At 40.6% G+C, this 143193-nt stretch overlaps 2 protein-coding genes and 1 non-coding gene across 4 annotated transcripts; 1 reads left to right on the top strand and 2 right to left on the bottom strand.

The window, feature by feature from the left end:
* Nucleotides 1-25609: 25609 nt before the first annotated feature.
* On the bottom strand, nucleotides 25610-59745 carry GOSR1 (golgi SNAP receptor complex member 1). The gene is made up of 9 exons (XM_052658326.1): nucleotides 59715-59745; nucleotides 56790-56910; nucleotides 51191-51278; nucleotides 50736-50843; nucleotides 47306-47397; nucleotides 43026-43100; nucleotides 35603-35632; nucleotides 29027-29109; nucleotides 25610-26112 (listed from the first exon to the last, which is right to left on the bottom strand). Exons 1-9 carry the CDS (start codon nucleotides 59743-59745, stop codon nucleotides 25988-25990), a joined length of 753 nt encoding a protein of 250 aa, XP_052514286.1. The 3' UTR covers nucleotides 25610-25987.
* TRNAY-AUA (transfer RNA tyrosine (anticodon AUA)) lies at nucleotides 41141-41212 on the top strand. The gene has a single exon. It is a non-coding gene; the product is annotated as a tRNA-Tyr (tRNA).
* A 5799-nt stretch (nucleotides 59746-65544) lies between the features above and the next one.
* CPD (carboxypeptidase D) lies at nucleotides 65545-137517 on the bottom strand. Of its 2 annotated transcripts, XR_008201078.1 has the most exons (22): nucleotides 136772-137517; nucleotides 133032-133279; nucleotides 104160-104302; nucleotides 103080-103249; nucleotides 101578-101927; nucleotides 100465-100656; nucleotides 98153-98320; nucleotides 93818-93927; nucleotides 88181-88283; nucleotides 87552-87694; nucleotides 85279-85448; nucleotides 84778-85101; nucleotides 82370-82565; nucleotides 79561-79696; nucleotides 78494-78625; nucleotides 75464-75559; nucleotides 75293-75357; nucleotides 73935-74066; nucleotides 72355-72540; nucleotides 71028-71127; nucleotides 68600-69636; nucleotides 65545-68485 (listed from the first exon to the last, which is right to left on the bottom strand). XR_008201078.1 is itself a non-coding variant. In XM_052658923.1 (21 exons), exons 1-21 carry the CDS (start codon nucleotides 137515-137517, stop codon nucleotides 69410-69412), a joined length of 4137 nt encoding a protein of 1378 aa, XP_052514883.1. In that variant the 3' UTR covers nucleotides 65545-69409. The 2 variants fall into 2 exon arrangements, 1 of the variants encoding a protein (XP_052514883.1); XM_052658923.1 differs by having other exon boundaries at nucleotides 65545-69636.
* Nucleotides 137518-143193: the final 5676 nt, after the last annotated feature.

Here is a 143193-nt window from a genome sequence, read left to right as displayed (position 1 = left end):
AGGACTTGGCCATACAGAAGGTAGTGAAGAAATGTTGGTGAACTGTGTCCCTAGGTCTGACCCCAAAGTTGGCTTCTTGCTGCCATCTCTGCTGCCTGGAGAGCAGAGACCCATGGAAAGAAGGTGAGTTAGTTGTGTGTGTGGTAGGGGGCAGGGTGCGCAGGGAGAATCTATTCCAGGATGACTGCTTGATGGTGGAAGGGGGCAAGGGCTTTAGGAGTGGGGAGCTGGGCGTAGGCAGAGCCACTGGGCTGGGCAGTCAGCAGGAAAGGGAGGACTTGCCACGTGACCCCGATAAGCTGTTTATACTGAGGGCAAGAGGCTGGGGGAAGGGGGAGGGAAGGGCATCGCACTAGGGCGGGGCAGGTAAGCAGAGAGAGCCCCAGGACCCACAGGGCAGCCCAGGCGGTGGGAGTTGGGACTAGCCTGCCTGGGTTCAAATCCTGCCCCTGCGCTTATTAGCTGCGTCTCCTTGGGGAGATTCTTTCCAGCTAGACCAGGGTCCAGGGGAGCGCTTCTCATGTGCCGGGTGCTGGGCTCTGTGTTTTGTGCCAATTGTCTCATTTCGTGGGGCTTCCCAGGTGGCTCAGTGGTAACGAATATGCCTGCCAATGCAGGAGATTTGGGTTCGATCCCTGGGAGGGGAAGATCCCCTGGAGGGAGAAATGGCAACCTACTCCAGTATTCTTGCCTGGGAAATCCCATCGACAGAGAAGCCTGGTGGGCTACAATCCATGGGCTTGCAAAGAGTTGGACACAATTGAACACACACACACACAGACACACACATCTCATTTAGTCCTCACATTACTCTCCATGAGGTGTGTCATCCCATTTTCCTAAGAAGAAAATGAAGCTGAGCAAGGCCAAGTGATTTGTCCAAGGTCATTGAGTCAGGAACCCACGAGGCAGGACAGTCATGGAAGCTTTGCTGATGTGAGCTTCCTCTCCCACCTTAGAGAGTCTGGGAGCAGTTCCAAGGGAGGTGGCTATTTCAGCATCCTTTACGTGTACTACCTGGTATGTGATGGCCACATTTCTCTTCAGCTTTTTGCTTCAGCATTGCATGTGATCTTTTCAAAGGCATTTTGAGCACTGCCTGGGGGGTCCAAATTAGGATGAAATGCTGCCAGTGAACGGCTGCCCATTTAATCACACGCAGGTATCCAGATACCTTCTCCATGTGGTGCCGTGTGTCACTTTACTGCCTGGCTTGGTGATCTGAAAGTTTTTATGGCCATCAGTTTTTCAGATACTACCCAGCTTTAGAAACTTTAAAATGGATGGGGACACGTGTCTGAGATTCAGCAAGGGAAAAGCTGCAGCTTCCACAATGCAGAAGGCCTCAGGTCACAGACGGCTGTGTCCTCTCTGAACCTGGACTCATCACCTGTGAACAGGCTGGTGCTGTGCTCTGCACACCCGCAGGGCTGGCGGAGGTTCAGTGGTGTGTCCTGGTGAACCACAAGGGCTGGACATACATGGGCAATGCTGCAGCTGGAAGAGCACCTAGAATCTAGAAGGGCACCCAGACTAGCCTTGAAGACCCTGCTCCCCTGCAGCCCCAGCCTGACCTTCCTCTCACGGACCCACTGCCGGAGACCACCCCACCTGCCCAGGAGAGCTCGCTGGCTCAGGCCTTAAACCTTCGCTCCCTGGCCGAGTAGCCTTGGTCAGCCACAGCATTTCTGGTCCCCAGTCTCCAGGTAACAGGGTGAGCTGAGCAGGTCTATGAGTGAGCTTCTAAAGCCAGACAGTTCACTGGAATCACCCGGGAGCTTGGGTGGCGTTGGTGCCTGGCTTCCATTCCCAGTGAATCAGGTTTAAGTGGTCTGGGGTGTGGCCTGAACTTCAGAGTTGTTAAAGCTTTCCAGGTGACCCCAGTAGTCAACTGAGGTGGGAGCCACAGGGCTCTCGAGCCTCACCACTCAGCATTAATGGGCATCACCAGGAGTGGTCACAGATGCAGATGCTGCGGCCACACCCTGACCGGAATCTCTGCCCTTTCACAAGATCCCCAGGGGTTCATGTTTGCTGAAGTTGGGGACGCTCAGGGTTAGACGCCTGAAGCCGGGTCAAGTGGGTCAGCTTGGCTGCAGTCTACCCCGTGGCAGTATCTTCTGGTGGGGTGGTCTTTTATATTCCCTCTAAAAATAATAAATTGTTTTCCTTTCCTTTGGCTTGTAGGATCTTAGTTCCCTGACCAGGAATTGAACTCAGGCCCTTAGTAGTGAGACTACAGAGATCTAACCATTAGGCTGCCAGGGAATTTCCATTTTCATTCCTTTCTTTCAAAAATCTATTGAAACAAATGGAGAAAATCTAGGCAATACTGAGAAGCCAAGAGAGGGACATTGAGAGAACCCCCTGATAAGTTAGGGGGGTCTCATAGCAAAAAGGTCTTCACTCTGCTTCCCAGAGTGTTTGTGAAGTGAGCCCCCTCTTAAACCGAATTCCCTTACTGAATTTATGATCACTCTCTCCCCAAAACCTTTTTCATTTCTTGACCCTTTGACCTGAGTCCCGAGCTAACTGAACATAAATCAACCAGTAATCAGATGACTCAGACTGCTGTTTGCAGATATCAACACAAATGTACTAAAATTGGTGGTGTAGAGCTTATCATTTGGGGAAGGAAATGGCAACCCACTCCAGTGTTCTTGCCTGGAGAATCTCAGGGACGGGGGAGCCTCGTGGGCTGCCGTCTATGGGGTCGCACAGAGTCGGACACGATTGAAGCGACTTAGCAACAGCAGCAGAGCTTATCATTAACCTGTAGACTCAGGTTGTTTCTCCAGGGCAAGAAGTGCTCACCAACCCCCGAGCCACGGATCGCCTGGCTTGAGAATGGTAAACTAGAGACATGCTGACTCCTGCAACTGTGATTAAGGAATGTCACAAGACAATGATTAACCCCAGCCAGTTTGTTCTCCCCCTTTCAAAACAAAACTACGAAGTCAACGACCAAGCTGGAGTGGATCTGAGGCTTGTCTCCCACTGCTTGGCTGGGTGCTCAATCGGGTCGGACTCCTTGTGATCCCAAGGACTGATGCCCACCAGGCCTCTGTGTCCATAGAAATTTCCAGGCAAGAATCCTGGAGTGGGTTGCCATTTCCTCCTCCAGGGGATCTTCCCAACTCAGGGACTGAGCCCACGTCTCTTGCATCGGCAGGTGGATTCTTTACCACTGAGCCACCTGGGAAGCAATAAACCTTGACTTCACTGCAAACTCCCGCTGTCAGAGTTTGGCTTTCTGGGCTGTGGGCACACGAGCCCTTTGCTCTGCTACACTTGCCCGTGAGCCTGCAGCATGGAAAGTGTGCCCAGTGTGGGTATGGGTATGTGTGTGGTTGGTGAGTGTGCCCCCAAAGCACAATTCCCTACTCCCCTCCCCAGCCTGTCACCCCACCCCTACTCCACACACCTGCTGGAACCTGCACGGAGCTGGAGGAGACAAGCAGGTGTTTTAAATCTGCTTTGATGGAAACTTCTATTCGCAGTCAAAATGAATACCCTGCAGGAAGCATGAGGAAGGGATTTTGAGAAGCTGTGGTGCCTCTTGCACCCCAGGGCTGTGGCAGAAATTCCTATTCCCGAGGTTGGCCCAGGTACACGTGGTTCCCCTGTACGAATAATCAGATGGGCCCACTGCAGGCAGAGGATGTGTGGAAATTGTGAAAGTTCCCCTCTTCCTGCTTTATTTGCTGCCCAATCCCAGCCTGGAGCCCTGAAAACAGTTGGATTTCTGAGGCCTCGGGCATAGCTGAATGGCCTCCCCCCCCAGCCTACCCACCTTGCCCCGTTGCTGGAGGGTCCCTCCCTGGAGCTGCCAGGCAGGACTGGTTGGCTAGAAGCTGGGCCCTGCCAGGGTTTCTCCTTCTGCATTATTGATCTGCTGCCTGGCTGTGGACATGAATAATTCATCAGGGAGGAAGCATGAGGATGGCAAACCCGAGGCATCCGGGCTCCTCCCCGCCTCCAGCTCAGGGCTTACTCCACTCTGCTTAATGGGCTTCGAGGGAGGCCCTGCTGATTCTCCAGGTTCTCCTCCTGCTGGATGCTGGATGAGCTGTTTGGGGTGGGGGGCGGTCAGAGAACAGGAGTGTGGGATCCCTGGATGTGGGTGTAGGTGAGCAGGGCTGGCAACATGGGGCAAGAGGGCAATATCAAAAGAATGACTCAGAACCCCTTCAGGAGTTTTCCCTCTGACTGAACTTTTCCAAAGCACAGTTTCAGGGGCTTCAAAGCCTCCAGGGAGAGGCAGAGGGGCTGCGGGTGTTGGGGTCTGCCCATCCCTTGACGCTGTGTCTCTGGCATTAAATTCTGTTCAATGGTCCCACTTAACATGTATTTATTTATTTCTAAAATTAATTTATTTTAATTGGAGGATAATTACTTTACAATACTGTGATGGTTTTTGCCATACATTGACATGAATCAGCCACAGGTGCACTAAACACATATTTATTAAGGGTAATGTCTGTGTACAGTCTCAGGCCAGACTCAGGTGTGCAAGAAATGTTTGGTTGTTTTTCCTTTATATCTGACTTCATCTCTCCGTTGTCTCCATTCTGCCTAGTGGCAGAAACTTAAGCCCAGTCATTTCAGAGTTTCTTCCACTTTCCCTGGAGACGACAGCATGCTGGGGTGTCCAGGACACAAGCAGCCACAGTCTGGTCCTTGGTGGCATCGCAAGGCATCCCCATTCTGTCACCCTCACTGGCAGATGGCTGCTGGGTCAACTTTCAATGTGCTGAAAATATTTACTATCTGGTCTCTTACAGAAAAAGTCTGTCAATCTCTGATTTAGAAGGAGTTCTCCACAAGTTCTATTTATGATATCTGTGCCCTGGGCCATAAGGAAAAGTGTCAAGCCTGACAGTAGATTGCAAATACTCTTCCAAAGCAGGAAACAAGCAGATTTGTACCCTTCAGCAATTGCTACTAAAAACAAACTGCAAATAGTGAGAGTAATAATAATAATCCTGGTCGTCTCAGCTCTTTCCAGGCCATGCGGACTCGGTTGCAACTCCTTAGCTCTGTTGTTGTAGCACAAAGGAGTATGACTGTGCTCCAATAAAACTTTATTTATAACAACATGGGGGTGGACAGTGATTGGCCCGTAGGTTGTAGTTTGCTAACCCTATTCTAAATCTGCTCAATGTACTAGTTTCTGTGGCAGTCTAGCTTTTCACTGAACTCATTTTCCTTTGAATCTTGGGCACCTAGCTATATTTCCCAGATTCCCTTGCTGTTGAATGCGGCCATGTGACTAGGTTTTGGCCAAGTAAACATGGATGGATGTGACATGCTTCATTTCCAGGCCTGGCCCTTAAAAACGCACCCCCCAGAATCCTCCATGTCTCCCATCTGCCAACTGGATGTCAACTCCCAAGACAACTTGGAAGCTGGTCATTGAAAACAGCAGAGATGCGGCCCCTGGGTCCCTGGATTACTACATGGAGCACAGCAGCCCCTTCCTCAACCCCAAGCTACTGATTGGGTTTATGTGTATTATGCCACCTGAGATTTCAGGATTTATGGACCTAATTCAATTTCTTTCCTTTTTTGTTACGCATTTTACAGATGGGAAAGTTGTTGAGTTGCTAAGTCATGTCTGACTCTTTTGCCACCCCATGGGCTGTGACTTGCCAGGCTCCTCTGTCCATGGGATTTCCCAGGCAAGGACACTGGCGTGGGTTGCCATTCCCTTCTCCAGGAGATCTTCCTGACCCAAGTATCAAACCCGCGTCTCCTGCATTGCATTCTTTACTGCTGAGCTATTACAGAAGCCCCAGGAAAATTAGATGAGCTAATTTAAGGTGTGGCATACCAAGGGCTTCCCAGGCAGCCCTAGTGGTAAAGAATCTGCCTGTGAGTGTAGGAGGCGAGAGACAGTGATTCAGTCCCTTGGTCAGGAAGATCCCCTGGAGTAGGAAGTGGCAACCCACTAGACTATTCTTTCCTGGGAAATTCCACAGACAGAGGAGCCTGGCAGGCTATATATAGTCCATGGGGTCACAAAGAGTCAGACATGACTGGGTATGGACGCACACTACATGCTACATACCAGAGTATTGCCTGAGTGGTCTAAGAAATATCAAGTTAAAATTCATTCACTAAACAAACATGTGTTGGCCTACTATGTGCCAGACACTGTGCTGAGTATACCATACTGAACAAAACCAACTAGATCTCTGCCCTCAAGGACTTCATAGTCTAGTATCTAGAGAGATACTAATCAGGATCTATGACAGGAGGTAAGAAATGTCCATGAAAGTGTGTGATGGAGTTAACACAGATGATGGAATCGGGGAAGTTCTCCCTAATGAAATGGCATTTACGCTGAGTCCCGAAGGAGCTGCTCAGTGAGGAAGCGGGGAAGGTGTTGAGGCAGAGCCAGGCCAGTGGCCAGCACAGGCCAAGGTCCAGGTGGGAAAGTGCTGGGCTCATCACACCAAAATATCAGGAAGGCCAGCTGATGCACCTGGCTCATGGCCCACTGGTGATTAATCCCTTATTGAAGGTAGATAAATGACAGTGCTGGGGTTGACTGAATGCTCATTTCTTACAATAAACACCATTTAAAGAAGTGCAGAAGGAAATGGCAATCCACTCCAGTATTCTTGCCTGGGAAATCCCATGGACAGAGCAGCCTGGTTGGCTCCAGTCCATGGGGTCGCAAACGGTTGGGCACAGCATAGTCATAAACAGCAACAGCAGCACTTAAAGAAGAAGGAATGAAACGGCGGATCATCAGCAGCTAAACTGGAAACAAACATGGACAATGCCAAAGCTCTCGCTGCAAACTCCCAAGTGCCAGGCCATGGGGTGGGAATCAGGGGCAGGGAGAGGAGGTAGGATTCGCACTCCCCATGTCCAGGCACTCTGGGGGTCCCTAGGGAGGTGTGGGCAGCCCATACAGTGACCACCCGGCAGGGAGGCAGAGGGTGACCATGCTTCGGCCCAAAAAGGGGTCTTCACAGCAAAGGGCTGTTGTCAAACAGATCCAGGAAACAGTGAGTTAAATAAAGCTAATTGCAGCTGCTTTATTGTCAGACTCCTCAGAACTTTTACTACATCGATGTGCAACCTGAATCTGTGCGAGAGGGTTCAGTTCAGTTCAGTCGCTCAGTCGTGTCCGACTCTTTGTGACCCCATGAATCGCAGCACGCCAGGCCTCCCTGTCCATCACCATCTCCCGGAGTTCACTCAGACTCACGTCCATTGAGTCAGTGATGCCATCCAGCCATCTCATCCTGGGTCGTCCCCTTCTCCTCCTGCCCCCAATCTCTCCCAGCATCAGAGTCTTTTCCAATGAGTCAACTCTTCGCATGAGGTGGCCAAAGTACTGGAGCTTCAGCTTTAGCATCACTCCTTCCAAAGTAATCCCAGAGTTGATCTCCTTCAGAATGGACTGGTTGGATCTCCTTGCAGTCCAAGGGACTCTCAAGAGTCTTCTCCAACACCACAGTTCAAACGCATCAGTTCTTTGGCGCTCAGCCTTCTTCACAGTCCAACTCTCACATCCATACATGACCACTGGAAAAACCATAGCCTTGACTAGATGGATCTTAGTCAGCAAAGTAATGTCTCTGCTTTTGAATATACTATCTAGGTTGGTCACAACTTTTCTTCCAAGGAGTAAGCGTCTTTTAATTTCATGGTGAGAGAGGGTAGGGACATGGTATTTCCTAAATTTAATGCACCGCCAAGCTTTGAGATGCGTTTTCTTGCTAAACTATTTTAGATTTGCTGAGCCAAGCATTTCTCTATGTTATTAAAGACTCTTCGTAAACATCATTTTTTTAGTGGCTGTATAATAGGTATAACCTGGAGAAGGGCATGGCAACCCACTCCAGTGTTCTTGCCTGGAGAATCCCAGGGACAGAGGAGCCTGGCGGGCTACAGTCCCTGGGGTCACAGAGAGTCAGACACTACTGAGTGACTGCCACATAATAGTTATAAGCCATCATTAATGTATTACCCTATCTTTTCTCCTGTTGCTCGGCATTTAGGTCTCCAATTTTTCCTCTCTCTGATTTTTCTTTTTTCTGCCTATAATTTAAAAACAGGGCTTAAGCACCAGGGGAGCAAATTCTGAAGGTGCGTTAGGAACTGCTCTGGCTACTGGGGGCTCGTTGGGTTCCATTGCTCTCTGGAACTAGGGAGAAGAAAGAGCCGTGCCTAGGGTCGACTCATCACCATGGCAACCACAGGCTCAGGAAGAGGGAAGATGCTGGCAGGTGGGACTTCACAAGGAAGCCCCAGTGACTGGGCCCATGGAGCCCTGAGGCCGGCCTGATCTGTTGGAGGACCCTCTGGGAATGATGGATGGGCCTCTAAACCGCTTTTACTTTCTTCACAGCTGCTGGAAGCACCAGGCTACCAGCCAGAAGACTCCTTCTCCATATGAATCTGCCTGTTGGGGCAAATTGGGAGGCAGAGGTCAGGAGCTAGGGAAGTGGGTGGCTGAGGGTAGATGAGCCCACATTCCTGCCTTCTCATTGGATGGAGAATCTTCTACACATTTCCTAATCACTTTTGAATTCAGGGAAGTTTTAACAAGGATCCCTTTGTACACAGCTGCTTGTCAGGGGAAGAGGTTTCTGGGTGAGAGGAGAAGGTCTCCTTGGAACTCTCCCAGGAATGCAGTGGGCAGGAGGGCCATGGATACACATCATGGCCCAGAAGCCTCTGTCTGCTTGCCTGATTCTCAGGCCCCTCAGATGTGATCAACAACCTTCCTCCATGAGAACTTTCTGTGCTCCCTGGCCCATGCAATAGTCATTCTTTAAGCCTTTTTCTTTTTTAAACATCAAAACTATCCAACTACTAGACACCATGCTGATATCAGCAGTCACTATTGGGTGGGGAAGTGGCCCTGGAGTGGTGAGCCAGGCAGCCTTCAGTTTTTATGCCACATACTTCAGATCCTCGGAATCTTCCAGCAAGCATTTATATCTGTATTACTTGAACAATTTATAATTTAATTTAAAAAGTAGGAATGTATGACAGAGGAGAAAATCTTTCCCATATTCCATTAGCTGAGGCAATCAATGTGAATATCTGAGCATACTTCTTCCAGGCTTTTAAAAAGGAATCTGTTTTTAATATACAGCAAGTCACTTTATAATAAAAGGGCTCTCATCTAAGTGCTCTTAGCACTGTAGCTGGACTCTACAGTGCTTTTAAGTAACAGGTCCCTTCAAGCCCACCTCCGCACACAAGCCAGTGTCAGAACCACAAAACGGCGCCATAGGGGTGGGGTGGGGTGGGGTGGATGCTGTCAGAGGGGCTGGAAGCCTTAAGGAGCTCTTCCCCTCCTTGGACTGACTGACTGAGCGGGTGGGTCTCCAGACAGGCTCCATCCATCATCCCTCCAGCAGGGCCAGCAGCCCCTCCCCAGGGCTCACGTCTGACCTTTGCTTTGGAGTCAGTACTTGGTCTGGGTCCTTGCCCTAGAACTGGGTACTTCTGTCTGGCTTTTGTGTGGTCTCCTCTCAGCCCCATCCCGGGCCTCCTGGCTGGAACCTGCCCTCCCACGACCAACCCCAGCTGGAGGTAGATGCCCCTGGAACCTCCATGCCCCACTGAGGTCGGAGCTCCCCACTCTTTGCTGACCTCTCTGGGGAGCTGTGGCTGCAGCACGGCATCCACGGATGGGACAGTTTGGATGCTGCAGAGTCAACTGTGATGGGCTTAAACCCAGATGGAAAAAAAGGCCTGCGTGATTTTACCCTTCAAACCAGACCTCACAGTCCTCCCCAAACCCACCCACCTGCTGGAAAGCTGACGGAAGTCCCAGGCCAGGCATCCTCTGGGTGATTGGCCAGGAGAGACATTCTAGAGCCTGAGGACATTCCCTGAAGACGGGGACACGCAGTTCCAGGCAGGGCTGGCTTGTTCTCCCCGGGGAACCAAGCGCAATGAACTCATGTTTTGATCACGGCCCGGGGGAGCCGCTCTGGCGCTGGGTGAACGGGCAGGAGGTAAACAGGCACCGAGGAGACCGGCTCCTGCTCCCTGTGCAGCTGGTCACACATAAACACAGCACAGTGGCGACAGGCTAGAAAGTGGGGGAAGAGCGGGGGAATCTCTCACCAGCCACTTCTCCCTTCTGGGTGACTCCCGGGAGTGTGGAGTGGTTTTTCCTTCCTTAATTTCATTCTGATTGCAAAATTAATACACCTTCATTGTGGCACACTTGGAAAATGCAGAAAGTGTAACAAACAAAAACAAAAATGTCTCCAAATCGCGTTCTCCAGCCACTCTTTCACCAGCCTTCGTTTTGGCATCACGCTGGCCAGCAACTGAACTCCTCTTACTGACTTCTTTGTTTGCTGGTTTACTGTCTGTTCCTCTCCCACCAGAATCTTAATTCTATCCCCCCCCTTTTTTTTTTTAATGTATTTGCTGTGGGTTTGGTTTGTTGCGCATCTAGAGTGTATACAAGTTGAGTTGTACAGAAGCCCAGGAAAGAGTCTGTCTTGAGTCCGCCTGGCACACGGTTAATGACTGAGGCCCAAGAAAGAGCTGGGCGTGTGGTGTGTGCACGCTCAGTTGTGTCCTACTCTTTCACAACTCCATGGACTGTAGCCCTCCAGGCCCCTCTGTGCATGGGATTGCCCAGGCAAGCATGCTGGAGCGGGTTGCCATCTTCTCCTCTGAGGGATCTTCCTGACCCAGGGGTTGAACCCGAGTCTCCTGCATTGGCAGGTGGATTCTTTACCACTGAGCCACCTGTTTTATTGGATGTCTGACAAGTGAATGAATCCAGAATGACGTGTATGTTTTCACTCAGTGGTGATGACCCAGTCCATGCTATTTTGTATACTGATCTCTGTATGTTCTTCATGCCAGTTGGGGTGGCATGGGGGAGAGAGTGGGCGTGGCTCTGGGCCCAAATCTCTGCCCAGGGAGGACGGGGAACGACACAGAGAAAGTGGTCTAGGGATGGTGATGTCAGAGTCCTACATTTGCCCTGTGTGGGGACTACATCTCATAACTCTTTGGGGTTGTCTGTACAAAAATTTGAGAGCTTAGCTGAACTAGCTCAAGGCCTCAGAGCTGATCAGCAGTAGAGTTATACTTGGAACAATAATATAAGCTTTTTTTTTAATATCAAATCAGAAATACAGGTTTCATATCAAAAAGGCTTTTAATTAAAAGAAGCTCTGAAGCACATCCTTGTCAACTGCACACTGTTCTATTGAAAGCCTTAGTCTCTGCTGATAAGAACTGAATTCAACAAAGAGGTCTGGTTAGCTGATTAATTAACCGAGGCAGAGTTCTTACAAGCATTTGAATTGGTGATCCTGGTCTCGTTCAATGCAGAAAGATAAAGATTCTCTTGCTGACATATTGGTTTAATGTATGAATTTGCCTTTATCCATCTGAAAGGTAAAGCTCTATGTCTGTAAAGTATATTTGAGATCATTGTGAAAAAATTGTGGTTAAGGCAGGAGATGGTAATAGTTCATCAGCTGTATATATTCATCACTTCAAATGAAATATGTCAATTGCACTTGCCAATTAAAAATAAACTAGTTCACTTTTCTGGGTCTTTGTTCTTTCAAAACCAAAAACTTTCTCTGAATGACTTTTGAGATGACTGTTGCAATTTGCGGTCACCCACCAGTAACAGCTTACAAGTGCGATCCAACAAGAGAACTTCTAATTTAAAATCCAGCAAAGTGGGACTTCCTTGGTGGTCCAGTGGTTAAGACTTCACCCTCCAATGTAGGGGGTGCAGGTTCCATCTCTGGTCTGGAAGCTAAGATCCCATGTGTCTTGAGGCCAAGAAAACCTAAACATGAAACAGAGCAATATTGTAACAAATTCAATAAAGACTTTGAAATGGTCCGTGTAAAAAATAAAATAAAATAAAATGTAGCCAGGTCTATCTGTCCCCCAAACCCGGTCTCTGTCCCAGCCGCCTCCCCTGATGTCGTCGGTCTTCTTTCTGGTCACTCGCAGCCATCAGCACTTACCCAGCCAGAAGTGTATCTGGTACGGATGGAGCTTCATGGACCAAATCATTTCAACGAGAGGTCTTCGGGTTCTCATCTCTGGATGGCCACTCCTGTTTCTGGGAGATCTGTTCCTAAAAGTTTCCTGAAGCTCAGACCCAGCTCCAACAGTAGCCCCGATGGGTCCAACCACACCAAGGGCAAAGTCCCCTGGCTTAGGAGCCTCCTTGAGAAAGCCATGTCCCAGGAGGCTGGAGTCCCCAGAGAACCCTCTACCCCAGGACACATCCCTTGCTCAGAAGCATCTCCCCAGGGCAGATCAGGGGTGCGTGGAGGTGGGGAGTTTGGGGGGCGGGTGCTGAGCACCAGAGACTCATTCTCAGGAGATACCAGGTCCCGCAGGGAGCAAAAACCACCTCCCCCGAGCCCTCTCCTTGCTTGAAGGAAGGATTCACTGATGTAGGAGAAAATCTTCCCTCTGAGGACATGGACATTAACTGGAGACCAGGAGACATGAAAAAGTCACCCCTCCATGGATGGCTAGTAGAGGGCAGCTATACAGGGCACAGGTGAATTCAATCCATAGTAAACTGCAGATCTGCATTTTCACCAAAAGCTTCAGTCTCATTTTTCCTTTAACTTTTTATTTTGTATTGGGGTATAGCCAATTAACAACGCTGTGACGGTTTCAGGCGAACAGTGAAGGGACTCAGCCACACGTATACATGTATCCATCTCCCCCAAACTCCCCTCCCATCCAGGCTGCCACACAATATTGAGCAGCGTTCCATGTGCTATACAGTAAGTTTTTGTTGGTTATCCATTTAAAAGATAGTAGTGTGTACATGTCAATCCCAAACTCCCTAACTATCCCTTCCCCTTGTCAGTCTCATTTTTAATGCTAATTACCTGGGGAAAAATCATGAGATACCCCATTCTACTCTCAGAAGCTCTATTTTATTTACTTGGCCACCCTATGCAACATGTGGGGTCCTTGTTCCCTGACCAGGGATTGAAGCCAAGCCCCCTGCAGTGGAAGCTAGGAGTCTTAACCACTGGACCCCCAGGGAATTCTCCAGAAGCTCACATTTCTTCTTGCCCTTAGCTGTCCTTATCAGAGTTAAAGATGGCTGCCAGACCCCTGTGAATGGTCTCTCCTCCCCTATATCAGCCAAAGGGGGAACTAATGAGGCATAAGAGGCCAGGTCTCTGGCCATTAATGCAAACACAAAAATCTCTTCTGTCAGGTCAGCTCTGCACCCCTGCCTCTGTTGATATACTTATGAGCATTACCTCTCAGTTTTAATTATGACATAACTATGGCAGCAATCTCTATTTCCACTTTAAAAATTTATTTATTTGCTTGGCTGTGCTGGGTCTTAGTTGTGGCATGCAGGATCTAGTTTCCTAACCAGGGATCAAACCCAAGCCCCCTGCATGGGGAGCATGGCGTCTTAGCTACTAGACCATCAGGGAGGTCCCTCAGGCTCCAAGGAGTTGATCATTAGCTGGACTGACTGCAAGGCCATGTTGCTAAGCAAAAGTAGAGATGAGATTCAAACCCCTGTCTTCTAACTCTAGGTTAATGCTCCCTCCTTCTTGGCTGGCTGCACCCCCAGAATCCTAGTCATGCTTCTTCTCCATCCATCCTAGTCCCATCTAGGACTCTCTAGGACCATCCTAGTCCCTCTTCTCCATCTGTCTGGGTACCACCAAGTTCCAGGTCCAAGGCGAGTCCCCCTTTCTTCAGGAAATAAATACTGTGACTTAAAGCAAGATGCTTTTGCCTGATGTGAATATAGTATTGCTTAGCTACATAATGTGCTTCTGGGCATTGAAAGTCAGCCCCAAAAGAGCTCTTTCAGGCAGCATCTGCTGAAGTCTGTGGCTAATTGACTGTCTGGGGAGGCTGATGCAGCTGTAGCGAAATGCTGATCTTCCAGTCTCATCACTCAGAGTGAGCTGTTGAGCTGGGATACCGTTTCCTCCATGTGTCAGCATTTTTGAAACAGCTGCTGACGACTCTGGTAAAGCCCAGTAGGAAGTGGGGACTCCCCGAAAGCAGCCTGTGACCTAAAGACATTCAGCCCCCAGGCCAGTGATCCCAGTCCCGCTGGAAGTCAGAAAGCAGAGGTTCTCAGCGCTGACTACAAGATGGACTCACCTAGAGAGGTTACCAAAATTTCCAACATCTGGGCTCCACCCCAGTGCAATTGTACTGAAATTTTGGGGGGTAGAAATGGAATGTGCTTGCATCTAACTCTGCGATCTCATGGACTGTAGCCTGCCAGGCTCCTCTGTCCATGGGATTTCCCAGGCAAGAATCCTGGAGTGCGTTGCCATTCCCTTCTCCAGCGGATCTTCTTGACCCACGTCTTTAGCATCTCCTGCATTGGTGGGTGGCGGGCAGGTTCTTCACCAGTAGTGCCACCTGTGAAGCCCTAGAAATGGAACATATATCAGTTCAGTTCAGTCACTCAGTCGTGTCCGACTCTTTGCGACCCCATGAATCGCAGCATGCCAGGCCTCCCTGTCCATCACCAACCCCTGGAGTTCACTCAGACTCGCGTCCATCGAGTCTGTGATGCCTTCCAGCCATCTCATCCTGGGTCGTCCCCTTCTCCTCCTGCCCCCAATCCCTCCCAGCATCCGAGTCTTTTCCAATGAGTCAACTCTTCGCATGAGGTGGCCAGAGTATTGGAGTTTCAGCTTCAGCATCAGTCCTTCCAATGAACACCCAGGACTGATCTCCTTTAGGATGGACTGGTTGGATCTCCTTGCAGTCCAAGGGACTCTCAAGAGTCTTCTCCAACACCACAGTTCAAAAGCATCAATTCTTCAGTGCTCAGCTTTCTTCACAGTCCAACTCTCACATACATACATGACCACTGGAAAAACCATAAGCTTGACTAGACGGACCTTTGTTGGCAAAGTAATGTCTCTGCTTTTGAATATGCTGTCTAGGTTGGTCATAACTTTCCTTCCAAGGAGTAAGCGTCTTTTAATTTCATGGCTGCAGTCACCATCTGCAGTGATTTTGGAGCCCCCAAAAATAAAGTCTGACACTGTTTCCACTGTTTCCCCATCTATTTCCCATGAAGTGGTGGGACCAGATGCCATGATCTTTATTTTCTGAATGTTGAGCTTTAAGCCAACTTTTTCACTCTCCTCTTTCACTTTCATCAAGAGGCTTTTTAGTTCCTCTTCACTTTCTGCCATAAGAGTGGTGTCATCTGCATATCTGAGGTTATTGATATTTCTCCTGGCAGTTTTGATTCCAGCTTGTGCTTCTTCCAGCCCAGTGTTTCTCATAATGTACTCTGCATAGAGGTTAAATAAGCAGGGTGACAATATATATATGTTGCTGCTGCTAAGTCGCTTCAGTCGTGTCTGACTCTGTGCAACCCCCATAGACGGCAGCCTACCAGGCTCCTCCATCCATGGGATTTTCCAGGCAAGAGTACTGGAGTGGGTTGCCATTGCCTTCTCTGATTCATATATATATAGGGTTGGTCAAAAAGTTCATTTGGGTTTTTCAGTAGGATGTTAATGGAAAACCTGAATGAACTTTTTGGCCAACTCAATATATAGTTAACTGTCTCCTTCCCGGGTGATTCTAATACGCCACAAGGATCAAGAACAATCGCTGTAGTGAATCAACAAATAGGAGATGGAGTGTTCCAAAGAATGGACATTGCTGTGGTTCCTTTTAAAAGGAGTCTTGCAAGGGAGGTCACTGAGTTCCCCTCACTCAACCCTGCTTCTATAAAACCAACCTCGGCTGGCTCCAGGTGGGCTAGTCTCTCCATTCTGGCACTTCTCCTTTGGGCTCCCTTCTTATATCGACTAGCCTAGACCTTTCTTCACAGCAAACTGGAGAGCTCAGCTGGGTTCAACTGAAAAAAGGCAAGCAAATACACACACTCATCCAGAAAGAAACGATGGGGTTGCAGACGTAACAGTAGTTTGGGAGTTGGCAGAAGGTATCCTGCTTTTAAGATTTTTAAAAAGAAAAACAAAGTGTTGCTCAGTTATTTATAATGGGATAAAAATGGGAAATCACTTTATAGATTAAAAAAGAGTGTTATATCCAGGGACTGCCCCTGGTGGTCCAGTGGTTAAGACTGTGCTTCCACTGCAGGGAGCAAGGGTTCGATTCCTGATCGAGGAACTAAGATTCCACATGCCTCAAGGTGTGGCCCACCTCCCCTCCCAAAATAGTGCTTGCTGTTGTTCAGTCGCTAAGCCATATCTGACTTTTTATAACCCATGGGCTGGAGCATGCCAGGTTCCTCTTCCCTCCACTATCTCTTGGAGTTTGCTCAAATTTATGTTCATTGACTAGGTGATGCTATCTAGCTCCTCATCCTCTGCCACCCCCTTCTCCTTTTGCCTTCAATCTAAACATTGTAATATCTGTACAATTAAATAATCAGGAGTTGGGCATCTGCATAATGAAATTCAACACAACCATTGCAAAGGATGCTGTGGCTGAAAATTGAATGACACTGGAGGCTCTATAGCTGTGTTGCATGAAAAAACCTGGTCACAAGATAATACGTGACATAGGATTCCAATTTTAAAAATATGCGTGTGCTTAAGATTTTTTTTTAAATGAAAAACATTCCATGCATTAACAGCCAATTATCACAGAATGTTGGGGATAAATATGTATTTTTATTTTTCTACTTGATCTTTATTTCTATAATAAACACCCATTAATTTTGTGAGGGGAAAAGCATAATAAAAAGCTTAGATGCTGAGTCACTGAACTGATCCCTAAAACTTTGTCATTTTCAACAGAAAGATGCAGAGTTGCAGGCTGAAATAAAGTTTCACAGCATAATTAATGACATTCAAATAATGACAACAATATAGATCGCTCCCTGGGATAAAGAACTTCTTTAAGGCAAATGTCCACATTTCCTTGGAGTTAAATGTTAATCTGATAGAACCCAGCCCCCTGGAGACGAGATGGATTTTAACTTATGTGAAATTTTTATGAACTCATCAGTGGGTTGGAGCAAAGAGCAGGACCAGAATAGAGTCACAAAGAGGTCTAGGAAGATAAAGCATTTCTTATTAATTCACTACTGCTTTGTTAAAAAGATATGAACCTGGATGAAGCTCTTACTTACCTGGGGTCTGCAAAAGAACACCTACAAGCCTAAGTCATGTCCCAAGGTGGGAAGCAGGGCTGGACGCAGCAAGTGTGCAAGAAAGGAAAATTTACCAAATCCTTTACCACAGACAGGCTGGGAAAGCCATGCTTGTCATCTCTCGCCATAGGTCACCTTCTGGAGGGAAAAGAGAAGAAATTAAAAAGCTGGAATGGTATTCATTTAAATAAAAATTATCAAGTCGGCTTGATGGGGTCTTAGAGAGCCCAGACGTCACCACCGTAAATGATTAAATACAATACGCGAAATCCTCCATGTCTCATGAACAGTCCAGAGCTCTAGTTTTCTACCAGTGTGGATCAATCAGCTCACAGTGCCTAATTTCCCTGATTGAACCCAGGGAAAGGAACCTGAAGGGCTCGGGTGCTGTAAAGCAGGGAGGCAGCAGTTAATGAAGAGGCTGTAGTATCTGACGACATTCATTTCTAGCATGACAACCACTGCACTTCGATGCAGAGCAACCAGGTTCTTCCAGTTATCTTTCTTTCCTTCCTTCTCCTCCTCAATACTTACTGAGCACCTACTATGTTGATTGATAGGGGTTGTGAGATCACAGAGGAAAATAGCAGGCACAGAGGAGTGCAGGTCAGAAAGTCTTCCCAGAGGAAAGACCATTTAAGTTTTTTTTTTTTAATTGAGGTGAAATTAACACAGCATAAAAGGTATCATTTATTTTATAATAAAAATTTTAATTAAAAATTTAAAATTAATTTTTATTGGAGTATAGTTACTTTATAATGGTGTGTTAGTTTCTACTGTACAGCAAAATGGAATGGCCATACATGTACTAAAAATAATCATTTTAAAGTGTACAATTCAGGGACTTCCCTGGTGGTCCAGTAGTTAAGATGTGACCTTCCAGTGCAAAGGGTGCAGGTTTGATCCCTGATGGAAGAACTAAGATCCCACATGCCTCCAGGGCCAAAAAACCCCAACACAAGCCACATTGTAACAAATTCTATAAAGACTTTAAAAACGGTCCATATTAAAAAAAGTATGGCTAAGCCCCTTTGCAGTCCACCTGACACTATCACAACATTGTTAATCAGCCATATTCCAAAATAAAATAAAAACTTTTAAAAAAAGAGAAAAAAATAATAGAGCACAATTCAGTGGTATTTAAAACATCCCCATCATCGTGCAACCGTCACCTATATGTTGTTCCCATTCTGTCACCCCAAAAGGAATCGCCATACCCAATAAGCAGTTACTTCCCATACATAGAGTTTAAAAACAAGAAGCAAGCATTTCACAGGCTGGCTTGGAAAAGAGGCCATTCCAAAAGAGGAAATTCACAAAGCCCTAGGGACATCAGGTCACTTGGGATGGTGCAAATGTGTGTGCTGCAGAAGTGAAGAAGCGATGGGATGAGGCAGGAAGGAAAGGCAGGAGGGGAGGGCAAGATCACGGTGCCACCTAGGTCCCGGTAAGCAGCTCGAGTCAGTCAAGGGTGGTAAGGAGGAATCGGTGGTTCTGGGACACAGTTGAGGAATCATCAACTCTGGGGAGACACTGTCAACTTTAACACGAATGCAGTCTGAGCTAGGGTTTCTCAATCTTGGCACCACTGACATTTTGGGGCCTGATGACTCTTTGCTGTCCTTTGCACTGTGAATTTTTTCACAGCATCTCTGGCTTCTACCCACCACCAGGAGCATCCACCCTACTCTACCCCAGTCCAGTTATGACAACCAAAGATGTCTCCAGAAGTTGCCAAATATTCCCTGGGGGAGAGGCATATTATTTCCCCACTTAACATATCCTGGGGATCATTCAATATCAGTACATAGCAAGTTACCTTTCTTTTTTTAACAGCTGCATAGTATTCCATGATAGAGATTTACATAATTTATTTATTCATCCTCCTTATGATGGATATTTAGGTTACTTACCATCTTTCTTTTACAGTCAATGCTGTTATCAACATCTTTATATATGTGAAGTGAAGGTGAAAGTCAGTCGTGTCTGACTCTGTGACTCATGGACTATAGCCCGCCAGACTCCTCTTCCATGGGATTTTCCAGGCAAGACTACTGGAGTGGGTAGCCATTCCTTTCTCCAGGGGATCTTCCTGACCCAGGGATTGAACCCAGGTCTCCAGCATTGCAGGAAGACTCGTTACTGTCTGAGCAGCCCACATTATTTCTTGAAAAATTTCTGAGCAATTTTGTCCCATTGTTACCTTTGATTTGCTCTCAACAACTGCATCAAGTTGCTAGAGTCCATTTTGCAGATAAGAAAACTGAACTGAGTGGTATAGTGACTTGCCCTTGGTCCAAGAGCATCACATCCAGTGGCAGAATATAGGATTTCTGACTTCAGGCCTTGTTTTTTCCATTGTTGCACCCGGTGGCTCTGATGATTCTCAAGAGAGAAGGAAACTCTGGTTAGGCAAAGGGCAGCTGATGGCTATCAGGACTCTGATCTCTTGGGCTTGTTTACGTGTAAAAGGAGAAGGCTCCCTCACTAAGAGAATAGGATTTTGTATGTGTGATGTGTGTATGCACGCATGCATGTACAAAGCAAAGTACTAGGTGTACACTCTACATGTTAATGTGCTATAATACATTGGTAAGGATGGAAGGAAGCTGCCAAATATTCTTGAACAGAATAATGAGAGATTAGAACTTGTTTAGGAAGATAAACTAGGCAGCTATGTGCAGAGTGGGCAGAGAGAGATTAGATGGGAGGCAGGGCACCCTGTCTAGAGGGTGGCTGCTGTGTGCGGTTTGGAAATGAATCACAGGGCCCCAGCTTGTGGGAGAGGACTCAGAACTGATTCCAGGGCAAAAACCCCCAAAATGCTGTATTCTCAGCCTGTTATTTTTTTTTTTGGCAGCTGCAGGATCTTATTACACCAACCAGGGATCAAACCTGTGCCCCCTGCATTGGGAGCATGGAGTCTTAACTACTGGACCACAGGGAAGTCTGTGTGTGTTCTCCTTAATGAGGAGAACTGTTTAAAAAAAAGTGCCACATTTACTAAGACAGAACGTGTCACTTTGCAGGAAATAATGTTTAAACCGTATTTTCTTGGCACTGAGTTAAAAGGAGCTCCCAACCATAGTTGCCTGCTCTCCCTCAAACTGTAAGCAGTTTCACCAGTAAGAAGATTCACTGGATGTTTGAGAGAATCTAAAAGAAATGTACTAATTAAGGGAAAGTGACTGTTTCCTAAAGAGCTGTATATCTCAAAGGAGGGAAAACGATTAGCACAGATCAGGATCACAAATTAGTAGGCAGTTTTACAAGGATGATGAGAACACTGTTGAAGATCTCTGGGATTCCTCTAAGCAGAAAGTTATGACAGCCTTTCAGCTCCCAATCTTCTTGGCTTTTAAGTGTCTTCGGAGAGTTAGTAATAAAGAGCTCTGCAAGCTCATCAACTCTGCCAAAGTGGGAAATCTTAGCCGAGTGGAGCAGAAGGTGTCGGGCTGAAGTGTATTCCTGTTTCAACTCAGACGGCAAATCTGTCTTCAGAAGGAGGAATACACTTGTTTTTCTCATGGCTCTTGCTTTAGAGAAAATGTCCTGATAGCTAACACTTTTGGTGAGATTCCCTGACCTTTTTTTTTTAAAAACAAACAAACAAACAAACAACTTCTAGGCACCTCTGGTAGCAGAGGAGGCATGATGGGGTAGAACCTCGGATCCTAAGGAACATTCAGGTTAAGTAGGAGCTGGTAGACTGTTAAAGCCACGCCACCTGAAGGGAAAGACACAACATGGTCTGGGTGGCACTGACCGAGGACCATCCTGAGGGGCTTTTTCAGGATCAGCCTCAGCTCTCAGTCTCTAGGAAGACCTCTGAGGTTCTAAACTAGAAGAAATGGGCAGGAAGTTTGATTCAAAGACACTGAAAAAAAAATTTTTTTTTTCCCTACTTCGGTGAATTAGTTCTCATAAGGAAATAGTAACTTACAAATGAGAACACTTTATGAACCACTTGGCTAGTAGTTAGCATTCCTTGAAAATAAGCCACTGGGCTTTAAATATTTTAAATGCATTGCCTGTAAAATCAGGCAAAATTGGTAGTTCTATAGCTTCTTGATCATGAGTTAAAATATATATTACAGAACTATGACAGAACTGCAGCAAGGTTTTGAATCAGAGCCCTCAAGATTCAAATCCTTTTTTAACTGTCCACTCTGACTTTGAGCAACTTAGTCCTCAGTCCTTTGTCGATCTGTAAAACGGAGGCCTCTCTCTCTAAGTGGTGTTGGATTTCATGTATGTCTATGTAGGTGTACATTCACAGGGCTAGACACATTAGGAAGCCAGAAAAAGGGTCAAAAACCCAAAGAGTGGCTTTAGAGACCATGTGAGTGGATGGGAGGGAAAATTTGGAGTGGCCCACAAAGGAAAAAGTGTGGTCAGATAAAAAGGATACAGGGGGCTGCGGAGTCATTACCAGTGGGGACAGGGTTTCTTCTTAGGGTGATGTAAATGTTCCAAAGTTACACAGTAGTGCTGACTGCACAAGTAACATACTAAAATCCATCAGTACATTTTGAAGGGGTGAATTTTGTGGAATGTGAACTATATCTCAATTTTACTGTTATTTTTAAAAAGGATGCAGAACACACGAGTGGCAACGTTTGGAGACGCAATGGGAAATGAGGACTTCTCAAATTCCTGGGGGTAGAAAACCAACTCCTGATCTATAGGATAAAATGTCATTCTTTAGGGAGGGCAAGAACCTGTTTTTCTTGCTAAATTCTCCAACTGGACATTTCCATCATACTTCCTGAAGTTTCACTCTGATAGGGGATTCTCCTTCACTTCTTGGGCTAAATTATTAGTGGAATGTTCCTATGACGTTTTTGAATGATAGTTTGATAGCTCCAGTGTCCATTTTATTTCACCTTGGGTTTCAGAATGCTGTGAGAAATACTTATTAACACCGAAGATGTTATAATCACTCTCCCAAACTGCCTCAATGGTACTGTTTTGATACAAAGAACCACAGAAACACTATTCAGATTTCTAATTTATTATTAAATTACATAACAAAGCTTCTTCTATACAGTCAGAAAATGCACATTTCGATGAGAACAAAAATGAAGTACAAATACGATAAACCTGGTTCCAAGAAGCCATTTTAAAAGCAAAAAATTTAAAAGTGCATTTGTAATAGATTTTTAAAAATCTGTATTGGCATTTTTTTCATGAGGAAACATCTTCCATCATGGTAAAGTGTGATTGGAATTGATTTCTCTTCCTCTCTAAGAGCTAACAGGACAGGAATAGATGCAAACACTTTGATATGAAAGTGACACTTTGCAGTAGACACGAAGAAAATAAGAAAGATGCCTCAGGACACGGCTCAGCTGTCTCAGCTTCTTATCCAGTAACATCCTTAGAGTCACTGTCTCCTCATTTTCTTTTGTCCTATAAAACTTAGGGGTATGCAGGTTCATAAAGGAGTGATATTAGTTTATAAAGATCACGATGGAAAGCTGTATCTTTTTGGAAACCAGGCTAAACAACTCCTACCCCCAAAGAAGAATGGAACACAATCATTTTAATTCCCAGTAGAATCCATTTCCTCTTTACATTTGCCACAAAATTCAGTGTAACACTAGACATGGCCATTCACCCTCAATAGCTTCATATTGCAAGTTAGAAAATGCAGTCAGTTTCCAAGAAATCATATCTGGCTAGTGATCAAACATGAGGTATTAGAAAACCAAAAAGGCTAGTCCAGTTCTTTAAAGTCCTTTTCATCAGGTTGAGATCATTAACAATGAAACAGAAAAATTCATGGTGGGAATGCAAGTCCCAGGTGCCTCAGTTCCAGACAGGCCAAAAGTCATTGCATCAAAAGGCTCAATAAATACATTTTTCTATTCAGCATCCAACAGGAAAGAACTAAAGTCAGTATTATTTGGTTCCAGGTACCAAGAGGGCCTTCATGCTGACTCCTCTCTCTCATTAACCATCTCCACTCTCAGGATCATACTCCCGTGTCGGATAGGAGTACGGGGCAAGCTGTAAAAAGACATTCTTTAGAAAATCTTGGTAAGCAGGAGAAGGGGAGAATGGAGAAGAAAAGCCCTTTTCTAACATTAGAAAACTACGGGTGAGCAACGCTGCCTGTTACAGGGACTCCCTCAGTATCGTTAATAGTTAACAATATAGAAATACCCAGGACAGATCAACTAAAGTACTTGAATATCTGGGCTTGAACTTGAGTAATAGATTCATTAACCATTTTAAACTAAAGTTACTGGCACACAGTAAAGCAAACTCTCAGAGAAGTATACCTTTTGTAATCTCCTGCCCTTTTTGTTGCCATGGTTTCTCATTTCAAGTGAAATGGAAAGTTCTGAGGGATGTAAGATCCCTAAAAGACATGGCTTATATAAGACATGACTGAGAGAGAGTAACTTCCTGTAGCAGGCAACATTTGGGACAAGGAATAGAAAACTCCTTGCACCTGGCTCCAATAAGCAAATTACTGTTGGCCCCTGAGCCTAGTAACTGGTTTATAACGACAGCAAAAAGTTGAGAAAAGTAAGCTGTTAAAACAAACAGAAAAAAGGCTAAACGGCATGAAACTGAAGAGTTCACGTCAGCTACCATGGGATCCAAAGTGAGCCTCTACTGGTCAATGGCACACGTCTGTCCTTGTTCCAGGGCTTCCTTCCACAAAGGACGGAACCGTAAAGGAGAAACGAGCCCTACGTTTGGCCCTGGGTCACCTCACTATGGGTTACACCACGGGGAGGTTAGTCAGACCTGTCTGACACCAACATCTATACCACACTTTTTCAACTTCCTTAGAAGAACATGTTTATTTTCATAAAGAAAATAATCAACATAATTCTATTACTTCATTTACGCATAACCCTAATGGAAAGGCTTACCAGCTACGAAAAGCGTTTGCTCAGCTGCAGCAAGCTAGATTAGCGGGGGTCCTAGTTTTACTCTCAGGCCACCATCAGCCTTCATGAACACACCAAATAATCAGACCAGTAAAAAACACTGGTAGTATAATTAAATAAATAACTTTATTTACGATACTTCAGATTTTATAAATGCTGACTATATAGCAACCAAAGTCCCACAAATTCTAGCTGAGGCACAACCATCAATCAAGACCCTTTGAAAAATCAAAGATAGAGAGTCAGAGGAGAGAAGTTTTGTTCTCCCAGAAGAGAATTTAATAAATGAACTTACATCTCTGATCTTTCAAGGTTCACAGTGGGAAAACTTAAATTTTCTTTAAAGGGCATCCCCAATCAACTGACTGATCAATCAACCCATATTTAGAAAAATAAACCCCATAGTTAAAAAAAAAATGTATCAATTGCTCTTCATACCCAGAACATAATGAAACTCTAATGCCAGAATGAAAAACCTCTGTTTCTGTACCCAACCAGAGGTTAGCCTACCGATCAGCCTGTCATCAAGTTCATCTGAATGTCACCATGAACACATTGTGAAGAACTGCATGTTAATATCCTTTTATTTCCTGTGGCTTGGTCTTAAGCCAATACTATAAATACCACAGTACATTTCAGAGGTGAGTAGCAGCTTTCTTTCTTGTAAGGACAGCAGATGTTGGAAGTCTTCGACCTAACTGTGGTCATTCAGTTAGAAAAGTAGTAACATTTATAGAAACTGGGAAATGGTTAAACTTGGAATTCTGGTGGGTGGTTTAAGATTTTGTCACTGTCCATGGTGGTAACAGAAGACAGATTCTGACAGTGCAGACAGAGACAGATTCTGATATTTTCTCCTTCAGTAGTAAAGCCCCTCATTCTCCGTATGTTTGGAAAAGCTTAACAGATTTGGAATGAATAGGTTTTCACAGAACACAAATTCCTGGAACATAAGACAGGGGTCCTTAAACTTTTGCTCCTACACGTGGAACATTTACAAATGGAATCATCTGGATGGTGGCCCTTCACTGTCTTTTTACATGTAGCTTGTTGAAGAGACCTTAATGAAAATCAAGCATTTTCCTCACTTGGTTGTCAGTGTTAATCACAACATGAGGAGGAAAAGTTAGGGGCACTGACAGATACTTACTGGCTTTTTGTCGTGGTAGAACTGGAATTTTCTTTTCTTGTAGTAATAGATATTACTCAATAGAAGAAACTAACAAAAAGTAAAAAACGACTGACCAAAAAAAAAGCCTATCATTCTTGATGGTTTTTCCAGGAATACAGTTAACCCGAGTGTGGGCATGATTAAAAAACAAGATAAAGTCTTTTTTTGCAGTGCTTGTCTTCTGTTTCAGATAACCTCAACTGTGCTGAAGATGGCCTGTGAAAATTTCAAAGATTCTTTGAAAATTGCCATTTTCCTTGAACACCAAAAAAGTTGGGGACAAAGAGTAGAAATTTATAGCACAGATTATCAAGAAATGACTTGGAATTTCTCATCATGAGTGTAAAATAAAAGGAAAATGCTATTTTTATTCACAACTCCATCTGGTGGCTGAAAGGAAAGCAGTCTTTGGATATACAGAAGCCTGGTTTTTTGAAGAGTCCAGCCTCATGACCTGGCTTGTCATCAGCCTTCAACACTATCATTGAAGCATGGAAATTCTGTTTCTGATGGGTTTACTTACCTCTTGGGGAGACAAAACATCTTTTTTTTTTTTTTAGAAACTGAAAACAGAGGGAAATGTGTGTTAGAAAAGATAGCACAGAAAACCTGTGACTTCCACTCAACCTGACCACATCAGAGTCCATCACTTTCAGTCTTGAATGAATCCTGCTGGTCAGGCTAATTAGCAGATCAGTCAACTTCTCCTTCCTATTTTTCTTCTTCTGGATCAGGGTGTGAAAGTGGTGGCTGTCAAGAGTCCCTGGAGATGTCCCATCAATGGAATGCATACAGCAGCAACAGGATGGTACAGACGCCAATAACACCACCCAGGATGAGGGAGTCACGCCGCTTCCTAAGGTTGATTCGCTGGATGAGGCTATTCACAGCAGGAAAACGATCTTTGGGAAATCTTTATTAAGGTCATATGTGGAAGAAGCCTCTTTGAAAAGTCACAGGAATCAAAAAAACAGAGATCAGTGGAGTCCAGAAAGACAAATGATGAGAAGAAACAGAGGGGAAGAAAATCACACTGAGGAAGCTGCAGCAAACACCAATGCCTTACTGCTCAAAGTCCCAAGCAAATCTGGGTCCCGTGGTACACTGCAGCACACGGGTAAGAGTAACAGAAAGGAAAACACTGAGAGAGAGGAGGAGGCAGCAGAGATGGCTGCTGCCATGTGCCAAGGGAGGACTGTCTGGGTGGAGCCAGTGTGGCCAGGAATGAAGGAGCCCTGCAGGACAGGCAGGCAGAGGCACAGCCAGCCGCCACCACCACCCTGCATTCCCTTCTCTTCCTCTCTCTCTCTCTTAAATCCCTTTCCTCAGGAGACTGGGAAGTTCTTCCAGAAGGGTTTTGAGGAGTACACGATCTCCCCACAGGGTGATAAGCCCCCCTGGATTCAGACAATTGGTGGGAACAAACTCTAAGGGTTTGTATAATCAAACACTGGTTAATTATTTAAAAATTTTAAATTCACTTAGCAGGAGTGGGCAGGAATAGGGTTGGAAGGTGGGTTAAACTGCTCTGACTGCCCTTTGTGGGGAACACAATGGAAGCAAAGCGGAAAGTTTCAGGAGTTTCCCAGCAGTCACAACTGTACTGTACTTGGTACCGTAAAATATCTTCGTATCTTACTTGGTAGTATGTTGTCATCAAAGCACATGCCTGTGCGTCCTATACTGGTCTGCATTGCCAGCAGCGGTTTCTGACTACAAAAACTTACATGGTGTCAGGTACAAATCTCATAGAAAGCAGATGCTTAATCTTTTCTGGCTTGGTACAAGAAGGGTCAACACTGCCCTTAGAGGAAATAAGAAAACTTTTGACATTAGGAAACGGTGTCTGTAGTGAGCACATTTCTACCTAGTTTTTCTTTTAGGGGAATCTCCCTGCTCCTTCTCCAATAATCTAGTTCAGTTCATGTAACTGGGTGGGGCTGCTGCTGCCCTCTCCCATCAGGTGTACATACCCACTCAGGCTTGGTAGGAGAGAACAGTCCCTCCCCTTGGTCAGTGGCTGGGTTAGGCAGTGACTCAAGTGAGGGCAACCACAGTCCTCTTTGGACATGTGCCAGAGCTGTTTGAAATTTCATAATTTTTGATCTGGCAGGAGGTGACCCTGGTAGCCATCTCTATCAGCACGAGGAGAAAATGTGTCTGAGAATAAGGCCATCACATAAGTAAACAGAAATGAGAGATGGAGGAGGGGAACAAAGAACGGAAAGGCAGATTCTTGATAATAAAATCTGAGCCTCTGCATCCAAGCCATCCATTAAGCCAAATTCTACTCCTGAATTTTACAGACATATGAACAAGTTAATTCCCTCCTTTTCCTCATTAGGTAGGTGTAAATTAGGTTTCTATTATTATCTTTCTATAGAGTCCTAACTAATCAAACCCATTTTATTTGATTTTTTTAAAACATATTTTTGGAAATGATTCTAATTTATCATACTGATAAAATGAGATAATGTATATCAGAGTACTCTACTAACTGAAAAGCCCTGTCAGAGAAGGCAATGGCACCCCACTCCAGTACTCTTGCCTGGAAAATCCATGGATGGAGGAGCCTGGTGGGCTGCAGTCCATGGGGTCGCTAAGAGTCGGACACGACTGAGCAACTTCACTTTCACTTTTCTCTTTCATGCATTGGAGAAGGAAATGGCAACCCACTCCAGTATTCTTGCCTGGAGAATCCCAGGGATGGCAGAGCCTGGTGGGCTGCTGTGTATGGGGTTGCACAGAGTCGGACACGACTGAAGCGACTTAGCAGCAGCAGCAGCAAAGCCCTATATAAAACAAATGATTTTAGATGTATGGTTTTATACTTAGGGTGACGAGTGAAGTCGCTCAGTCGTGTCCGACTCTTTGTGACCCCATGGACTGTAGCCTACCACACTCCTCCATCCATGGGATTTTCCAGGCAAGAGTACTGGAATGGGTTGCCATTTCCTTCTCCAGAGGAATCTTTCCAACCCAGGGATCGAACCCAGTCTCCCACACTATAGGCAGACACTTTACTGTTTGAGCCACCAAGGAAGCACAAAGCAAGAACAAAACTCACCAAAAACTGGAAAGTATCAACACACTTCAGGATATTCTTTTCCTTAGGCAGATAAGGGATCACACTAAACGTGACCTCAAATCATCTAGGATCAGAAGATACTCAACTTTTGAAATTATAGGTCCTTTCCCTATTAGTAATTGGGGAAGGAAACAGAATGTTTTTGGTCTTAGCAGTTTCCCTGCTGGATTTCTCAGAGTATGAGTAGTACTAATTTAAACTGGGAAACTGAAGAACTAGAAAAGGTAGAGGTCCCAACAAACAAGCAGCAAATCCATACTAGAGTTCAGCCTGTGCAAAATGAAAATATGGTAATCAGCAGTGATCAGCCCTTACATGTATGGCTACTTTCTAAGCATATGCCACTGACTTATTCTCCAAAATGAAAAAAGAAAGCAGAAAAAGCACAAAATTTATGACCTCTGTGTAAAAACAGTGTACACTGTAGACTTCTAATGTGGATTCAAGAGCTATTAAGACGCAAAATAGTTCTGTGAATAACTTGGAAATTATCATTTTTTTTCGAGATCTACTAGTATGAAACTTCTGGTGTGCTCTCTTTTAGAAATGGCACTAAACAGTATGAACTTTCACAAAGTGCAAGCGCAGGGCATATTCACAATACAGAGTTACACATGACCTCTACTGTCGCTGCTGACGGCAATCTGCCCAGGGGAGGGAGAGAGTGGTGAAGCACACAGAGAGATCTTCCCCGCTAAAAACAGATTGCAAACCGTCAAAAAGGATACTAGCCAAAGTGTTCATTTTACTCTGAATTGATTTCAACATTCCTCTCTGTGAAGTCATATTTTCTTTTGTTGCCATAGCAATGCTGCAAGGGAGAAAAAGAGAAGCTCATCAATTGACATTTAAGACAATCGTGCATGGATTCATCGTACTCATAAACATGAACAGAAAACTAAGGTGAAGGTGAACGACACCAGCTTTGAAAAGCACCTGGGAAGGAACATGAAAAGAATTCCCAAGTCGTCTTCCCACTGTTCTTTCTCTGAATGATCACTTTATCCCCAATGCTATCTTCTGATATTGTTTTGGACAAGGCAGTGGACCATTTCCTGTTGTTTTTTTTTTAATTCAAAGTAACAAATGAAATAACACAACTGACAAATCATACATTACAAAAGCTTCTTAAAATGGTTTTAAAAGGGGCCAGCTACCAAAATATCCTTAATCAGGAAAAACTCTTTGAGAGGGAAGTAGGGAATTACAATTATAAAAATAGAACCAAATGTGTAATATATCACAAAATATTTATATACAACCAGCCCTTAATTTATGAAAAGATTATATTCCAAAATTCTATTTGAGAACCAACTAGACAGTGTATTAAAAAGCAGAGATATCACTTTGCCGACAAAGGTCCATACAGTGAAAGCTATGGTTTTGCAGTAGCCATGTATGGATTTGAGAGATGGACCATAAAGAAGGCTAAGTGCCAAAGAACTGATGTTTTCGAAGTGTGCTGGAGAAGACTCTTAAAAGTCTAGTGAACTGCAAGAACATCAATCCAGTTAATCCTAAAGGAAATCAACCCTGAATATTAATTGGAAGGACAAATGAAACTCCGATACTTTGGCCACCTGATGTGAGAAGCCAACTCACTGGAAAAGACCCCAATGCTGGGAAAGCTTCAAGGCAAAAGGAGAAGAGGTTGACAGAGGATGAGATGGTTGGATGGCATCACTGATGCAATGGATGAATTTGGGCAAACTCCAGGAGACAGTGAGGGACAAGGAGGCCTGGCATGCTGCAGTCCATGGGGTCATGAAGAGTCAGACAAGACTTAGCAACTGAACAACAGGAACTACACTTTGAAGAAATATAAACTGAAAGATAAAAGGAACCAGGAAAAATGCATGTTCTTGTTCCACCGTTCAGTAACTGGCTACAGTAGGGCAGCTCCCTAGACCATCATATATTTCGACCTCCCAGTTCTTATCCTTAGTCAAGAAGAGGAACCCCACTGCAGTGTCTATAACTAGCATTCTACAAGCAAACCCCCTTCCCTTTTAATGGGTTAACACTTACCCATATGACCCTGTCACAACTTACTGCTTTAAGTCATGGATAAGTTAGGTGATGGCACAAACTAACCTGCTAAGGTTAATATCATTCCACTTTTTCTAAATGCATGACTATACATGTACCTGCCTTTTTAAATGAATATATTAATATTTTTAAAATCATTTTACACAGATATGAAGAGCTACAGAGAGAAAAATATGGAAGCACACCAAATTATTAACCAATGTAGTAGTTGTATTTTAGGTGAATTCTTTTTCTTCCCTGCTTTATTTAGGTATATCTGACAAATATAAATTGCATACGTTTTTTAAAAGAAGATCAAGAAGGAGGAGGGAAGAAAATGATAAATGTAAGAAAATTTCTCAGATCTAAAGTTAAGTTTTCAGATTGTAAGAGCCCATCAAACAGACTAAAAATGATGCATGTCAACCTCATCATGGTGAGATTAAACACAAACAAAAACACAGGGGAAAAGGGATGATTCTAAAAGATTCCAGAGGGAAAAAACATCATTTACGAAAAGTCAAAGTGAAAGTTGCTCAGTCATGTCTGACTCTTGGTGACCCCATGAACTCATACCGTCCATGGAATTTTCCAGGCCAGAATACTGGAGTGGGTAGCCGTTCCCTTCTCCAGGGGATTTTCCCAACCCAGGGATTGAGCCCAGGTCTCCCGAATTGCAGGTGGATTCTTTACCAGCTGAGCCACAAGGGAAGCCCATCATTTACGAAGGACAGAAAATTTTAATTGGGACTGGACTTAAAGAGCAGTACTGGAAACAATGCCTTAAAAAATGAGAAAATTATTTTCAACCTACAATTCTGATTTTTAGCTAAACAATGAATCAAGAATATGGGTAGAATAGGGACTTCCCTGGGGCCTGGGGGATGGGAATCCGCCTGCCAATGCAGGAGACATGGGTTTGATCCCTAGTCCAGAAGGATTCCAGATGTGGAGCAACTAAGCTCACGCGCCACAACCACTGAGTCCATGCTCTAGGGCTTGCTAGCTGCAACTACTGAGCCTGTGTGCCTAGAGGCTGTCCTCTGCAACAAGAGAAGCTACCACAATGAGAAGCCCACGCACTGCAATGAAGAGCAGCATTAGTCCACCACAACTAAAGAAAGCCCATGCAAAGCAACAAAGGCCTAGTGCAGCCAAAAATAAAATAAATAAAATTGGAAAAAAAAAGAATATGAGTAGAATAGAAACTTTTTTGAGATGTGTAAAGTCCATAAAATTTACTTCTTATTCTTTCTGAGGAAGCTACTAAAGAACATGGTCAAACATAATGAGAGGATAAACTAAGAAAGTAGAAGACAGTAAATCCTGGAAATAAGTGATTTCATTTAAGGAGGTCATTGGTAGGATAATGGTAAAAAGACATCCCAGGACCCGGACAGTGAATGCACCAGGTCTAAAGCACAAGCAACAGTTAGAACTGGACATGGAACAACAGACTGGTTCCAAATAGGAAAAGGAGTATGTCAAGGCTGTATACTGTCACCCTGCTTATTTAACTTATATGCAGAGTACATCAAGAGAAACACTGGGCTGGAAAAAGCACAAGCTGGAATCAAGATTGCCAGGAGAAATATCAATAACCTCAGATATGCAGATGACACCACCTTTATGGCAGAAAGTGAAGAGAAACTAAAAAGCCTCTTGATGAAAGTGAAAGAGGAGAGTGAAAAAGTTGGCTTAAAGCTCAACATTCAGAAAACGAAGATCATGGCATCTGGTCCCATCACTTCATGGCAAATAGATGGGGAAACAGTGTCAGACTTTATTTTTGGGGGCTCCAAAATCACTGCAGATGGTGACTGCAGCCATGAAATTAAAAGACGCTGACTCCTTGGAAGGAAAGTTATGATCAACCTAGACAGTATATTGAAAAGCAGAGACATTACTTTGCCAACAAAGGTCCGTCTAGTCAAGGCTATGGTTTTTCCAGTGGTCATGTATGGATGTGAGAGTTGGACTGTGAAGAAAGCTGAGTGCTAAAGAATTGATGCTTTTGAACTGTGGTGTTAGAGAAGACTCTTGAGAGTCCCTTGGACTGCAAGGAGATCCAACCAGTCCATTCTGAAGGAGAACAGCCCTGGGTGTTCTTTGGAAGGAATGATGCTAAAGCTGAAACTCCAGTACTTTGGCCACCTCATGTGAAGAGTTGACTCACTGGAAAAGACCCTGATGCTGGGAGGGATTGGGGGCAGGAGCAGAAGGGGATGACAGAGGATGAGATGGCTGGATGGCATCACCGACTTGATAGACGTGAGTCTGAGTGAACTCCAGGAGTTGGTGATGGACAGGGAGGCCTGGTGTGCTGCAATTCATGGGGTCGCAGAGTCAGACACAACTGAACTGAACTGAACTGAAAATGTAGTTGTTTTATAGTAAATTTACTTTACCAGATATTTTTAAATAGGTACTATAGCCTTGAAAAAGGTAACAATTCAAACCTGGGGTGAGCAACAATCTTTGAATCATATATCCCTCTGTTTTCTTAAACTGGGACTATCACTATCTCCTATGCACTCTGACTCAGAAGTAGAGAAAATTAAAAAATAATTCCCGCAAAGCACTTTGTATTCCTTGGAGAACAGATATTATCATCATACATTATGTTATTATCTTGTTGAATATGCATGATTTCCAGTAGCACACAAAGTATATCTAGATATCCTTTCCTATCTCATTCCATCATCTGGAGTCAAGTGGAGTGAAATCTAGGCTGTTGTTATTTCAAGGGTCAAATATGCAGGGACAAAACAAATTCCAAATAATACGTAATGCTTTTAAAATGGTAAATCATTGATGTTTACTGGAACTTCAATATTCTCACCTATCCTGTGAACTAAACTCGGACTTCTTTTTTTTAAACAACTGTTGTTTAGGCGTCCAGTTGTATCCGACTCTTTTGCGACCCCATGGATTGTAGCCCACCAGGCTCCTCTGTCCATGGGATTTTCCTGGCAAGAATACTGGAGTGGGTTGCCATTTCCTTCTCCAGGGGATCTTCCAAGACTCAAGGATCCAACCCACATCTCCTGCTTGGCAGGTGGATTCTTTACCAATGAGACACCTGGGAAGCCATTTTTTCAACAATAGATAATATTAATTATACATTTAAAGCTTAAGAATAAACTTATAAATGTTAGGTCTTTTCAACAAATTGATGCCAATTTATATTCAGTTGTGTATATTGTTTTTAAAATATAGCTCCAAAAGGAAAAGGTAAAACTTTATAGGTAGAATTATGGGGAAACTTTAAGAAAAGAATCCCTGATAAAATGTGACCCAACTTTATGCACTGATGAAAGCAAAGGAGCCACAAGGGAGATACTTCAGTCAACAATTAAGCAATTTTGTGAAAACTGTGGAGAGTTGGAAGACTCTGCATGAAATTCAAACAAAATTCCAAGATATGATAAATTCATCTTATTATAAAATTATAATTTATGATTTTCAATTATAGGAACATACTATAATCCACTGAATACAGTAAGAATCCATGAGCTCATTTCAACATAAAAATTTCAGGATATGAACACTGAAACTGAAATATTCAGAGGTAAAGAGGCATCATGCCTGGAACTTATTTACAAGTAGTTCAGAAAAAAGTGAAAAAGCAAATGTAGCAAAATGATAACATTTGGGGAATCTAAGGTAAAAGGTATGTGGAAACTTTTAGTATCACTGGAACTTTTCTGAAACCTGAAATATCAAAATAAACAGTTAAAAAATATTAATAATAGAGCTGCCATTTAAATTAACTTAGTGGTAGCCAGGGGATCTTATCGATTCAAGGATTTTACTTATATTATCTTTAATCTTCACAACAATCTTTTAGGGTAGGTATTATCAATTCATTTAAATACATAAGAACATGAAGATTCCAAGAAATCTGTTCAAGAACAGAGATCTAATTAAGTAGCACAGTCAGGTTTCAAAGCAAATCATACTCCAAAGCTCATCCTCTTTTAATAAGGCAGGAAATATAGTAGTGGTTTAGACAGAGCTCTTGCTCTAGAGTTAGAGACTCAGGTTTGAGGATCTGAATCCTCAATACTATTTGTTAGTAATGTGATTATGGGCAAATTACTTACCTTAACTTCTCTTTTGTTTTGAAGATAGTATCTAGTGATTAGTACCTATCTCATGAATTACTGGGCTTCCCTGGCGGCTCAGACGGTAAAGCGTCTGCCTGCAATGCAGGAGACCCGGGTTCGATTCCTGGGTCAGGAAGATCTCCTAGAGAAGGAAATGGCAATCTACTCCAGCACTCTTGCCTGCAAAATCCCATGGACGGAGGAGCCTGGTAGGCTACAGTCCGTGGGGTCACAAAGAACTGAGCGACTTCATTTTCACTTTCATTAGTTACTGAGGAGATTAAACAACATATAGCATGTACAACCCCTGAATACAATGCATGCTAAGTTGCTTCAGTCAGGTCCAACTCTTTGCAACCCTATGGATTGCAGCCCTCCAAGCTCCTCTCTGTTCATGGGATTCTCCAGCAAGAAAACTGGAGTGGGCTGCCATGCCCTCCTCCAGGGGATTTTCCCAACCCAGGGATCGAAACCACATCTCTTATGTCTCCTGCATTGGCAGGCAGGATCTTCACCACCTGGGAAGGCCTGAACACAATACCAAAGTCTATGATAAGAATACAAATGCTGGTTGTTTCCATGTATTTCATGCTACCTTTCCTGAAAAAGTGCTTTAGACAATGCTTAATTTTGAAGAGTTGAGACAATTACTAGTTAATTTTTTTTTTTACTGTTTTAAAATAGGTATTTAAAGATTTATCAAACCTAGAGAATTAGGCAGTTAAAACCAACAAACAAATTTCCCTTACCTTAAACAAGAAGTTACTTCACTGTTATTACAGATAATACTAATTACTGCAGACTTTCTATAACTGCTATGACAGAAACCAAGTCTACATAAATGTTACATATAAGACACTTAACAAATCACATGTTCATGACTGTTTTCCATTAAAAAGTGAGAATAAAAAGACAGAGGCCGAAAATGTTGAGAATGAACTCACTAGGAAAATTAACCTAGGTAAAACACCCTAATGCCAATAGTTCCGAAACAAATGTTTTAGGCTTCAAGTATCTTATAAGGGGAAGTCATAGCAAAAATACATTACCATGTAATAAAATTCCCATCTTTAAGGAAGATTAACTGATTTTAACTCTAGTTATAGGATTAACTTCATCTGTTTATTAATGTGCAAACAAACAAACAAAAAAACCCATTTTTCCTACCTTATTGTCTCTTCTATTAGACGGTCTGAGCTGCAAATAAAAAGAAAATTCAAATTCTGGAATTATTAAAAGCACATTTAAAACTTGTACTTAATTTTTCTATATTTTACAGATAGATTATTTTTCCAGTCATTTATGTGAAAAACACCCAGACTTTTGAAAGCAGCTACAGAAAATTCTGGACTCTGAAATTAGTTAACCCACATATATAGTTTTCATCTTAATTTGTTGGCTTAAATCTATTTCTTCCACAGAGATACTTAATGATTAAAGTCAGAACAGTTTTAATGAGAGCACAAAAAAATAAAACTACTTCTTTAATTTAGATAGCTCCAAGTTGTCACCACTGTCTATCCAAAACTTCAGAATTACAGCCAAATTGTTGAGACAGGATAGGCAATATAGTTTCAATGCCTATAAACAGTAATTATTTACATCTTAAAATTTCTTCCTTTTTTGAAAAACAAAATCAAATCTCAGCTTGCCACACTTTAGAATTCAAGAATCTGAATAAAGATACCAATGCACTGTTGATCGGTGAAACATCTCCACTTATGCATCAAATACTGGAAAGAAAGACATCTCCAAAAAATCCATTTTAGGGAGGAATGCACAGCTTGGTAAAAGGGCAGCTTTATAGCGGAAAGAAATAAAAACAAACTCGCAGACATATGTATCCATTTGCCATAAAGACAGCACAATCTAGTAAAAACAATTTAAAATTACTCTCCTTTGGGGATACATAATATATAATCAAGTGGAATCATCCTTCATAAACAAACACTTTGTAACAGCCCAGAGGTATTCCAAAGAGGCACCTATTGTCTGTGATTAAGCAACAAGTTTCTGTTTCTTTCAAGAAACCAATTTAAACTAGCTGAAAACAATGAGCTAAATTTCATCATCAATTACTGTACCAAAGAATCACTAAAGCAACGCTTAGATATTAATTCTGCTTAAAAGGTAATTCATTTCCCTCAATATACAAACTGCAAATGACACAAATTTCCAGCACATTTTTAAAGCAGTTTAACAAAACTTAAGAACTTGGCAAAACCATTTAGGTTAATAACTAACAAGAATCTTTTAAAAGAGGAGGTGAATAAAAGAATAAGGAAGTAAATGAGTAAGCAAGCAAGAAAACAAACAAGCAAGTATGTAATAAATAAAACTGAAAAACTGATCCCTTTGTAAACTGTAAAAAAAATCTGATGAAGTTGTCACCAGCCAATGAGATAATTTACATCAAGCACTGTGGTGATTTCAGTCTTCCACCTACTTACAGTTAACCAGAGGGACCCTATGTCTTAATATCTTCTAAGACATGTGAACAATACTATTAAGCTGCAGTAGGACACAAAAAGGTAAGTGCTAACAGAGTTTTATATTACAGATAACATCTGCAAAATACTGAAAAAACAAAGATGAACGTACAAATCATTTGCAACCACTCTTCCATTAACACTGATATTATGGCACATTTGTTTCTTGACTGGGTAGCCCAAGGAACATCTTTTTTTTTTGTTTTTGTCTTCCTTTCTTTCTTTTTTTTGTCACTCTATGCAGTGTGGGGGATCTTAGTTCCCCACAGGAGATTGAACCTGCATCCCCTGTATTGGAAAGCAGACTCTCAACCACTGGACAGTTAGGGAAGTCCCAGGAATACCTTTACTTGCATTTTTCATGGTTTATTTAGCACAGAAATTTTGTTTTATGATCTCATGAAATTACCTAGAACATCAACATTCTAGGAATCAATGAACTAAGATGGACCGGAATGGGTGAATTTAACTAAGATGGCCATTATATCTACTACTGTGGGCAAGAATCAGAAATAGGGTAGGCATCATAGTCAACAGAAGAGTCCAAGATGCAGTACTTAGATGCAATCTCAAAACGACAGAATGATCTCTGTTCATTTCCAAGGCAAACCATTCAATATCATGGTAATCCAAGTCTATGCCCCGACCAGTAACGCTGAAGAAGCTAGAGTTGAACGGTTCTATGAAGATCTACAAGACCTTCTAGAACTAACACCCCGAAAAGATGTCCTTTTCATTATAGGGGACTGGAATGCAAAAGTAGGAAGTCAAGAAATACATGGAGTAACAGGCAAATTTGGCCTTGGAGTACAGAATGAAGCAGGGCAAAGGCTAATAGAGTTCTGCCAAGAGAACGCACTGGTCACAGCAAACACCCTCTTCCAACAACACAAGAGAAGACTCTACACATGGACATCATCAGATGGTCAACACTGAAATCAGATTGATTATATTCTTTGCAACCAAAGATGGAGATGCTCTATACAGTCAGCAAAAACAAGACCGGGAGCTGACTGCGGCTCAGATCATGAACTCCTTATTGCCAAATTCAGACTTAAATTGAAGAAAGTAGGGAAAACCACTAGACCATTCAGGTATGACCTAAATCAAATTCCTTATGACTATACAGTGGAAGTGAGAAATAGATTCAAGGGACTAGATCTGATAGACTGCCTGATGAACTATGGACAGAAGTTCATGACATTGTACAGGAGACAGGAATCAAGACCAACCCCAAGACAAAGAAATGCAAAAAAGCAAAATGGCTGCCTGAGGAGGTCTTACAAATAGCTGTGCAAAGAAGAGAAGCAGAAAGCAAAGGAGAAGAGGAAAGATATACCCATTTGAATGCAGAGTTCCAAAGAATAGCAAGGAGAGATAAGAAAGCCTTTCTCAGTGATCACTACAAAAAAATAGAGGAAAACAATAGAATGGGAAAGACTAGAGATCTCTTCAAGGAAATTAGAGATACCAAGGGAACATTTCATGCAAAGACGGGCGCGATAAAGGACAGACATGGTATGGAGCTAACAGAAGCAGAAGATATTAAGAAGAGGTGGCAAGAATACACAGAAGAACTGTACAAAAAAGATCTTCACGACCCAGATAATCACAATGGTATGATCACTCACACTCACCTAGGGCCAGACATCCTGGAATGTGAAGTCAGGCAGGCCTTAGAAAGCATCACTATGAACAGAGCTAGTGGAGGTGATGGAATTCCAGTTGAGCTATTTCAAATCCTAAAAGATGATGCTGTGAAAGTGCTGCATTCAATACGCCAGTAAATTTGGAAAGCGCAGCAGTGGCCACAGAGCTGGAAAAGGTCAGTTTTCATTCCAATCCCAAAGAAAGGCAATGCCAAAGAATGCTCAGACCACCACACAATTGCACCCATCTCACACGCTAGCTAAGTAATACTCAAAATTCTCCAAGCCAGGCTTCTTCAACAGTATGTGATCTGTGAACTTCCAGATGTTCAAGCTGTATTTAAAAAAAGGCAGAGGAACCAGAGATCAAATTGCCAACATCCGTTGGATCACTGAAAAAGCAAGAGAGTTTCAGAGAAACATCTATTTCTGCTTTATTGACTATGCCAAAGCCTTTGATTGTGTGGATCACCACAAACTGTGGAAAATTCTGAAAGAGATGTAACTATCAGACCACGTAACCTGCCTCCTGAGAAACCTGTATGCAGGTCAAGAAGCAACAGTTAGAACTGGACATGGAATAACAGACTGGTTCCAAATTGGGAAAGGAGTACGTCAAGGCTGTATACTGTCACCCTGCTTATTTAACTTACATGCAGAGTACATCATGAGAAACGCTGGGCTGGAGGAAGCACAAGCTGGAATCAAGATTGCTGGGAGAAATATCAATAACCTCAGATATGCAGATGATATCACCCTTATGGCAGAAAGTAAAGAAGAACTAAAAAGCCTCTTGATGAAAGTGAAAGAGGAGAGTGAAAAAGTTGGCTTAAAACTCAACATTCAGAAAACTAAGATCATGGCATCCAGTCCCATCACTTCATGGCAAATAGATGGAAACAGTGACAGACTTTATTTTTTGGGACTCCAAAATCACTGCAGATGGTGATTGCAGCCATGAAATTAAAAGATGCTTGCTCCTTGGAAGAAAAGTTATGACCAACCTAGACAGTATAATAAAAAGCATAGACATTACTTTGCCAACAAAGGTCCATGTAGTCAGAACTATGGTTTTTCCACTAGTCACGTACGGATGTAAGAGTTGGACTATTAACAAAGCTGAGCACCGAAGAACTGATGCTTTTGAACTGTGGTGTTGGAGAAGACGCTTGAGAGTCCCTTGGACTGCAAGGAGATACAACCAGTCCATCCTAAAGGAAATCGGTCATGAATATTCATTGGAAGGACTGATGCTGAAGCTGAAACTCCAATACTTTGGCCACCTGATGTGAAGAACTGACTCACTGGGAAAGACCCTGATGTTGGGAAAGATTGAAAGCAGGAGGAGAAGGGGACCACAGAGGATGAGATGGTTGGATGCTATCACCGACTCAATGGAGAGGACTTTGAGTAAACTCCAGGAGTTGGTGATGGACAGGGAGACCTGGCGTGCTATAGTCCATGGGGTGGCAAAGAGTTGGACATGACTGAGCGACTGAACTGAACTGAAACTGTTGAGTTTTAAGAGTTCTTTGTGTATTTTGGATAACAGTCCGTTATCAGATATGTTTTACAAGTATGTTTTTCCAGTCCACTTCATCATCTTGACAGTGTCTTTGGAAGAGCGGAGGTTTTTCATTTTAATGAATTCAATCTTAACGTTTTCGTTCATGATGTTTTTGGCACTGCATCTAAAAACACATTGCTAAACCCAATGTTACCTAGAATTTCTCCTGTGTTGTAAAACTTTTGGTAGTTCTGTACTTTATATTTATGATCTGAGTTATTTTGATTCTATATTATATTCTACATGATTCTAGTAGTTTTGTACTTTATATTTATGATCTGAGTTATTTTGGGAAAAGGTGTAAGGTCAGCATCTATATTCATTTTTTTGCATGTTGATGTCCGGTTGTTCCCACACCACTTATTCAAAGGACTATCCCTTCTCCACAGAACTGCCTCTACTCTTCTGTCAAAGGTTATCTGACTATATTTGTGTGTCTCTTTCTGGACTTTCTCTTCTGTTCCACTGATCTGTCTGTTCTTCCACTAATACCACACTGTCTTCATTACACAGTATACACAGGAAGTCAAGTTTAATGGGGAGACAGTTTTTGCTTCTTTTCCCCCATCAAAGTATTTTTAAAAATATTTTGGTGTAAAAAAATTTTTTTTTTAATATCAACAAATTTGTTTACAGCAGAAACAGAAAGACTAAGAGAAAATGTGAGGAATCATAGTTTCCATTTGTTGTTCTTTCGATAAATGGTATAAAAGGATTGAACTCATAAAAACCTACCTGAGTCATAAACAATATGAAATATTAAGGAAGCATTTTATAATGTTTCTGAAATCTCTAGAAAAACCTTGTATACCAATACAAAATAATCTATTATGTAACTTAACAACTCCCCTCAAGTTCATCAGCTCATATTCCACTCATCAGCTCATATTCCACTCAACTTCATCCTGCTTCAGTTTCTTTCTTTATAGAATGAGTACATACAAACTTTTTCACAAAAATGCTGAAGGGAATATATGTAAAGTATATCCCACATACAACGTCCCTAGTGGCTCAGATGGTAAAGTGTCTGCCTATACTGCAGGAGACCCGGGTTCGATCCCTGGGTGGGGAAGATCCTCTGGAGAAGGAAATGGCAACCCACTCCAGTACTCTTGCCTGGAAAATCCCACGGACTGAGGAGCCCGGTAGGCTACAGTCCACGGGCTCGTAAAGAGTCAGACACAACTGAGCAACTTCACTTCACATATCCTACATAAAATCACCCGAGAAACAAAAATGGAAAATACCTTTTGATAGCCAATCTTACTGCTATTTTTTATAACCCTAAACACATCATTTAAGCTGCGTGACCCTAAATTAATGTATTTTTCCCCCTGTAAAATGGATAGTGGGAAGGGTTTTCTTTGAATTACGAATGAACGCAAAAGTAAAAATTTTCATTTAAAATTTATGATGTGTTCTGAAATAGAGAATATTAACTTACATAACTGATAAACTCTTTTCAGCATCAAATCATCCATAAACAACTGCATTTCTATTTAACTTCTTTTGGGGTTGATGAATATAAAAACGTTAATGTAAGCTCATCTTTATTTTTACGCTACTTGAGTATCCTATTCATTACTTTGTACCCAAAGAATATATTAATATATTTTCAGATATAATGCAAAATTTTTTTTTGGTGGTCTTTATCAGATACAGAAAGAACTACCAAAGCTATAAATAACTATAAGCTACTCTAGGAAAGACTGCCCCCTTGTGCCAATCAATAATATTTAACATACTAAGAAAAAAACACTAAAAACTTTCTGACACTAGCAGTAGCCAGAGTTCTACTAAAATGGTCTTGATCTTTCCATGTTCTGATTTCAACAGCTCATATTTAAAGTGGTGATCTTCAAAGAAAAGTAAATTGAACAGTACATTAAGCTCGTATGGACATGACTAATTTACGACATTCAGCAACAAAAGCATAATTCATATCATTTAACTATCATGGTTATTAGCTATTCAAGTGTTTAGAGGCCAAATTCAGAGTTTAAGTAATTTTCTGATCCTTAAGTTCTATAACAAAATACAAAGAAAATAATTAAAGAAACCAGTATATTTGAGAAGAAAACTAGATGAAGCAGGAATAGAGTATGGTGGCTTATTTTAAAATATATATATACATTTTTATATATATGTGTATGTGTGTGTGTGTATACATATATATACACACACACAGTTCATCCAAGTTTTTAGGTATTTTGAGTTTAGAAAAGATATTTTCTTTGAATTTGATGTATGGCTAATTACCGTTTATAAAGCTTCTTGACATATATAAGTAGTATCAGGCCATTCAAATATAAGTCAGTATCTATATATTATTAACCTACAGTAGAAGGCAAAGTATTAGGGCAATAGACTTGCTAAAGAAAACAAACATTAAGGTAATAAAAGACATATCATAGCTTCCCTGGTGGCTCAGAGGGTAAAGCGTCTGCCTGCAATGCGGGAGACCCTGGTTCGATCCCTGGGTTGGGAAGATCCCCTGGAGAAGGAAATGGCAACCCATTCTGGTACTCTTACCTGGAAAATCCCATGGATGGAGAAGCTTATAAGCTAGAGTCTATGGTAGGCTAGGGTCTATGGGGTCACAAAGAGTCAGACACGACTGAGCGACTTCACTTCACAGTTACTAATACATTACAAATTACATTAACAAATAAGTAATGTGAATGCAGACTTCTGTGTATATATTTGATAGCGTCCTATCTTTCCTAATTATGGTCAGAAAAGTTGTAATTCTTTCATTAGAAGAATTAAATGAATTAGCACTCGTAAAGCATTTGGTATAATAAACAGCACAAAATATTTGCTATATATGTAAATAAATTAATACGTATGTACCACATAATATGCATTTATTCAATAATACCTACTTTCGAAGGTGGTCATGTTCTTTCAAAAACAGTTCGGTTCTTCTGTTGTTTACTCCAGACCCACTTTTATACGACCTAGAAGAAAGAAAATTTTAGAATGTTTGTTGGCAGACACTATAAAAAAGGATTAAATGATTACTCCAGTAATATCCAAAGTGGACAAATTGAGCTTCTCCATATACAACTAAAATGTATAATCCTTTTTATCTCCTTTTAAAAATGGCATCTATGATAGATAAATATGCGCGGCTTTCTAGCTTAAGAATTTATTTTTCACTGAAATAATCCAACATTCTTAGACAAAAATCTTACTTTTCCTTTTTTAAATTTTATATATACATTTGATAATTTCTAAACATGTGTATTTTGTATCAGTTCCCAAAAAGTCCAACTCACTAAAGTACATGAAAAGAGAATATACATTCATTCATTTGTTTATTCATTAACTCAGCAAATATTTATTCAACATCTGTCAGGTACCATACATTCTAACAGTAAAACATGCTACTTAGCCATGAGTTGTTCACAGTTTAGACAGGTACATAAATTATTTAATTTTAATTCAGTATAATAGGAACTATTACTATAGTATTTATATACAAAAGAAGAGAGTAGTCATTACTATAGGGCAGAAGGTAGATTAGAGAGCTCGTGAGAAATACAAAAACCTTCTTAAACAGTGAAAAGCCATAAAGGATACCCTACAGAACAAGTGACAATTTACAGCTGTAAAAAGTGGAGGATTATTTCAGGAAGGAAGGACTTCATGTGCAGTGTCATGGGGTATGGAAGAACACAGTGTCTTCAAGAAACTTTGTATCGTCCATCTTGCAGAGTGAGGTTTGGGAGGATAAGGTAAAAGATGAGAAAAGAGGGGCTTTTAGAGCCTTTTCTTTTCTGTCTCTTATTTCCTCGTCTTTATTTTTCCCAAGTGGGAATAATACTCCTGATTGATTACAACACAGCACATGAGGTAGGGAAGCCACTGAAATGGAACGTTTCCCTAAAAGGAAGCTACGGATCAGCCAGCTGAGGAGTACTTCAGGATTTCTATCCCGGTTTCAGCTCATTACAATTGACAAGAAAACGCTTTGCATCATTACTACCAACATGTTCATGTTTCAGTTCTTTACTTACAAAGTATCAAGAACCACAACAAAAAAATTCAAGTAACTGCACACATCCTGCAGTGAGACAGAAGGGGTCATGCCATTACAGCGAGCCACACTGCCTGAGAGTAGGTTCCAAGGCGCAAAGCGCAGCAGGAGAGAAAACACCAGGGAAAGCTGCACAATATAACCAATACCACACTGGACTTGGAAGACTAATGTTGTTTAGTTGGTCAGCCGTGTCCAACTCTTTTGTGACCCCAAGGAGCCTACCCAGGCTCCTCAGTCCATGAGATTTCCCAGGCAAGAATACTAGAGTGGGTTGCCATTTCCTTCTCCAGGGGATCTTCCCAACCCAGGAATGGGACTGAAACCATGTCTACTGATTGGCAGGCAGATCCTTTACCACTGAGCCACCTGGGAAGTCCATGAACCAGTTAACCTCAAACAAGACTCCTAATACCTAGTTTTATAAAATGGGACTAATAATTTATATCCATATCAAAAGATTATATGAAGCCAAAAAAAGAGATAATATATGAAAAAGCAGTAATTGCAGAAAAAAAATCTTAAATATCAGTTATTACTACTATCAGTCACTCAATTCAGTCATTCAGTTCACATCTGACTCGTGGCAACACCATGGACTGCAGCACACCAGGCCTCCCTGTCCATCATCAACTCTCGCAGTTTACTCAAACTCCTGTTCATTGAGTCGGTGATGCCATCCAACCATCTCCTCCTCTGTCATCCCCTTCTCCTCCTGCCTTCAATCTTTCCCAACATCAGGGTCTTTTCCAATGAGTCAGTTCTTCGCATCAGGTGGCCGAAGTATTGGAGTTTCAGCTTCAGCATCAGTCCTTTCAGAATATTCATGACTGATTTCCTTTAGGATGGACTGGTTGGATCTCCTTGCTATACAAGGGACTCTCAAGTCTTCTCCAACACCACAGTTCAAAAGCATCAATTCTTCAGTGCTCAGCTTTCTTTATAGTCCAACTCTCACATCCATACATGACTACTGGAAAAACCATAGCTTAGACTGGATGGATCTTTGTTGGCAAAGTAATGTCTCTGCTTTTTAATATGCTGTCTAGGTTTTCTTCCAAGGAGCAAGCATCTTTTAATTTCATGGCTGCAGTCACCATCTGCAGTGATTTTGGAGTCCCAAAAAAATAAAGTCTGTCACTGTTTCCCCATCTATTTGCTATGAAGTGATGGGACCAGATGCCATAATCTTAGTTTTCTGAATGCTGAGCTTTAAGCCAACTTTTTCACTCTCCTCTTTCACTTTCATCAAGAGGCTCTTTAGTTCCTTTTTGCTTTCTGCCATAAGGGTGATATCAACTGCATATCTGAGGTTATTGATATTTCTCCCAGCAGTCTTGATTCCAGCTTGTGCTTCCTGCAGCCCAGCGTTTCTCATGATGTACTCTGCATCTAAGTTAAATAAGCAGGGTGACAATATACAGCCTTGATGCACTCCTTTTCCTATTTGGAACCAGTCTGTTGTTCCATGTCCAGTTCTAACTGTTGCTTCTTGACCTGCATACAGAATTCTCAAGAGGCAGGTTACGTGGTCTGGTAGTCCCATCTCTTTAAGAATTTTTCACAGTTTGTCATGATCCACACAGTGTATTACTTTCTTTAATAGTGATCCACAGAGTGTATTACTACTATATTTTATCTCATTAACTATATTTTGCCATATATTATACTAATTTGAATATGTGCTTACTCCCCTCCGGCATCTAAAGGGCCAAGTTAATCTTTTCATTTCTACCTGCTACTACAACTGACATATTGTCTAACAGTCAGTAATCAAGAAATAGTTTAGCAAATGGATGAACATGTTTCTTTCATGATAAACTTTAAGAAAACAAGTTATTACACTGGAATGTAGTCTAGCAATTCCCACAAATAGTGTGGTAGCTAAATGACTATACATTAAAGGCTGTCTGTTACACTGGTTCTCAATGCGTTCTTTAAAATATATATGTATACAGACTACAAAGAAACTAGACACATGTGCCTACATGTGCCTGAGAACTAATAATATTACAAAATTCCAAATACAGCAAAAATGCTTCATTTTCTTTACTCCTATATGTTATACAAAGTACATATGACTAAATATAAGAAGATAAAACAGAGACAAACAATAAAAATTAATTTTCCAAGATAATTTCTGGAGATAAAAACATAACTGATGACTGGACAATCCTAGGTTTAGAGTTTTGGACAAAAATTTTTAATAGAATGAATATTAAGTGGTTTGAGCTGTAAAACTGTCTTACTGTTACAACAAAATAAAGGAACTCCAAGATAATGTTTGTCGGAGTACACATGAAATTTACAGTTCATAATATGGTAGTACACATCACAGTTCATGAATCATACGTATCACACTTATGAAACCTAAATACTGTAAGTCTATCACAAGTGAGACAAGGAAAGGTCTCAACAGATGGCCTAAAAGTGGAAAGACTGCAGCTTTAATTAGATGCCCAATGGATTTGACCTTGTCAGTCAAGAACAGCTATAAAAAAAATTTCAAAACTGTGTATACAATGCTATATTATTAAAGGTGAGGTAAAGGGAGAGAGGAAAAGAACACAGTCAAAAAATTATGGATTAAGAGCAGCAGAAAAATGCTAGGAGTCCTTAAATAATTTGATGTAAAGCTATGAGTCTGTATAAAACCTGGAAAAAACAGATTTCGGATTCTGGGGCAATAAAGGCTACTCTAATAGCTACTTAAGTATGTAATTGTTATGGTAAGGGAGAGGGTAGAGGGACAGAAAGGGTCATAAGGAGGGGAAACGCAGAGAGCTTTGGTTATTGGTAATGTTATTAATGTAATGCTCAAGGTGGGTAGGAGACAATCAGAGAAAAACTCACAAAGACATCATCTAAACTGGACTTTGAATTAAGACAGGAACATCACGGTTGGCAAGAGTCAATGGTAAAACTAGGGTAAGCGGGAGATAAGACCAGCAAAGTAGATTAGGACCATGTTGGAGCAACAATGTTTAAAGAACTGTGAAATGCGAAATAGAAACCTTGAAATCTAAATCATGGTTCTGCTACTCAATTTGTTGTTAATCACGGATACACTTTCAATCTAATTCTGAGTAAACACCTTACAAAATAATATAAAAGGTAACTTACTCAATATCCTTTCGTACTGATCCCATGAGATTCTCCCTTTCCCGTATTGCCACAAAGTTTGCTTTGGTTTTATGGAATTCATGTGTATAATCCTGCAATAAATTAATATCCAGTCTCAACATAAACTTTTACCTTATTGAGCCAGTTATGTATTGTTATACTACAAATCTCTGTCAAGAAAACTGCTATTTAAGAAATCTAATTGTCAAGAGGTAAAAAATACCATTATAATCAGTTTCCCAAAGAGTGACCAACGTTTTTCAAATGAAAACAGTTTGGCACCGGGGGGGGGGGGTGGGTGGGGGGGGTGGGGGGTGGTGGGGTGGTGGTAGTGGGGTGTGTGTGTAGTCACTTCAGTTGTATGTATGTACGTGCATGCTGACTTCAGTCTTGTCCAACTCTTTGCAACCCACTGGACTGCAGCCTGCCAGGCTCCTCTGCCCATGGGATTCTCCAGGCAAGAATACTGGAGTGGGTTGTCATGCCTTCCTCCAGAGGATCTTCCTGACCCACAAATCAAACCCAGGTTTCTCACATCTCCTTCACTGGCAGGAAGGTTCTCTACCACTAGAGTGCCACCTGGGAAGCCCGGCACGAGGGTAACAGTGCCATTAGAGCAGCATCCTGTGTATCCTCTCATACCCTGTCTTACAGGGCAGAACTGTAAAGAAAAAATAATCCTCAGATAAAATAACTTCAAATAGCCTAGGATAAAACTTCGGAAGCTCTTTCTACTCATTAGTGTACCCAATGGGGCTTATTTTCAAATTTCATCTTTTTTGGAACTCCTGCAGAAAGTTAATTTCTAAACCAATCAAATGAAGAGAATCGTAAAGAATAAAATAATTTTAGAATATTTCCTTTTCTTTTTTCTACCATATTTTTAAGTTATTAAGGAATATTCATTGCTTTTAAAAATTCAGATAAATATATTAAAAAGATTAAACAAAAAAACATAATCTCACCTCCCAGAGAGCCCCTATTGATCCTTTAGAAGCAAAAATAATACATGCACGTGGGGCACCATGAACTAAAAGAGCACCAAATGAAATAAAAATAAAAACCATTCTGTTCCACAGTTCTTAATACTGTCATTATTTTCTTTCAGTTTCTTTTAGGAAATATCTTTTTGCATATACAAGTTTATTATTTCATTCATTTATGCTAAAAAAATTCATACCATAGTCTGCTGTAATCTTTTAAGTTCATAAAATATCAAGTAACCTTTCCCTATTAGCAAACTGAACCTATATTTTTTAAAATTTAATATATAATTTTTAAAATTATGACTGCATGCTAAGTGCTAAGTTGCTTCAGTTGTGTCTGACTCTTTGCTACCCTATGGACTGTAGCCCGCCAGGCTCCTCTGTTCATGGGATTCTCCAGGAAAGAATACTGGAGTGGGTTGCCATACCCTCCTCCAGGGGATCTTCCCAACCCAGGGATCAAACTAGGGTCTCTTGTGTCTCCAGTGTTGGCAGGCGGATTCTTTACCACTAGTGCCACCACTACCGTAATTTAATAAATTCCCTACAATAAACAATTTAGTTTCCTTTTTTTTCCTTTTTCTGGCTGTTAAAAAGAGCTTCAATAAACAAGCTGTGTATATATTTTACTGTACTCTCTAGGTATATTTAAAGGGTAAATGCCTGGTAGAATAACTGGGTCAAACAATCTTACACAAAAATTTGGATAGTGCTAAAATGCTTTCTAGAAAGGCTACAACTTACATTCCCAGAAAATGGAAGAGTGCCTATTTTTCTGCACTCTTGCCATAAATGGGTTACAAATGGTTCAGTATTTGCTAATCTGACAGGTGAAAAATCTTATCTCATTCTGATTTGTATTTTTTCATTTGAGAATGTGGCTGACCAGCTTTTTATGAGTTTGGCCACTCATTTCCTATAAATAAGTTTGAATCCTTTCCTCACTTTTCTACTGGGTTCCCTTTTTTTATTTCTATCAATGTATCTCTGCATCACTTGTTAAAGTTTCTGGTAATAGGTCTTGCTTAGGAAAGTCCTTCGGAGAAGGCAATGGCACCCTACTCCAGTACTCTTGCCTGGAAAATCCCATGGATGGAGGAGCCTGGTGGAAGGCAGTCCATGGGGTCACTAAGAGTCAGACACGACTGAGTGACTTCACTTTCAGTTTTCACTTTCATGCATTGGAGAAGAAAATGGCAACCCACTCCAGTGTTTTTGCCTGGAGAATCCCAGGGACGGGGGAGCCTGGTGGGCTGCCGTCTATGGGGTTGCACAGAGTCGGACACAACTGAAGTGACTTAGCAGCAGCAGCAGGAAAGTCCGTTACTACCCCAAAATGCATAATTTCAACCACCAAGAAATTTTATAGTTTCTTTTTCTACATATAAATCTTTGACCCATTTGGAATTTACTCTGGATAGGAGGAATGAGATAGAAATTGAGTGCTTCCCCCCTCCCTGACCCTGCCAGAAATTACCCAGTTTTAACAACTCTATTTATTTTATAATCTCTTTCTTCCCTATTGATTCAAAATAGCACCTTTCTCAGAAACTAAATTTTCATGCATATTTGGGTCTATATATGAACTCTGTTGTATTCTATTGATCTAATTTTTTTCCAGAATCAAATGGTCTTCATTATTCTAGATTCTTAACAGGTTTTAATATGTGGTAGAACTAGGCATCCTTTACTACTTACCTTCATCTTCTCATGTTTTCTTCTGGGTTATTTTTGTATGACTGTAATTTCAAATAAACTTTGGTGGCATTTTGCCATTTTTTAAAAAAAAATGAAGCAAACAAGAAAAACCCTGTTATTTCCATTGGGATAACATTCAATGAAAGTTAAAGTCTCTGAGTTGTGTCCGACTCTTTGCGACCCCACGGACTATATAGTCCAAGGAATTATCTAAGCCAGAATACTGGAGTGGGTAGCCTTTCCCTTTTCCAAGGGCTCTTCCAAACCCAGAGATCAAACACAGGTCTCCTGCACTGCAGGCAGATTCTTTACCAGCTGAGCCACAAGGGAAGCCCATGAATACTGGATTGTGTAGCCTATCCTTTCTCCAGTGGATCTTCCTGACCAACTATCAGGGAACATTCAATGGACAGGCTGATTTAGAGACAAATCTTTTATGCTCCTCAGCAGAACTTTATATATGTAAGTCCTTCCTATACATTCTTATTAAATTATACATAAAACCTTTTAGTTTCTTCCACTGTACTTTCTAACAGGTTATTGTGTGTGTGTGTATAGGAAAACTGCTTGCTTTATATATTAATTTTGCAAGTCATTAACTTACTGAATTTGTTTCTAATTTTTTGTTTAGTTTTCTTGATTAGCTATATAATCTTATCACTAGTATAGAATAGTTTTCTTCATGGAGTAAAGAAAACTCAAAACCCTCCTATAATGACATAAAAATCTCAAGCCCAGTATATTACCTGCAGTATGTCTCTATGTCGCTGTAATGTATGCATCAGTGCTGCATTCAAGGAGGGGACACCTGCGCTGCTGGTATATTCTGCCATTTTATCATTTACTCCTGTAAGCTAAAACAGAAAAAAAGAAAAGAAAGAAAACCCATACAAACACCTCAGAAAGCACGATAAAGAGATAAAAGCAAATTAAATGCCTATATGCCCTTCTGGCTAACAGCAAAAAAAACACAAAAAACAAGAGATAGCATGTAAGGATTCGGTATTTCCCCAAAATAATCCAAAAGGGCTGATAAAATAGGACCTTGGAATGGCTGTTATCAAAACTCAAGTGGCCTGGGGAGGCACACATTTTGAATGAAAGGGTAATTTCAATAAATATGTCTGCATTAATATAATCTAGTACCATACCTAACAAGTACAGTTACTAGGAAAACAATCCTTTAACAGAAGGTACTCACTCTTGCCAAAAGCTGTTCAATCTCAATCGCCATAGTTTCAAACATTCTGTCTTGGCTTGATCCATTTAAAAGGGGTGTTGTGTCAGAGCTAAAGAGAAGTTCAAATAAAGAGAATCTATTACTTAAACCTAATCCTTTAAAATATACTTAAAATGATAGGGTAATTATTTTTAAAAAGGTCAGAACCCCTGAGACATTCTTTTTGATTCATAAAAAAATATAATTTTTATTGACGTTTTCCTATAAAGATCACACATTCTGAATATTAAATTCAGTATAAAATAAAATTGAATGTACGACTGTCCCAATCTTAATAATGCAAAGAAATTCTAAATGCTTGCTTCCTGTTTCCCAAACGAAAGTAACTTAAGCTATGACAGTGCCTAATTAAATGCTGGATCTGAAGGAACAAATTATGTGAAATAAACCTGCAGAACTACATAGTACAGCATGTAAGAGGAGCCATAAACGTATTAGAGAGATTGTTAGATCTGTGAGAAATAATCTTTAAATTTTTCACCTTAAGTTCTTCCTTCCCTAACTCTTTCCAAAAAGAAATAAAATTGAGATTTAAATAATCCACAAACTGGCTAAATAATATTAAATAATCAGGTATTGGCTTCAAGTCTAATAAAGATAGCCACGTCTGGCAGGGAAGTTTTAATACCAATCTTTTACATTTCCTCTTAGATTATATAATTTCTTTTGTTTTGCTTTGCAAACATGTATTGAACTGTCTTCTAAAGTCTGGAAAGTCAAACCTAATTTTTACAAGTGAAACTTATGTTTGACAGATTCAAATTCTAAAACCAAATGTCTTGAAAGTTTCTGTCTCTTCTGAAAAACCATTAATCCTCATTAAGTCCCCAAGTGGTATACAGTATCATATAAGCAGCTGTAGCTCAATACTGATCTTAGTTACACCGAACACAGATAAATACCAGACAATGACTATGTTCTCCACTCTTACTAAGACTTCGTCTTGCCCTGTGGCAGCTGCTTCATCAGTTTGCTTCCCTGATAGCTTGGATGGAAAAGAATCCGCCTGCAATGCAGGAGACCCCGGCTCAATCTCTGGGTTGGGAAGATCCCCTGGAGAAGGGAATGGCAACCCATTCCAGTATTCTTGTCTGGAGAATTCCAGAGACAGAGGAGTCTGGTGGGCTATAGTCCATGAGGTCGCAGAGAGTCAGACACGACTGAGCAACTAACACTAACATTTCTATTTTAAATGGCAAAATTTACCCTGGCTCTTTCTCTTTTCTACATACACATTTACAGCAACAGAAACAGTGAAATAGCCAAAAAGTAGCTAATAAGGAGGATTTTCAATTTAGGATGCTTAGGTCCAAATTTTTCTTTAAAATTTTAATTCATTCACCTTAAAATATCTCATTCTTTATCACATGTCAGAGTCAACCCAAGGTTCCGTGGTTATCTCTTAGAAAGTGCCCAGGGGAAATACTTTATACACTACTAATACAGATCCTCCCCTACCAGATATATGAAAAAGAACAATGGACCAATGATGTATGCTCCATCAGGAAGAAAACTGCCTCTATCTTGTTTATAGATATAAGCCTACCACCTAGAACAGTGCTTGGCACGTGGCAGATGCTCATTAAAATACTTGCTGAATGAATGAGGAGGCAATCTCTACATTCACTACTCTCAGGGAGGTGTGAGTCCAGGGAAATGAGGGAAAACATCCTCTCCACAATTCTGAGACTCAGTTAAATTTAATTCATTTCATAAGTATGTGGTGATTCACAGACCACATAGTTCTCAAAACACAGAAAGTAAAAAAAAAAAAACTCCTGGAAGAAAAATTCTGGTCATCACTGAGTTTATTCATTATGACGTGCTTTCAACCTGGGCAACAAACACTTTAAGATGCACACTGGATCCTCATGGCCCTAGGTTTCTTGTTAAAAGGGACAGTGAGAGTGAAGTAACTCCACAAACTCATTCTCAATTTGTTGTAGAATTTCTGATGGAATGTTTTCGAATAGTTTCCCCTTTAAAGGAGTCATAAAAGTACAAGTATACTTGTATCTTTTTCAGAGATACTGTGGGTTTAGTTCCAGACCACCACAATAAAGCAAGCATTTCAATAAAGTGAATCACATTAATTTTTTTGTTTCTCAGTGCACATAAAAGTTGTTTACACTTTACTGTAATCTGTTAAGTATACAATAGTATTATTCTAAAAAAAAACCAATGTACATACCGGAATTTAAAAATACTTTATGGCTTTAAAATGCTAACCTTTACCTGAGTCTTCAATGAGTAATCTTTTTGCTGATGGAGGGTCTTGCCTTGACACTGATAGCTACTGACTGACTAGGGTGGTAGCCGGTAAAGGCTGGGTGGCTATGGCAATTTAAAAAAATAAGACAACACTGAAGTTGTTGAATTGACTGTTCTTTTCACGAACGATTTCTCTACAGAATGCGATGCTATTTGACAGCATTTTACCCACAGCAGAACTTCTTTCAAGATTGGAGTCAATCCTCTCAAATCCTGCTGCTGCTCTATCAACTAAGTTTATGTAATATTCTAAATCCTTTGTCATTTCAACGATCTTCATAGCATCTTCACCAGGAGCAGAAGTAGATTCTATCTCAAGAAACCATTTATCTATAAGAAACTTAGACACACACACACACATATATATCCATGCATGTGTGCTTGCTAAGTCGCTTCATTCAGGTCTGACTCTTTGCAATCCCATGGACTATAGCCTGTCTGTCCTCTGTCCATGGGATTCTCCAGGCAAGAACACTGGAGCGGGTTGCCATGCCCTCCTCCAGGGTATCTTCCTGACCCAGGCATTGAACTCATATCTCTTATGTCTCCTGCACTGGCAGGCGGGTTCTTTACCACCTGGGAAGCTCATATATATCCATATGTATACATGTATCTGTATCTATATCTATCTGTAAATATATATAAGAAATAACTTGTCATCTGTGGCAGTTCAGTCACAGCTTCAGACTCCACTTCTAACTTCTAATTCTCTTGCTATTTCCAGCACATGCGCAGTTACTTCCTCCACAGAAGTCTTGAACCCCCTCAAAGTTATCCTCAAAGTTATGAGGGTTGCAATCCACTTCTTCCAAATACCTGGTAACATTATTTTGACCTCTTCCTGGGATCTTAATGCTCCTAATGGCATCTAGAATGGTGAATCCTTTCTAGAAGGGTTTCAACTGACTCTCTCCAGACCTATCAGAAGAAGCACTATCTGTGGAAGCCATAGATAGCGGCTTCCATTATTTATTATTTCTTCAGTGATAAGACTTGAAAGTTGAAATTACTGCTTGATCCATGGGCTACAGAACAGACACTAACCCAGGCACAAAATAACATCAATCTCACTGTACATCTCCATGAGAGCTCCTGGGTGAACAAGGTGCATTGTCAGCGTGCAGTCATATTTTAAAAGGAATCTTTTTTCGGAAGGGTAGGTTTCATCAGTGGACTTAAAATATTCTGTTGTAAACACATGTGCTATCATCCAGGCTTTGTTGTTCAATTTATGGAGCACTGGCAGAGCAGATTAGCATAATCCTTAAGGGCCCTAGGATTTTTGAAATGGTCAGTGAGCACTGGCTTAAACTTAAAGTCATCAGCTGCATTAGTCCCTAACAAGAGAGTCAATCTGTCCTTTGAAGCTTTCAGACATCAACTTCTCTCTAACTATGAAAATCCTAGATGACACCTTTCAATAGAAAGCTGTATTATCTATATTGAAACCCTGCTAGTTAATGTCCCCACCTTCATTAATTACCTTAGCTGGATCTGCTAGATAACTTGCTACAGCTTCTACTAATGTATCAGCACTTATGGCTTCTCCTTGCTCTTATGGGGATGTCTTCTTTCCTTAAACCTCACAAACCAACCTCGACTAGCTTCTGCAGCTTCCTCTCTCAGCTTCACAGAACTGGAGGGAGTTAGTGCTTTGCTCTGCATTAGGCTCTGGCTTAAGGGAATGCTGCGGCTGGATTGATCTGTTCAGACCACTAAACCTTTCTCTGTATGAGCAGTGAGGCTGTTCACTCTCTTATCATCCGTGTGTTCACGGGAGCAGCAGTATTAAACTTCTTTCAAGAACCTTTCCTTTGTGTTCAGAACTCGGTTGTTTAGCCTAGCTTTTGACCTATCTCGATTTTCAGTATGAATTCCTCTCCAAGCTTAAAATTATTTCCAGCTTTTGATTTAAAGTGACAGACACTTTCACTTGAACACTTAGAGGTCACTGTAGAGTTATTAATTGGTCTTATTTCAATATTGTTGTGTCCCAAGGCATCGGAAGGCCTGAGGAGAGGGAAAGAAAAGGGAGAACGACCTTTCCATGGAGGAGTCAGAACACACACAACATTGATTAACTCTGCCATCTTACAAGGGTGTAGTTTGTGGTGCCCCCAAACAACTACAATAGTAACACTGACTAAGCCCATGGGCGACAACTACTGAGTCTCTGTTCTAGAGCTCGGGAGCCACAACTACTGAAGTTCATGTGCCCGAGAGCCCGTGCTCCACAACAAGAGAAGCCCCAGCACTGCAGCGAAGAGTAGCCCCAACTTGCCACAACTAGAGAAAGCCCATGCAGCAAGAACACCCAGCAGAGCCAAAGATAAATAAAGTTATTTTTTTAAAATGTTAGACAAAAAAGCAAGTTAAAAAGTAACCATTATGAATCGTTCAGGAACACAAATATATGTAGTAAAAACATACGGAGAATGGGATGCCATCAGGGGCTTCAAATGAATTGATAATGATTATTTCTTAAAGTGGGAGATAGGCACACAGAGATCCATTATATTATTCTTCCTATCTTCCTGTCTTAAGTATTTCCTAATATTTTTTAAAATAAGTGGATGGCCTAAAGTGAGGTTCAAAGATAAGACTACATTTACATCTGTTCAAAGAGTAGTATACCAGTTTCTCAAAAATTACATGTACACACTGCTATATTTAAAATGGATAACCAACAGGGACCTACTGAATAGCAAAGAGAACTCTACTCAATGTTATGTGGCAGCCTGGATGATGGGAGGGGAGTTTGGGGGAGAATGGAAACAGAGTCTCTTCACTGTTCATCTGAAATCATCACAACACTGTTAATCAGATATACCCAATACAAAAAAAAAAAGAACCAAAATTTAAAATAGCTTGGATGATTAACAGTGAGGACATATACACTGCATTAGATTAATTCTAAAACACCAGAATAGCAGTAGGTATACTTTGCATTGGAGTAGTCCCTCAGATCCCGTTGGCAATCAGAAAATATAGGAAACACAATGTGGGCAAAGCAACATTTCCTCATACGGGATGAAATAGAAATTTATTTCTGATGAACTCATTCTTAAGCCTTAACATTTCCCTCCTGATACCAAAACAATATTTGCCTAAGGATTCCAAATAAATGTCATTCTCTAGAATTAAGAATTTTTATAAATCACTTTAAAAACCACCAAAAAGTCACCAATAGACCAAGTTACAGAGTTATATATTTTACTTTATTTTTTTTAATGCTTTAAAAATATTATATAAATAACTCTAAGGCAAAAGAGAGAGAATCTGGCGGTACCTATGCCTGTCGCGTCTTCCATCTCGGGCACTGCTGTGGCTGTAACCTGTACATAGTTTACTGAAGGAAACTAGTTTCAGGTCAAGTTCATTTTCCAGCTGTCGTGCCTGCTTCCTGAGATCTTTAACAAAATTACAAAAGCAAATAATTAGACACAGAAAGCCCATCAGTAGATATAAAAAACACAAAACTTTTCTGAAGAAAACAAACTATGAAGATGATCATATATCTAGAGTACTAAAAGATGCGAACCAAACACTTATCTATGAAAACAAACCATCACATATTTAAACTTCAGATGAGGCCAAAAGGGAAGAAACAGTGGGAAATGCAAATTTTCGGCTTTATCCTAAAGATAGCTAGACAACAAATGTTGTTTTAACGTCCCTGAAATTATTTCTATAGCAGTAACTAAAATTTTGTAACTCAGGGGAAAACAGAAGAGAACAAATCACCAAAGGAACTGAATATGGTTTATGATCAGCACTGTATCCGTTTACCAGCTAATTTTATAAAAAAGAAACCATCACTCTTTTTGACAGGGATCATCCTATTCAAGTGTCAAAGCTTTACTAGGCTTATGAAATTTATGAAATTCTTAACAACAGAGTGAGTGATAAAGAGAAAAAAATCACTGACAAAGATTTAAAAAACTATCTTTCGACAAGCTTACTGAAAGATATTTGAAGAGGCTGAGTTTAACAGCAAATGAACAATGTGCTACCGACAAGGTCAACTCTAAGTATGACAGAAATAAGAGCATAAGTTTGAAAAGAACAGAAGAAAACACACATGGAGAGAAACTGGCATCATACAATAGTTTGGCATCTACACTGAGTGAGAGAAGCCAGTCCAGTAACTCTTATCTAGAAATGAGTACTTTCATTCATGATGAAGTAGAGGTCAAAATAAAACTACTGGAATATAGAACGCATAGTATAAACATCTCATCTTTCAGGAATAAGAATATAAAACATTATTTCAATACACTAACCAGCAACCAGATGTAGGAAGCACCATACAGGTAATACAGTGAAGTACATTTTCCCAGAGACTAAACCTCAGAATCTCAGCTCAGCCTAAAGTTCTCTGAGAACTGGCTCTGAGATTTATTCACAATCGATGCAACTGACGAATCTCTGCTTTTTGCTTTATAAATCTTTACCTTCAGAGTTTTTCTATGTATTACTAATCATCTATTTAAAGCACCTGGCACAGAACTATAGACACAGGGAACAAACGTGCTGCACACAGAGGCAGGTGGTGAGGGTGGGATGAACTGGGAGATTAGGTTTGACATAAATACACTACTTAAAAAAAAACAGGGCTTCCCTCATAGTTCAGTTGGTAAAGAATCTGCCTGCTATGCAGCAGACCTGGGTTCGATTCCTGGGCTGGGAAGATCCCCTGGAGAAGGAAATGGCAACCCACTCCAGTATTCTTGCCTGGAGAGTCCCATGGACAGAGCAGCCTGCCAGGCTGCAGTCCATGGGATCGAAAGAGTCCGACACAGACTTAGACTAGAGAGAGAGAGATGCCTAAAATAGCTAGTGGGAACAGGGAGCTCTAGTACAGGGAGCTCAGCTCGGTGCTCTGTGATGACCTAGATGGGTGGGATGGGAGTGGTGGGGGGAGTTCAAGAGGGAGGGGATATATGTATCCACACAGCTGATGCACTTCACAGTACAACAGCAACTAACACAGCATTGTAGAGCAAGTGTACTCAATAAAAAATAAGCTGCTATAATTATTATAGCACGATGCTTCAAAACAGTACAGCCCAATGACTAAAGATAGCAATAACCACTTCTACATAATTTAAAATTTTTTTCTAGCTAGCACACACGTTTCAAATAAGCGTTTTAATATGTTTTAAACTATTAGCACACTTCTCTGTAAATAGTAATTGTCTTCTCAAGTATAAAATATCAAGAGCATACTGAAAGTATGACAGGTAAATACCCATGAACTTGGAATGAAGTATTTTAGACCAAGAGGTTGATCGTGACAATACTGTTATTTGTGGTCTCCAGAGGCTTCAGTGGGGAGCAAGAGGAAATAAATAGGCTAAAAAGGAAAGGGGTTTGGGAGAGTAGTTTCTATTTTGCAGAAGAGCAAAGAGACAATCGGAAAAAAAAAAAGGTGGGGGGGCCCTTCTCTGACCTCTGTTCATCATCATGGTCCAGAAATGAGTTTTACCTGAGACCACTTTATCGAATCATATTTTCAGGAATTAAATAAACGTACTTGTCAAGTCACAAGATGGGTGTGTTTTTTTTTTTTTTTTGGTAGAAGAGGTATAGCAGATGCATTGATTCTCCCAACTTTCTCTTTTTAACAAAACCGATCTCCGGAGCAGAGGGTAAAGTTATTCCCTCTGCCTTCAAACGCGACTCGCCACGCAATCCTCGAAGTCCCAGCCCGACGCTGCCAAGGGGACCCCACAGGAGGGAGTCATTCCGCTCACATAACTTCCCTCGATGGACCGGACCGACAAGTTCCTCCTTTCTCTTTCCCTACTCAATTGTCCAACAGCGACCTCAACTCTAAGGCGCTGACTCCTCCAGTCTTCTGGACTCAACACTCGTTTCCTCTCAGAGTTCACACCCCAAACCCCTCCGTCCAAGTTCCGCTACCGTCTCAGCCCAGCTCTCCTCTGGAGAATCAGACCCTCTTCCTGTCGGCCGCGGCTCAGCCTTCTCTGCCCAACACCTGCCCCAGGTCCCGCTGCCGATCAGGTCAGCCTCCTCCCCAGACCGTACGGTTTCTACAACTCCCAGGCCCGAGGACTCCCACTAGACCTGCCCTACCCCTCAACTCAGACGCTCTGGAGGCCAGGCTCTTCTCTCTGCTGCCTCCGCCAAGACCCGTCCTTACTCAGCCCCTCTGCCCCTTGGCAAGACATACAAGGAGTTCTCCCCTCACCTTCCCAGTAATTGCTCGTTCCTGCCGCCATCTTTGTTGTCCAACGTCAGTGGGGATAGGAGAGTAGAGGCGAAGCGAGCCAGAGAGTCACGTCCACGCCTTCTTCCGCTGGGCGCCAGGGCCGATGGGATACGTGAGCTTCCACAGACACCGCCACCTGGTGGTCAATATATCATATTGACCTTTTGAGTAGCGAGATGGACAGCTTCAGATATAGCGCCTGACACTCACTGAACATCTGTCTTTGGCGTCTGTATTCGCTTTCCGCGTCCCAAACCTGCATCATCGCCTTGAGCTGGCTGGGTTTATCCCCTCTTTAGGCGATACCTCCCCTGGATAAGGACATGGCACCCCACTCCAGTACTCTAGGCTGGAAAATCCCATGGACGGAGGAGCCTGGTAGGGTGCAATCCATGGGGTCGCGAAGAGTCGGACACGACTGAGCGACTTCACTTTCACTTTTCACTTTCATGCATTGGAGAAGGAAGTGGCAACCCACTCCGGTGTTCTTGCCTGGAGAATCCCAGGGACAGAGGAGCCTGGTGGGCTGCCCTCTATGGGGTCGCACAGAGTCGAACACGACTGACGCGACTTAGCAGCAGCAGCAGCTGCAGCGGGAGCTATCTCCCAGGCTGAGAAAAAAGTCATCCTCAGGCCCAACTGCCTGTTTCCTTCACCTTCTCTCAAATGTGTATCTTTAGCCACTCTTTCTCTCCTCGGAGCCAGAGGCTCTTTTCTTCCCGAGACCAACCTCTGCATCCTACCTCTGCCTACTCTGCCTTGTATCATGTTTTGTTTCAAGAACCTCCTTTAGCCATTTGTTAAAAAGTAGTTCAGCTGGAGACAAATTCTATTAGTGTTTCTTCGTCTGAGATGTCTGGATTTCCCCTTCATTCCTGAAAAATTTCGTTGCCAGATTAGGAATCGGGCTGACCATTGCTTTTTTCCCCCAGCACTTGAAAAATGTGCCAATTCCTTCCTGATTACACAGTTTCTGATGAGAAATTGCCTGTTATTTGAATTTTTTTCCACTAAAACTAATATATTTCTTCTCTCTGCTTTAAAAACTTTTTCATTATCTTTAGTTTTCAGAAGGTTGATTATGGTGGGTCTTAGCGTAGGTTTCTTTAGCTTTAATCATTATATTTTTCAGATCAAAAATTTTCATTTGGTTCCTTATATCTTTTATTTATTTGGTGAGAGTTTTTCTTTGCAGAGATTCTTTTTATCATTTATTCTAAGATTATTTGTAATTGCTCACTGAAATATTTTTATTATATCCTTGTCAGATAATTTCCATGTCTGTGTCATTTTGATGTTGGCATCTGTTGTCTTTTTTCATTCAAGTTGAAATTTTCTGGGGTCTTGGAATAATGAGTGATTTTAAAAATTGTATTCTGGATATCTTAGGTATTATATTCAATAAGACTCTGGATCTTATTTAACACCTCAGTTTAAGCAGAGCTCCTTTGACTCTATGCTGATGGGAAAGATAATAGAATCTTGTTACTACTAGCTGGGAGTGAAAGTTCACACACACACCCCCCCCCCATCCCCTCCATCCTGGCCTTTGTTGTTAACCCAGGTGGGACGGGTGACTTGTTACTGCTCCCCACGTGCCCTCCACTGACACCATGACAGGGGACTTCATTATCACTATGTGGTAGTGAGAGTCCTAGCTCCCCATGTGGCCCTCTTTGATATCACCCAGGCAGTGGGGAAGAGTGCTAGGCTGCCCGTTCAGCCTATGCTGGCGGAGGGTAGAGATGGCCTCGGTTTTTTCTGTAGTGATTGGCTGGAGTAGTACAACTGTTATCTAAGACTGTTCTGCTGTGGTAGGTTGCCCCTTTCCTGGTTCTTTGGCTGGAGAAGGCTTTTCTTTACTTTTTCTTGGTCTGCGCCCTTTGGCATTTCTGGGTTGTTAGTGTCTCCAGGATCCATTATGGGATACATGAGGCAAAGAAGACCCAGGGGACTCACCACTGGGTCATTCCTTGGATGCAGGAGGTCACTTGGAGGTTCCTAGGCGGTTCCTGGGTGGTCTGCCTTCTACCTGAGCCTCCTTTATTTTATGCATAATGCATAAGGGTTTTGGGGTTTTGGTTTTTTTGCTGTGCTTGGTGGGAGGAATAGAACTACATCTAGTCCATTTTGCCCTGAAGCCAGAGTCTCCAGTTTTTAATAGGCGTTAATTATCTGCCAAGGGCTTCCCAGGTGGAGCTAGTGGTAAAGAACCTGCCTGCCAGTGCAGGAGATGTAAGAGACGTGGGTTCAATCTCTGGGTCAGGAAGATCCCCTGTAGCAGAGCATGGCAACCCACTCCAGTATTCTTGCCTGGAGAATCCCCATGGACAGAGGAGCCTGGCAGGCTACGGTCCATGGGGTTGCAAAGAGTTGGACACGACTGAGCAACTGAGCACAATTATCTGCTAAAGTTCTTCCATCTTATGTTTTACTTTCCTGAATTTATTCCTTGCCATTATTTTAAAGTCTGATTGGTAACTGAAAAATCTGTGACTCCCATGGCACTGTTTCTATTTTTTTCCTTGATCTTTCTTCATTTGAGATGGGATAATAAAAGGAACTTTTAATTGGATGTTATACATTATAGATTAAAATTTGTAGTAATCGTAGGAGACTCTAGGGGGTATCTTCCTCCACACAATTTTCTGCTTCTTGTAGGCACTTCTTGTAGGTGCAGATCAGTTTACTCCAGTGTGAAGTGAAGTCGCTCAGTCGTATCCGACTCTTCGCAACCCCATGGACTGCAGCCTGCCAGGCTCCTCCGTCCATGGGATTTTCCAGGCAAGAGTACTGGAGTGGGGTGCCATTGCCTTCTCCATAGTTAAAGCTAGGAGCAGCATTTATGTCAAGTGTGGATTACATTACCCAAGAGAGATCACTTTTTGAGTTTATCCGTAACCATGCGTGGGGTGGGACTAATACCAAGTGGGATTCTATGTAAAAATTGGCCTGTTTTGGTTACTTGTAATTACTGCTACTCGTAATGTGTAGTCATGCAAGTGTCCTAATTGAAAGTCTGATGACCAGTAGTGCCCCCTTCCTTGGCAGGTGCTGAACTGACATTACCTGCCTAAAGCTTCTGTGGGTTCTCTGCTACTGTGTCTCTCTTACTCACCACTTGAAAGTGAAAGTGAAGTCACTCAGTCGTGTCCGACTCTTTGTGACCCCATGGACTGTAGCCTATCAGGCTCCTTCGTCCATGGGATTTTCCAGGCAAGAGTGCTGGAGTGGATTGCCATTTCCTTCTCCAGGGGATCTTCCCGACCCAGGAATCAAACCTGGGTCTCCTGCATTGCAGGCAGACGCTTTACCATCTGAGCCACCACTTATGAGTCAACAAATGCCTTAAGGTGAAAACTTCATCAGGTTCACCTCTGAGCTCCCTTTGCTAGGGTCAGGACCCTTAAGTCCTTGTTACTTTAGTAACTTTCCAATCCTTCCACAGGTTTTATCTTTTTTTTAAAAAATGTATTTATGTCTGCGCTGAGTCTTCCTCTAGTTGCGGGGAGCAGGGGCTACTCTCGAGTTGTGGTGGGTGGGCCTCTCATTGCAGAGGCTTCTCTCCTTGAGGTGCACAGGCTCGAGGTACTCAGGCTTCAGTAGCTGCAGCACGTGGCCTGTCGTTGTGGCTCACAGGCTTAGTTGCCCTGTGGCTTGTGGAATCTTTCCAGACCAGGGATCGAACCCATGTCTCCTGCATTGGCAGGCAGATTCCCCACCACTGAGCCACCAGGGAAGCCCAGTTTTCGTTTATCTTGCAGGACTCTAAATTGTCCTCTTTCTCTTTTTGTTCTCATCACCCAATTGCCAAAGTGTATTTCTTCTTTTGTACTTTTTCCTGTGTGTCCAAGATTGACTCCTTATTGTTGTTTGTTGTCATTGTTCTGTCACTAAGTTGTGTCTGACTCGTTTCGACCCCTTTAAGTTACACTCACTCCAAAGCCTCTTCTCTATGGTTTGTGCTCTGATCTGATCTGCTTGGACATTTTTTTTTTTTTCTCCTTTTTTAGGCCATTCAGACTTAAGATGCACTTAGTCTTTCTGGAAGTAGTTTTACACTAACTTTAGGCCCAGTGCTGAAATTCCTCTTCTGCCTTTCTTCACAAAGCCTTGTACTGGGCTAGGGCTGGGGCAGGGCATGTGAGAGTGTATGCTGAGATTTGGTTATTTTTCTCATCTTATTGTTAGTTTGGAGTTTTGAAATTCTCTGGCTTCAACTTACACTGAGGTTTCTGTATATTTACTTTTTCCTTCTTGTTTTTTTGCATTATTTTCCAGTGAAATATTGGGAGACAGATAGTTTAGGCTGCCACCAATGTTTTCAGTGACCTGGATGTTCACCTCAATATTTATGACATAAACCAAAAGGTTCTTGTTCTTTCTGAGAAAACTCCAAAAATTCAGGAAAATACTTCAAATATTTGGGGACAAAGACCATCATTACTGTTGATTTCTCACAGCAGTTAAGTAAAGCTGTTTTCACTGAGAAAGCATAAATATAATCTAATTTTACTTAAAACCAAATATGAAGCATGTGGCATAATTTAAAATTTCACTGCCATTCCCAGGTGGCGCTGTTGGTAAAGAGTCTGCCTGCCAATGCAGGAGACTTTAGAGATGCAGGATCAATCCCTGAGTCAAGAAAATCCTCTGGAGAAGGGCATGGCAACCCTAAGAATCCCATGGACAGAAGAGCCTGGTGGGCTACCCAGTCCAGAGAGTTGCAGAGTCAGACACGACTGAAGCGATTTAGCACAGCACAAGCCATGCTATATACAATTTATGGAAGCACATACTGAAAGTTTTTATTTTTAGTATTCATGTCTAGGGATTTCTTCTAAATTAAAAAGCCCACCTGTAAACCGATCTTTTGTTCATATAGGTGATTAAAATAACTTTCTTTCGAAGTGATCAGAAAAAAGCAAAGGATACTGGTTACCAAGGTCATTCCATTTCTGAGTCACATACAATGTTGGGCCCTTTGGTAGTGTCATTTTGCTTCATTCCCACTACAGTTCTATCAGGTATTATTCCTTAACCAGTAGAAAAACTGAGACTCAAGAGAATGTTAAGAAGCTTGTACAAAACAAAGTCGCAGGGGAAGCAAGTGGCAGAGCTCTGAAGTCCATGCTCAATGCTGTGCTGTACCGCTTCCATAGCAGACTTTCTTTTTAGAGGAACCAGTCACAACAGAAGTACGGCTTATTTCCACTTCTATTTCTCTGGCCTGGAGTATGAATTCCTGCAGAGCCCTTTTTTTTTTTTTTAATATAACTTTGTTTTCTTAATTCCTGTTATAGCAACATTATCAACAAATCATTGCTAAATAAAAAAGGGCTTTTAAGTTCATTACCACTGTGTCTAAAAGTGCCAGGACATATTACTCTAACTCTGCTTATTTATAAAAAGAACCAAATTTAGAACAAGCAAGCTTGAGATGGGTACATAAACCTTTCCATGGCCAGTTTTATTATGTTCATTGTGGAATGACTAGACTTACACATCAATCTAGCTGACCTGTGGCTATTATGTAATTATTCCAGAAACATAGTTTTATGTTAAGCCAATTCATGAAGACAGAAACACTCTGCAGCTAACAACCTGTATTCCTTGTCTGGTACTATTTTTCCCCTCAAATAGGTAGAAACACTAAATCCGTAACTTTTGAATTGAGACAATAACCTTTTCTGGTCTACTGCTTTTGAAAAAAGATTATGAGACAAAACACAAAGAAAGACAGACATCATAAAATAACCTTTATACAGGATTAGTAGATCTGTTTACATATAAAAAACAGAAAGGACCTCATTACAGTTAGATTTCACATAAATTACACAGATTGACTTTTTTAAACTACTATTCAGCTTCATTTAAAGTCCCTTTTAAAAATTTTGTTTTGAAGGCACAGTGCATGATAATAAACCAAAGACTGAAGCACTTGAGATGAAGGAGTCTTGGGCACCTCATGTAAATAGCTATAGATTGTTCTGGAGCTGGGGAATGTCACTCTGAAAAAGTGGAGAGGTGAAAAGTTGATTTTTAATCTGAGAGTAGAAAAATACCACTATGTCATACCTCCAGAAAATCTGCAGCATGGCCAGCAGAGAATGTAGCTTGTACACTCATGTTATGCCATTTATAAAAGCCAGAGTCATACACATTTATAGAATTTATATCCAACTGCCTCAAAATGGTAGCCTGTTTTCAAATTTCACAATAGATTCTGCCAAATCAAAATCAACTAGAATAATATTCCAAAAGTCAAGTGAAATATTCATGAATTATTGCTAAAAACAGGAGAATTGGGTATTGGGAAATATTTCTTCCTGAACTGGAAATCCAAGTTTATCTGACATTAATCAAGGGCTCTAATCGCACCCCCCCCAAATCTGCTTTAATTACAGCAAATCAGAAATCCAAATACTTATCAAAAATTTGCTAGCTAGAAAATCACTGAACATTGACCGTAGCGGAATTTTTGTAGTAACATTAAAGTTGCCACTGTTAAAAATGATTCTGCTCAAGAACCATAACGTAGGGCACTATGATGGCATTTGCAGCCAAGAAGCTTTTAATACAGCAAGGACAAAACCTGGCACAAGTGCATTTCTGACCACAGGAAAATAAAATGATTTACTGCTGAGAATAAATGGAAATAGAACAGGTCATGGTTATACTGAGTAACCTGGTGTTAGCTCAGAAACACAATAAGCGCAGTCATCAGCACTACCTTTTATTTATTTGCCAACTCATAGTTAGTTTTACGTGCAATACTCATTAATTCAGCAAACCTCATTCAGGTGAAAGTTACCAAAGGTTAACCAGTCAATCACACTGGGCCAAATACACATTCTGTTTCCTTTCTGGAGGATGACAAAGTCCCAAAGCACATTCCCTCCAAAGAGAATTGTAAGCATTCCTCAACTGGATGGGGACCCAACCACTACTCAAATGTTCAGCAAAATACATCAAAACCAAAGGGCCTTTCCTTCTGAAATTAACTTGAGTTCTTATTGAACTGTATAATCAGTACAAGTGCATTTACACAGGCAGACACTTTGAACATGACCTACTCAATCACTTTGCTTTTATTAAGGAGTTGCGAGGGAAGAAGGCTTACACACTGATCACCAGGACAAAAAATAAAAAAATGCTTGTGAGTAAAAAAAAGGCACAACTCAGGTTTTGGGCAAATTTCTTAATACTGTGATACTTACTTGCCTCCATGACTCCAGGGAAATGGAAAGTCTCTAGGAGAAATACTGAAGAAATGCATTCCCCATGCCGTATGGCTTCAATGCCTTAAGCAGTTAATGTGGTCTAATATTACATTAGATCCACAAAAAAAAGACCAAGCGGGGCAGAGAACACAGTCTTAGTAGTCATGATCCTGTACATTCATGTTAACAGGTAACACAGGCTGAGAAGGCCTTGTTTTCCAGAGCAATGCATCATTTAGAAATTCATCAGAGGTTCAAGATTTAGAGCAGAATTTGGCTTTCCTTTCAGGAAACATTATTAAAAGAACTATTTATATGTTCATCTCTAAAAATATTTTACACATGCTGCAAAGGCATGGACTCCAGTCACTGTGAGGTACAGTGAAAGATCTGTTTCATTCAAGAGAGAAATGAATTTAAAAGGCATCCTCTAGTGAAGACCAATGTTAATAAAGTTGAAGGGTGTCTCGTCAACTTTGTTTCACTTCTACCTGCCGTTGTCCCAAGTGGAGCCAGCCACTCTAGAGGCCCTTTGTGGGTTTTCTGACTTTGCACTCTTAAAAATAAAGCTGAAAAGAGCAATGCCATCACATCAGCCCCTTAAGGAAAATGTAAAGTATTATCAGAAGAAACTAAATCCTGTATATTTCATTAAGCTCCAGAACCTCATGACTTCTGTTCTGTGCATGTGGTGAACTGAGAGCAGGGTGGCAAGGGCTCAAAACTGAGAGTTGTGTTGATAACAGAGTTAATACCGGAAGGGCTTAACCCTGAACCACCCAAATTAGACTACAGATACTCAGTAATAAATGTCATGACCATTATTCCTGCTAAACCAGATCTCTCTGCATAAAGCTACTTTGGGTACATTTCTCAGGAAACTGGGTTGAATGACCTAGGTGAGTGGTGAACCACTCCATGTGAAAGCTTTGGGACGACTGATACATGAATGGATATAGAATTCAACTTGAAAAGGTGAGAGCAAGTTTTTTGATCCCCTGATTTAGTACAAGTTCAGCAGCAACTTGGCCGTTAAAACATTCCAAGGTATTAAAGCGTTAGATCATTGGTAAGACTCATACTCACAAAAAAGCATCATTTCCATTGAATAGCATAATATCACAGACACAGTAAAATGCAAATCTTTTAGGCATTTGCAGTAACTTCAGTGGCAATGAAGATGATACTTTCTCACTATGGTGTTTATGTTTGTTTGTTTTTTAATAGAGGGAGCCATATTTAAGTGCTTTCAACTGAACTTTCAACAAAATTGGTTGATCAAGAAGAGACTGCCAAATGAAACATTAGGACAAAGAACCAATCACTTGCAGAGGCCTTTATGAATAAGGCTGGCCAAGCTATTTCAGTAACAAGATGCTATGAGAGGGTGCCGGCCTGGGCTGCACATGAAGTGTAGATATTTTGTGTTCAAATGTAGGTTAAGAGTGTGCAAGGAGGTTTCTTCCATACTTCCAGGTATTTTCAGTAGAATTCAGATCTTGTCGATTGCCAGGTCATCTGAAAACCCTAAGTGTACAACATAGAAAAAAGGTTCGAATTTAGGAAGTATTAGAGAATTAGGCATTCCTAGAATAAACTAGTGCTTCACAGATAAAAGCAACAGCACCTGTGGGTTTTTACCTTGTTAAAAGATAGGCAACATGAGTTTTAGCTTTTGCTAGATCTCCTTCTTGGCTCTACTCAAGTGGACATTGAGATCTTCTTACAACAGAGTCAATGAGTTATCCCTTAAAATGGGGATGTTTAGAACTTTGCTAAACCTTAAAGAGAGGTAGAGAAATCCTCTGTGCTTAGAGCACAGCCCACCAGTTCTGATCTAGCCTTGGAACAGGTAGAAAGCCCAATACAGAAGCCCATTTATTCATTTCCTAATGCTCTACATAAGTTTCAAAATCAATTCAGCCTCCATTAAACCTGAATAATAAGAGAAACTCCAGCTATTCAATAACTAGAGAGAAGTACTCCTCAATAGGTTAAAAAAAAAAAGTGAGTTTTTAAAGCTTTATGTCAGATTCTGACTGCTGTCCCTGCCTTAATGTTTCTGGATTCTTTTGGCCATTTAAAATAAAGAGAAAAAGCTAAAGCCACTAGTAAACCACCTGATGTGCAAAAGACAATATCCACTAGTTGGCTTTGTGCAGTTGCAACATAAGCTCCAAACAGCTCATCTTAAATTATAAAAGAAAAACGAAGTGGCTGTCCCATCTCTGCTGCATAAATAGAAAGCAGATTTTTTTTTTAAGGTAAGAGTACTTTAAGGAGGGGAAGTTCAAAACTGCAGCCAAATTCACAGAGAATACAAATTTAGCAAGTTAACTTCCCAAAGCTCTTTGAAGAAACAAGACAGTCTCTCTCCTTGATGCAGTGTCTCCCAAAAAGAACTGTAACTTTGCTTGGTACTTATGCTGGGAGAGATGCAAGGCGTGTGTTTCAATGTTTGCTGGAATATAACGTTTCCTCCTCAGTGTCTGTTTCGTCCTGGAACTCATGGCTTAAGAGAGACTTCTTGGAGCCAGTTGACATCATGCGAATTTCATCTTCATATTCATCGTGATGCTGCCTGAGCCGATGAAAGCCATCCTTGTGTCTGTTAGACTTGATTGAGCAGATGCACCAGATAATGCAAGCTGTTAGGATCAATGCCGACATGGTGGCACCTGTCAAACAGAACCATCACGTGAGTGGAGCTCCAGCTGAAGGATGCAAATAAGCAGCTGCTTACAATGGCACTTTTTAGCATATTCCCTTCATTTATTTATTTCATGCACTTAAAAACAACCTTTTATTATTATAGAAGTAGTAACATGTATTATGCACAAAATTAGAAAACTATCAATAAGCAAAATACTAAAAACCCAAACCCCAAACTCTACTTCCTCACATTTCCATTATCCTGAGATCATTTTTAACAACCCTAGTGCATATTTTTTCTGGATTTTCCTTCATGCATGTGTATATGTGTACAAATATATTTTTTTCTTTTACCACAATGCAGACTATGGCTAATGCTGTGTAACTGGCTTTTTAAAATCAATCAATGACTTCTACTTTTCCTTTCTAGTAAATTTTCATCAGAATAAGAGTCTAAGGATGATAAAATACAACTAATAAAATCATAATAAAAATTAAGGGCACAGTAGCAAATAGGTGGCAGAGTCAGATTTAAACTGGATCCCAGCTTCTGTCTTTCTAAGCACTTTGTGATTCATGCTTTATCTGGTTCAAGTTAAGAACTAGTCTACTGTAAACACCACACAAAAGGCCCCATGATTTGCCCATGTTTCCAAAATATGACTCTCTCTCAACCAAGGATCTCTCCCCAACACACCCTATAATAAAACTTGGTTATTTTCTAACAGGTTCAAGCTCTCCTTAGAAATAAACCAAGGTTCTTTGTGTCCAAAGATACAATACAGCATAGTATTTATTGTTTTACCACATTTTTTCCTTCTTAAACTTTCAGTAATTCAAGCAACGGCACATTAATCCCGGAGGAAACAAATATTCCCTCCTTCCAGGATCATGGGAAAAACAGAACTAATATAAGTCAAAGTCCAAAGGACTTATGATCTTTGCAAGTCATTCATTCAACCAACAGTGAAGTGGCTCTTCCTTAAGACCCACTACATGCCACCCATGGTTCTAGGCACTGGGGAGGCAGATAAAAGCCCTTTCCTGTCAGAGCTCATGTTTTAGTGGGGGAGATCAAATACAGACAAATAAATGACTAAACATATAATGTAATGGCAGCTAGTGAGAAGTATTTTAACCCAAACATGTGAGGCAGAGACAGTGATAGGGGTATTATTTTAGCTAGGGTAATCAGGGAGGAAGCCCTCTCTGTGGAGATGACATTTGAGTATAGACCAGAAAATGGGGAAGGGACAAGCTGTGAGGACATATGGGAAAATATTCCAGGAAAGTATTCTAGGAAAACCATGTTTAGGTAGGAGACAGTAGAGGAGAAGGTTCAAATGACTGTGGAGCTGATCCACTCTCAACCTGAAATGTCAGGATGAGTTTTTAACTTCGACTACTGAAAATTTACCTGATACAGTTACCACAAGCTCCCTTGGCAAACCAAAGATCCGGTTATCTGTGTCAAAGACTATTACCACAGAACTTGCAGCATCATGGCGCACAAAGACCTAGGAAGATAAAGTGCAAGAGTGAGGAAAAAGTTTCAGTTCAGTTGCTCAGTCGTGTCCGACTCTTTGCGACCCCATGAATTGCAGCACGTCAGGCCTCCCTGTCCATCACCATCTCCCGGAGTTCACTCAGACTCACATCCATCGAGTCCGTGATGCCATCCAGCCAACTCATCCTCTGTCATCCCCTTCTCCTCCTGCCCCCAATCCCTCCCAGCATCAGAGTTTTTTCCAGTGAGTCAGCTCTTCGCATGAGGTGGCCAAAGTACTGGAGTTTCAGCTTTAGCATCACTCCTTCCAAAGAAATCCCAGGGTTGATCTCCTTCAGAATGGACTGGTTGGATCTCCTTCCAGTCCAAGGAACTCTCAATAGTCTTCTCCAATACCACAGTTCAAAAGCATCAATTCTTCGGTGCTCAGCCTTCCTCACAGTCCAACTCTCACATCCATACATGACCACAGGAAAAACCATAGCCTTGACTAGACGGACCTTAGTCGGCAAAGTAATATCTCTGCTTTTGAATATGCTATCTAGGTTGGTCATAACTTTTCTTCCAAGGAGCAAGTGTCTTTTAATTTCATGGCTGCAGTCACTATCTGCAGTGATTACTTATGGTATATTATATCCACTCTATGTTCCTAGGGCCTTTACAGCAAACCAAGGAGATGGTTGGTTGTCATCTAAAGTATACAAAATGCTACAAAAATTTCCTTTTGTTGCTAAAGGATAGAAAGATAACTATCATAATCAGGAGATGGTCCCTTTTTCTTTGTTGCCTATCAGCTTCGTAACAAGAGTTTAATGTTAAACAGAAGTTTAATCCCTGGTAGCTCAGCTGGTAAAGAATCTGCCTGCAATGCAGAAGACCCCGGTTCGACTTCTGGGTCAGAAAGATCCCCTGGAGAAGGGACAGGCTACCCATTCCAGTATTCTTAGGCTTCCCTGGTGGCTCAGCCAGTAAAGAATCTGCCTGCAGTGTGGGAGACCTGGGTTTGATCCCTGGGTTGGGAAGGTCCCCTGAAGAAGGAAATGGCAACCCACTTCAGTATTTTTGCCTGGAGAACTCCATGGACAGAGGAGCCTGGTGGGCTATAGTCCACAGGGTCGCAAAGACTTGGACACGACTAGGCAATTAACATACATATCTAACATATATATATTCCTGTTTCTAGGAGTATTATGAATAACAAGAATTTACGTTATACCACTCAAGTTGAGTTTCTTACCTGTGAATGTTGTTGCTGATAGCCATCAGCGATGGCATTGATGTTATGGACACCTGGGGCTAACAGTACATGGAAATAACCTCCATCTTTTGTGTGTACCTTTATTCCTTCATTGAGCACAATGACTGCTTTAGAGATTGGCTTTCCAGTCTTATCTTTAACAAATCCATGAACTCCCTTATGAACCTGAAAAAAAAATGTTTAAAATATAAATTTGTGTTTTTGATAAATGGAAATATTGCCTGCCATATCAGCAAACAAAGAATGTCACAGTCATCAGCGATTGTAGCCACAGCAGATGGTGAGCTGGTAAGCCCTGAGGGAACTTAGGAAGCAGAAGAATACTTGCCTTCTAGCAGCCATCAGACTGCAGCCACTCCTCATGGTGAGCCCTGAGAAAATTCCGAATGTGAAAACACAGTGTACTGGCCCCAAGCAGCTGAGGTGCATATCAAAGGAATGATCTCAGTGGGCTCACTCTCTTGCATCTTCCCATGTATAGAAAATGGCTAACTTCCTTAACTTGAGATATCTGGTTTTCTTTAATTAACAACAATCTTCTGATGTTAAGACTACCTGCCCTTTGTTGCAAAAGTTCTGTATATCCTGGCTGCTCCCCAACTTCCTTGGAGCAGTTCTTTCAGGGTTACTGAAGATGCTGCCTCCTGGGCTTTAAGTCCTAAAAGCTCTCACCGAAAAAAACATAACTTGCAACTTTTAGGCTGTGAATAATTTTTTAGTCGACATTTTCACGATGCCAGATATCTGAGGGGCGATAGCTTGAGACACGACATAAACCCCCCCAAAAAATCCTCCAGAAGGCTGGCTTGTTCCTCCCTCCCCACTGACTCTGACCTTGTTGGCTACTCATTCACTGCTGCAGAGGCACAGAGATGGAAATAAGTGAAAAGGGGACTCTGATATAGTCAAGCCTAAAATGTTAGAACCCAAATCTCCTATGCCTTGAATGCTTTACTTCCCACCTCAGGAGTCACACTGTGTGATAGTCCAATGGAAGAACCTGCGGCACCTCACAGGGTTAAATTACCTCATCATACAGCAGATATGTGAACTCATGGCACCTATTTAGGCAATATAAAAGGAATAAAACTCTCCTTTCTACGTCATTTAAAATAAATAATATTGAGGCTTCCCTGGTGGCTCAGTGGTAAAGAATCCACCGGTCAGTGTCAGAGACATGGGTTTGAGCCCTGATCTGGGAAGATCCCACATGCTGCACAGCAACTATGCCCCCATGCCACAGCTACTGAGAGCCTGTGCTCTAGAGCCTGGGAGCCGCAGCTCCTGAGCCCACATGCCCTGGAGCCCTGCTCCACAGCAGGAGAAGCCCCCGCAGAGAGAAGCCCGAGCGCTGCAGTGAAAAGGAGTCCCCTGCCCCGGCTAGAGAAAAGCCAGCACGTCAACGAAGACCCAGCACGGCCAGAAATAAATAAATAAAAATAAACAAAATTATTAAAAAATAATAACAGAAATTTTGCTAAGAGATGAAGAAAATGTTTTGATAAAAGTTTCCATTGAACATACTCCTGGCAGTTTGCTTCTAAAAGAGGATTACTCACCTCCACCAACATGCTGAGCAGAGATTTCTTATTTTCTGCCCACAACGAAGGGAGTTGTGCTGCACTAGGAAAGTAGCAGCAACTTGTATACACTGTGATCTCCGGACAGTGGCCGTAGGTGACACTATAATCCTGGAATATAAAATTCACAAAGAAATGTAGGAAGATGAGTAAGCACAAGGAAGAATGGGGCTTTGTAATGCTCAAATGGGATGAATGGAATAAAAAGACAACTTGGCTGATGTAAACAAAGAATCTGTAAAGCATTTCACAGCAAATATAAATAAACCCCTTGGTGTTATAATCAGTCACAAACACGTCTACTCCTAAGAGGATTCTTAAGACCAGGGTTATGTCTAATTCATTTCTACATCTCCAGTGCTTCCTACAGTGCCTGGTTGGTAGAGGGGTTGTTTTTATGGTTTGTTGAATAAATGAAAAGTACATGCAGAGTGTCAGCTTCCCTTTAAATCCTGGAACTTCATTGCTGTTACTGCTGTTTTCGAAGTTCTTAGAGGCAGGAGCACAAGTACTTACTCTCTGATACCTGCAACCTGGAGGCTCAAGCCTACCATACCGCAATATAGCAAATATTTAGGGAGGAACTACTTGTGTGGACAAGTTCCAAAACCTAACTTCCCACCTCCCCCCGACTACCAAAATTCTTCTTCCTGATTCAGTTCAGTTAATAACTCATTTTATCACACGGCTATGGAATCTTTTGTCTTTGATTTCTTGCTATCACCTAGAATTTGCCAACTCTGGTGAACTCCACCTCTACAGTAGCTCTGAAACGTCATCCCTTGACCCCACCCCCATTGCCACTTTTCTAATCTCGGCCTTCATTGTTCTTGTCTAGGCTATTCTAAACCAGTCTCCCTGCACCACAGTCTCTCCTTCCTCCAGACCATCTTAACCCACTGTTAAGAGATTGATTTTTCCATAGCACAGCTCAGATCACGTCACCATATCCCTGTTTGAAAGCTCAATGGCTTCCCATTCCTTACTAAAACAAAGCATTCAAAGCCTCAAACTCTCTTTCCATTTTTATCCTCTGTTGCTCTCCATTACGCCTCATATTCTAACTAACTTAGGCTGCTTCTCTTTAAAAAAATCTTTATTTTATATTGGAGTATAGCTGATTAACAATGTTGTGTTAGTTTCATGTATACAGCAGAGTGATTCAGTTCTACATATACATGTATCTTTTCTTTTACAAATTCTTCTCCCATTTAGATTATTAGAGAGTATTGAGCAGAGTTCATTCACTTCACTGTATCAGAAAAGCCACCTATTCTTTCATTCCATGTCTGGTGCGTATTTACAATCCCATTCTCGCTGTATTCTATAAAACATACCTTCATGCTGCCCAGGTGACTGTGCCATTCTGCTCCACGCATTACTCCTCCTGGAATATTCTCATCTATAAAAGCATTGAGAAATGTAGTGTCAATAAGATCAGATAAGGCAAGTCCTCGTCCTCTCCCCAAACAGCAACAACAATAACAAAGGGTAGGGTAAATAACTACCTGATTTATTGGGGCAACTGGGCTGGCCCATATGCATCGATGGATGGTTATTTGCATAAAGAGATGCCAGATGCTTTAGGGTCTCTTTGTTTTCCACTGCAAAAAGAAAAATTCAGAAGTTAGCAGAGAAATCGAAAGGACTTTTCTCCCAGTTCAACTTTATGGACACAGAAATCACATTCCTTTCCTTTGAGTAAATCTTGTGCCTTGAGGAAGTTGATTAAGGAGTCATTATAATTAAGTACATGGTTCTGTCCACCCCAAATAGGGAAAGGAGTACATCAAGGCTATATATGGTCACCTTGCTTATTTAACTTATATGCAGAGTACATCATGAGACATGCTGGGCTGGAGGAAGCACAAGCTGGAATCAAGATTGCTGGGAGAAATATTAATCACCTCAGATATGCAGATGACACCACCCTTATGGCAGAAAGTGAAGAGGAACTGAAGAGCTTCTTGATAAAAGTAAAAGAGGAGAGTGAAAAAGCTGGCCTAAAACTCAACATTCAGAAAGCTAAGATCATGTCATCTGGTCTCATCAGTTCATGGCAAATAGGTAGGGAAACAATGGAAACAGTGACAGGCTTTATTTTCTTGGGCTCCAAAATCACTGCAGATGGTGACTGCAGCCATGAAATTAAAAGGTGCTTGCTCCTTGGAAGAAAAGTTATGACCAACATAGATAGCATATTAAAAAGCAGAGACATTACTTTGCCAACAAAGGTACATCTAGTCAAAGATATGATTTTTCCAGTAGTCATATATGGATGTGAGAGTTGGACTATAAAGAAAGCTGAGCGCTGAAGAATTGATGCTTTTGCACTGTGGTGTTGAAGAAGACTCTTGAGAGTCCCTTGGACTGCAAGGAGATCAAACCAGTCAATCCTAAAGGAAATCAGTCCTGAATATTCATTGGAAGGACTGATATTGAAGATGAAACTCCAATTCTCTGGCCACCTGATGTGAAGAACTGACTCATTGGAAAAGACCCTGATTCTGGGAAAGATTGAAGGTGGGAGGAGAAGGGGATGACAGAGGATGAGATGGTTAGATAGCATCACTGACTCAATGGTCATGAGTGTGAGCAAAATCTGGGAGTTAGTGACGGATAGGGAAGCCTGGTGTGCTGCAGTCCATGGGGTTGCAAAAAGTTGGATACAATTGAGTGACTGAACTACTCTAGTCTGTTCACCCCAGGATAATCTGACCAAGAAGAGAAGCAACTTTCTTATATTAAAAGGCACTGTGAGTTTAACAAGTCACTGCAGAAAAATACAAACCTATTTTGGTAAGTTTTACTACATTTGGAGGCAACTGTGGCCTAATTACAATATTCCTTGTAAGCCTAAAAATGTACTGAAAACGACACAAATTATCTCCACATACAATGGCCTCAGGTAGATTCAACAGGCAACTGTTTAACTCCCCACAAGGCGCAATCAGTCAGGCACAGTTTAAAGCAGGAGAGGGGATTTCAGTACCATTGCTTCCCTGATAGCTCAGTTAATAAAGAATCCGCTTGCAATGCAGGAGGACCCTGGTTCAATTCCTGGGTCAGGAATATCCACCGAATAAGGGAAAGACTACCCACTCCAGTATTCATGGGTTTCCCTTGTGGCTCTGCTGGTAAAGAATCTGTGTTGCGGGACAACCATTCCAGTATTCTTGCCTGGAGAATTCCATGGACTATATATAGTCCATGGGCTTGCAAAGAGTCGGACACAACTGAGCAACTTTCACTTTCACTTTCCATGTTTGATTCAGTTCAGTCCAGTTCAGTCGCTCAGTCGTGTCCGACTCTTTGCGACCCAGTGAACTGCAGCACGCCAGGCCTCCCTGTCCATCACCAACTCCTGGAGTTCACTCAAACTCACGTCCATTGAGTCGGTGATGCCATCCAGCCATCTCATCCTCTGTCGTCCCCTTCTCCTCCTGCCCCCAATCCCCCCCAGCATCACAGTCTTTTCCAAAGAGTCAACTCTTCACATGAGGTGGCCAAAGTACTAGAGTTTCAGCTTCAGCATCAGTCCTTCCAAAGAACACCCAGGACTGATCTCCTTCAGAATGGACTGGCTGGATCTCCTTGCAGTCCAAGGAACTCTCAAGAGTCTTCTCCAACACCACAGTTCAAAAGCATCAATTCTTCGGCACTCAGCTTTCTTCACAGTCCAACTCTTACATCCATACATGACCACTGGAAAAACCAAAGCCTTGACTAGACAGACCCTTGTTGACAAAGTAATATCTCTGTTTTTGAATATGCTATATAGGTTGGTCATAACTTTCCTTCCAAGGAATAAGCATCTTTTAATTTCATGGCTGCAATCACCATCTGCAGTGATTTTGGAGCCCCCCAAAATAAAGTCTGACACTGTTTCCACTGTCTTCCCATACATTTCCCATGAAGTGGTGGGACCAGATGCCATGATCTTCGTTTTCTGAATGTTGAGCTTTAAGCCGACTTTTTCACTCTCCTCTTTCACTTTCATCAAGAGGCTTTTGAGTTCCTCTTCACTTTCTGCCATAAGGGTGGTGTCATCTGCATATCTGAGGTGATTGATATTTCTCCCGGCAATCTTGATTCCAGCTTGTGCTTCTTCCAGTCCAGTGTTTCTCATGATGTACTCTGCATATAAGTTAAATAAGCAGGGTGACAATATACAGCCTTGACGTACACCTTTTCCTATTTGGAACCAGTCACATGATATGAATTTCTTGGGGCGAGCACTGTGTGTTATTCACTTTTGTATTTCCAATATCTACAGATATAATAACTGTTCCATAAAAGATTATGGAGTGAACTGAACAGGTGTGACAAGATGGCTACACTAAATAAAGCTAGGCTCCCTCCCACAAGGAACTGTTTGAACTGTTGAGGGGTGTACAGTCTTCTTAGGCTGGTTATTCATGCAGTGTGCTCAAAGACTCACCATTTTAAAAAGTTTCAGAAGGGACATTACATAATTGAAATTTGAAATTTCCTATCTAAGCTCAAATGCTATATATGTAAAGTAACATTCTACATACCTGTTTGCACTGGCTTGTCATATGGGTATGTGACCAGCACGGAACCACCATCTAGAGCAACAGAAAGACTGAAGTCCTGTTTCTGAATCAAGTTTTCAATGATGGCTTTAGTCTCAGGTTGGGAGGCATTACCTAAAAAATAGAAAAGTCAAACATAAAATACCGAGTTTTAAAATTTTAGTATGAACAGCTAAGAAAATATTCCCTACTTGAACATAGTCAAAAGGTTAACTTACAAAATCTGTAAATACTTTATTACACCGTAAGCCACTATCTCAAGAAAGAAAGATATATCCTAGGAGGCAGGTTATTTTGAGTTTTACATATTTTAGATAATGTTGAAAGGTCAATGACTCTTAGCAAGTTTAATAAAATTCTTACTGGAAACAAAAAGAGATAGATATATCCTCTCTTAGAAAATAATAACCTGTTTTTGAAAGAAAATAAGATTTTCAGAAATTTTCTGCAGCATTGTTTGCAAGAACAAAAAATTAGAACGAAATTAAATGTCCATTAGCAGGGAAATTGTTGAATAAATTAGAGTACTACCATACATTAACAGCATACTAAAATGCCATTAATAAGAATGTTAGAGATTTGTAAGTATTAAAATAGACAGATATCAGTGATGTATCCAGTAGAAAAAGTTGCAGAATATCTATAGCTGATGATCCTTATATTTAAGTAAATAAGAAACAGGCCCCTTCAAATCAATATACACATACATCGCGCGTGCGCGCGCGCGTGTGTGTGTGTGTGTGTGTGTGTGTGTGTGTGTGTGTACACACATATATAAGTGAGTAGAGAGAGAGAATATCCATCTCTGTATGACTAGTGATGGAAACTTCTCCCCAATATTGGATTTCGAAGAAAAAACTTGAATTACCTTTGCAAATGAAAAACAAGGAAACCTGCAAAGTTTTCAAGATGTCTCTAATCATTTATACTGTACATCCTAGACAAAAAAGCACCCCTTACTCATTTAAATAACAGGATTAACCAATCTCCTAGCACAGAGAAATAAAATTATCTGCAAAGTACTTTAATGGCCTAAAAATAAGTCTTACTTGTGAAGTCTGTATCCAGGTCTTTGCCATGAGCGTTTGTCTGTCCTGTCTTGGAAGTACAGTCTTTCTCTTGTGCTTTCTCTCGCCCATCTGGATTTAGAGAAGGGACAATCACAATTCTAGTCCTGTCAACCAACTAAAACAGAAACAGAAATAAATGGGTATATTAGCTCTATGTGAAATCAAAAGATACCTTGCCATGCCTCAAACAGAAAGTCTTCATTATTTGTTTTAAACACAGATTTAAAAGGCAGAATTGAAAAATAAATAAAATTCTTTCTTGCTCCAAATAAATTTTAAAAAGAATCAAAAACTGTACAACTAATGTTCCTAGAGACCTCTCGATAACTTACATCAAGGGTTAAAAACCACTGTCTATACACTAAAATCCCCTGGAGGAGGAAATGGCAACCCACTCCAGTATTCTTGCCTGGAAAAATCCCATGGATAGAGAGGCCTGGCAGTCTACAGTCCATAAGGTTGCAAGAGAGTCAGACATGGCTGAGCACACACACACACAGGCTAAACTCAGCCTGATGCTTGTTATTGTAAATAAAGTTTTACTGGCACACAGTCTTGCCCATTCATATGACTGCTTTTGTTCTGCAGTGGCAGAGTTGAGCAGCTGCAACACAGAACATCTGACCCACAGAGCCCCAAGTGTATATTATATGACCCTTTATAGAAAAGGTTTGCTGACCACTGGCTGGCTTAGGTCAATAATAATGGCAATATGGTATTTCCAGATTAAAAACTAGAAGATATAATGTTCTAGTTGACAAATATCAATGTACATCTGGAAACAATGAGACAGAAGAGTCGAAATCAGCATATCAAGGAAATATGGGGTAGGATATTTGTCTTATCCAAATAATTTCTCCTTCAGATGATCCATATCCATAGGTGTTAATACCTATATTTATGGCATGAACTTCTCATTTAATTTATCCTAAATATTTCTAATAGTGAATCAGAATAAGTGATCCCTGGTTTATTTGTTCTGGTAAAACAGTCAATAGCTTGAAGTATATTTGCAATCCTTTAATTAATTTATTCTAGAATCTTTCCCCTGAGGGAGATTTTCTTCCTAAAGTATATATGTTTGGGCTTAACCACAGGTCTCTGGTTATGTATATGTTTCTTTGACGTCTCCAGACAATTCTGACACTTAGCTCAAAACAAATGGCAATCTAAAGCATTGTTGTTGTTTAGTTGCTTAGTTGTGTCTGACTCTTTTGCGATCTCATGGACTGTAGCCCACGAGTCTCCTCTGTCCGTGGGATTCTTCAGGCAAGAATACTGGAGTGGGTTGCCATTTCCTTCTCCAGGGGATCTCCCCACCTGAGATCAAACCTGTCTCTTGCATTGCAGGTGTATTATTTACCAATGAGCTACCTGGGAAACACAATCTAAAGCCTAATTAGACCAGTGAGGCAAAATCTTATAAACTAGGAGTTTTGAAATCCATGGTAGATATACCTTTTATAACCATAAGATCAGTAGGTAGCAATTGTGGCCAAATAATAGGCTCAGTCGTGTCTGACTCTCTGCGACCCCATGGACTGTAGCCTACCGGCTCCTCCGTCCATGGGATTTTCTGGGCAAAGGTACTGGAGTGGGTTGCCATTTCCTTCTCCAAACAGAATAATCTGAGGAGCTTTTAAAGGAATATTGATGCTTCTGGGGATGGAGCCCAGCCACTGAGATTTTTAAAAACTTCCCAGATTTTTCAATGTGTAGCCAGGGTTAAGAACCACTCTCCTAGGTAATCTCCTATTTTGAAACATCATCATCAACAAAATCTCTGAAAACAGGAAGAAGGCAATGGGATCTCCCTTTTTGAAAATCAAGCCTGATTTACGTTCACTTCACCTAATCCCACATCATGGGATCCTCATCGTGACATCAGTTCTTTCCAAATTTCTCTCAGTGGAGGCAGTAGAGTAAAACAGAATAGCATAGGCTTTACAGTGACACACACCTGGGCTTAAATCCCAGTTTTACCACTCAGCAGCTGTGTGACCTCCTGTAAGTTATCTAATATCTCTGCCTCGGTTTTCACATCTATTAAATGGAGATAACATAATTGCAGGGTTGAGGATTAAATTATGGTATATGTAAAGCATCTACAACATAGTAGGTATTAAACAAATACCACTTCCTTTTCCCTTTCCTAAGTTCTATACAGACAGTGCCAATTTGTGAATGTTCTAAACAGAGGCGTACTCCTTCCTTGCCTTCTCTAACACAACACAGAAACTAGGCTGTCTAACCACATATAAGCAGCCCAGCGTATATAAGCAGCTTCCGGAGCGGCAGTATAGTCTCTAGTCATGGATGACTGAAGTTGGCATGGCTGTGCCACTTTTTCTAAACTCTCTTCGCATCCAATATTTTATCTTCATTGCATGAAAAGAAAAACTATTTCTCTTCCACCTCATTTTTCACTATAGTACCCTAACCGTAAATAACTGGCAATGGAAGTCCCTCAAATTGGAATGTATATCACTGTGAGTAAAGAATGGAAGGGTAACATAAAGGAACAGAGGACTGAATGCAAACCTTTATTATTTCTTTTCCTCTATGGCTCTTAATATAGACAAAGAAATATAATAGACACTATTAACAACTATATACCAAGGTCCATTTTTAAAGAGTAAAGTTTATAATGATATTAGAAGTACCACTGTATAGAAATCTAACAGGAAATTAAATTTTTAAAAAACGGATGCCTTTGATATCAGTATACAATCAGTAAGTCACTGAGCTTTATCCTTTTAAAGCATGTCAAAACAGGTTATTCTCTTACTTGTGTAACAGCTGGGTTCTTTTTGTAGTTTAGACAGAGAAATTCTGCCAGAGCTAAAAGAAGTTCAGTTCCAACTGGAGCATTGCCATGGATACCAGCAACAAAACGAATCTTTGGTTCTTCAGGCTCAGATACATTGGGCTTATTGGAGATTTCAAGGGACCAAATGTGACGGTATTCAGCACTCTGTCCCAGACTGTCGAAAACCAGAATCAAAAAGTCAGTGAATAATCAAGTTACTTACCTGATTGCTGCCTTACTTGATTACTGTTAATGCTGCCTTACAGATTTTAAAAACAGAAATGAGAACAAAATTCAAAAAGTCCTAAAAAATCTTTGAAGAATAAATCTCTGTGTCAGAATACTTTAAGAAAATTAGGTTCCCTTGATCAAAGAAAGTCAAACAGATGTGAGATACTATCAGATTCAGGAATGACTATGATTGAGAACTGCATTCCTTCAAGTCCAGTCATTCCTTGATCATCTTCGTGATGTTTACCCAATCTTCTATAATCTATATTATTTCTTTAGTTAGCATATGTCTCTTAAGTTAACTCACTTAAATTTTTATTACTGAAATCTCTAAATATACACAAATGCATGAAATCTTACTTTTAAGATCTAAATGAATTTATGTGAATAAGACATTTTACATTTTAAATGCAGTACCAGAATCACAGCAAAACTAATTTTATAGGCCTGCTTTCTCTAATAAAAAGAAAGACTTATTAAGAGTTAGATAGAAAAAAAAAATTGGCACTAAACTGAGGATTAATAGAATAGACAGAGCACTGCTTTCGCACAAAGGTATTTAATGACACTTAGTAACCGCTGGAGGGCCACCTAAAACTGTCTTGCATCCCACCATGGGCAGATGTTGTACATTAGGAGGGGACTATTTAACAAAAAATGCATGCTCAATTGCATTTAAAGGTTAAAAAACTTCACTAAGTAAACGGAAAGCAAAACAATGTCCAATTTTTTTAATTTTAAAATAAGAAAGTCTTAAACCTCTATATGGCACTAAGATGGACCATATTAAAACATGACCTGGGCACAAAAGTTCAAGAATCAGTTGAGGAAGAGAGGTAATTGGTATCTTCCAATGGAAGAGAGGTAATTTCAGTTCAGTTCAGTTCAGTCGCTCAGTCATGTCCGACTCTTTGTGACCCCATGAACTGCAGCACGCCAGGCCTCCCTGTCCATTACCAACTCCAGGAGTCCACCCAAACCCATGTCCATTGTGTCAGTGATGCCATCCAACCATCTTATCCTCTGTTGTCCCCTTCTCCTGCCCTCAATCTTTCCCAGCATCAGGGTCTTTTCTAGCCCTCTATAGGGCTAAGTCAGCTCTTCGCATCAGGTGGCCAAAGTATTGGAGCCTCAGCTTCAACATCAGTCCTTCCAATGAACACCCAGGACTGATCTCCTTTAGGATGGACTAATTGGATCTCCTTCTAGTCCAAGGGGCTCTCAAGAGTCTTCTCCAACACCACAGGTAATTGGTAATTGCCAAAGTAAATATGTGCAATTTATGTGCAAAAGTAAAATCCTTTGTAATCACAAACACTATAAACCAGAATTTGAGAAACTAAATTCACTGGTAAAATTAAAAGAAACAGTGAAGGAAAAAAAGTGAAAAGTAGATAATGTTCATTTGGTTTGGAGTAGAGACTTGTTACTCTCAGGGCAAAATGCAAAGGCAAGACCCTACAATAGGCAAACAATAGGGATCAACAGATCAAGGAAATAATTTTGAAACAGTGAAAGTGAAGCAGAGAAGCACAATGAAATGAAGGTAAAAGTTATCTCGGTCACCAGTTTCACATAAGCCAGTACTGCATGTTTTCTCAGAACCCTTAATCACATGAGCCCCTAAGGCTTCAGGGAACAGTAACTGTGAGCAGAGACTAAAGTAGAGAAAATGACAGCCAATCAAACTTCATTTTCTAATTTGAAGAAAAGGTTAAACATTATTCCTGACAAGTGAGCTCATAGTTCTAAACCTATCCCTTGCCCCTAGCAAAATAAAACTAAATAATATTTACTCAGAACATAAAATCTGCAGCTGAGAAGTGGAAAGGGTTTTGAAATCAAAGTAATCATTAGAAGGAGTGGTTTTACGTTTTCTGGAGGTACAGGCCACACATTACTGAACTAACCAGTAGCTCTGCTCCAGTGTTTCTTGTAAAAGTTTCCAAGATTCATTGCTAGAAAGATCTCCAAGCAAATATCTGTTTCAAAATAAGTTAACGCCAACTCTATACATTCAACCCAAATATTTCTAAATGAATTACAAGAACCATTTAATGTGGTTTATGCTGAATGTAACCTCTGTAAAAAGAATAAAGTAAGGAAGGAAGGAGAAAGAAAGGGGAAAAAAAAGTCAGTAAGAAGGTGATACTTACTTGGTAAGATTTGTAATAAGTGGATAGTTCATCACAAGCCCTCTCAGAAACTCTGACAAGTCCTTGTATGAATGGTAACGATAAAGAGCCAGATTTGAGGAGGAGCGTAACATGAGGCGTTCTAAACCATTCTCAGCTGAAAGGTCTTTAATTAAAGCTTCGAACTCTTTCGTGGTCGGATCACTGACATCATCAGTATTGGTACTGTCCCCCTTGCCTTTCTTTGATTCATTGTTTGAATCTGTTGAAGATCGGACAAGTGTGAAGTTGACCTGAACAGCACCTTCACTTTTTACAGTCACATTCTTGGTGACCGGGTTATACCTGCAATAAAGTAGACAGATCAGGGTCACACATTTGCAGCTGGAGTACCCAAGCCCTGGCAAGACAGGGCAACTCAAGGTTGCTTAGCCTCTATAGGGCTTTACGGCGATAATCTTCCAGAATAGAGCGGTTTCTTTCATCCTCAAGTACTCAATTTCAGAGCATTCAGTAACTCACCCTCGAGCAGATGCGGTGATTTTATAAGTTCCTGGAACCAAGAGACGCCAGTAATCTCCATTTTTGTAAGTAGTTACTGGGTGATTAATTTCAGCAACACTAATGGTGGCATTTAATATACCTCTGCCATCTGTGGCATCTAGGACGAATCCTTTGACACCCTGATGGACCTGAATAAAGCACAAGGATATCCAGATTTTACTGATAAAGATTATCATCTAGATATTTTGGGAGTTCACATCCAACATAACAGATTCTTGAATAATGCAAACGTGTGGAACAAACAGGAATTCAGGACTTCACAGTAAAGCTAAATGTAACCATCCATTAAAGAAAACATTTTATTTTCTGAAAGGCTAATTTTTCATAACCTTTATTTGTCTTTACCATGAGGAATATAAACAACTGTTTAAACTCCAGCACCAATTTCAGAATATAGGACATTCAATAAGAAAACTGACCTGACTGCTTTAAAAAGGAAATGTCATTTAAAAAAATGATCTAGAGGACTACTCTAGATCAAAGAGACTAAAGAGATATAATAATCAAACCAAATGCAATGTATGAATCTTGACAAGATTGTGGTTCTAACATACAGCTACAGAAAGACATTTTGAGGACAATAAGGAGGAAATTTGAATGTGGACCAAGTATCAGGCAGTACAGGGAGTTAGTGTTAATTTCCTCAGGTGCTCGCTCTCTGCTCTGCTCAGTCATTTCAGTCGGGTCTGACTCTCTGAGACCCTATGGAGTGTAACCCACCAGGCTCCTCTGTCCACGGGATTTTCCTGGCAAGAATACTAGAGTGGGTAGCTGTGCTCTCTCCTCCAGGGGATCTTCCCAAACCCAGGGATCGAACCTGTATCTCTTGCATCTCCTGCACTGGAGTTGGATTCTTTACCATTAGTGCCACCTGGAAAGCCCTTTTCTTAGGTGAGATAATAGCAATTGGAGATGTCAGGTAGGAGAATTAACTCTATTTTTAGACTACTTTTAAATATTCTGAAATACTTAGGGATAAATATCATAACACCTGCAATTTATACTGAAATAGTTCAGCAAAAGTATGTGTATGTGTATATACATGTGTGTGTGTGTATATAAACAATACAAATGTAGCAAATGGAAAAACTGTTAAACCTAGGTAAAAGAAGAGTAGTATTTGTTGTGTTAGTCTTACACTTTTTCCTAATGTTTAAAAAATTTCAGAATAAAGCGTTCTAAGATATTAGTATGTAAAGTGAAAGTCACTCAGTCGTGTCCGACTCTTTGGGATCCTCCAGGCCAGAATACTGGAGTGGGTAGACTTTCCCTTCTCCAGGGGATTCTTCCAAACCCAGGGATTGAACCCAGGTCTCCCACATTGCAGGCAGATTCTTTACCAGCTGAGCCACAGGGAAGCCCAAGAATACTGGCATGGGAAGCCTATCCGTTCTCCAGTGGATCCTCCTGATCCAGGAATCGAAGCGGGGTCTCCTGCATTGCAGGCAGATTCTTTACCAACTGAGCTATCGGAGAAGCCCATCAGTATATAAACTCACACCCTTTATACCACTTTACTCAGAAAAGTACTGGCACAAAGGAGTACTCAGATTATCCTAATAATTTTCATCATTATTAGCATATTTTTACAGTCTTTACCTATTGACTACCGTGCACATCCAAACAAAAGAAAACTAATCATTTCACAGTAAATCTATGGCAAAAGGAAAAAAACAACAACACACATTTACCCCATAGCCCATCTTTTGCTTCCTTAGTCACTCAGCTGAAGTGAGCCCATGGACTGTAGCCCACCAGGATCCTCTGTTCACAGGATTTTCCAGGCAAGAATACTGGAGTGGGTTCCATTTCCTTCTCCAGGGGATCTTCCCCACCCAGGGATCAAACCTGGGTCTCCTGCATTGCAGGCAGATTCTTTACCAACTAAGCCACCAGGGAAGCCTAAAATGCTGAGCTTGCTTATCACTTGACAAATTTTTAGGTGTGTATCCAATTTATATTAGCCTTTTATAAGGACAGGGTAAAAAGCGACACTATCCATTAAGTGTAAAACATCATCACTACATCATTTAATCATTTCAAACTTTTCTCCACACATAAAAATAAACTTATTTACATCCATTAATCTCCTAAATAAATTTACTAAAACCTGAATAGGTCAAACTGGAATTCCAATGAGGTGTATTCCAAAATCAATGCATGAAAACCACATGTACACACAAAAATCTTGCTCTTGGGAGAAATTTCCGATGTTACTCCTGAATAGTCACCTGTTTCATAAACTGGATTAGGGATCTTCGATTCTGTGCCCAAAATTTTGGCAGGTCTTTCTCAAATGGGTATTTCACACAACCTAGTTCAATAGTCACTTCAAAGCAATTTGTTTGCAAATAGTTCCAGTCCTGCATACCACCTGAAGGATAAAAACTTTAAATTAGTTACTCTGAAGAAGTTCTAACTAGCCCAGATCCCAAATGGTAAGCAACATTCCTAGTAAAAAGTCAAATTCGTTCTTTTATCAGCGTAGTTGAACACCAATAATGTGTTCATGTAAGAGCGCTTCTATGCCTGTGGTACAGGTAAAAAACATCTGTACTTTCATGTTCAGAAAGAATTCAAGTGTAGCTCACACTCTTCTAATTAGCACATCTAAATGTTCTTTATAATAGCCAGAGGGAAAATATAACATTTTCATCAAGTACGATAATTTTACTCAAAATTCAAAGTGCACCAAATATAAAAAATTGTTGAAAAACTAATTTGAATGTTTTAAACTAATTATAAAATATTTTTAAAAGAATGATTAGTTCTCAAAACTAAAAACTCAGTAACAAGTAGTACCATTGGGAGGACAGAAAAGCCATCAAGTCGCATGGCCTTGATATAAAGAATGTTTTACCTGGGACATTGTACCAGCTGGCTCCATTTGTTATTCCATGAGGAAAATACTCATTAGGGTACATATTCTTACAAGGTCTACCTTGAAACATCTGCGAGTTTTCCTTAAAAAAAAAAACAAAAAACTTTACTTGTATTTGTTTGTATCTGCATCAAAAAAACATGAGGGGGATAAGGAAAGATAATAAGAGTGGTTACTAATAAGGTATGTGCTGGGGTGGATGGAGTCATGGAAGCAGAGACTTCAATGTTTAGCTTTCTGTGCCACTTTGATTTTTTACTATATGGATTTAATACCTACTTTTCAAAACCAAAATTAAACAGTTTATGCTCTGTTAAAAAAAAAACTTAAGACTTCATTTATTACTTGTAGTTACAAGTAATATAAAAATCCAACACAATCCCTCTCACAAGCAAAACCAAACTGCTCATATTCATACTTTCATTTCATGATCTCAAGAGGCTTTAAGTCCCTAAAAGGTAGTTCACAAATGAGGACAGGTAAGCATCTTTCTCTGACTTGTTAGGGGCCGAGGCAGCCCTTCTGTTCTTTGGAGTTATTTTATTCTGCTACAACTGGTTGCACCTTTTTCTTCCCTAAAGACAATACCCTGCTCCTTGAAACAGTTTGTGTCTGTGTGTTCTCAGTCTCCAGCAGTGTCTGGCACAGCATGTGTGCAATTGTTTGCTCAATACAGAGTAAAAAAAAAAAAATTCTATAGAGGCACAAATAAACACTATTGAAAGCTAGAGGAGAGAAAGATTATTTCTGACTAGAGTTACAGGGGAATTTTCCTGAAGAAATTAAGCTCTGGAAGATGGTCAAAACTTCACCTCTCTCTTTTGTAAATAGAAAATAAAAAGTACAGAAAAGTATAAAGAGAGAAATAATTTTTTATTTTCCCACCGCTGAGAATTAACCATTTAACTTTAAAATATACAAAATAATCCCCTTTCATAAACTTAACATACCATTTACAGGCTTACCATTTATACCACTCTACTATCAAATGAAAGCTATTACTTTAGATTACTGGAATATTTATGTACATGTTGTATATGTGTTCAAAGGGAGAAGACAAGAGAGTTAAAGTTTAAAATAGGCTTCTTTGAGGTGGCACTTGCAGGTGAAACAGTGTAGGTGGAAGATGGATGACAAGAAACTGAGGCATGAGAGAACAATAAGGAAGTGGAGAGAAGTGGAAACTATTCAGGTTTCTTATTCTTCTTTTGAACTAATCTTAGACTTGTGAAATGTTGCAAAAATAGTACTGAGTTTTATACATCTTTGATCAAGTATTTCCTATGTTAGCATTTTATATAATCATAGCACATTGATCAAAACAAAAAAAACTAATTCAGTTGTGTCCGACTCTTTGCAACCCCATGGACTGTAGCCCATCAGGCTCCTCTGTCCTTGGGGATTCTCCAGGCAAGAATACTGGAGTGAGTTGCCATGCCCTCCTCCAGGGAATCTTCCCAACCCAGGGATTGAACCTAGGTCTCCCACATTATATGCAGATTCTTTACTGTCTGAGCTACCAGGGAAGCCCTAATATTGGCATGATACTGTTAACTAAAATAACCTACATTTTATTCAAATACCACTAGTGTTCCACTAATGCCTGCCTGAAATTTTCTCTTCCCTTGATATCTGTCACATTGTATAGCTGTTTTTTTCACTTTCACTTAATTGAATTAAAATTAAATTTCATTATACTCAAAATATAATAAAAGTTATTGTAGAAAATTAGAAAATTGAGGCAAGCAAAAAATATAAAGCCAGAAATCACCAGTCATTTCCTATTTTGACATATAACACTTGACCATTTTTTGACCCTTTTCTCTTTTCTCTTCACTAATTGTCAAAGGGCAGGCACTTCTTCATTTCTTTTTGCTTTTCTTCTCTCCCAGAAGCTATGTGTTTGGAAGATTTTCCTTTAAATCCACCTGCCCTTTTAAATTGTGATTATCCCTTTAAATGTACCAGATCCTTTAATTTGTATGTACTTTGAAACCTCCTCCATGTATTCCACTGCTTTCACCTGCCCAGTTATTATGTTAGTATTTTCAGAGTTAGGTTTCAGATTAAGGGCACATTCACTGCTTGGTGGTCGTTCTGAATCATCTTAATGCCTGCCTTTCCTTAAACTTCCCTCTTTTGTCTTTATTGATTTTTGGAAGGCTTTACGCTAATTTGAAATAAATCATACAAAGAAAGACAAATACTGTATGATGTCACTTAAATGTGGAATTTTTAAAAATACAACAAATTAGTGAACATAACAAAACAGACTTAGAGATACAGAGAACAAACCAGTGATTATCAGTGGGGAGAGGAAAAGGGAGGGGCAATACAGGAGTAGGGGATTAAGAGGTACAAACTACCATATATAAAGTAAGCTACAAGGATATACTGAATAACACAGGGAAATAGCTGATATTTTATAATGACTATAAATGGAGTACAATCCTTAAAAATTGTGAATCACTATATTATACACCTGTAACATAATATTACACATCATATGTACTTCAATTTTTAAAAAGTTAGGAGAAAAAAATGAAGAATATGAGTAAAACAAACAATAATTGAGAAGACAGAATTGGAATGAATGCATGTCAGATTATTCACAATTCTGCTTTAGTTCAAGGCAAAGTGATCTACAGAGAGAAAGACAAACAAAGCTGGGATTAGAAGGCTCAAGTAGACGATAAATGCTCAGAATCACCATAGCGGGAAACGAGCCAGGGAGTCAAGTTGCTTGCTGGGGAGAACCGAGGGCTAGGCTGAAGTTAAAGTGCACTATATATACATATTGTAGTCAACTGCCATAACTGTGTGACTTTTCTGGGATGTATCAGAGAGATGACTATAATTAATAAGGGTTGGCCATTGGCAAGGCAGATATGTCAAAAGGGCATAAGAGACCCTAAGATGCATCACTGAAAGGTATGTCCATGGGTCTAGGCTGGGTAGAAAAGAAACCAAATCAAAAGGGTTAAAGATCAAAGAAAATAAAAAGAGGCTAAGGAATGCAAAGTTACAAAGAGGGTGAAAAGTGGAACGATAATAATAGGCAGAATGTGATGGGGATATGTATAAAATTTTATCTCTTAGTTTCTACTTTGATGATTTGGAAGTTTTCTCATAAAAAAAAAATATTCCAGGTATATCCCTCTAAAATGGCATATCCAAACAGAAGACAACTATACTTTAAAGTGAAATAAGATACATACTCCCTGTTAGAAACTCTGAACAATCTCACAAGTTCACCTTGTATAGAATGAGGGAATGGGAAAAGTAGAATGACAGAAGGGTCTGAGTAGAGAGCGCAGAACTGCAGTAATAAGTTTCATTTATCAATGACCAGTAACATCACAGACTGAGTCAGTAGAAAGACCAAAACTAGAAACTAACAAGCCTAGTTCCCAAGCCTCAACTTTTAACATGTTTTGTAATAACAATTTTTGAAATAAAATTACACACAACCTTTCTGATTATGAAAGTAACATTTATGCATTATAGGAAGTTTACAAAATACAGAAATTTCTACCTGCTCCCTGTAGTACGTTACTCAGTTCAGTTCAGTTCAGTCACTCAGTCGTGTCTGACTCTTTGCAACCCCATGAATCGCAGCATGCCAGGCCTCCCTGTCCATCACCAACTCCTGGAGTTCACTCAGACTCACGTCCATCGAGTCGGTGATGACATCCAGCCATCTCATCCTCGGTCATCCCCTTCTCCTCCTGCCCCCAATCCCTCCCAGCATCAGGGTCTTTTCCAATGAGTGAACTCTTCGCATGAGGTGGCCAAAGTACTGGAGTTTCAGTTTTAGCATCATTCCTTTCAAAGAAATCCCAGGGCTGATCTCCTTCAGAATGGACTGGTTGGATCTCCTTGCAGTCCAAGGGACTCTCAAGAGTCTTCTCCAACACCACAGTTCAAAAGCATCAATTTTTCGGTGCTCAGCCTTCTTCACAGTCCAACTCTCACATCCATACATGACCACAGGAAAAACCATAGCCTTGACTAAATGGACCTTAGTCGGCAAAGTAATGTCTGCTTTTGAATGTGCTATCTAGGTTGGTCGTAACTTTTCTTCCAAGGAGTAAGCATCTTTTAATTTCATGGCTGCAGTCACCATCTGCATTGATTTTGGAGCCCCAAAAAATAAAGTCTGACACTGTTTCCACTGTTTCCCCATCTATTTCCCATGAAGTGATGGGACCGGATGCCATGATCTTCATTTTCTTAATGTTGAGCTTTAGGCCAACTTTTTCACTCTCCTCTTTCACTTTCATCAAGAGGCTTTTTAGTTTCTCTTCACTTTCTGCCATAAGGGTAGTGTCATCTGCATATCTGAGGTGATTGATATTTCTCCCAGCAATCTTGATTCCAGCTTGTGTTTCTTCCAGCCCAGCGTTTCTCATGATGTACTCTGCATATAAGTTAAATAAGCAGGGTGACAATATACAGCCTTGACGTACTCCTTTTCCTATTTGGAACCAGTCTGTTGTTCCATGTCCAGTTCTAACTGTTGCTTCCTGACCTGCATACAGATTTCTCAAGAGGCAGGTCAGGTGGTCTGGTATTCCCATCTCTTTCAGAATTTTCCACAGTTTACTGTGATCCACACAGTCAAAGGCTTTGGCATAGTCAATAAAGCAGAAATAGATGTTTTTCTGGAACTCTCTTGCTTTTTCCATGATCCAGCGGATGTTGGCAATTTGATCTCTGGTTCCTCTGCCTTTTCTAAAACCATCTTGAACATCAGGAAGTTCACAGTTCATGTATTGCTGAAGCCTGGCTTAGAGAATTTTGAGCATTACTTTACTAGCATGTGAGATGAGTGCAATTGTGTGGTAGTTTGAGCATTCTTTGGCATTGCCTTTCCTTGCGATTGGAATGAAAATTGACTACTAGGTGCTTAAATACCTTAGACTATATGTTGTCAACATTTTTCCTGTAAAGAGCCAGACGGTAAAAATTTTAGGTTTTACAGACTCAAAAGGTTCTGTTGCAATGACTTGATTCTGCCCCCTGCATCTATTGAGATGACTGTAGTGTTTGTCTTCTTTAGTCTGTGAATGTGGTGAATTACACTGACTTATATTCAAATGCTGACTGAGAAAGCAGCAACAGACAATATTTGAAAGAATGGATGTGGCTGTGTGTCAATAAAACTTTATTTACAAGAACAGGTGGTAGGTTGGATTTTGTCCTAGAGCTGTAACTTGTCAACCCCACCTTGGACTACTTTACAAGATTTATAGTTAAGTATTTGTCAAATGAAATAAACTAGCAGTTTGTTTAGTTTATTACATTCCAAGTACTGTATTAAAAGCTACAGATGAAAAGACATTACCTGAGCTTAAAAGCTAATGAGGAAACGCGCTAAGTACATTTAGACGAGACTGGGAGTGTTCAGGGTGGTATGGCTGTAGACCACATGCAGCACATTTAAAAGTGAGGTGGGAAACAAAGAAGAAAGAGAAGTAAAGTGGTCTGCAAGGAAAAAAGGAAGGCTTAACAGAGAAGAAAGCACTTGACCTGAGACTTGTAGGGCTTTGTCTTAATGCATCCTTTAATGAGAAATTAATTTTTATAACATTTTATGTTTGAGCACAAGCCTACCTTGGAATAAGAAAGTGCTATTTGTTGAAACACAGCATCATCTGGTGATTTACTATACATGGCAATGCCTTGTTCATCATCATCAAAAGGGTAGTTAACCACCAAAGTACCTATAAGGGAAATGATGAAAATGTGTTATTTTTTGCAAGATGGAGCATTAACAGAAAGTAAGCTTTTCACAATACTGCCAGGGACAGGACACCAATACAATTTTCTACGACTAATTTCCTCAATAGAAATAAAAAAGTTGCTAACTTCCTTGGGAGAAAATCAAAGTAGATAAATAAAATATTAAACAGCTGTACATGACACTTAAAGGCTGTATTAACTGGAAAGGTCTTGGGAGTTCACCTGAACTCACAGGCATAATTTACACATTAGAACTGAAATCAGAAGTATACAGGCTTAATTAAACAATTTCACTTTTGTAATACTAAGGATCAGATTTTTTTTCTTTTGGTAAATTCAGACATTTATAAGCTCAAAGCATTTTAAAATAAGAAAGAACTCTTGAAGTCCAATTAACCCACTCTCTTCATTTTGTAGATGTGGAGTCTAAATTGGAGATGCTACACAACTTATGTTATGGATAGGAGAACTAGTCCCGACCTTCACCCAGAAACAAATGCTAAAAATTTCTTTTATGTTCATGTTATAAATTTGTCAACTGGAGTTATATCATATGGTTTTTTTCATGACCTAAAGTACAGAGAGTGTGTTTTAAAACATATAGAAAGGATGTCAACTTCCTTCATGGTACCCATAGTAAATGAAGCAATTAAGATGCTTCTCTGGCAGGAGCCCTGAGCCTACTCCCCAACCATAGAATCAAATCCCTTATCTTCCTATTATTCATATCAATTTCATTTGTCCATGTGTTTATTTATTCTGCCTTCATTAGGCCATTCATTTTGCCTTTTTGTCATGCCACTTCCTGCACGTGGAAGTGAAGGAATATACTCAACTTGAATCCAGATGAAGTAATACTGTGGTAACGAATACCAGCAAACATTCATCTGTTTAAAAAAACTTTCTTTAAGAAACAAGCATGAACACTCATTTTATTTCTCAAAACAGTTCTAATAAGGTAAGTGTACTTCAACATTTGTTTTTAGACAAATTACTCCAAAAAATTCTTTAAATTTCACCATGAGTTGATGACTCAGGTTTAAAAATTACAACTTAAAAAAGTCAACTTATACTTAATATTGCCTTTCAAATGGTTAATTTGCTAAGGCCAAAAAAATGTCATAAAAGACTTAGGATATTTCTATAAAAGTTTATTTTTAAAAAATTAGTATCAACACAGAAAGCATGAGCTTTTTATAAAATTTACAAAAATATAAATTTGACTTCATCAATATTAAGAAAAGTGTGCATCAGGGGTCATTAAGAAAGTTAAAATATAGCCTATAGAATGGGAGAAAATATGTGCAAATAAGCAATGTGATAAGGGTCTAGAGCCCAGACTATGTCAAGAAATCCTGCAACTCAACAAAAAGATGAAAAACCCAATTAAAAATGGGTGAAAGACTTGAACTGGAATTTCTCCAGATAAGCTACACAAATTACCAAGAAGCACACAAGAACATGCTCAATATCATTAGTCATCAGGGAAATACAAATCTAAATTTCAATAAGATATCACCTTTCAGCCACTAAAATGGCTGCAATCAAAAAAACACAAATTAACAAGGTAAGTAAGGATGTGGCAAAACTAGAACCCTCATATATTGCTGATAGGAACATAAAATGGTTCTGCTACTGTGGAGTAGTTTGGCAGTTCATCAAGAAGCTAAACATGTTGGCATTTCCATCAAAAAGCCAAACATAGGTTAACCTCAAAGAACTGAAAACAGGGACTCAGATATTGTATGCCAATGTGCACAGTAGTAGTATTTGTAATAGTGAAAAATAAAAACGATCCATCAACAGATACGTAGAGAAACAAATTATGGTATATACCTACAATGGAATATTATTCAGTCATAAAAAGAAATGAAGTATGAATACATGCTGCAACAAGAATGATCTTTGAAAACATTATGCCAAGTGAAAGGAGACAGACACAAAGGGTCATATATTGTATGATTTAATTCTTATGAAATATCCAAAATAGGCAAGTCCATAGAGACAGAATGTGGATTGGTGGTTACCAAGGGCTTGTGGGGCATGGGGATAGAACAACTGCTTCATGGGTAAGGGATTTCCTTTTGGGGAGATGAAAATGTTTTCTAACAAAATAGAGGTGGTTATGGCACAACATTGTGAATGCACTAAATGTCACTGAATTATTTACTTTAACACGGTTAATGTGACATGAATTTCACCCAAATAAAAATTAACATAAAATTTACAAAAGGAAATCTTACTTTTCTCTAAATTGTTAAGTTGGCAGCAAAGAATTCCTCTGTTAAATTATTTGCCAGGATTTCAAAACTCATTTAAAGGTTTTAAAGATGAGAAAATGAAATATGTCATGGAAAGAAACGTATCTACATGATTAAAGATGTATCCCTACCATGCCAAGGTCTTGATACCACATGTGTACATATGTAAATTATTCTCACTGGAATGTAACTAGAATTATGTTTTCAGATTTAGTCAACATGACACTTGAAAAAAAAAACAAGACACTTGATGTATTCTGAGATTTTTAAAAGCTCAAAACAAAAAATATTTTCTGTCACACATGGTATACAATCAATAAAGTAAGAAAAAAGCAAAAAAAAAATTGCTAACCAGGCTGTAACTTCATAATTCCTATTTGGGTCTTTGAGAATTGTCCATGATTACCAGGAAATGGCAACCCACTCCAGTGTTCTTGCCTAGAGAATCCCAGGGACAGGGGAGCCTGGTGGGCTGCCATCTATGGGGTTGCACAGAGTTGAACACGACTGAAGTGACTTAGCAACTTAGAAGTAGGAACCAGTTATAAAAGACTTTTATCCTACTATTGGCAAACTTTCAAAGCCATTTTGGGAGAATCTTGATTTACTTCTTAAATACAAATATCCTTAAACATACATTGTCATTTCTAAAAAGTCAAGTTAATCTATACACCATCAAATCTCAACTGATATTTTCTTGTATAGTCTAACAAATATTGACAGTAAATTTCTTACCCATTGCCCCTGGTGTTAATACTTTCATTCTTTTTTTTTTTAATTTACTGAGGTATAATTCACATACTGTACAATCCATCCATGTAAAGTATAAAATTCAATGTTGTTCCATATATTCACAGGGTTGTACAACCACCCCTACTATCTAGTTATAGACCATTTCCTTACTTAAAAAAAACAAAAACAAAATCCACACCCATTAGCAGTGACCCCTTCTCTCCCACCTCTAATCTATTTTCTGTCTCTATGGGTTTGCCTATTTCTGAGTATTTCATTAAAATGTAATCATATAATATATGGTTTCTTATGATTGAATTCTATCACTTAGCATGTTTTCAAGGCTCATTTTTGTTGTAGCATGCATCAGTACTTTATTCCTTTTCATTGCCAAATAATATTCAATTGTATAGCATATTTCATTTAATCATCAATAAGTCAACATTTGGGTTATTTATATTTTGGTGATTATGAGTACTGCTATTATGAACATCCACCTACAAGTTTACATGTAGACATAAGTTTTCGGGTCTCTTGGGTATTGACACTTATTTACACAACCACAGTTGGACACTGTAATGATTTTTAATCTTGACCTCTCATCCTATCCAACTGATAAATTCCAGCTGAATTATATGGAAGTGTATAAACTCAGGTACTACATAACAATGAGGTCCCTGTGTTGCAGATAAATACACAGCAGATGAAAGACAAGAGAATGTCAAAATCTAAACCTACATAAAAGGGCTTATTAAACTTTAGGGAGAAGTAGAACTAAACATTGGGATCTGTTGGGGTTTAATTTTTATGAATGACAAAGAACATGTTACCAAATTCCCAGGAAAAGAGATAAATACAAAACATGTTTGAGGGATAAACATAAACCACTTGAAGAACTAGGTGAGAGAGAAATGGAGGAAGGGAGAAGGAGGAAAAGGGAAGCAGGGAGAGAGTGAGAGCCAGAAAGAGGAAAGGGGCGGGGGTAATGGAAAGAGGGAGTACAGAGGAGTATGGGGACAGGGGAGGGGGCGGGAGGGGAAAACAGCCAGGAAACTGGCTTAAGATGTAATGAGAAAAGACCTTTGTTGTTGTCTGCCATAAAAGCAATAACAGGATGCCCACTTTAATAGAGCCTAAGACAATCAACACATAAAATTCCACCAGGATTTTCAAATGCTCTCAACAAGAATTAGTGGAATCAAACTGCTGTTACCTCCATGCAGGTTTGCTGATAGCACAAATGGATAGGTCTTCATCCAGCTCATTACAGCAATAGTTTCTGGTTGGGTGGGCTCTGTGATCTGAAAGAACTGGTCTGGGAAATTCCGGTTCAGGTCAAAGTTGTTGCTGTTGTTTCTGCCGATTACACTTACTAGATCTCCTGTATGATAAAAGATTCAAATGTAAGCTATATTTCACTTACATTTTAATCCAGCACAAACGACTTCAGCTATCTTAACTCAAAGCTAAGTGTGAACACATCAGGCTTCACTATGATCAATCACACTACAACTGAAACTTAGCAGGACCCTGTGAGTCCTTCCCAGGTACAAAAGCTCCTCTGCATGCCATGATTCTTGTTTGCAGAAAAAAGACTTTCATTTCTGAGGTCTTCTCTGAGATCCACAAGCAATGACTAATTAGGGAAGTGAGGAAATTCAGAAACAAAGGAAAAGAAGTTAAGCAAAAAAAGTAATGACAACAGTTCAGGATAAAACTGTCCCAGTTCCTCCTCCAGGATACATATAATCTGACACATTTCCTTGAGTTGTTCAGCAGGAACCAAGGCCCCTACTTAGTAGGGGAAGATGACTCTGCTGAGCACAAGCATGTGGACCCCAGACTGGTTGAAACCAACTGGTCAACCTTCAACTGAGCCAGCTGATAATTAAGATTCCTGAAACATCATCCTGTTACATCACCACCAACCTGAAGAAAGTCATGCACCATGCACCGTCACCCCAAATGTTGCCTTTAAAAGCCCTTCCCTGAAAGCCATAGAGGAGTTTGGGTCTGTTGAGCATAAGCTACCCATAATCCTTGTTTGATGTCTGCAAGTAAGTCCTGTACTTTACTTCACGGCAACCTAGTGTCAGTAAACTGGCTTTGCTGTGCGGCAGGTGAGTGGACCCAAGTTCGGTTAGGTAACATGATTAAAACACACTGTTTTTATGTTTAAAAAAAAAATGTATCTCTTCCAGATCTTTTGAATAGGAAGGTAAAACCATTATCCTTTCATTTCTGCCTTTCATCGTATTTTGAGAGGGGAAAAAGCCCAATCATACGAATTATACGAAAATATTGCTCAATTGTCAATAATCCACATACAACAACGTGATCACAGTATTAAGTGGGCAGGACTGATAGGGGATCTTATTGTACTGATATATAGGTCACTAAACAAAGTTAAAAAAAAAACAACAGACCAAATGAAAAGAAAAAAGTTGCAGTACGCTTATATTAGTGATCACTATTAAAAGGTAAAGTTAGTCAGGAACACAGTTGGAAGTTTAACCTGATGGAAGAGAAAGAGTTCAACTTGAGCTTATTCCATTTTACTAAGGGATAAGAAAATGAATGCAAGTGAGTGAAGAAAGCCTACTAGAGGGATCACTAGTAGTAAGTATGAGTTCCATCTTTCAGAAAGATCTCAAGGGAGGAATGTGGAAGGAATTTGGGGGGCTGACAAAGAATGAGGTCCTAAAGAAAAGAATCTAAATAATACACATATGTAAGGATTAACCTAGTATTCACTAATCCAGTCTCTCAGTGTTCAATCAGTGACAGTAACAAACCATGTGGCTGCATATTCATATTGTGGGATCTATTCTATTCACTGGTATCACTGTCTGGAAGGAACCACAGGTTAAGAAAAGACGGATTCTCACTCTGCAGTGTTCTGCATAAGGTGGCCCATGTAATAAAATTGCTCTCCTTGCCCTTACTGTGATGCCCCAGCAGAGACAGGCTAGCCCAGGGAAGACAGAGGAATGGGAAATCAGTAACTTCGCAGGTTGAGACTACATATACATGCAGAATAGAACTGGGAGTCAAAAAACAATCTGCTTTGAGTTTTCACTTATTAGATAAGGTTCCCAACAAAATAATTTAACAAAAATTAATGTTAAAATGGAGCAATTTATTAAACATTATTTTAGTAAATAAGAACCATTACCAAAGTGGAGACTTCATTAAGTATAAACTTGATGGCATAATTGGTGAATAAACTAGCCTATCTTAAAAGAATACAAAAGCTAAGATCAGTGATAAATTATAAGAATAAAACAGGAAGAAATATTAGGGAAACAACCAGTTCAAATTATTTTCTATGCTCAAATAATTATGCCATATGATAAACAATGGACATGGGTAAGCAAACTCTAGGAGATGGTGAAGGACAGGAAAGCCTGGCATGTTACAGTCCATAGGGTCACAGAGTCAGGCATGACTTAGCAACTGAACTGAACTGAACTGAACTGAATGACAATCAAAATGATTAAGCATTAATAGACAACTATTCTTTACCTTCCTGGGCCTTCTCATACCCATCAGGATTCATGGATGGCATAAGGTGAATTCTAGTGTTAAGAACCAAATCTGTTACTTCAGGATCTGTACCAAAGTTCTTACAAAGGTATTCGATGAGGTTCAGTAGCAGTTCTCTTCCAACCACTTCATTTCCATGCATATTTCCAATGTACTTAAATTCTGGTTCACCTGAAAACAGAATTACATGGAAGACCTTTTTTCCTCTTCATTCATCCTAGATTCGCTCACTTTTCACCCAATACACAAAGACCTTGAACCAAAAATGTAAGCTGTATTTTGACAAAAGAAAACAGGAAAAAGCATCTTATAAACCAGCTTTGTTACTACTACATGTCAGGTAGCAAGCTCAAAGTAAACATATATTGTATATATATATGAATATGTGTATATACATATAAGGGCTTCTCTGGTGGCTCAGTGATAAAGAATCTGCCTGCCAATGCAGGAGACACAGGTTTGATTCCTAGGTCAGGAAGATCTCCTGGAGAAGGAAATGGCAACCCACTCTAGGATTCTTGTTTGGGAAATCCCATGGACAGAGGAGCCTGGTAGGCTGCAGTCCATGGGGTCGCAAGAGTCAGACACGACTTAGCGACTAAACAGCATATAGATATACATACATGTATCATATGCTACAAAAATAAAAATACTATTAGCAGGAATAATCTAATCTGTGTGTGTAGTATGCTAAATATGCTGCATAATACATAAGTCGCTCAGTTGTGTCCGACTCTCTGTGACCCCATGGACTATAGCCTGCCAGGCTCCTCTGTCCATGGAATTCTCCAGGCAAGAATACTGGACTGGGTAGCCACTCCCTTCTCTAAGTGATCTTCCCAATCCAGGGATCGAACCCAGGTCTCGGTTTCCCACATTGCAGGCAGATTCTTTACCATCTGAGCCACGAGGGAAGCCCATGCTGCATAATATGGATTATCAAATGCTTTTTTTTTTCTAGTAGAAGATTGGTTCCATTTTCTTTAATCCAGTTATAAATACTACAGGTGACCTTTCTAGATGAAGCAAAGAAATATAGCCCACAGCTCTGAGAAGCAGTACTGAAATTATGTGTGAAACTACACCAATTACCTGGTTCATGGACACCTGGGTTATCAGATATCTCCATTACATAAAGTTCTCTTGACTCTACCGATTTTCCCAATGAATACAGTCGGGTGATGTTAGGATATTCATTGGCAAACCTTCTCAAGAAGATTTCCATGTCAGGGAAATGGTGGTGGTGAAAGTCCTGTGGTTGAATTGGCTGGTGGGTAGACTGTGTTCCAAGAGGACTATTAAGTGTAGCAACTGTGCTAGCTGTTACTACAGCCTCAGTTGTGTCAGGGATTACTGAAGCCACAGTCGGTCGTAGGGGAAAATTCACCTTTGTGGCTGGTCCTTCTTTCACTATGATATTATTAACAGTCAGTGGCATATATCTGAAAAGAAAAATTCAAAAAAGTAGATGGGCTTGGAGTTAAACTGAAACAGACAATGCTTTAACATTATAAAAGCACAACAGCCTTTTCATACTCTTGCACTGTCTCTCAAAACTCAAATCAAATAAAGAGAAATGTGCCAATTCAAGACTTTTAGGATATTATTTCACAAAGAATCTCAGATTAAGTCTTTAAAGAACTATTTCTCTTACCATCCTTTCAGGTTCCACACATTAGAATGCTTATAAAAAGTTACATTCAAAGAAGAGAATACAATAAAAAATGGAGGTTGTTGATCCATTTGTAACCATTCCTACAATACTCAAAGTAGGGATAAATGATCCAATTCTCCATAGCACCTTATCAAACTGACATTCCAACTACTTTACCAAATAGGAAAGTTCAAAATTGAAGGTAATTTATTTGCTACAGGTAAATCCTTAGCAAAATGAGCTTACAGAAAGGCTTCCAGAGGGCGTAGGTAACCACTCATTTTGTGTATTAGAAACCTGATGGTAAGACAGCTCTTCAAAGTGTCTTTTGTAGAGTCCTGAGTTTTTTCTACACTGGTTTTCAATTAGCCTTGAGCTTTTAAAACTCCTTCCTCCCAATTTTACAACTATGCTTCATATCCAGTTGTACAGTTAATGTGACAAAAGACTCTACTGTAGTATTTTCTCATTACAAAAGGGGGAAAAAAATCAGAAAACAAGGAAAAACAAAAGCCAGATATAGTAAGATCTCCCCAAATGTATTTCTGTCTAGATATACACAGAAGCTTGACATTTTAAGAGTCTAGTTTAAATTCTTATCTAGTTATGCTTAGAGAAGAGCTAACATCCATCCTGGTCAAACTCTTCCAAATAATTGCACAGGGAGGAACACTCCCACACTCATTTTACAACCATCACCCTGATACCAAAAGCAGAAAAAGATATCACACAAAAAAGAAAATTACAGGCCAATACCACTGATGAACATCAATGCAAAAATCCTCAACAAAATTGTAGCAAAGAGAATCCACCAACACATTAAAAGGATCATACACCATGATCAAGTGGAGTTTATCCCAGGGATGCAAGGACTCTTCAATACACACAAACCAATCAATGTGATACACCATCTTAACAAATTGAAAGATAAAATTCGTACCCAGTTAAAACTGCTGTAATGTTATAAGTTCCAGGAACAAGTAATCTGTGGAAATCACCAAATCTTCCTGTTGTGATATTATGATTAATACCAGCCACTGAGACAGTTGCATTCTCTAAGCCAGCTCCTGTTACTGAATCTGTAACAAATCCTTTAACGCCAATGTGGACCTAGAAAAACAAGAATCAACATAGACTGCTCAGAGAGAGTCAATTTGGAAGGCAAGAGAGAATAGCCTCTCTGCATTGATGCTAGAATCTCTCAAAAATAAAGTTATTCCTCTAGTCCTCTGAAACATTTTTCAATCCCTCCAAGTTAAAATACAGACCAAAAAGATTAAATCCTGAAACTTAAGTCATCTGAAACCTAGGCTGGTAAAGTACTTTTGAAATTTCCTCTTCTCAAAGCTAGACTTCTGCTTTTCTCAACGAGATACAATTGATAATATCTGGGATGCGTGCGTGCATGCTAAGTCGCTTAAGTCGTGTCTAACTCTTTGAAAACCTATGCACTGTATCACGTCAGGCTCCTCTGTCCATGGGATTCTCTAGGCAAGATTACTAGAGCGGGTTTCCATGCTTTCCTCCAGGATCTTCCCAACCCAGGGATGGAACCTGTGTCTCTTAGGTCTCCTGCATTGGCAGGTGGGTTCTTTAGCACCACCTGGGAGGCCTCAATTTCTGATATATGCAATAGTATATTAGCCTGCCTGATATGTAAGTTAAACTTATGTTGTGGTTCATGTGGTGGTAAAGGTTCTCTAGCAAATACGATCACATGGTGTTGTAAGAATCTGGTGATACAACTTTTGCTAGTTATTTATTTATTTGCTAAGTATTTCGTGTAGAAGTGTTGTAAGATAGACAAAGGAAGCTCTCCAGAGGAAAAGAGCTCAGGGGAAGGGTAATGGAGGCTTAGAGTATGTTCTGATAGATTCTAATACTTTCTAAAGATTATCTATCATCTTAAATAATAAAAAAAAGACAGAGGGTATCTAGCATAGACTTATTCATATACACAAATTTCCCCCCTATTTAATCAATCATTTCCATACCCACCCTCCCATATAGCTGCTTTTACCTTTTCAATTAATGTGATCAGAGACTCACGATTGTTCTCCCATTCTTGTCGAAGCTGTGAAGCAGGTGGGTACTTGCAACAGGATAGTTCTAACGTGATCTCAAAACAATCGGCCCATACGTAATTATAATCTTGCATCCCACCTGAAACATGGAAGAAAAAGTAAGTTTATTCTCAGGACTCTACTCTCAAAAAGACCAAAGCCATTTCTGCTTATATAAACTCTCTTTCATTAAGCTGTTTGAAATCAGAGAAGGCTCTTGAGTTACAGGGGAGACTAGCAAGGAAGGTAAAAGGAATACACAGTGGAAAGGAATATATATAAAGGAAATGTATCTGACTGACAGGTAAAGTTATAAAGAGCATAAATGTAACAGTCAATAATAACAGTAATAATGATAACAGCTCTATATTTGAATGTTTACTATATGCCAGTGTTACTGAGTCCAAGCTCTCTCCGCTCCCTTTGCCACATGGCAGGCCAAAGTTGAGGCAAGGAATACAACTTTATTTGAAAAGATGGCAGACTAATGTCTCAAAATAACCATCTTGCTGGGGTCTGGATGCCAGGTTCTCTTACAGAACCAGAGAAGCGGTGAGGAACTAAAGTCAAAAGGCACAATAAAGAGGGACAGGCAGTGAGGAAGTAAAGTTTTTAAAAAGGGCCATCAGTCTTGCAAAGTATCTCTAGGAATGGGCCAGCCAGTGAAAGTGAACTCGCTCAGTCGAGTTCTTTGTGAGCCCATGCTCCTACCAGGCTCCTCCCTCCATGGGATTCTCCAGGCAAGAGTACTGGAGTGGGTTGCCATTTCCTTCTCCAGGGGATCTTCCTGACCCAGGGATCGAACCCCGGTCTCTCGCATTCCAGGCAGACGCTTTAACCTCTGAGCCACCAGGGAAGCCAGTGAAAGGGATATGTTAATTTCTGTGGACAGGGTCAGATTATCTGACAGAGTCAGAGCTGAACAAAGCCACTTTAGGTTTTTTGTTTTTTTTTTAAGTTTGAGATTTTTATTCATTTATTTATTTTTATTTTTTGGCTGTGGTGGGTCTTCATTGCTGCGCATGTGCCTTTGCTAGTTGCAGTAGGCAGGGGCTACTCTTTGTTGCAGTGCCCAGGCTTTTCATTGCAGTGGCTTCTCTTGTTGTGGAGCACGGGCTATAGGCACTTGGACTTCAGTAGTTATGGAATGTGGGCTCAGTAGTTGTGGTTCATGGGCTCTAGAGTGAGTGCTGGCTCAATAGTGGTGCACAGGCTTAGTTGCTCCAGGGCATGTGGGATCTTCCTGGATCAGGGATCGAACCAGAGTCCTTTGCTTCGGGATTCTTAACCACTGGGAAGCCTGGCACTTTAGTTTAACAGTCAGAAAGAGGGACAGGGTCCTTTGAGGCAGGTCAGTATGTATGATTATAATAACAAAAGCAACAAAAAGCAAGTCAAAGAAACAGTTTCAACAAGGAGTCAGAATTGGTTCTTCTCTGCAGCCCAGCTCTGTTCTATGACCTTTACTCATATTAACATTTAGTTTTTACAACAACTTTATGATGCAGGTATTGCTATTTCACCTATTTTACAGATGTGAGAAGTAAGGCACAGAGAGGTTAAGATTTCTGACAGAATGAACATGAAAGATACTCAAGCGATCCTCAAGTTATGAAGGTCATTCATGTCAAAACATTATTCAGTTCAGTTCAGTTCAGTTCAGTCACTCAGTCATGTCCAACTCTTGGCAACCCCATGAATTGCAGCATGCCAGGCCTCCCTCTCCATCATCACCTCCCAGAGTTCACTCAGACTCACGTGCATCGAGTCGGTGATGACATCCAGCCATCTCATCCTCGGTCATCCCCTTCTCCTCCTGCCCCCAATCCCTCCCAGCATCAGGGTCTTTTCCAATGAGTCAACTCTTCACATGAGGTGGCCAAAGTATTGGAGTTTCAGCTTTAGCATCATTCCTTCCAAAGAACACCCAGGGCTTATCTCCTTTAGAATGGACTGTTGGATCTCCTTGCAGTCCAAGGGACTCTCAAGAGTCTTCTCCAACACCACAGATCAAAAGCATCAATTCTTCAGTGCTCAGCTTTCTTTATAGTCCAACTCTCACATCCATACATGACCACTGGAGAAACCATAGCCTTGACTAGACGGACCTTTGTTGGCAAAGTAATGTCTCTCCTTTTCAATACGCTGTCTAGGTTGGTCATAACTTTTCTTCCAAGGAGTAAGCGTCTTTTAATTTCATGGCTGCAGTCACCATCTGCAGGGATTTTGGAGCCCCCAAAAAATAAAGTCTGACACTGTTTCCACTGTTTCCCCATCTATTTGACATGAAGTGATGGGACCAGATGCCATGATCCTAGTTTTCTGAATGTTGAGCTAAGACAACTTTTCCACTCTCCTCTTTCACTTTCATCAAGAGACTTTTTAGTTCCTCTTCACTTTATGCCATAGTGTGGTGTCATCTGCATATCTGAGGTTATTGATATTAAGGGCCAACTATTCTAACTGTACTCTTTGTACCACAAAGGTGACAATAAGAGTCTGAATCAAAATGGTAGAGTAGAGGGACTTCCCTGGTGATCCAGTGGTTAAGAATTCACCTTGCAATGCAGGGGACAAGAGTTCAATCCCTGGTTGGGGAACTAAGATCCCACAGGCCGCAGAGCAACTAAACCTGAGTGCCACAACTACTGAAGCCCACATATCGTAACTAGAGACTCTGTGCACCACAATGAAATATCTCACATGACATAACAAAGATCCCACCAACTAAGACCTGATGCAGTCAAATAAATTTAAAAAAAAATTTTTTTTTAAGGTAGAGTAGAAAGATCCTTAGCTCTCAACCTCACATAGGTAAAACAACTTACAGAACAACTATCTTGGAAAACAACCTGAAGAAGAGCAGAAAAGATTTTCCACAAAACTAAAGATAAAAAGAAGGAACCACAATAAAATGGGTAGGGAAGAGGCAGAGATGCTCTAGTGAGGACCCACACCCCTGGAGTAATGACTCACTAGCAGGAAGACCGTCAGCATTGTGGCAGTCATCTCTGGGGAGCAAGGAGTCCAATACCAACACCAGGATCCCTAGCCCAGGGTCCCGCATTAGGAAGACAAACCTCCAAAAAGTGTGGCTTGAAAACCAGTGGGGCTTATGTACAGGAGCATCAAAGAGCTGTAGGAAGTCAAGACTCTGCTCCTAAGGGTGCATGCAAAAATACACTCACTCCAAGTCCCAGTACAGAGGAAACAGTTTGAAAGGCATCTGAATCAGTCATACCTGCTGATCTTAGAGAGCCTCCTGGAGAGGCAGGAGGCAGCTGGAACTCCTCTAGGGGACTGAGATGCTAGCAGTTGCTATTTTTGTGATTTTATTCTATCATGCTGAGATGGGCACCATTTTGGAATCTTCCCTGGAGTCTGTTAGAGCTGGAGGCCTGCCTCACCCACCAGTGGTCAAACAATGCTGAGCATCACCACCAGTGTGCCCAAGCAGTTGGCCCTGCCACAACTGAAAGGCACAAGCAGCCCACATAGGGAACACCCATGAAGTGTCTGGTTTGGGTAGCCAGAAGGGAACATGCTGTTGAGCCCATAGGACTTCTCCAAGATTGGGAGACATACAGACTTACTTTATACAAAGAAATCAACACAGAAAATCAGGCAAAATGAGGAGACAGACGAATGTGCTCCACACAAAAGATTAAGACAAAACCTCAGAAGAAGACCTAAATGAAACGGAGATAAGTAATCTACCTGATAAAGAGTTAAAGGTAATGATCATAAAGATGTTCACTGAAGAATGGATGAACATGGTGAAAACTTCAACAAAGAGTTAGAAAATATTAAAAAAAAAAGACCAATTAGGGCTGAAGAATACAATAAATAAAATGAAAAACACACTAGAGGGAATCAACATTATTATATACAATGGAATATTATTTTTAAACTTTTAAAATTGTATATATACAATGGAATATTACTCAGCCATGAAAAGGAACACATCTGAGTCAGTTCTAATGATGTAGATTAATCTAGAGCCTATTATACAGAGTGAAGAAAGTTAAAAAGAGAAAAACAAATATCATAAACTAATACATATATATGGAATCCAGGAAAATGGTGCTAATGAACCTATCGGCAGGGCAGCGATGGAGATGCAGACATAGAGCACAGACGGGGAGACATGGTGGGGGGGCGAGGAAGGAGAGGCTGGGAAAAATGGGCAGAGCAGCACGGAAACACATATACTGCCATATGTAAAATAGAAAGGCAGTGGGAATTTGCTGTATGACCCAGGCAGTTCAATCAGAGCTCTGTGACAACCTAGAGGGGTGGGATGGGGTGGGAAGCGGAGAGAGGTTCAAGGGGGAGGGGACATGTGTATACCTATGGCTGATTCATACCGATGTATGGCAGAAACCAACACAATATTGTAAAGCAATTATCCTGCCATTAAAAATAAATAAAATGTTTTTTAAAAAAAGGCGATGGCAAAAAAAAAAAAAAAAACACTAGAGGGAATCAACAGTAGATTAGATGATGTAGAATACTAGATAATCTGGAAGACAGAGTAGAGAAAAACCACCCAAGCTGAACAGGAAAAAGACAAGTGAGGACAGTTTAAATGACCTCTGGGACAACATCAAGCGTACTAACATTTACAGTATAGTGTCCCAGAAGGAGAAGAAAGATAAAAAACAGAACTTATTTGAAGAAATAGTAACTGAGAACTTTCCTAACCAATGGAAGGAAACAGATATCCAGTCCAGGAAGCACAGACAGTCTCAAACAAGGTGAACTCAAAGAGGTGCATACCAAGACACATTATATTTAAAAGGCCAAAAATGAAATATAAAGAGATTCATAAAAGCATCAAGAGGAGAAACAACTAATTATATACAAGGAAACTCCCATGAGACTATCAGCTGACTTTTCAGCAGAAACTTAGCAGGCCAGTAGGGAATGATACAATATATCCAAAGTGCTGAAAAAAAGACAACCAAGAATACCCAGCAAGGTTATCATTTGAAGGAGTGATAAAGAGTTTGACAGATAAACAAAAGCTAAAGGAGTTTATCACCAATAAACCAGTCCTTCAAGAAACGTTAAAGGGACTTCTCCAAGCAGAAAAGGTCACAACTAGAAATAAGAAAATGATAAAAGAAACAAATCTCAATGGCAGAGACAAACATATAGAAAAGATAGTGGATCAACCACTTACAACTTTAGTAGAGAGGCAAAAGTAAGGAAAGTAGAAGACAAAGTAGTGAAATCTATTACTATCTTCCAAAACAGTCATACCATTTTGCACTCCCATCAATAATGAACGAGAGTTCCTGTTGCTCCACCTCTTCACAAGCATTTGCTGTTGTCAGTGTTCTGGACTATGTATGGCCTTTTTGATAGGTGTGTAGCAGTAACTTGTTTTAATTTACATTTCCCTGTTGACATATGATGTGGAACCTTTTCATGTTTGTTTGCCATCTGTATATCTGTTGGTGAGATGTCTGGAGGTTTTTGGCCCATTTTTAAATGAGGTTGTTGTTTTATTAGTGTTGAGTCTTAAGTGAAAGTGAAAGTTGCTCAGTCCTGTCCAACTCTTTGTGACTCCATGGACTATACAGTCTGTGGAATTCTCCATGCCAGAAAACTGGAGTGGGTAGCCTTTCCCTTCTCCAAGGGATCTTTCCAACCCAGGGATCAAACCGAGGTCCCCCGCATTGCAGGAGGATTCTTTACCAGCTGAGCCACAAGGGAAAACCAAGAACACTGGAGTGGGTAGCCTATCCCTTCTCCAGCAGATCTTCTCGACCCAGGAATCAAACCAGGGTCTCCTGCAATGCAGGCGGGTTCTTTACCAACTGAGCTATTAGAGTTTTTAAATATATTTTAGATAATAGTCCTTTATCAGATGTAATTGCCCACCTTTTTTAGGCCGAATAACATTTCACTGGATGTAAATACATTTTCTTCATTCATCTGTCAATAAACATTTAGGTAGCTTCTTGGCAACTGTGAATAACACTGCAGTGAACATGGGTGTACAAGTTTTCAAGATCCTTTTTCCAGTTCTTTTGTATTTATACCCTTAAGTGAGATTGTTGAATCATACGGTAATTCTATTTTTAACTTTTTGAGGAAGCTCCATACTGTTTTCCATAGCAACTGCACTATTTTATATTCCTACCAACTGTGCAAAGGGATTGAAATTCTCCACAACTCCGTCAAACTTGCTATTTTAATTCAGCATTTTTTTTTAATAGTGATCATCCTAAGAGGTAGAAGGTGATATCACTTTGTGGTTTTGTTTTTCCCTGATAATGATATTAAGCATCTTTTCATATGTGTGCTGGTCATTGATTTTTTTTTTTTTTAAATGTGTATTCAAGTCCTTTGTCCATTTACTAATCAGATTACTTGTTTTCTGTTGAGTTGTATTCTGAATACTAACCCCTTATCTGATAAACAGTTTGCAAATATTTTTCAGTAGGCTGCCTTTTCACTATTGATTGTTTCCCTTGCTGCACAGAACATCGCAGGTTTTTGAGCAGAGGTGTGATATAATCTGAACTGCCTTTTTAAAAGATCATTCTGACTGCTGGGTGAAAAATGATGGTAGAGGAACAAAAAGAAAAGCAGGGAGATGAATTAGAAGAGAATGATGGCTTCAACTAGGTTGCTGGTAAAACAGATGAAGCAGAAAGGTCTGGGTGTGAGAAAACATTTGTTTAAAAGGAATCAAGGACGACTTCTTGATTTTTGGCTTGATAAACTAGGGAGACAGTGTCATTAGTGTCATTAACTGAGAGGATGAAGGAGAACAAAGGAAACAGATATGGCAAGCCTAAGGTTTTGTCTTTGGTCCTCTTCTCTTACTTTACTTATTCCCTTGGTGTCTCATGCAACCCCCCCCACCCCAGGGCTTAATATTATCTACAGGCTGACAATTCTCAAATTTCTATGTCCAACCTACACCTCTTTCCAGAATCCAGACTTGTTCATCCAATGGCCTGTTCAATATCTCTACTTGGGTATCACAAACCTAACAACAGACTCATCTCCCCTAAACCTGCTCCACCTGCAGTCTCTCTCACAATGGCCAACAGCACTGGAAGAATCTAGTTACTCAGGGTCAAAAGCCTTGGAGTCACATCTCACATCTAAAGCATCAGGAAATCATGCTGGTTGTAACTTGAAGATATATCCAGAATCCAAAGATTTCTCAACTCTACTGCTGCCGCCCTGAGATAAGCCATGGTCCTTTCTCCACCAGGACTTCTGCAATCACTCTTAAAAGGTCTCCCTGTTCTTGCCCTAGCATTTCTATGTTCTTTTCTCCAGGGATGCCAGAGTAATTCTGCTAAAATGTAAGCCAGAGGTTATTTCCCTATACAATGATTTTCTGTTGCGTTCAGACTAAAAGCCAAAGCCTAAGGCGGTGCATCATTTGTCCACTACCACTCCCCTTCCCTCTCTAACCACCTTTTACACTCTCCCCATCATCATCTCTCTGCACCAGCCACACTGGGCACCCCGCTGTTCACCAGATACACTAGGTACCTCCTGACTTTCGGTCTTTGCTGTAGCTATTGCCTTTGCCTGGCGTGCTCTTCTCCCAGATATCCCTACTTGACTCATCCCCTCACCTCCACCTCACCTCTTTGTTTCAATTTCAACTTGACAATGAGGTTCACCCTGATCTCCCCACTTAGTTTCTAGTCACTTCTTCCCATCACTGTCCCCAAGACAATCTCACAAGCACTCACAATTCCTCTCACCCTTTTTTTTCTATAGCTATTTAAAATTTACCTATTATGTTTATTATTTATTGTCTGTTTCTCTTTGCTAGATTATAAGCAACACAAGGGCAGAGATATTTGTTATACACATTGACAGATAGTCCAAGCACAAGAACAGTACCAGGCACATGGTATTCCTTCAATAAATATTTGTTGAAGCAACAAAAGTAAGTAGGCTAGGACAGTGAGAAATTAAGATTTCTATAAATTTGAGATTCTCATTGACCATCCATGTGGATGTCAAATAGACTGTCTTCCTAAAAGACACGAGCAGGTTTACCATCACTACAAGCCTGGTAACCTGTTAACCTTTTTTCTTAGAAGGCAAGCTATCCATCTCTGGTTTTCTCTTATCTCCCAGCATCTTGGCACTCACTTTGGGTCCGGCAGAAAAGGTGAGAGGGTGATTTTTCATCTCCCTACCAGTCATATTTTAGGGCTTCCCTGGTGGTTCAGACAGTAAAGAATCTGCCTGCAATGCACGCGACCTGGGTTTGATCCCTGGGTCCGGAAGATCCCCTGGAGAAGGGAATGGCTACCCACTCCAGTATTCTTGCCTGGAGAATCTCATGCACAGAGGAGCCTGGTGGGCAACAGTCCATGGGGTTGTAAAGAGTCGGACTCAACTGAGTGACTAACACTTTCACTCACCAGTCACAGTTAGTCATTTAGTGACGTTAGTCACTTTCGGTCAACTGTGACGTGCATGTACATGTGTGGACATATGTATGCTATTCATCATAAATATTTATTAATCTCCAATATTTACTACTATATTGGTCACAGTACAATGGTCACTGTGTGTAAGTCATCAAACTTACTTAAGATTATAGAGATTTATAAATAGAAGACATATTTCCATTCCAGAGATTAGAGTCTTGAGGAAAACAAAGACAGAACACTGAAAATAATTTCAGAGCAATACAAGTGTGAACTAATCTGTTTTTCTGCATATGTAAAAGTTAATAGGGAAAAATTGTTCTCATCTAAGGAAAAAAGAACTTAATAGCTGTATTAAATTGCAAACACAGTCAACTCACACTTTAATTATGCCAGAAGGCAGTGAAGTAGACTCTTATAATACTATAATCACCAGGCTTCACCCTGGCATTCTTTTGTTAACCCCTTAACTGTCTTTCTTCAGCAGCAATTTAAGAAATACTAACTAAGAGCAGTTTTTCACTTTCATGCATTGGAGAAGGAAATGGCAACCCACTCCAGTGTTCTTGCCTGGAGAATCCCAGGGACAGGGGAGCCTGGTGGGCTGCCGTCTATGGGGTCGCATAGAGTCGGACACGACTGAAGCGACTTAGCAGCAGCAGCAGCTAAGAGCAACAAGAAGACAAAGTTACATGAATTTCTGTGTTAAGGTCATGCCTATTTTAAAGATTTTATACACATATGCTAAATTGTTACCCAGATGTATTCTCTATGCCTTTATTTTTATCCTTTTTCTTAATCTCTTTTTTTTCACTTTTTTAAGGCAGTTTTTTAATCAAGAGATATTTTACAATTTTTAGGTAGCTAAATTTTTCATTCTTTTCCTTTTGTGGCTTCATAATACTTTGCTGTCTAGAAAGGCTTTTCTCATCCTGAATATAAAAATACTTGTTGGCTTCTGGTTTTGTTTATGGCTACATTTTTACATCATGTTCCATATGGACTTAAGACTTTATTTGGTATGATCTGAGGTAAATTCCACCTATATTTTTGTCTCAAAGTTAACCAGTTATCCCTATAATTCTTTCCCCATTGTTTTAAATGTCATTAATTATATCCCAAATGCTTTTGTTTCTGTTACTGTGCTTTCTATTTTGTTCTGCTGGTCAATTTATTTTGATATCTTAATTACACCGATTTAGTAAGCACTGTTTTACAACACATTGTTCAGTTCAGTCGCTCAGTCATGTTTGACTCCTTGTGATCCCATGGACTGCAGCACGCCAGGCCTCTCTGTCCATCACCAATTCCTGGAGTCTGCTCAAACTCACGTCCATTGAGTCAGTAATGCCATCCAACCATCTCATCCTCTGTCGTCCCCTTCTCCCACCTTCAGTCTTTCCCAGCATCAGGGTCTTTCCCAGTGAGTCAGTTTTTTGCATCAAGTGGCCACAGTACTGGAGTTCCAGCTTCAGCATCATTCCTTCCAACGAATATTCAGGACTGATTTCCTTTAGGATAGACTGGTTGTATCTCCTTGCTATCCAAGGGACTCTCAAGAGTCTTCTCTAACATAACAGTTCAAAAGCATCAATTCTTCAGCACTCAGCTTTCTTTATAGTCCAACTCTCACATCCATACACGACTACTGGAAAAACCATAGCTCTGACTACATGGACCTTTGTTGGCAAAGTAATGTCTTTGCTTTTTAATAAGCTATCTAGGTTGGTCATAGCTTTTCTTCCAAGGAGCAAGCATCTTTGAATTTCATGGCTGCAGTCACCATCTGCAGTGATTTTGGAGCCCCCCAAAATAAAGTTTGTGATTGTTTCCACTGTTTCCCCATCTATTTGCCATGAAGTGATGGGACCGGATGCCATGGTCTTACTTTTCTGAATGTTGAGCTTTAAGCCAACTTTTTCACTCTCCTCTTTCACTTTCATCAAGAGGCTCTTTAGTTCTTCTTCACTTTCTGCTATAAGGGTGGTGTCATCTGCATATCTGAGGTTATTGATATTTCTCCCGGCAATCTTGATTCCAGCTTGTGCTTCATCCAGTCCAGCATGTCTCATGATGTACTCTGCATATAAGTTAAATAAGCAGGGTGACAATATACAGCCTTGACGTACTCCTTTCCCAATTTGGAACCAGTCTGTTGTTCCATGTCCAGTTCTAACTCTTGCTTCTTGACTTGCATACAGATTTCTCAGGAGGCAGGTCACATGGTCTGATATTCCCATCTCTTTCAGAATTTTCCAGTTTGTTGCAATCCACACAATCAAAGGCTTTGGCATAGTCAACAAAGCAGAAATAGATGTTTTTTCTGGAACTCTTTTGCTTTTTCAATGATCCAGTGGGTGTTGGCAATTTGATCTCTGGTTCCTCTGCCTTTTCTAAAACCAGCTTGAACATCTGGAAGTTCACAGTTCACATACTGTTGAAGCCTGGCTTGGAGAATTTTGAGTATTATTTTGCTGGCTTGTGAGATGAGTGCAATTGTGCGGTTGTTTGAGCTTTCTTTGGCATTGCCTTTCTCAGGGACTGGAATGAAAACTGACCTTTTCCAGTCCTGTGGCCACTGCTGAGTTTTCCAAATTTGCTGGCATACTGAGTACACCACTTTCACAGCATCATATTTTAGGATTTGAAACAGCTCAACTGGAATTTCATTTGTTCATAGTGATGCTTCCTAAGGCCCACTTGACTTTGCATTCCAGGATGTCTGGCTCTAGATGAGAGATCACACCATCATGATTATCTGGGTCATGAAGATCTTTTTTGTATAGTTCTGTGTATTCTTGCCACCTCTTCTTAATATCTTCGGCTTCTGTTAGGTCCATACCATTTCTGTCCTTTATTGTGCCCATCTTTGCATGAAAAGTTCCCTTGGTATCTAATTTTCTTGAAGAGATCCTCTAGTCTTTCCCATTCTATTGTTTTCCTCTATTTCTTTGCATTGATCACTGAGGAAGGCTTTCTTATCTCTCCTTGCTATTCTTTGGAACTCTGCATTCAAATGGGTATATCTTTCCTTTTCTCCTTTTCTCCAGACTATACAGTGGAAGTGACAAATAGATTCAAGGGATTAGATCTGATAGACAGAGTGCCTGAAGAAATATGGACAGTTTGTGAAACTGTGTATAGGAGGCAGTGATCAAGACCATCCCCAGAAATGCAAAAAGGCAAAACAGTTGTCTGAGGAGGCCTTACAAATGGCTATGAAAAGAAGAGAAGTGAAAGGCAAAGGAGAAAAAGGAAAGATATACCCATTTGAATGCAGAGTTACAAAATAATACATTGTAATATCTGCCAATTAAAGTCTCTATTATCATTATCATAGAAATTCTCCTTTTCATTACTGTAGACCCCATTGTATGGATGTAGTTATCGTTTAGTGGCTAAGCCGTGTCCTCTCTTTTGTGACCCCATGGATTGTAGCCCCACCAGGTTCCTCTGTTCATCGACTTCCTCAGGCAAGAGTACTGGAGTGGGATCCCATTTCCTTCTCCAGGGGATCTCCTGGACCCAGGGATCAAACCTGCATCTCCTGCATTGCAGGCGGATTATTTATGGCTGAGCAATCAGGGAAGCCCTCTATTTGTTTATTCAATCACTATGTGGTGGGTATTTGACTTGGTTTCAGCTTTAGGTGATTATGAATAAAACTGTGCCTAAGACTTAACATGGACAAATTATTTCATGTCTTTTGGGTAAATACCTAGGAGAGGTGTAGCTGGATCATGTGATAAGCGAAAATTTTATTTCACAAGAAACTGTTCAGCTGTTTTCCAAAGTGGTTGTACTGTTTCACATTCCCACATCAAGGTATGAATGTTCCAGTTGCTCCACACCCTTAGCTAACAAGTTGCTCAAGCAACTGGTCAGCCTTTTGTAGTTTTAAGCATCCTGGCAGGTGGATAGTGCTATCTCATGGTGGTTCCAACCTGTATTTCCCTGACAACTAATGACAGTTAACACCCTAAGGTATCTTTATTTGTGATCTATTTGGGGAGACCTTGGAAGTGACTGTAGACAGGACAGAGATCAAAAAAGGGATCCTATAAAGTTTTCTATGAATTCCTGGGCTCAACTGTGAATTGCACATGTGAGGGTCTGACCCTGAACAGCATACCAAAGTCACTGAGAACTGATCTACACAGCAGACCACTGCTCCCTGGGAGGTACTCGCACAGGACAGGTCTGAACAGGCAGGACAGAGGTGTTGAAAACTGAATTGACATTGGAATCACAGCCTACTGAAGGCAAGCAAAAACTTGCAACTGAACCTAAGTGGGTCATTCACTACCAGAATGAATAAACAAAAAGTTACCATTTTTATAGGGTTTAAACAAGGCTCCAATCTTTTATGATTCAAAATGTCTAGAATATAATCCAAATTATTTGACATTTAAAGAACCAGTCAAATGTCAACAGCTTGCAAGGAAAAAATAATGCATACCAACTCCAAGATGACCCAGGTATGGGAATTATCAGACTAACCTTAAAGTAATTATTATAGCCAGGTAAATATTAAAGAGGTAAGATTAAACAGTCTTGAAATGAAATAAAAGAAACAAACAGAAGAAGTTAAAAAAATAGATTTCAGAAGTAAAAAATATAACCAAATTTTAAAATTTACTGGATGAGTTCAACAAAAGAATAGAAATGACAAAGGGGAGTCAATTTGAAGACAAATAAATAGAAATTACCTAATCTGAACAACAGAAAAAAAAAAAGTAAAAGAACAGAGTTTTAGGGACAGTATCAAAATGTCGAATATTCTTGTTACTAGAGTTTCAAAAGGGGAGGAAAAAAGAGTGCCATGCTGGAAAAAAAAAAAGCTGAAGAAACAATGGCTGAAAACTTCCCAAATCTGGCAAAAGACAAAAACTTATATTTCAAGAAGCTTGCTGCTGCTAAGTCACTTCGGTCGTGTCCGACTCTGTGCGACCCCATAGACGGCAGCCCACCAGGCTCCCCTGTCCCTGGGGTTCTCCAGGCAAGAACACTGGAGTGGGTTGCTATTTCCTTCTCCAAATCTCAAACAGGAGAAATTCACATCTAGATACATCACAGTCAAACTACTGAAATCCAAAGACAATGGGAACAATCTTGAAAGTCCTCCGTGAAAAATGATACATTTGTATAGGAAGACAATTTAAATGACTGTGAATTTCTCATCAGAAGCCTTGAAGGCCAGAAGGCAATGACATACACACACACAAATTTTTTTTAAAGAATAGTCAATCCAGAACCCAGAGTTTTATGTCCAAGGAAAATATCCTTTAGGACTACGAAGGCAGAAATAGATATTGTCTGTGGTGGAAAGCTAAAAGAATCCCCCACAGGCAGATCTGTTTTAAAAGAAATGCTAAAGAAGGTTTTCTGGGTAGAAGAGAAATGATAGCAGAGAAAACCTTGAACTTCAGGAATGAAAGAAGAGAAATGGCAAATATTTGGATAAATATAATAAACTATGTTTTCCTCTTAAGTTTTCAAAACTATGTATATCAGTTGAAAGCAAAATGTATAACACTGTCTGGTGGGAGTATAGATATAATACATAAACCACAACTGCAACATTGAGTGGGGGAAAATAAAGGGTATGGTGGTACGATTTGTATGTTCTTCTTGAGGTGGTAAAATATTACTTCTAGGTAGAACTGTAAAAAATTATGTAAACTGTAATTCCCAGAGCAACCCCCAAAATAAACTTTACAAAGAAATACAGTAAAAAATACTATAGTTAAAATTATATAATAAACATCCATACAATACAATGGAAGGCAGGAAAGAGGAAACAAAGGAATAAGAAACAGAGGGACAAAAAGAAAAATAATTAAAAAGTAAAGCTTGATCCAAACATATCAACAATTACATTCAGTGTGAATGATGCAAATACACCAACTAAAAAAAACTGTCAAACTGAATAAAAAAACAAGTCCCAACTATATGCTCACTTTAAATAGAATGGTATGGTTAAGTTAACACAATGGAAAAAATATACAATGCAAACATAAATCAAAAGAAAGATGGAATGGCTATATTAAGATTAAAGTAGACTTCTGAGCAAGGAAAAGTACCAGATAGAAGGAGGGATAATTATTGTTCAGTCACTAAATCATGTCTGACTCTTTGTGACCCCACGGACTATAGCACGCCAGGCTCCTCTATACACAGGGATTTCTAGGCAAGAAGACTGGAATGGGTTGCCATTTCCTTCTCCAAGGGATCTGCCCAAATCAGGGATTGAACCCGTATCTTCTGAACTGGCAGGAGGATTCCTTACCATTGAGCCACCAGGGAAACCCTAGGAGGGATAGTACATAATGCCAAAAGAGTCAATTCACCAAGACAATATAACAATCCTAAATGTGACATCTAACAACGGAACTTCAAAACACACGAAACAAAAACTGATAGTACTAAAGGAAGAGATGAGCCAATCTACAGTTACAGTTGTGGACTTCAATAGTCCTCTCTCAGTAGTCAACAGAACAAGTAGACAGAAAATCAGCAACAGATACATAAGAACTGAAAAAGTGTCACTTAACCAGCTCTAAATGACACTTATAGTAGATCCTACCCAACCACAGCAGAAAACATTCAAGTACATGTGGAACATTTAAACAGACCGTATCCTGAGTCATAAAACAAACTTAATAAATTTAAAAGAAATTTTTCAAAATACGTTATTTGACATGATGGAATTCAATAGAAATCAATAACAGAAAACTATCTACAAAATACCTTTCTCTCAATGAAACCTCATAAAAATTAAGCACATTTCCTCTGAGTCTATAATAATGAGCCATCCCCAAGAGGTAATTTGTGAGCCGTGATATATATCTTAATCTATCTCTTTAGAACCCTACAGGAGTCAACGTCAGAAAAGAAGCAAACTTTTAGTTTGCAAAACAAAAATGACAAAACTCTCTTACCTTCAGAACATCAAAAAGTCTTTATTCACCAACTTCAAGCTTTAGTTTAAGGGATGCAAGGATTCTTCAATATCCGCAAATCAATCAATGTAATTCACCACATTAACAAATTGAAAAATAAAAACCATATGATTATCTCAATAGATGCAGAGAAGGCCTTTGACAAAATTCAACATCCATTTATGATAAAAACTCTCCAGAAAGCAGGAATAGAAGGAACATACCTCAACATAATAAAAGCTACATATGACAAACCCACAGCAAACATTATCCTCAATGGTGAAAAATTGAAAGCATTTCCCCTGAAGTCAGGAACAAGACAAGGGTGTCCACTTTCACCACTACTATTCAACATAGTTCTGGAAGTTTTGGCCACAGCAATCAGAGCAGAAAAAGAAATAAAAGGAATCCAAATTGGAAAAGAAGAAGTAAAACTCTCACTGTTTGCAGATGACATGATCCTCTACATGGAAAACCCTAAAGACTCCACCAGAAAATTACTAGAGCTCATCAATGAATACAGTAAAGTTGCAGGATATAAAATCAACACTCAGAAATCCCTTGCATTCCTATACACTAATAATGAGAAAGTAGAAAAAGAAATTAAGGAAACAATTCCATTCACCATTGCAACGAAAAGAATAAAATACTTAGGAATATATCTACCCAAAGAAACTAAAGACCTATATATAGAAAACACTGATGAAAGAAATCAAAGAGGACACTAATAGATGGAGAATATACCATGTTCATGGATCAGAAGAATCAATATAGTGAAAATGAGTATACTACCCAAAGCAATTTACAAATTCAATGCAATCCCTATCAAGCTACCAGCCATATTTTTCACAGAACTAGAACAAATAATTTCAAGATTTGTATGGAAATACAAAAAACCTCGAATTGCCAAAGCAATCTTGAGAAATAAGAATGGAACTGGAGGAATCAACTTGCCTGACTTCAGGCTCTACTACAAAGCCACAGTCATCAAAACAGTATGGTACTGGCACAAAGACAGACATATAGATCAATGGAACAAAACAGAAAGCCCAGAGATAAATCCACACACATATGGACACCTTATCTTTGACAAAGGAGGCAAGAATATACAATGGAGTAAAGACAATCTCTTTAACAAGTGGTGCTGGGAAAACTGGTCAACCACTTGTAAAAGAATGAAACTAGATCACTTTCTAAGACTGCACACAAAAATAAACTCAAAATGGATTAAAGATCTAAATGTAAGACCAGAAACTATAAAACTCCTAGAGGAGAACATAGGCAAAACACTCTCAGACATAAATCACAGCAGGATCCTCTATGATCCACCTCCCAGAATTCTGGAAATAAAAGCAAAAATAAACAAATGGGATCTAATCAAAATTAAAAGCTTCTGCACAACAAAGGAAAATATAAGCAAGGTGAAAAGACAGCCTTCGGAATGGGAGAAAATAATAGCAAATGAAGCAACTGACAAACAACTAATCTCAAAAATATACAAGCAACTTATGCAGCTCAATTCCAGAAAAATAAACGACCCAATCAAAAAATGGGCCAAAGAACTAAATAGACATTTCTCCAAAGAAGACATACGGATGGCTAACAAACACATGAAAAGATGCTCAACATCACTCATTATCAGAGAAATGCAAATCAAAACCACAATGAGGTACCACTTCACACCAGTCAGAATGGCTGCGATCCAAAAATCTGCAAGCAATAAATGCTGGAGAGGGTGTGGAGAAAAGGGAACCCTCCTACACTCTTGGTGGGAATGCAAACTAGTACAGCCACTATGGAGAACAGTGTGGAGATTCCTTAAAAAATTGCAAACAGAACTACCTTATGACCCAGCAATCCCACTGCTGGGCATACACACGGAGGAAACCAGAATTGAAAGAGACACATGTACCCCAATGTTCATCGCAGCACTGTTTATAATAGCCAGGACATGGAAACAACCTAGATGTCCATCAGCAGATGAATGGATAAGAAAGCTGTGGTACATATACACAATGGAGTATTACTCAGCCGTTAGAAAGAATTCATTTGAATCAGTTCTGATGAGATGGATGAAACTGGAGCCGATTATAGAGGGAAGTAAGCCAGAAAGAAAAACACCAATACAGTATACTAACACATATATATGGAATTTAGAAAGATGGCAACGACGACCCTATATGCAAGACAGGAAAAAAGACACAGCTGTGTATAACGGACTTTGGGACTCAGAGGGAGAGGGAGAGGGTGGGATGATTTGGGAGAATGGCATTCTATCATGTATACTATCATATAAGAATTGAATTGCCAGTCTGTGTCTGACGCAGGATACAGCATGCTTGGGGCTGGTGCATGGGGATGACCCACAGAGATGTTATGGGGAGGGAGGTGGGAGGGGGGTTCATGTTTGGGAACACATGTAAGAATTAAAGATTTTAAAATTAAAAAAAATAAAAAACTAATAAAAATAAAAATAAAAAGAACAACTGGAAAAAAAAACTCATCTAAAAAGCTGAAAACAAGTGGAGATATTAACATGAATAATTTAAGAATTTTTGCGAGATGCCACAAATAGGCATTATTTGCCATCTGTGTTAAACTTCACATAATTTTTCCAATACTAAATATCAAAAACTGCATAGTAAGTAACCTTAGCTAAGTAGCTAGTTCAGATTCACTGTCTTTTTTTTTTTTTCCCTTAACAGAAAACCTACATATACAAAATTCACTGTCACAGAGAACACTGATCTGCAGATACGCCTGACATTACTGACTGCTGCAGCTACTGTCAGATTCAGTTAATACATTTGTTTATTTTTTAAGCTGATATGTTGTATGACTCAACACAGACTAAAGGACAAAATGTCAGATACCAGAACATTATCTTTATCCAGTAAAAGAAAAATGTTATTTTGGGAATGAAACACACACCACAGGCATCCTTAAAGCAATAAAGCACTTTACTAATAGTATAAAGGATCTGTTATTTATCCTACTTATTAACAATCATAAATAAGCAAGTCTCTAACACCCACTAGTCTTTAAAGGGGCTAGCTAAACTAACGACCTTCAATCTTTTTATTCATAGGAAAATAACTGAGAAATCATTCAATACCACATATTTTAAAGTTGGTATCTAAAAGATTTGATTTTAAATTTAAATAGTTTCTAACAATGTGATTTCTTGCATAATGCCGATTTATTTTTTATTTTTTTATCTTTTGGCTGTGCTGCACAGCATATGAGATCTTAGTTTCCTGACCAGGGATAGAACCTGTGCCCCCTGAATCGGCAGTTCAGTGTTTTAACCATTAGATCACCAGGGAAGCCCTAATTTTTTTTTTTTTTTAATTTTTTTAGGTGGCGCGAAATAGAATACTATAGAGTTTGATTCCCAGAATCAACTTTAAAAATTTGTATGAACACTCTTCTTCAACAGGAGGAATTTTACGCTTCCTTTTTCTTCTTGAACTTTTATTCCATTCCATTTGCTCTACAGATTGCTACTCAAATGGGATATACTTTTATGCTTGAAAGTCCTTTATTGATGACCCTATAATACTTCAATCTATAATAATACATATGTATGCATGTTTAAATTTTGATTAATTTCTATTAATTAAATTCTATTTCCTTAATGCCTTATTACATTTTTTAATTCTAGATTGAATTAGCACAATAACTACTGGTATATAATTTACCAATAAAGGCATAGTTTTATTACAGATTTTGATAAATAAACCTAAATAATAATTACTAAAAATATATCTTTTAATGAGATGTTTGAGTGATGCTTTTATGATACCATTAATCACCAAATTGTCCCTTCTGTTTCTGGTGCACTGGAAGTTTGTAAAACTTAAATCTATAGTGTGATTCAGATGGACAGAAAAGTATGACTTTCTTCAGTCAAGTGGGAGAAGAGGATGTAAGATTGACTCTCCACTGCCAGCATCTTTCTCAGGCAGACCAGTATTAAGAACAGGTATGGAAGAGCTGGAATTTTATTTCCTTAAAGTTATCCAAACGAACTGTTCTCTTCCTTCTCCCCAAATATACCCAGTTTGAAAACTACTGATTTAGACTATTTCCTCTACTCCCAAGGGGAACTGGCAAAGAAAGACAAAAGGTTACATTTTGCTTTTAAGCCTACCTACCAACCCAGTTTTCTATGCTCAGAAAAAATTGAATGCAATGTACAGTTACCCTATGTTTTCATTCCTTTACCAATACTAAAGAAGAAAAGTGTAACCATTAGGAGTCTGTCCAGCACTACAACAAATTGTGATCAATACTAACTGTATGGGGGGCTAAATCAAAGGCTCTCTTCATACTCATTCAATTCCTTCAATCCATTTGTCTCACACTAACCTTCATATGCTTTAAGATGCTCAGTTCATCGTTTTCATATCATGGAACCAATCCCTATTACTGTTTTCACTAGAGAAGTCTAGCTTTAAGGAGATGGAGGGTATTTAAATAAATTCAATCATTCATTCAAATAACTCCCTCTAATGCCTCATGCAGAAAGTCAATGTAAAAAAATACAACCAATGTTACAATGTTGAGACTTAAACAGAGCAAGTATTTTTTTAATTTGTCTTCAGCAGGCCAGCTATAAAGTATCAAACTGTATGATACAAGAACCTCATAAATCTTTTACAGAAAAAAAAATGCAATGTATTCTTTTTTCATTAGGAAAAGTATTTTAGAATGTGTAAATATAAGCAATTTCTATTCTATATTTAAATTTGGAGCTTACTGTTATTTCTTTAATAAAACTACTTCACAGGATCATGAGCAGTTCTCGTAATTTTTACTTTTGTGAACAACTTATTTACAGATAGTGAGTTATTAAATGAAAATTTTGCACTCCTTGAGATATTTTTAAAAGCTAATGAGCATGATGGTCATACAAAATTTTAAGTGAAAGATCTAGGTCAAATGAATGGAAAAAATAGAGAGCCCTTGAAAAAAATTTCCCATATTCCTGGTCTTTAAATTCCAGTTTGCTTTGACCAAATTGTACCTGAACTTGGTCTTTGTATTCTGAACAACTTATCTTATGAAAATCTATTTCCTTCACCACTCCCACTGAATATATATTTGCTAATGATATGATTCTACAAAGTTAAAGTACACAGTCTTGAATCTGTTTTCAGTTTTGTCTAACTTGGCCAACACTTTATCTCACATAATTCTTTGAGTGCATTTTCCTTTTTTAAGATTTTTTTAAAAATATAAATGTATTTATTTTAATTGGAGGCTAATTACTTTACAATATTGTAGTGGTTTTGCCATATATTGACATGAATTCGCCATGGGTATACATGTGTTCCCCATCCTGAACCCCCCTCCCACTACCCTCCCCATAGCATCCCTCCCCATAGCATCCCTCCCCATAGCATCCCTCTGGGTCATCTCAGTGCACCAGCCCCGAGCACCCTGTATCATGCATCGAACCTGGACTGGCTGGGAGGGATTGGAGGCAGGAGGAGAAGGGGACGACAGAGGATGAGATGGCTGGATGGCATCACTGACTCAATGGATGTGAGTCTGAGTGAACTCCGGGAGTTGGTATGGACAGGGAGGCCTGGCGTGCTGTGATTCATGGGGTCGCAAAGAGTCGTACATGACTGAGCGACTGAACTGAACTAATGATAATATACATGTTTCAATGCCATTCTCCCAAGTCATCCCACCCTCGCCCTCGCCCACAGAGTCCAAAAGACTGTTCTATACATCTGTGTCTCTTTTGCTATCTCGCATACAGGGTTATCGTTACCATCTTTCTAAATTCCATATATATGGGTTAGTATACTGTATTGGTGTTTTTCTTTCTGGCCTACTTCACTCTGTATAATCGGCTCCAGTTTCATCCACCTCATTAGAACTGATTCAAATGTTTTCTTTTTAATAGCTGAGTAAGATTTTTTTTAATTTAAAAAACATTTATTGGGTAATGGTACTTATTTTTAGTTACAGAATTTACTCAGTAAAGTGAGGGCAGGAACAAATTGTTGTGTTCCTTTGTCATTCTGAAAGCAATTCATTTTCTGATCTTTTAATCCACTTCGTCCTGTTTGGTCTTGTCTGTTTCTGGCCAAGCTTCCAGAGGCAGGCCAGGAAACATGGAGGACAGAGGCTGCATGGGGAACACTGGGGGCAAGATGGCTCTGACAGCAAGGGCTGGGTGGGGTAGCTGGGGGGGCAAGGGGCTAGTGAGCCTGTGGCTGGATGGACTGGGGCCAGAAGGGCTGCTGCATGAGCAATGGAAAGTTTGGCTGGTGCTGTTGGGTTGGATTCATGGAGTGTTGGCCAGGGACTGGCACCATTGGTTGCCGGGGGAACACGGGCTGTTGAGTTGACACCACAGTGATGTGATGAGGCTACAGGGTGAGATTCTGGGGAGTCTACTGGGACATTACAGGAATGATTTGGTGGTACAGCCAACTACCCATGGGTTATTAACCATAGGAAGGTTATGGGTGTCTTATCATGTTCTGACCATTTCAGAGGAGTAGCACTTCAGAGCTGAAGTAATACAACCAGGGTGTCCAGGATGAGGTGGTAGCTTTTATAGGGAGAGGGAAAGGAAAAGAAGAAGAATGAGGGAGGGGAAGGCAAGAGGGATAGGAAGAAGGGAGAGCAAAAAGGGGAGAGAAAGAGAGACAGTGTTTTGTTTTTTTTTAAGTACTTTCTCATTTTCTACCATCTATGTTTTAAAAAAATAAAAACACATCTAAGTTTTAGACATTGTATCTGAAGATTTAGGGGCCACATCCTAAAGTGGTATTTAGCATTTGGTTCTCAACCTTCATGAAAGTCTATTACTACATTACAAAATATACAAGCACGCTGTTCCTAAAGGTGAGATTTTTTCATATGAGGCTATATTTCAGTTTGCTAAAGCAAACTGGTGACTCAAACAGAAGCAAATATCCTGTTTGAGTATCATTTTACATCTTTGCTTTCCTTTTAAACAAGGTGCCACTCAGGTTAAAAGAGAGAGGAAAAAAGGAAGAGGTCCGATGTACAAAACCTCCTTAATGTACAAAATCAGGTAAGACCAAAAGTCCTTTACTAATGCACATTTGATTATCGAAAGTATTCTTAACATATGAACAGGGTGAGAATATCTAAACTGTTGGCATTCCTTAAAGAAAACATCCCAATACAAAATGCCAGAAGTATATTCACTTTGGAGATGAAAAAGCATCCATCTGTTCATATATATATATATATTTTTCCCAGTTGAATTTCTGGCTCCAAGCAATTAAATGATGCCAGGAAACAATATCAATTCAATTTTCAAAATCAAGTTCATGGACATATGCTTTCCACATGTCTCATAACTTCTAAACGTCTTTATCATCTTGACCTCTTTCCTAAGCCCCAGAGCCTATCTTCCGACTGTACATTAGGTACTTATAACTGGTACATCCAGTATCACCTCCAATTTCACTCTTCTTCCATCTAAAGAGAAAACACACACACACACACACACACACACTTCTTTCAAGTAGTTTTTTTTTTCCCATTTCCGTGATCATTCTTACTAATCCAGGCTCAAGGTCTCAAAGTTACGCCTTTCTCTGCCTAGATACTCTGTCCTACTGTCTCACTGTTAATTCTGCAACTCTTCTCACACAATTTCTCATGTATCTCATACTCCCTTTTCATTCCCATGGCATCCCTCTAGATAAAGCACTTATCTCCAAAAAAAAAAGATCTTATTCCAAATAACTGTAAAAACCTCCCCAGTCTCACTTCCTGTAGGACTTTTTCCCTGGTGATACATTTTGTATGAATAGCACCACACTGTCCTTATCAAGGGCTTCCCAGGTAATTCAGGTGGTAAAAAAATCTGCCTGCAATGCAGGAGACCCCAGTTTGATTCCTGGGTCGGGAAGTTCCCCTGGAGAAGGGACAGGCTACCTAGTCCAGTATTCCTGCGCTTCCCTGGTGGCTCAGACAATAAAGAATCCACCTGCAATGTGGAAGACCTGGGTTCAATCCCTGGGTTGGGAAGATTCCCTGGAGGGCATGGCACCTCACTCCAGTATTCTTGCCCAGAGAATCTCCATGGACAGAGGAGCCTGGCAGACTGTATACAGTCCATGGAATTGCAGAGTAGGACTCGGCTGAGTGACTAAGCACAGCAAGTCCTTATCAAAGAATTCACACTCTAGCAGAAGATACAAAAAACTAACAACAGAAGTAGATAAACATTTTACTGATGTTGAACAACAAGCTCTAGGAAGGCAACAGAGTGACAGTTACTGTAGCAAAGGTTTCAGAGGAGGTTACAGCTGAACTGGAGAAATGCATACCAGACAGACAGCAGCCCAGTACCTGAAGGTTCACATTTTTGGAGAAGGACAAGTAGTTCGGGGCTTCCCAGGTGGCTCAGTAGTAAAGAATCCACCTGTCGATGCAGGAGAGGCAAGAGAGGCAGGTTCAATCCCTAGGTCGGAAAGCTCTCCTGGTGTAGGAAATGGCAACTTGCCTGGGAAAATCCATGGACAGAGGAACCTGGTGGGCTACCAGTCCATGGGGCTGCAAAGAGCCAGACATGACTGAGCACAGCACAGCACAAGTCGTTCAGTGGTGGGTGAGAGGTAGGAGAGAAGGCTAGAGACGCGTACAAGGCTAGAAGGCTAAGTGTCAGACTGAAAAGCTCAGACTTGATCCTATTAAAATGTGAAATAAGCAAAGACATAAGAATGCTTTAAGTTCAGTATGTTTTAGTATATTTGTTTTTAATATATATACTTTAGAACAAAGTAACACAAAGCACTAACAGAAGTAGACACATCTACCTTAAGTGGGACCAATGATAAACTCCTTATCGTGTATACTTTGGATTATAAAAAGACTGCAGGAAAATTAAATGTGAGGACAGTATTTTGTACAAGTTCATTAGATCAGATTGGTTTATGTTATTTAAATCGTCTGTGTCCTTACTGATATTTTTGTCTTCATGATCTAAAAATTACTAAGAAAGGCATGTTTAAAATCTCCTACTGTAATTATGGATTTGTCTATTTCTTAAGACCAGATATTATATTTCTAGACTGTCCATTTGATTCTTTTTTATTTTATATAGATTCCAATTTTCTGATGACAGAAGAATTATAACATAATGCCCTGCTTAATGACACAGAAAATGCTACTCAAGAATAAGCTTTTCAAAAAAAAAAAAAGAATAAGCTTTTCAGTCCATTTTTGGACCAAATCTAACCTTGTATGCTGTTCAAAACAGCTTGGTTTTATTTCCCCCATGCTCCTTCCTTTGTCAGCAATCTACCTCAAGCCAAACATACCTCAATATTTAGAGCAGATTAGTGCTGCTCCGTCAGACCTCCACTTTATGCAGAGAATGGCTGCCCAAATGATCAAAGGAGTTTAAATTCACACACACATACATACACACACACCAAAACCTGAATTAGTTACAGACACATTATCTGGTCACATTTCATACCTCTCTTCTTTATATAGGTGGTTACTTGCCCTTTTAGAAATTCCTATCAGTTGAAAGAGGGCAATTCTTAAAGTTGACTGAAACTATAATTGAGTTTCATTAAGTTTCCTTTAGAATAAACACCCTAAACCATCAGAGGATTTTTTTTTATAAGGTCTTCAAAACCATGAAGAAAGAAAAGACTAAAGAATGGTAAACAAAAGGCATACAAATCAGCACATTGTGGTTTTTAAAAAAAATAGAAAGAGGACTGCTGCATGAATAGGTTGAGCTTAGGCTGTCACAATAACAGGCTTTAGCAGAAGACAAGACTATTCACAGGCCTTATTAGGATAGTCATTCCCTGGATGGAGCCTAAGGTTTGAGAGAAGCAGGACCACCCACGTAGGTAGCTAGATATACTGAATCAATCCTGGCAAGGAAGGTGAAGGTTCTGGGGGCCAAACTGCCTCACACCCCCACTACTAATGTACTTCCTCACCCCCAGGAGCAGGAACTGTTTGTTTTGTTCACACCGTGTCTTTAATACAGTATATAGGATGTGGCAAAGGCTCAGTAAATATCTGCTCGGTAAATAAATGATGCCCACATGTTATTTCACCACTAAAGCCTTGATTTCCTGTAAAGCAATAGAGCTGGACTAGATCAATACATTCATTTTCAGTTCTAAAAGTCTCTACTTCTTTGAGTTAGAATTTCTCAATACGTCACATAAAGTGTCAGTAAAGTTACTCCAGGACATCTGGGTTTGCATATATGCCTAGTCACAAGGTTTCACAACACCTTACTCACTACAGTCCAGTATAAGATAAACAACAAATTTGCCCTGTTGAAACTCCTGAAACAATATGTATGTTTCATGGGTACACATATATGTTGAAACTTACCAAACTATACACTTTAAATTTGTCCAGTTTATTGTATGTCCGTTACACCTTGATAAAGCTGTTAAAACACACACACACACTCACACTCTCAAGAAACTACTGAAACTGCTCAATATTGCTAAGGCAGTAAGAGACACAAGCTAGTTATTGTAGAAATAACATAAAATATGTCTGACCACCCAGCTAAAACAGGAGAGAAGTAGATGCTCACAAAAACAAGAATAGGGACTTCCCTGGTGGTCCAGTGGCTAAGACCCCAAGCTCCCAATACAAGGGGCTGGAGCCATTCCTGGCCAGGAAACTAGATCCCATGTGCTGCAATTAAGACTTAGTGCAGCCAAATAAATTATGTAAAAAAATAACGGCAGCAGCAAAACTGAGCTCCTTGAGATGCTGGAAGACTCAGAAAAACCTGTTGCCTGGCTTAACCAAATAATCTTACTTACTGTGAAGGAAACACACTTACTTTTTAAATAGTATCACATGTATTTATCTTCCTTAGTCAACTGTCAATTAGAAATTATTTTCTAACCTTTAACAACATTCTCCAAAAAGGAAAAATTAGTTTTAGTCCATTATTTTAGATAGGATCTCAAATAATGAAGTAATTTGACAACATCACAAAACCACTAGTTCAATAAATCTGGTTATAATAGCCAGGACATGGAAGCAACCTAGATGTCCATCAGCAGATGAATCGATAAGAAAGCTGTGGTACATATACACAATGGAGTATTACTCAGCCATTAAAAAGAATACATTTGAATCAGTTTTAATGAGGTGGATGAAACTGGAGCCGATTATACAGAGTGAAGTAAGCCAGAAAGAAAAACACCAATACAGTATACTAACCCATATATATGGAATTTAGAAAGATGGTAATGATAACCCTGTATGCGAGACAGCAAAAGAGACACAGATGTATAGAACAGTCTTTTGGACTCTGGGAGAGGGCGAGGGTGGGATGACTTCGGAGAATGGCATTGAAACATGTATAATATCATATGTGAAATGAATCGCCAGTCCAGGTTCAATGCATGATACAGGATGCTTGGGGCTGGTGCACTGGGATGACCCAGAGAGATGGTACAGGAAGGGAGGAGGGAGGGGGCTTCAGGATGGGGAACATGTGTATACCTGTGGCGGATTCATGTTGATGTATGGCAAAACCAATACAATACTGTAAAGTAATTAACCTCCAATTAAAATAAATAAATTTATATTTTAAAAAAAGGATTTTGCACCCTATTTTTTTTTAAAAAAGAAATCTGGTTTTATTAAGTATATTTGCTAAAGGGAATTCCCTAGCAATTCAGTGGCTAAGACTCCAAGTTTTCACTGTGGAGGGCGTAGGTTCAATCCCTGGTCAAAGAACTAAGACTCCGCAAGACCTACAGAGTCTTAAAAATAAACATATTAATATTTGCTAAAGACCGAAATGAAATTAAACATTAAAGTATATCCCTTATCTTTAAAATTTATTAATGGTTTTCAAACCACCTCTAATTGTTACAGGCAGAAAGTTTGGCTTCTATATATTTCATACCCCTTTCTAAATAGTTCAGCTCACTAGTTATATATAAGAAACATGGGTAGAAACTATAGGAGAATCAGAAAACTACAGAAAGTATCAAGTCCTGAAACTTGGTACTCAATTTGGGTATTCTTGGCTTGACATAAAAATTCAGAGTTATTCAGATATTTTAAAGAAGGCACATTAAGAGAAATGTCATAAGATACTTTATAATGTGGCTGACTGCCAATAAAAATAATAGGGTAAGTGAAAACCCAAGGCAGCAGTCCCCAACCTTTTTGACACCAGGTACCGGTCTTGTGGGAGACAATTTTTCCATGGAGGGTCGGGGGGATGGTTGTGGGATGATTCAAGCACAGTATGCTTATTGTGCATTTTTTTCTATTATTATTTTTATATCAACTCCATTTCAAATCATCAGGCATTAGATTTTGGAGGTTAAGGACTCTTGACCTAAGGCATTCACCATGGGTAGATTCTAAGAAGAGAAAAAAGTTTTACACTGATAACATTTTCATGGATTGACTGTTTCTTCTGATTACTCTTTATTAAATTGTCTAAGCCTGTGCATAAAAACAAAAAGTTGTCCTTCAAAGGATACCAAAAGTTTAAAAAGAACAACAGCTGTTTTTATAACACTTAAAGAGAAATGGTAAACAATTCAAGCTGACTGATTTTATGTGCCTCTTCGTGGGATCAGTGTAATGGTCTTGCTGGAAATTTGGACCTGAAAATCTTATCATGAAGAAATAGACAAATCTAGAATATGGGCTGTTCTGTGGGACAACTGGCCTGGACACTTCAAAAGATCCACCATCATTAAGAAAAGAGACTGTTAGCATGACTGTTTTAGATGGGGGAAACTGAAAAACACAAGAGGCGCATGCAAAATGCTGGAGCCTTGACTGCATCGGATCAGGAAGAAAAGGAGCTGTGTGGGGTATGTGGGGGGGTAACACAGGGAATCTGAGTTACATGCAAACAGATGTGGGGTGACACCACTGAGTTACTGTGGATTTCTCAACTACAATCATCTGAGAGAGAGAGAGAGAGAGAGAGAGAGAGAGAGAGAGTGTGTGTGTGTGTGTGTAGGGGAGAGGAGCAATATTTGTGGTAAGATAACTGTTGGTGAACTTAAATAAAGGATATACAGGTGTTCGGGCTTTCCTGGTGGCTCAGTGGTAAAGAATCTTCCTGCCAATGTAAGAGGTGTGGGTTCGATCCCTGGTCCAGGAAGAGCCCCTGGAGAAGAAAATGGTAACCCACTCCAGTATTCTTGCCTGGGAAATCCCAAGGACAGAGGAGCCTGGCGGGACAGAGGAGCCTGGCGGGCTACAGTCCACAGGGTCACAGAGAGTCTGACATGACTTAGTGACTGAACAAAACATACAAGTGTGTTCATGGAGTTTTCTTTCAATTTTACTGTGGGTTTGAAATTTTCAAGATTAAAAAAAATCATAATTCCTTGAAGTTTATTTGCTCTTTTCCACCCAGAGTATGCTCAGAAAAGTTAAATGAACAAGGAGGAAAATATAGCAAATTCAGGGCTTTACATACCTTCCACATCATACCAGTGTGCACCATTCGTGATCCCATCTTTAAAAGTTTCATCTTCATCTCCAGGACAATGAGGGGCACCAGTTTTCATTATGGGATGGTTTGAAGCATAGGCTTTTGCCAGATATCTAAATACTTCATCATCTGAAGTTTTGCTATAGACTCCAGTGGCCTTATGTTCTGGAGAATCATCAAAGGGATAGCTTGCTACCACCGAGCCACCATGCAGGTTTCCGGAAAGCACAAACCTTGGAAAATAAAAATCACACATCACTTTTTAAAAGGCACAGAAAACATATATTTTAAAATTCTACATCTTTTATCAACGAACTTAGATATTCCTCTTGAGACCTAGAAGACAATTCTACCAACAGTTATAATCTGACCAAACAACATAGAAGGAAAATGGAAAGAAAGCATTATCCATTCAACAAATTTCAAGCAGTTTTTACAATTCCTTAACTTCAAATGGCCACCTCATGCGAAGAGTTGATTCATTGGAAAAGACTCTGATGCTGGGAGGGATTGGGGGCAGGAGGAGAAGGGGACGTCAGAGGATGAGATGGCTGGATGGCATCACTGACTCAATGGACGTGAGTCTGAGTGAACTCCGGGAGTTGGTGATGGACAGGGAGGCCTGGCGTGCTGCAATTCAAGGGGTCGCAAAGAGTCGGACACGACTGAGCGACCGAACTGAACTGAAGTGAAATTCAAATAACTTTAAAGAATTTTCCAATCATTGAAAAAACATCGCTTAATAACACAGTAGAAATTAATGTTTTAGGAGATGTCTTATTCAGGGACCTCGATTAGGTTGAATATGAACTTGCCAATATTCAACCATGTTTTGACCTACAAAAATGACAATTTCATAGAGTTCAATCTAATTTGTGTACTTCATAATGTGTCAATCTCATAGAAAGTGTGGCTTACATAAATAAATATTTGTTGAATACACGAGTTGGGTTAATAAGTTTCATGCTTTTTATATTACTGTCCAGAGAGAATTTTTGAGATTCGGAGACAAATAAATTAAAACAGGATGTGTTTTGCCTCATTCCAGTTTCACAATACACTAAACTCGCATTTTCGAGAGAGACACCATAGTTGAGAAGATTGGTGGTGGGGCTGGGGGAGAGACCTGACACAGTGATTTGCTTTCAGAGAAAAACAATACGGAACATTGTATCACTGTAAAAGCAGCTCTCTTTTTAGGACCAAGGTTTGGTTGGGCCATTAAAAAATAAACTGACATGAAGATAAGGCTGCTTCTATAAAAAGAAACATTTTAATTTTTGTTATGTTTTTTACTTTTAAGTGAACCCACTTACAATCCAGTCACATTTATAGATACAGAAATACTGAAGAACTCCTTTTATGGTAAAAGCTAAAGGCAAAAACATGCTGCAGCCCTATTTATACATTTTCCACTCATGTAACAGCTCAACCTGTTTCTATGGCTGGAGATTAAACACTTTTTGCAATTGAAATTGGATTTTTTGCTTCTGCCTTTTTGTCAGTGAAAGAAACTGACCTACAGAAATTCTAAAGGGGGTTGATCTATAACATTTTATATGCTTGAAAGAGAATTAAGTCTATGATATGTTTAATTTGAAAAGTTAAATATGATTAGTACCTCCCAGAGGACGTCAAACAATAAAAATTACTTATAACACAGAATCTGTCCTCAGAAGATGGAAATGAGCTGATAAAGACAGTGAATAAATACCAGAACAGACTATGAAAAAAGTCAAGTTTAATAACTAATATAATTACAGTTAGCACAATTCCAGACACCAGAGGAGAAGACCATTTGGTGTCGTGGCAATAGCAGAGGCTCCGAATCCAGGCAAATATGGGTAAGAGCATTTTGTTTCCCTCACTACTAACATGGTCACGTAAAGTTGCTGCCTCTAAATCCATTGAACCCTAGTTTTTCTCTCACCTGTAAAATGGGGATTAATGCTACCTGCTTCCCAGGGTGGTTACGAGAATTAAATAAGGTAATACACGTACCATGTCTTCCCAGAAAGTGTATGTGAAGTTAATGCCTCCCAGGGATTAATGCCTACTCCTCTCAGAAGGATTAAAGTGAAAGGTGGGGAGAGAAAACGAATATAGAATTGTCCTAATGTCCATGACTTTTTCAAGGTCTGCTACATACTGAATCTTGTAGAAGAGATGATTCTAAGTCCCACAGGAAAACACCTGAGTTCATTATTGCTTTTATTTGTCACTTAGAAATCTTCAGATCAAGACAGAAAGCTTAATTGCTCCACAAACCTATGTCCTTGTTCTTCGGTCACTAAATTGTGTCCCACTCTTCTGCAACCCCATGGGCTGTAGCCCAGGCTCCTTCCCTCCATGGGATTTTCCAGGCAGGAATACTGGAGTGGGTAGCCATTCCCTTCTCCAGGGGATCGTCCCCACCCAGGGATCGAACCCATGTCTCCTGCATTGGCAGGCAGATTTTTACCGCTGAGCCACCAAGGAAATCCTCTACAAGTCTTAGGAAGACACAAAAAAAGAGGATATGTTGGCAAAGCCAATAGCTGAGAAAGGGAAGAGGTGCCTGGTCACTTTGGACATGATTCCGTAAGTTCCCTCTTCCTCTATCCCTCTCCTCCTTTTTGCCGAAAATCCTACGCATCTCTTAAGACTCAAGTTCTCCCTCTTTCACAGAGATGACCCCTATTATAGCAGCCCACACATATTTTGTCAGTAGGAGCAATTCCCGTAAAGCTTAACTGGGTACATAAACACATCTCCTCTATATTTAGCATAGTCCCATGTCATACACCTATTTCTTGAGGTCCTCATGCTTCTTTTAATATTTCAAATCCCACGTGGCACTTACTAACACCTAAGGTGTGTTTGTGTGTGTTGTGTATAAGTGTGACAATTAGCCACTGGACTCTGGTCCACTAATAATGTGCATAGATGGAATCAGAAACCTTTCAGAGTCTAAAATGAGGCTGCTCCCAGGTGAAGGTTCCAGATCTGGAGGAGTTCTCTGGCCAGCCATGTCTATAGGCTCCATAGCTGAGTCAGAAGCAAAGACTGGAAGAGAATCAGTTTTTATCAAATAACCAAGATAAAGACCCCACGGGTGTCATCTGTAGGCTACACGCTCCCTGCAGGGCTCAGAACACTGACTAAATGCCTGAGTCCAGTTCCAGCTACTTCCGTAATATGTAAATGATTTTCATACTGTGTAAATTATTTGCAATCTGACTCTCGATTTCCCCCACATGCAAAAGAAGAATGAGAATGCTGCCTGTCTCATCAGGTTGTGTCCAACATAAACTGAGATCATGCAGTCCACGGGGCTTTAGCACAGTGCCTGTAGTCACGACAGCCGCAATTTTGTCAGTTTATCTATAAAATAAGCGAGCTGACCGAGGTCATCCTGAAGGTCTCTTCCATCGCTTATTCTACTGTCCTGTGAGAACAGGGACCAGAAAGCCATAAAGGAGTCTCCCCTCCAGCCAAACGGCGGCTCTCCGCATTCTTTGAATAAATGACATCCTCCAGGCAGCGCTTCTCCGACAATTATCTTGAGGACAGAGGCTAAGCGGCCTGGGCCCTAGTTCCCCTTATGGGGTGTCGCCCTCCGCCCTGTCTACTCCAGTCCCTTAGGCCTGCGAGCACTGTTTGAACGCCTGCGGAGTGAGGGACCCAGCCTGTGCCCCGGAGGGATGCGTGGATGGGGAGGTGGGTGGAGGGAGGGCGGTACTCACTTGTTTCTGCGGATCCACTCGATCAGGGCGCGCACCTCGGGCACGTCGTCCAGGGACGGGGGCTCGCCAGTGCTGAACTGGTCGGGGAAGCTGCGGTTGAGGTCGCGGCCGCGGCTGTTGTCGCGGCCGCTGGCCCCGGGAGGGCCGCTGTCGCCGAGGCCGCAGTCACCCTCGCGGGCGCGCTCAAAGCCGTCGGGGTTGAGGCTGGGCAGCACGTACACGTCGGTGGTGTTGAGCAGGCGGACCAGGCGCGGATCCCCGCGGCGGTAGCCGGCCGCCAGCTCGCGAGCCAGGTAGACGAGCACCTGGCGCGACACGGTCTCGTCCCCGTGCATGTTGCCCACCAGCTTCACCTGCGGCCGGCCAGGCAGGAGCGGCCCCGCCGCGTCGGGCCCCGGGTCGCCGTCAGGAGGCGGTGGCCCCAGGCCGGCCGTGAGGCGCAGCACCCACAGCGGCCGGCCCTCCACCGAGCTGCCGATGCTGAAGAGGCGGGCCAGCCCCGGGGGCCCCGCGGCCGCCGCCTCCCTCAGCGCCGAGCCCAGCTCCTCTTCGTGGTAGTAGCGGTCAAACTGGCCCTCGTCCTCCTCGGCGCCCGCGCTGGTCGTCGTCGTCGTGGTCGCCTCCGCCTTCTTGATGTGCGCGGCCCGGGCCGGGCTCCGCAGCAGCTGCAGCAGCAGCAGTAGACACAGCAGCAGCGGGAGGCGCCCGGGCCGCCAGGGCGGCCGCGCGTCCCAGCCACTCGCCATCTTCCAGCAGCTCCGCTAACCCCGGCTCCGTTCCCCCGGCTCCGCGCTCCGGGAGGCCGGGGCCCGCCGGATCCCCTCCGCTCCTAGCAACCCCATCCCGCCCTCCGGCCGCAGCCAATGGTGGGCGGGCCTGCCGCCGCGTCACTCCGTGGGCGGGGCCGTCCTTAAAGCCGCAGATTCCCCCCCGGGCGTGCCTTCCTCCTATCTGGGTAGAGTTTGGTCACTCTCCTCTTCGGTCAGGGTTCCTGTCTCTCTCTCTCTCCCTCCTCCCAGTTTCCTTTTCTGCTTTTGCTCCGCTTCTCCTCTACTCGCTCATTCTCTTTTTTATGGGTTATCCCTTCATTGTCACCCCTTTTCCTCTGACTACTATCACCGGCTTCCTTCCCATCTTTGTTGCAGCTTTCCCCAGCTGCGCTTTAACGCTTAGAACCGAGAATAGAAAGAATCAAAAGGTTCGAAAAGAATCAAAGAACTTGAAAAAACCCCTCAAAGGTTCGAAAGAATCTACCTTAGAAGAGACAGAAGACGTCGCAGCCCTTCCCACCGTGCACCCTTCCCATCGGACAGGGTCTGCGTTAACTTGAGCCCAGCGCCCCGCCAGTCAGCGTTTGAAGGGACTGGGTCATTTGGAGTGGCAGAGGGTTCACTACCTCTTTTCCAGTTTTTAGTCATTATGTTGAAAGAAGATGTCTCCTTTATGTCTAGTGAAAATCTTCTATGTAATAGGCTCTCTTTGTGTTGATGGATTTATTTCCTCGGTGTTACCCCAGTTTATTTCACTGCCACGGGTTCCAGTGTGGGCTGGTCTCAGCCCTGTAGGCGAATTCATTTCATGGTTCACTTGCCCACCTTTCACACTTCTCCTGACCGAGTTACTTGTTTAACTGTGGCCTTAGAGTGACATTTCAAAAGCAGTAGGTATGACATTTCTGGAAACATTTGCTTGGTGAGAATAATTCCAAAATGCCTTAAAGCTGGCAAATACAATGTGTTACCATCTAGAGAAGAGGTCTTTAAACTGGTCTTTAAAGTAGGCTTACATCACTTTAGCTTGAAGAAGCACAAAACCTCCTAATTCTTTTATCAAGTGTGAAATTTTACCCATCAAAGAACATAATTGCAATAACGATTGTAGTTCCTTCTTTCAAAGCCAGGCGTTTCCAGGCTCCTTTCTTGAACTATGATTGAACCCTAATGTGAATAGTAGAGTTAGTTGGTTATGTATCAAGTATTTATTGAGCAACTATTGTGTGCCACAGCTATGGTGCTGGGAAGCAGTTCACTCTGCTCAGAGACTGGATACAGTTTGTAGTAAGTTTATAATTAGGGATGTAGGAAACTTCATTCAACCCAAGGAGGGAGGAGCACAGGAGGAGAGAAATTAGGAGAGGAAGTGGGTAGGTATTCTGGGCAGAAGGAGGAGCAAACACTGAAAACTTATGAGCAAATACTGCACATCCTAGGAACTGCATACAGGTCAGGATTGTGAAGGAGCTCATGGGTATGGAGGACACAAACCAGAGAAGCAGAATCAGAACTCAGACAGCTTCACAAGCTGGGCTCTGGGGAGCACTTGATCCATAAGACCATGGAGAGCCACTGACAGATGTTAAGCTAGTTTAGAAAAATCCCAGGACATCCCTGGCAATCCAGTGGTTAAGAATCCACCTTCCAACACAAGGGACACAAGTATGATCCCTGGTCAGGGAACTAAGATCCCACACCCTACAGGGTAGCTAAACCCATGTGCCAGGACAAGGACCCAGCGCAGCCAAAAATAAATTAATAAAAAATAAAGTGAAGGTGTTATTTGCTCAGTCATGTCTGACTCTTTGCAACCCCATGGACTGTAGCCCACCAGGATCCTCTGTCCATGGAATTCTCCAGGCAAGAATAAAGAGCTCCTTTAAAAAAAAAATAACAGTAACAGTGGCGAATGAAGTGGAAGGCCTAAGACTTGAGGCCGAGAAACCTGTAAAGAAGATATAATCCAAAAAGACATGATGAGGCTCTGGACCCTTGAGGACAGTGCCAGTGGAGATGGAAAGGAGGAAATGGATTTGAAAGACCTTTAGGAGAGAATGTAGACAGGAAAGAGAAGGTGACAGAAAGAGAAGCTGTAGGCTGACTTCAGGTTATGGCCAAAGCAACTTGCGAGCTTTCATTGAGGAAGAGGACAGGAGAAGGCTCGGGCTTAGGTGAGGATGATGAATTTAGCATAGTCACTGTGGTCCTTTGAGCATCTCTTCTCTTCCATGCCCGTTTGGTTTCATGTGCCTCTTACACACCAGCTGCAACTCATCAGAAGCAAAGCCCCAACTCTGTACAGAGACCACCTCCCCCCGCTACCCCAGGGAGTACTTAATCATTACTCTGTGCACTTTTACAATAATCCAAATCAAAGCGGCCCCAGGGGGCATGTTAACCTCTAATCAAATATTTCCTTTTCTACCATTTTCACTCTCTTTGGAAGCCTCTTCCTGCCAACGCACTCCTGCAGCCTCACCTAGGGAGGCAGTAAATAAACATGTGAGGGCTGTGAAATAATGTGATGTAACTTGAGCCAGCGCCCTCCCAAGAATCCCCAGGCCTCCCGCCTTGCAGTTTCAACCTCTTTCTGGTCTGGAGCCTCCATCCTAAGCAGGTATTCTGTGCTGGTGGTTCGAAGTGAAACCCAAAGCTCCTGACCCGGTCACTGCTCACTGGAGGGGAAGCCTCCAACTAAATAACTCCAGCTGCCCCTGAGAAATCCTAACCTATGACAGGTGTCCCTTTTCTCTTTCCCACAAGGAAAGTCCTGGCTTCACAAGTGAAGGAACTTGGGAAAAAGTTTCCAGTTCTCAGACGCTGAGTGGTAATGACCTGGCTTTTGAAAAACAAAGCAGAGCTTGTTAGATGGCCTGATGGTCTTCAGTAACGACTTTTTCTAAAAGACTCATAGGTAATCGAAACACAGCACAGATTATGAACTTGTAAATGTCACATGGTGTGGCAGAAACACCTACCCACTGACAAGTTCAATTTGACAAATGGTTATGGAGCATCCATCTAGCTAAAGGTCTGCTCTATGGGTGACAGAGGAGCGGGGGATAAATAAAGGACTGTCCTCTGCTAGAAGGCCAGAGTCTAGTGAGAGAGAACACAGGCAGGACCGGTTGCATCCACGGGGCCAGTGCTATGTAACAGCCACTGCACTATACCTTTTCATCGGTTGATGCATTTAATCCTCACAACAATCCAGAGGTAGGTACTATTAACTCTCCTGTTTCAAAGATAGATACACTGAGGCACAAGATCTAACAGCTGGCAAACCACAGATCCAGGACTCAAACCCAGGGAGTTTGGCTCCAGAGTCTGTGTGTTTACTCAATAATAAGACTGCTTCTATGGAGTGAACTAAAACAAAATGAAACAAAAATGGAAAAACCTCACTATCGGAACCCAGAGGAGAAAGCAACTAATTGTGATGAGGCATCAGAGAAAACTTCATCAATACTGAGTTCATGAACTGAGTTCAAATTCTAGATCAACCATTTTCTAGCTGTTTTAACTTGGGGAAGTTATTTCATTTTTCTGAGAATTAAGTGAGATAATACAGGTATAATATTTAATGTAATTCTTGGTACTTGGCATATAACAAGCTTTCAGAAATTATCGTTATTTGTGTGTGTGTATGTGTGTTTAATAAGAATTCTCAAACAGGGAAGAAAATGGAGAATAGAGCAGTCAAGGCAGAGGGACCAGTGAGAACAGACGGTAACGGTGGCTGGAATATAAGGTGTGTTGGGAGGAGCAGCAGGAGCCGTAGCCATGAAAGGAGAATGGTGCCAGATAATGAAAGGCCTCAAGTATGCTAAAGGAGTTTTGCTTTATTCCACAGCCAATGAAAAACTTACTGAATTGTTTATGAAGAGAGTGGTATGGATCATATCCGTGTTTCAGCAAGAGAATTCCAGGGGCTGTGTGGGGCAGACTTAAAAGCAGTTGTCCTCTAGACAAGAGCTGATTCTGGCAATATTAGGATAGAAAGGAGAAGATATGTTAGAATGACATTTGGGTTATTGGATTGACAAGATTCAGCAACTACTTGGGTAAAAGGGAAGAAGTAAAAGACAACTTCACAGGCTAGTGAAGGTGACCAGGTAAATGTCCTTGTCAGTATCCAAGACAAGGAAGGGCATAGGATCAAATACACCAACAGAGGTTTGGTCTTAGGTAAGAACACAGACACTTCCTTGGTGGCTTAATGGTAAAGAATCCGCCCTCCAATGCAGGAGATGCAGGTTCAACTCCTGGTCCAGAATGAGCCCCTGGAGAAGAAAAAGGCAACCCACTCTAGTATTCTTGCCTGGCAAATCCCATGAACAGAGGAGCCTGGCAGGCTACAGTCCATGGGGTTGCAAAAGAGCTGGACATGACTTAGTGACTAAACGACACTTCCCCTGTATTCACAAATGGAAAGGCAGGATGTGTGAATGTAAGTACAATTAAGTGAGTAGATGACGTGTTGGGAGCTGGTAGATATTCTCTGCTGATTGCTTTTATTTTCTAAATGAAATGGGATGTTGTAGCCATCACTTGAGGGTAAGGATGATGTAATAGCTGTTGGAGGTTTGAGGAAAGAGAGAAAGATGTGAAATAATCATCACAAGGTGTGGGAGAGAGAAATGGAGAGTAATAGTTTTCAGCCATTGACCATAGGGACCAGCAGTTTTTTAACATATCATCAAGACCTGCTAATGGGATGTGGAACAGAGGGGTTTGTTGGCTTGTTTTGTTGGTTTGTTTTCACTTTTATAGCGTTTGCTCTTACTTCCTCAGAGTCTTTATCTTTCCAGGTCAAAGAGAAATGAAAGATGTTTATTGAAATCACTTTCAAAAATTGCCCTTGATTAGGTCAGCCCCTTCTGTCTTAGGCCTGATTCTAGGGCATAGATAGGCTGCTGCCCAAACATGAGGCCATAATAATGATTTTCATCTGTATTTAAAAAATAACCCTCTCTATTTGCCAGCACCAAATGGACAGCAGTTCTATTCTCATGAGGTAGAGAGGGAGGGAAGCAAGTATCAGTTACTTTCGGTTGTACATATCAGAAAACCTGACTCATTCTAGTTTGAATAATAAATGGAATGTATTGGCTCACGTAACTGAGAAGTCCAAAGGAGAAGTCTGGATTCAGGCATAGCTTTATCCTGTGGCTAAATGGTCACCAATCACCTGCTTTCTTTTTGTCCTTGACCCTTGCCTTCTATAATACAATGTTCACTTCATTCTGATTCTCTTTGTGGTCCCAAGAGGGCTGCCAGAAGCTCCTAAAGCCACATGCTTTCTTATTCACGTGTGGTGCTTAGTCACTTCAGTTGTGCCCGACTCTGTGAGTCCATGAACCTCAGCCCACCAGGCTCCTCTGGGTGGAAGTCCATGGGACTCCAGTCTCCTGGAGTCCATGGGATTCTCCAGATGAGAATATTAGAGTGGGTTGCATTTCCTTCTCCAGGGGATCTGCCCAACCCAAGGACTGAACCCACGCCTCCTGCATTGCAGGCGGATTCTTGATTGCTGAGCCACCTAGGAAGCCCCTTCTTACTCATACTCAGCAACAGAGGATGCCCTTGTGCAATCAGATTTGCTGATCACTTGAGGTCACATGTCTAGGTCTGAACCAATACTATGGC

This window comes from Budorcas taxicolor, chromosome 19 (genome assembly GCF_023091745.1).
Source record: "Budorcas taxicolor isolate Tak-1 chromosome 19, Takin1.1, whole genome shotgun sequence".
In the NCBI taxonomy this organism is placed as follows: Eukaryota; Metazoa; Chordata; class Mammalia; order Artiodactyla; family Bovidae; genus Budorcas; species Budorcas taxicolor.
The sequence above is the reverse complement of the archived record's forward strand: the minus strand, read 5'-3'. Positions and strand labels throughout refer to the sequence as shown.

Coding starts and splice junctions, on each gene's coding strand:
- GOSR1 (XM_052658326.1), bottom strand. CDS start 59,745: ATGGCGGCAGGAACGAGCAATTACTGGGAAG. Junction 50,844..51,190: donor TTGAACAGCTTTTGGCAAGA/GTGAGTACCTTC, acceptor TTTCTGTTTTAG/CTTACAGGAGTAAATGATAA. Junction 43,101..47,305: donor TCAGTACGAAAGGATATTGA/GTAAGTTACCTT, acceptor TCTTTCTTCTAG/GTCGTATAAAAGTGGGTCTG.
- CPD (XM_052658923.1), bottom strand. CDS start 137,517: ATGGCGAGTGGCTGGGACGCGCGGCCGCCCTGGCGGCCCGGGCGCCTC. Junction 85,449..87,551: donor TAATCCAGTTTATGAAACAG/GTGACTATTCAG, acceptor TGCTTTATTCAG/GTCCATCAGGGTGTCAAAGG. Junction 78,626..79,560: donor CCTGGATACAGACTTCACAA/GTAAGACTTATT, acceptor TCTATTTTTTAG/GTAATGCCTCCCAACCTGAG.